General features: G+C 42.4%; 7 protein-coding genes and 2 long non-coding RNA genes across 16 annotated transcripts in view; 4 read left to right on the top strand and 5 right to left on the bottom strand.

Annotated features, from left to right (window-relative positions):
• Window positions 1-177, top strand: part of LOC142970359 (uncharacterized) — a 722-nt gene extending 545 nt beyond the window's left edge. Inside the window, exon 2 of the long non-coding RNA XR_012959269.1 lies at window positions 1-177. This exon is cut by the window's left edge and continues 159 nt beyond it. This is a non-coding gene — a long non-coding RNA (uncharacterized LOC142970359).
• The window catches only part of ankrd44 (ankyrin repeat domain 44), a 30043-nt gene extending 24768 nt beyond the window's left edge, over window positions 1-5275 (bottom strand). Inside the window, exon 1 of one of the 2 annotated variants that reach the window (XM_076110534.1) lies at window positions 4712-5275. In XM_076110534.1, the coding sequence (XP_075966649.1) occupies window positions 4712-4738 (27 nt within the window). In that variant the 5' untranslated portion in view covers window positions 4739-5275. The remainder of the gene's footprint in view (window positions 1-4711) is intronic. The other variant, XM_076110526.1, reaches the window with a different exon arrangement.
• On the bottom strand, window positions 997-4669 carry LOC142970366 (uncharacterized). Its single transcript, XR_012959270.1, has 2 exons — window positions 1807-4669; window positions 997-1247 (listed from the first exon to the last, which is right to left on the bottom strand). It is a non-coding gene; the product is annotated as an uncharacterized LOC142970366 (long non-coding RNA).
• A 3285-nt stretch (window positions 5276-8560) lies between the features above and the next one.
• sf3b1 (splicing factor 3b, subunit 1) lies at window positions 8561-20454 on the bottom strand. 4 transcript variants are annotated; one of them, XM_076110346.1, is made up of 24 exons: window positions 20393-20454; window positions 19313-19485; window positions 18982-19083; window positions 18752-18866; window positions 16361-16440; window positions 16046-16234; window positions 15370-15847; window positions 15078-15199; window positions 14792-14989; window positions 14583-14684; window positions 14085-14264; window positions 13914-14000; window positions 13277-13547; window positions 12976-13121; window positions 12632-12778; window positions 12214-12339; window positions 11412-11633; window positions 11134-11316; window positions 10934-11045; window positions 10701-10821; window positions 10477-10608; window positions 9827-10099; window positions 9492-9708; window positions 8561-9181 (listed from the first exon to the last, which is right to left on the bottom strand). In XM_076110346.1, the coding sequence occupies exons 1-24, from the start codon at window positions 20418-20420 to the stop codon at window positions 9023-9025; spliced, it is 3963 nt and encodes a 1320-aa protein (XP_075966461.1). In that variant the 5' UTR covers window positions 20421-20454; the 3' UTR covers window positions 8561-9022. The 4 variants fall into 4 exon arrangements, 3 of the variants coding, with proteins under 3 accessions (XP_075966461.1, XP_075966470.1, XP_075966480.1); XM_076110355.1 differs by lacking the exons at window positions 18982-19083; window positions 19313-19485; window positions 20393-20454 and adding an exon at window positions 16793-16846 and having other exon boundaries at window positions 18752-18837; XR_012959263.1 differs by lacking the exons at window positions 8561-9181; window positions 9492-9708; window positions 9827-10099; ... (13 more) ...; window positions 15078-15199; window positions 15370-15847 and adding an exon at window positions 16793-16846 and having other exon boundaries at window positions 16083-16234.
• A 1872-nt stretch (window positions 20455-22326) lies between these two features.
• Window positions 22327-28982, top strand: coq10b (coenzyme Q10B). The gene is made up of 5 exons (XM_076110339.1): window positions 22327-22513; window positions 24796-24948; window positions 25827-26019; window positions 26490-26591; window positions 26760-28982. Exons 1-5 carry the CDS (start codon window positions 22416-22418, stop codon window positions 26925-26927), a joined length of 714 nt encoding a protein of 237 aa, XP_075966454.1. The 5' UTR covers window positions 22327-22415; the 3' UTR covers window positions 26928-28982.
• Window positions 28983-29848: 866 nt separating this feature from the next.
• hspd1 (heat shock 60 protein 1) lies at window positions 29849-37290 on the bottom strand. Its single transcript, XM_076110338.1, has 11 exons — window positions 37168-37290; window positions 35177-35352; window positions 34753-35088; window positions 34461-34556; window positions 33996-34089; window positions 33725-33893; window positions 32926-33025; window positions 32176-32421; window positions 31907-32081; window positions 31500-31678; window positions 29849-31041 (listed from the first exon to the last, which is right to left on the bottom strand). Exons 2-11 carry the CDS (start codon window positions 35348-35350, stop codon window positions 30880-30882), a joined length of 1731 nt encoding a protein of 576 aa, XP_075966453.1. The 5' UTR covers window positions 35351-35352; window positions 37168-37290; the 3' UTR covers window positions 29849-30879.
• Window positions 37291-37737: 447 nt separating this feature from the next.
• Window positions 37738-46570, top strand: LOC142970170 (MOB-like protein phocein). 4 transcript variants are annotated; one of them, XM_076110337.1, is made up of 9 exons: window positions 37738-37896; window positions 39863-40018; window positions 42363-42425; window positions 43647-43747; window positions 44252-44294; window positions 44621-44707; window positions 44794-44873; window positions 45025-45136; window positions 45309-46570. In XM_076110337.1, the coding sequence occupies exons 1-9, from the start codon at window positions 37894-37896 to the stop codon at window positions 45441-45443; spliced, it is 780 nt and encodes a 259-aa protein (XP_075966452.1). In that variant the 5' UTR covers window positions 37738-37893; the 3' UTR covers window positions 45444-46570. The 4 variants fall into 4 exon arrangements, with proteins under 4 accessions (XP_075966452.1, XP_075966451.1, XP_075966450.1 ...); XM_076110335.1 differs by lacking the exons at window positions 37738-37896; window positions 39863-40018 and adding an exon at window positions 41730-41839 and having other exon boundaries at window positions 45309-45482; window positions 45624-46570; XM_076110334.1 differs by lacking the exons at window positions 37738-37896; window positions 39863-40018 and adding an exon at window positions 41730-41839.
• A 98-nt stretch (window positions 46571-46668) lies between these two features.
• Window positions 46669-65223, bottom strand: rftn2 (raftlin family member 2). The gene is made up of 9 exons (XM_076110332.1): window positions 64828-65223; window positions 54231-54411; window positions 51754-51862; window positions 50776-50950; window positions 50097-50315; window positions 49158-49264; window positions 48698-48801; window positions 48507-48591; window positions 46669-48225 (listed from the first exon to the last, which is right to left on the bottom strand). The coding sequence occupies exons 1-9, from the start codon at window positions 64964-64966 to the stop codon at window positions 48004-48006; spliced, it is 1341 nt and encodes a 446-aa protein (XP_075966447.1). The 5' UTR covers window positions 64967-65223; the 3' UTR covers window positions 46669-48003.
• Window positions 65224-74888: 9665 nt separating this feature from the next.
• plcl1 (phospholipase C like 1) lies at window positions 74889-138774 on the top strand. The gene is made up of 12 exons (XM_076110324.1): window positions 74889-75789; window positions 117633-117707; window positions 117795-118082; window positions 118168-118464; window positions 119433-119824; window positions 120127-121249; window positions 121360-121536; window positions 126692-127054; window positions 130760-130963; window positions 132057-132132; window positions 132807-132916; window positions 133244-138774. Exons 1-12 carry the CDS (start codon window positions 75610-75612, stop codon window positions 133436-133438), a joined length of 3480 nt encoding a protein of 1159 aa, XP_075966439.1. The 5' UTR covers window positions 74889-75609; the 3' UTR covers window positions 133439-138774.
• Window positions 138775-143456: the final 4682 nt, after the last annotated feature.

The raw sequence follows: 143456 nt of genomic DNA, 5'->3' as shown, positions 1-143456 counted from the left end.
AGATATACTTCAGTGTTCCTTTCTTCGTTTCTACCTTGAGCGCTACTTTTATTGTTTATTTTCTAATCCAATTTAAATATTTCACCATCTGTTTATACCTTTTCTGTGCGACTACTACATTTCATTGTGCAATCCTGTTTCGTATAACGACAATAAATAAAATCTGACAAGTTGAAAGCTGTGAAGTAATGACGGAGGTCCAATCAGTGTTTACTTGAGCAGAGTGATACGAGGCTGGAGGAAGGACACGTTCAGGGTAGAGAGAGCAGTGAAAGAGGCCCCAGCTGGAGAGCAGAAAAGTGGGGGCTGTGCCTTTAAATAAGCAGCCAATGCTTGGCAGCATATGGCCTCTTTAGCTATGCCTTTCTTTTTCTAAGCGCTCCACATGCACTCACAAACACACACTCACGTCCGTACGCACTAAAACTCAGCTGGCAGCGGTCCCTTGTCACAGTGCTGAGTCTGTGATCACCAAGGGGACTCGGGGAGGCTGGTGCTGGCACAGGGAGGGAAGGAGATTTAGGGACAGTGAGCATGAATGAGAGCATTTCCTCGAACACATACCAGCACCTAGACACCGACCAACAGCGGGGGGTTTCCCAAGGCCGATAAATATTTAAGAATAATAAGAATCTGATACATCAGCCAGTATTTGTTTTGGCGTTAACAGTTGGCAACGATCAACCGAAGACATAACAGAAATATGCGTGGGGCTGGTATATTTAAGAGTTGAGCACTTAGCATAATAATTAATAATACGACAGTGATTTCATAATGAAAGCTTAATTACTAGCCTTTACGACAAAATCACAGAACAAAAGTTATAAAGTACATTTGTACCAACATTACTTCCACAGCTAAAAGTTAGCATGTCATGAGCTAACTTCATTGAAGGGGTCTGGTAATAATGGACTGTTTGAAAATGACTGTTAAACACGTATGGGGCTGAATCTTATCATTCATTTTATAAAAATAACAACAAAAACAACACCCTCCCCGGCTTTATTAACATTTTATTTAGGTTAAAAAAGTGGAATATTTTCCTCTGAAATATAGTATTAAGTATAAAGTAGCACAAATACAAATACTCCTGTTAAAGCTACTACGAGGAACTTTAATGTTGTGTTGGTTTTGGCGGCCCTGTGGACGAAAGAGGTAGTGCGTCCTAGCACCAGGGTCCCTTCAGAAAACCTCATTCTCCTGCAGCAGGGTCTGGTTCTGGTACTCCCGTACCTCTCGATTCAAAACTGTATATTTGAAACATAATTGTGTCAGCGACATGGTGATAAATAAATGTAAATATATATAAATTTAATATGACCGATTTTATTCAACCCGAGCTGATTACGACAATGCAATATTTATGGTTGTTAGGCTATTGTTCTTTTGTATTTGGCTATTAAAGCTCTATATGATTGGTAGGGCATGTGAATGTCTGGGAGTAGTGGGGGTCGTGATCATTATTTTGGGAGTCTCTGGGAGACAACTGTGAGATCCTGTTCTTTAAGGAACTGAATCAGGACCTAGAAGAGCAGTCAGATTTCCTCTCCTATCTTCCATTCTCTCTTTCTTTTTTTATCCGACACAAACTTCCTCCATCAGATCACCTCTGTTTTCATTACAAACACACACAGGCTCACCTGCAACACATAAACGTCATGTCCAACACACACACAAACACATCTCCTACTCTGACCCCTGGGGTGACCGAGGCCTCTAACTGGCTCGTCTCCTTCCCCTCGGGGTCAACGACACACTTCTGATGTCCTCCTAAACAGTGAAGTGATAGAACCACTATTTCTGCACCTTATTATTGCCCTCAGCCTCCCTCTCAAACTGAATGTTTCACCTGTCGACACAGGAGACAATAAAGAAAAACCAAAGTCAAAAACCAGGATGAAGGAGGAAAAAAACACAGGAAATCTGACACATCCACGACAGAGACACACTCGCGTGCAGAAAGTCAAAAGTCAACAACTTCCTGTGCTTCCTGTGTGTTCTGTTTGGTGGGAAAATGATGTTTCTACCCCCAAAAAAGCCATTCAGTATACATTTTATATATATATATATATATATATATATAATTTCATACAAGAGAAAATCAGTGGTAGAAGAAGTACTCAGATCTTTTACTTAAGTAAAAGTAGCATCAATACTACAGTGTAGAAATACTCGGTCCTGCATTCAAACCATTACAAAAATACAAAAGTGTTAGCATCAAAATACACTTAAAGTACCAAAGTATCATCAAGCAGAATGGCTCATTATTATTAGTCATATATTCTATATGACTGTATTATAATTACTGATGCATTAATGCGTTTATCACTTTAATGCTGCAGCTGGAGCTCATTTTTATTACTTTATATGCTACTAGGCAGCTTAATCTATTATATTATATTATCTGCATTATAATTACGACTGTATTTAATATTTTATTTAACATATTTTCTACGTTGTTCATGCATTCGTTTTCTTTCTTGTATATATTGTACTTTGTGTGTCAGGCACAGAACTAGAGGGAGCAACAAAGCATTTCACTGTACAATGCACAGTTATATTGAGAGAAAACTTGATTACATCATCATTTATTAATTGTGTGCTAATAATCAAAATCTGCAAAGTAACTATAGCTGTCAGAAAAATGTGTTGGAGTAAAAAGTACAATATTTGCCCCCAAAATGTTGTGGAGTAGAAGTTTAAAGTAGTAAAGTGCTCAAGTAAAGTACGGCAGTAAATGTACTTAACAAACACACGTCAGCAGTTTCTTTATATATAAAGACTGCAGACATCAGAGCTGCACGAAACCCACTTAGAGCTTTACATCTGTGCCTCCCAGTAACAGTAACCAGCTGAGCATAAATACTCTTTAAAAAAACAGCAGATTTTCATGTGACTATCTCTTCATCAGCACATGATGAAAAAATAATCTATAAGCCACTGAGCTGTCTGCTGAGCTAAATTCATCGAGTTATCATCATCATCATCATCATCGGCATGTTGTCTGAAAACAGGAAGTCCCAAAGTTCGGAGTTGCATAATGAAAAGACTGTTCTTCCCTCCCTTGAAGTCAACGACAGATCTGATAGGACTGGAGCGACGATCTACCCGCACGTTTGATTTTCATTTCACTCCTTTCTCTTCAGATGCTCAAGTACTGCACTTCAGTGCAATTATGAGGTACTTATACTTGACTACTTCCATTCTACGTAACTTTATACTTGTACTTCACTACACCTCATTGGCAAATATAGTACATTTTACTCCACTACATTTGTCTGACAGCTTTAGTTGCTTTACAGATTCCTGTCCAGTGAAAACCACGTATCTCCAGATGAGTTGGTGTTGAATATTCGCGATGAAGTGTTTCCTTTAAGTTCCTCCGACTTCTTAATATTAATAAACTCTTTTAAAGTCTCTTGGATCAGCTGGAAAAAGCCTCGTCACAAAGCTGAAAACAGGCTGTTCTTTGTAGAGATACGAGGTTCTCACAGGACAGAGACGCTACAAACATGATGATCTTAAAGAATATGATGCATTGATGTAGATTAAACTAGACAACAGGACATAAAGGAGTTAAAATGCAACATACACATTAATGCAGCAGTAATATGATAGTAAAGTACTGACAGGGAACACTTTACTGCACTATGAATACTTTACTTTAAGTACATTCTGCTGATACATACTTTGTAAGGTTTTAAATGCAGGACATGTACTTGTAGTGGAGTATTTTCACAGTGTGATACAAGTACTTTTACTTTAAAAGTCCTCCATTACTGTACATCACCAAAACTAAGTCATGGCATGACACAGCAAATTAAAGCTGCAACAATTTGTCAATTTCTCACTATTTTCTGATATTTTGTGTACTAAGCAATTCATTGATTTGAGAGAAAAATATAAATATATATGAATTATTGCAGAATGGGAACAATCGTTAGTTGCGGCCCTGCACTAAATCTAATCTCAGATATGTGATCTTGACAGTATTGACCCTGACTCGACAATCTTGGCGATAAGATGCATTTAGTAACGGTTCTGGAGCTTTCAACCGTGTCACACCACCAGACAACAGAGATGTTTAAATCTAACAAAGGTTGTGCACACTTTGAAGACTTCCTGTTCATGTTAGTGTGACATATGTGATTCAAAATCAGCTGAGGAGCATCATGTGACCAAATCAAAAGCTCCAGAGCAGCTACTAAATAGACCTTGAGGCGAGATTGTTTCTCTAAAATGTCTCCTTGGATTGAAATCTTATCAGAAATAGTTTTCTTGTTATGCATTGTGAGGTCTGTCGCACATTTGTGCAGCACACGAATGTGCTTTTAGCTGCAGATGAATCTTCTTTATGGAGCATGTTTGCAGTTTGCAGCTCTGATGCTTTGCGGAAGGAGACAGAGCAGGAAGTGTGAGTGAAGTGGGCTGTCCTCATTTTAACGGAACACCGACAATTATACCGACAAAAGCCATAAAAAAAAAAAAAAATCAGGGTATTAAACGTTTGTGCAGCTTTATGAATGTATTCTGTGTTCAGTCTGCAGGAATTTAAAAAAAAACATATTTTCTCTCAGCTGACCCCAAAGTGGCGACACAAAGACATTACAAATGTATAAATATATAGAATTCTTATCGCAAACAGCTGTGGGGTGAAGCGTCAAACGGTGATGCCTGTTTAAGATGCTAAGCTAACAGCTAGCGGGTCTACCTGGTCGGCCAGTTTGAGGACAGCCATCTCTGGGTCAGCTCCGGCTGGTTCATCCACTCCCTCCGACCCCGCAGCACCATGCACGGTGCAGCTCGTAGCGGCTTCTTCTCGTAGCGGGTGATGTGGTCGACGAAGGCCGGCTCCCCTCACGCTATCTGCGGCGAACGCTGCCGAGCCGAAGCGGCCGCTCGGAGGAGGAGGAGGAGGAGGAGGAGGTGGAGGGGTGAAGCAGGAACGGTTTGACCCAAAACAATCCACATGTATGGCCGCTGCTGCTGCTGCTGGTGGTGGTGGTGGTGGTGCACGGGGCTCCCAGGCGTCTCTCCGAGGCCATACACCATCCACAGAAGGCTCCCCTCCTCAACCCGGTTCTGCAGAAGCCACACAAGCCTCCCGGAGAGGCAGCCAGGCTGAACTCGGCTTGTAGCGGAGGATCTCTCTCTCGCGCACACACACACACACAGGAAGTTGGAGCTCGTCTCTCCTCTCAGATGCAGAAGTGGAGGAGCAGCTTCCTCAGCATCAACAACAACCGGCACCTCCTCGCTGCTGCCTTCCAGTGGACACGGAGGGACCGACGCATTGTAAGCTGCAGCTGTCAAAAGTAATACAAACGTCAGCACACATCACTGCATGCAAACTATATCCGTTTTAAAGGGGAATATATATGTTTGCATGTTTTAGCCCCTTAAGGTGAGACACCACGGGTTTCATGCACTGATCGGTTTTGAGATTTTGTAGTATTTTGCTTCCATAACATTTCTTCTTTCAGACTAGTGGAGAGAAAACATCCAAAATACACATTTAGATGTTTATTTTACTTTTTATTTCTGCTCTTGAAATGTATGAAAACTAGCACATATTTAATAAGAGAACGCATGCATGATTATACATAGAAGACATAAGGAAACACTCGTATGCATTTAGGTGTACACATGTATACACATTTACATCTAATAACAAATTGATCAAGTATGATTCATTTCCTGAACAAATGAAGCTAAATGACACTAAATTCTTTTGAAATCTTTCATTTTCTTTCACCATCAGAAAACCCACAACCTTCCTCTTCTTATGAAACGATTGTAAGCTGGCAATGATCAGATTTTCAAGTCAGAAATTGATGGAAGCTAATGGCTGCTGAATGAAAGGGTTATTAAACATGTAAAACACAAGTCATTTAAAGTGCACTTTATTTAATGTGATCACAAGAATGGCCCTTTAAGAGTGAAGTAAATTAAAGCTTTTTAAAGTGTGTTGCTCTCCATCATCATCATCATCATCACCACCATCCTACACGCTCCGTTTATTATCCTACTACATCACTGTTCATGTCACTTCATGTACACAATGCTTCACTGCGGAAACATTTCTAATCACAGTCATCTCCCCCTCCGGGTGCGGGTTACCTCCCAGTGTTGACTCAACACTCACACACACACACACACACACACACACACACACACACACAGACACAGCAGCAGAGACACCACCATGCATTTTTTATGGTCTTCATGAAGATGCATTCCAAAGGTTATCAGGGAAGGAAACGGAAGAGGCTCCTTATTGTGTCTGGAAGATAAAAACATCAAATCTTTCCAGTTCAGGGTGTTTTTCCAGTTTGTCCAATACTTCCAACAAATACCTGCAAAACTAATGACACTCCCTTTGTGTTTAGTGCTGATTAACAACAGTTAGCATGCTGAACATGGTTTAAACATGGTTTAAACATCAGCATGTTAGCGCTGTAATTGTGAGCAACGTTAGCGTTTAGCACTGCCTGCACAGAGCCACAATCATCACACGATAAATACAAGCATTCAACAAATTAGCCCCAAAGCAAAACCACACGCAGCAGCAGGAACACATCACCGGGTCAGATGAACTGATGCTCAACCAAATGTGACTAACTGTGAGCCATAAATAAGTCCCAAATGTACACACACACACACACACACACACACACACACACACACACACACACACACTATAAACACATATTTGCCTCTTGTTTTCTAGGAATATCCCTCTGCTGCATCTCACACACACACACACACACACACACACACACACAGAGACTTCCTCCTCAGATTAGCAGACCCAGATTCTGGGGGGGAATCTGGGTCAGAGCACATGAAGCTGGCAGTGCAGCAGTGGTGAGTGAATGGAAGGGAGGGAGGGAGAGTGGGGGAGGTTTTTTCCATTGTGAGTCTATAAGCATTCATGCATGCTGTTTTTTTTTTTTAGTCCGAGTGAGTTCCCAATTTATTCCTCAGCTATGTGATGGAGGGGTCACCACTGGATGTGGTGCAATGATGGTAATTAGTTATGCATGTGCAGTGATGAATAAAATGTACGTTAATACTGAATGAGTATACTTTAATCTTAAATATTAATGCTGCCCCTGCCTGGTCCCCCGTTTGAAATGGAACTGCCAACGCAGTAGTGGAAAGTAAATAACTACACTCAAGTACTGTTTATGAGTACAAATGTAAGGTACTTTACTTTACTCGTGTTTCAATTTAATGCTACTTTACACTTCTGCTCCACTACAATTCTGAAGGAAATATTGTACTTTTTACTCCACTACATTGACCAGCTGTTAAATTACAGATCAAGATTTTGTTAACAAAACATTTAATTCATAAAATATGACAATCTCTAGATGTATCTATCCAACAGTATATAAAGTAGTCAAAATGTGCTTTTAAAATGCTGCTTATGTGTTTGAATATAATATTCATAACTGTGTTTTCATTAGTTTATAATCAACTAAAAATAAGAAGTATTACCTTAGAATTAAGAACTAAGAACGGATACTCTTCACGAAGTCCGCCATGTTTCTACGGCAGCCCAGAACGGACAAACCAAACACTAATCACCTTTCACTTGTTTATGGTACCTGAAGGCCACCGTAGTTCTCCGACGCGCTTATGAAACTGCAGTAAGCTGAGACGTAAAGGGCAACATGTTACTGCCAGCCGCCATCTGTCTAAAAATACTGTTACAAGTAAAGTATTAGCATCAAAATGTACCAAAACTTAAAAGCATGCAAAACATCTTATTTAATAAAAAACACGTTTTATTAACTAATACTGCTGGTTTGCATACAGTAATCTGTAATACATCATAATTTATTAGTTGATTATTTATTATATTATTAATCTGAATCTGCAAAGTAACTGAAGTTATATATTGCAGTAAAAAGTTCAACATTTCCCTCTGAGATGTCGTGGAGCAGAATAATAAAGTAGCAGAAAAGGGGAGTACAAGTAAAGTACAAGTTCCTCAAGATTGTACTTCGTGCGGTACTTGAGAAACAGAATGTAATTATATTCCACCAGCGTACAATTCTTGTGCATTTAAAATATTAAAAAGCTCCAGAGCAGAGTTTATAGAAGGAGACTGTGGCATGTAGTGTGTTAGTGCTGCCTCCATTATGTCAGACCTAGTTCAGTAAGATGTGAGAGATGAGGTCATCCTAAACCAGCCCCCCCCCCCTCACGCTCTTATGGCGTTATCTGCTTGTGTCTCAGCAGGAGAACACAACGTAATTGTGACGGCATTTCTCACAATGTTCAGAACTATTATAAACCAATTGATTTATAAAATAAACATCTAAATGTGTATTTTGGATGTTTTCTTTACACTAGTCTCAATGAAGACAAGTTATGGAAGCAAAATACTACAAAATCTGATGAAAAGTGTTTTGCCTGTAGAGTCTCGCCTTCAGTTTGGAGAAAAAACAACCAATTAACTATTAAAACGTACGTTAACATGTATAAATGTCGATATTCCCACGTAGTTCAAGTTCTATGAATAAAATAAAAACTCATTGAGACGCAGAAATTGGATTTTTATACACAAACATTTTATTCGGTTAAATAAAGCAACAACCTAATAAGAACAGGGGTGTGGAACGAGGAGAGGTGTGTAAAGGGAGCAGCCGGTACAGAGGCCTCTAATTACACACCAACAAAAAAAATCATCCAAATATTTAAAACGTGACGACTTGCTCTGCGTTCTTCAAATCAAGGCTAGTCTGACCTCGGCCATTCCTTACAGCGAACACTCAAAGAGTAAAAAAAGAAAAGAAAATTACATACAGACTCTTACAATGTTCCTCCTAACGTCATGCTCATTCTTTAATTCAGGGTCAATAAAGTGGCATCAAACAGAGGCTGAATGCGGCCAGTGTTGGACTGTTGCACCCTGGGAAACATCACTGTTGCTAAATAGAAACGGACTCGGTCCTAGACAGAGATCAGGGACGACAATGGAGAGTGAAGCGGAGAGCGCGTGAATTCGTATTTACAAGGCGTAATCCAGCTCGTAGCGGACGTACATGTTCTTGTCGTCGTTGTAGACTTGTGGGTAGTGAGCGATGAGGGCGTCCTGGGAGCCGATGTAGATGGAGTTGTAAATCTTCCAGTAGACGTCTCGCACCTTCCTGGCCGGATGGAACAAACCCTGGAGAGACAAGAAATACAATAATAAGAGGCGTATTCACTTTGACTATTTTGTTTTTTTATTATTTGTTACAACCATCACTAATCCAGCACTTCAGCTGGACGAGTTCACGGTCACATGTTGCTCCCCGACAGCCACAAATGTTACGCTTTTCCAACATATTGCCTTCCTCAGAGAAGCATTTTAGACAATTCATTGAGCAATTTCTCACATTTGTATTATTTCAAGGGTATAGGGTTGACGGATGGCTATGTAAGCGGAGTACGGTGGTTGTTAAATCTTCCTCCGTGAGCGTCCAGGTCGTTCTCACCTGTAAGCAGTACTGCAGCATGCGGCAGGGCCCGATGGCGACCCGCAGCCCCTCCAGGGCGCCCATGACGGCCTGGATCACATGCGGCGACGTCTCAAACACGTTGGGCCACACGTAGTTCAGCAAGTGGTTGAGGGAGTCCTCGCAGCCGAAGCCGTAGACGCCCAGAGACATGTGCTGGACTACCGCACTGGCCGTCTGTCTGTGGACCAGGTCTCTGCAGGAGGACACATGTACAGGTTCAGCGGTTATTGGTGGAAGTAAATCAAAACTTAGAAACCAGAAGCTAGACGTCTATTTAAGTGATAAACACAGAAACCCTCGTCTTCACTCACCTGTCCATGAGAGCGTCCTCCAGCAGCGGCGTGACGGCGTAGATGTAGTCCTTGCCCATCTCTCCGATGTACTCGAACAGGAAGGAGAGCGACTTGAGAACGCCGTTCTGCACGTTGAGCTCCGGCACGCGGTACTCGTTCATGAGCGCCGGCAGCACCGTGAACGGGGAACAGGTCTCGGCCACGATGGCGATAGCCACGGTGGTGCAGACTCGGTTCTGACGCTCCTGGACCTTCAGGTTGTTGAGCAGAGTGGCCAAGACATCGTGGGGGCTGAGAGGAGAGGAGGAGAGGGCAAAGTGTCCGTTAGTTTACATTTGTAGAGACACGGGGAACCGTTTGATTCATTTAAATATAAACTTAGACTGTTACAGGGTTTCTGCAGGCGTCATCAAGTTAAAGTTAAGGCTTTTAACAGCATATAAAATGCATTTTAATAACCATTTAATTATCATACTAAGCATAAAAGTGTGATGGAATACCAGTAGGGACTATAAGACCTTCATTTCTTTAATTATTTCACTTTTTTCAGTACTTTCCAGCAATCTAACCAAATGTATTGAAAAGACTTTAAGCCGACACCGTGAACAGAGACAATTTGAAGTAACATAAATGCATATTTGGTGTTGATGAAGCTCTCGAGCACTCACCCGATGGCTTTGGCGATGTAACCGAACGTGTTGACGGTAGCTCTGCGAATGGCTTTTTTGTGAGCTTTCAGCAGCTCCAGCAGCTCAAAACAAATCCTCATCCATTCCCTGGCTGACACATATTCAGCCCCCCTGAAATATACACAAGACGTTAGCACACGTATACTAATAATACACGACAATCAGATCCATATCACGTCAATCTGAGGCTTTATGCTACCGACCTGTCAGCGATCCGGCCCACCAGGTCGATGCAGTTCTCCTGCACTTTCTCGTGTCTGTTCTTCAGGATGGGAGTCAAACGAGGAAGCAGGTCTTTGATGGGCGGAGTCATCTTGTGCATACCTGCAATGACAAGAAAAAACATCCAATAGCTATTCACAGGTTTCCCTTTAAACCCTGCAATCTGAATTACATGGTTTATAAGTGTAAATGCAGTTGATGTGGTGAGACGTACCGATAACGTTGACGATGGCCTTCAGTGCTCCCAGGATGCTACCCAAAACCTCCGGGTACTCCTCTCCCAGGTACTCGTACAGCACCACACCCAAGTGACCCATCAGCTTCTCCTGCAGCCACGGACAAACGGAACATGCATTAGTTTCTAAAAGAAGTGAAATGGATTTGTCTTTGTGTGTGTGTGTGTTCATAGTTTACCTCCTGGCACGTCTTCATCACCACGGCGGTACGGGAGATGAGGTCGGCGGCCTGCTGACGGACTTTGGCGGACTTGTTGTTGAGACGCCAGAGCACCGTACCGCAGATCTGAGGCAGGTAGGGCTTCACGCGCTTCCCGAGGGCGTTCACCACTGTGCCGAAACCGTTCAGCATGACGGAGTCCTGTAGGGAAACGAGAAGGGACAGAAATGAATAAACTACTCCTGTGAAAGACGGGATTCTTCCTATACTTGAATCTGAAGTATCATCCGTCTCACCTCGGTTGTCTGCTCCTGGAAGGCATACAGGATACCGTCGATCAGCTGCTCCTCCAGCTTGTGGTCGATGTCAGCAGCACCCAGGTTGCCCATGATTTTCTCGATGGTCTCCATCACCATCTTTCTGTACTGCTCCGCCTCGTCTTTCAGGTCATCAACGATGCGAGAAATGATCTCTGCCGCTCCCACTTTGTTGGCCAACTCCACTGTGGTGTCCACCAACTGTTTGGGGAGGAAAGACGGTTTGAAAACACGCATGGGATGTGTGCAAAAAGAGACACGGTAGCACAGCAATACATCTCATTTCAACATGCATTTGGCTCAAGTAAAGTGGCAATTAAAAGTGTCACAACTCAAGTACGAGAGTCGTTATAACAGTGACAATGATTGATTTCCATGAAACACACCATGAAAAACATCAACACAGAAGCTTGTGTGTGGAACATGTGATTGTAACCAACGGGTGCAGGTTGAGAACAGACGAGACATGAACGTCGGGTCCGATAGCTCTCGTGTTGGTGTTAATCTAGCGAACGACTAGCCCTGATCTGAACCACGGACTGGTTGAACAGGCGAGAATAGTTCGCAGGAAGCAGTTTACATCACAATCATTTTATATGTGTATAACTGTAGCACAAATAAGCTGTTTTTACTTCTTAACATCTTCTATTAGCTGTTTTCTTCAAAGCAAACAAGAGACCAAGATCCCATTTCTATTAATCTTGGGACTCGACAAAAAGGGAAAACATCCACATCTCAGACTTGTTTTTAGTTGAACATGAACTCCCGTGTGCTTGCTCACCTGTCTGTAGTTGCGTCTGTCCAGAGCCATCCTGTGCTGCCAGAAGTGCTTGAAGAAGGGAGGCAGGATCTCAGTCTTGATGTAGTTGGCTTCCACACCATCAGTGCCACAGCACTGCTTCACCACCTACGAGACAAAAAACACAAGTTCAGGTCAGAGAAGGAACATCAGCGAGTTCAGACTAAAAGTAGAGAAGCCAGATGTGACCAACGGGTGCAGGGTGAGAACAGAGAGTACGAAAGTAACAGCTCTGCTAGTTCTCATGCTGGTGTTTATATAGCGACGTACTAGCCCTGGCGCAACCATGTAGTGGCTGAACAGGCGAGAATGAGTCGCAGGAAAGTTAGCTGACATTTGTAGACGCATGGTGTTTTTGGCTACAGAAGTTAAGACACAAGTCATTCTTCCCCTCCATTACCTTGAGTACAATCTTCTTCATCTCCTCATCGGGGGACTGGAACTCTCTGATGAGGATCAGCATCACCTCTCTGGTGTAGTAGTTGGCGTACTCGGCGTCCATCAGTGGGATCAGGTAACCGATGGCTTTGAGGAAAGCAGCCAGACCCTGGTGGCAGAGAGGGAGAAATGCATTGTGAATACAAACTCGGCTCGTTGCTTGTAGACCTTAATAAATGTAAATCTGCAGCCCCGCCTTTGACATTTTCTCACAAGCAAATATTCACACTGTGGCTACACGCAGGCTCAGCGCCGAGTGTGGATCTTGCAGTAAATACTTTGTTCCTTCCTCCAAAAGCATCTTACCTTTCCTCTGTGCTGTCTGATACCCTTCCAGAGCGGCTTGAGGACCGAGTCGAAGGACTCGATACCGTAGGGAGTAGCAGCTTCAGCGAGGGCGGCGATAGCCAGAGCGCTGATGGTCCTCACCTTCTGCTGCTCGTCTACCAGACCTGGAGTAACACAGACAAACCCAACCGTCAGAGAGTGAACACATTTCAGTATGACAGAGTTTAGAAAACGTCCAGTAAAGGTTGTCATTTGATAACAATCAACCGTTTAAATCTACAAGGATCTGCAAACTCCTTTATATGCGACCGTGACTGACCGTGTTCGATAATCTCCACCAAGCTGCGGAGGTGGGGCAGAATGGCGCAGCCCATGAGGATGGCGATCTGCTGCACGATCTTGATGCCCGTGTGCCGGGCCTGCCAGGACTTCTTGCTTTTACACACAGCTTTGAGAAACGGCAGGAGAGAGGGAATGCCGAGAGCGGAGGCCACCACGGCGAAGGCTCGGGCCGTGGTGTTTCTCACGTACTCGTCCATGTTGTCGATATCGGGTCGCATTGTGGAGATCATGGTCGCCAAACCGGCAGCCTGGAGCGGACGGGAAGAAGAGGAACGTCAAATATCTGAGTCGGATGTCTTTTACTGACAGAACGTGTACTTGATTTTATTCTAAGTACACTCTAGTCTGCCAAACCTGGTGCAGGTGCACCGGTATACATTTCTCAAACAGTCTGCATATATTTAGAACGACATTTTTATATATCAAAACAGTGGAAACGAGTATCTGATTGTAACCAACGGGTGCAGGTTGAGAACAGAAGAGACATGAACGTCAGGTCTGATAGCTCTCGTGTTGGTGTTAATCTAGCGAACGACTAGCCCTGATCTGAACCACGGACTGGTTGAACAGGCGAGAATAGTTCGCAGGAAGCGGAGCGTGCGTAAAAACATTACCTTCGCCAAGTTAGAGATGATTTCTCTGCCTTCTACTCTGGCATAGTAGTCCTCATCAATCAGCAGCGGCTCAATCACCACCAGGATCTGGACACAAAGAGGACAGTTAGTTCATTTCTTCACACACAATCCACGGAAAATAAGCGCAGATGGTTTTCACTCCGAGCCTACCTTGTGTACGTATGGTCGAACCAAGTCATCCAGTTTGTAGAGGATGCGGTCGATGACTTTAACCAACAGGTGGCGCTCCTGGTCCTCCAGGGTGGGCGACATGAGTAACGGCAGGATCTGATTGAACAGCGGACCCGCTCCGAATTCACGAGCTTTATCTGTGATCTGACGCAGAGCGGCCTGGAGACGAGAGAGAGGGGGGGGGGGGTGTCAGTCAGACGGGCTTCAGTCTCAACAGATGTCGTGATTTCTGTGCTGCTCCCAGCAGAGCATGAGTGACAACACCTTGACCGCCACTGAAAGCAGCAGCTCCTCAGTGAGGAGATTATCTAGCAAGCAAATATTCACACTGCAGCCACATACAGGCTCAGTGATGGGTGTGGATCTTGCAATAGGTACCGTTGTTGTGCTTTATGCTACTTCAAGGCTCTTTGTGAGATTTATGACATGAACACAAGGAGTATATAGGACACTTAAAGTAAGGGAATAATGACAAACCTTCCTCATGGGCGGTGTTCCATTTTTAATCTTCAGCAGCAGCTTCATGATCTTCCTCTCTTTCTGCTCCTCAGGGCTCAGCGTAGACTCGTCCACCTCCACCTAAAAACACACGGAGCAAGCAATCAACACACACGTTGAACTTCAGACGGGACGAACATCCCAGCGGTTGATTTTACGTATGTTGTGTGCACAAAATTGATGCTCACCAGGAGTTTGTCAAAGTACTGGATGTCATCGGGTTTGAGGAAGGGCAGGTTTCCTGAGGGCTGGTCATTCATCTGTTTGGTGGTGCGGTCCTCCACCTGCATGTGGAAGCCCGTCATGCCTCCGATGGGGGTCGGTGTGGCCGACAACTTGCGGGCCGGAGTGCGAATCGGCACGTAGCCCGCTGGTGGAGGCAAAACCTGTGGAGAAGAACAATAAACTGTCAGTGATGCGACTACGTTTTTAATTATATTTACTCATTAAACACGATAAAAAGGGGGCACGGACCTTGTATCCCTCTGGGAACATGGCGTCAAGCTCGTCGTCTGTGAGAGGCCGGTTCCTCTCATCGATCTCCCGCTCCCACCTCCACGCCTGCAGCTGCTCTGGAGTCATGCTCATCAGGTGACCTGAAGAAAACAGAAAAGCAAACTGATTTTAAAACACAGCAAAACCATTGAGGGGCTCGAGGATACTTGTGACTAATATAGTTCCTTTGTTCCATAATACAAACAAAGACTACAGAACATGAGACACTAGAAGCTTTGGCAATGTATAAGGAGAAAAAAAGCTTTCTTGCCTGGTGTTGGGGTGGCCATGTTCATAGCTGGCGTTCCTATGGGAGTTTTTCCTGGTGTCAGTAGTGGTGTAGAGGATCCCATCTGACTGGCCGGGGTTTCATCCCACCGAGACTTCCTCTTACTGGCCCCTGGGGTTGGAGTCTCGCCCACCGACTCGTCTCCTCTGTCTGTGCGCGGCGTTTCAGCCCAGCCACTCCCGTGTCCCGGGGTCTCCCGCTCCGTCTTTGGGGTTTCGTCCCAGCGGTTCTTGCGTACGCTTCCTGTGGCTCCACCGTGGCCAGGTGTGGCGTGGCCGGGCGTGTCCCCCCTGCCAGGGGTGGCAGCGCCAGCTGGTGTGTGACTGGGAGTGGGGTCCCACATGCGGGTACTGGGAGTGGCCCCTGGGGTCTCACTGCCCTTAGCACGCCCAGGGGTTTCATCCCATCGGGTGCTTGAGGGTGTGTGCGCGGGGGTGTGTCCTGGGGTGTGTCCTGGTGTCTACAAGGGGCCAGAAACAAAGACAATCTGAGATTTAAAACATGTTTGAGACAATAACACAACTTCTAAATAGTTGTCCCATATTACAAGTTACATTATACCGAGTACTTACAAGGAAGTAACCTGAATATTTGTACCCACTACAAGAAGCTTAAGTTATCCATAAAGCAGTAAGAGGCTGAAACTCTAATGGCTCACCTCAGCAGAGGAGTCAGCCTGGTCCCAGCTGGACATCTTTTTGGGTGTAGTATTAGTGGGGGTCTGGTCAGCAGTCTGGTCCCAGCGACGCTTACGTTTTGCAGCAGCAGCCTGGGAGGCAGCGGACCCGTTGACGACTTTCAGCTCCCCGGCTTTGGCCTTCTCTATCAGCTGCAGACGGATCTCCCTCTACGCGCAACAAAAGAACAAATGTCAGGAAAAAAGAAACACAGGCTTCTACAAAGGACAACAACTTCATACGATTGACATGTGGAAATAGCTTGCAGTCAAAGTAAACAGTGGGTAGTCGCTCACCTCCTCTTTGGACAGGTTTTGCTCCAACATGACGTCCACGTACGACCTGACCTGCAGCTTGGGGTCCGGCGTTTTGCCCCCTGCGCGAAAGAGCACCAACAAGAACATAGGACACTGATCAGTATTCGCTCTAGGGACCCAAGTTACTACAAACACAGCAAGCACAAACACAGCCAGCTAACCCTGACTCTCTTTACCAACAGATTAACTTACGCTCCTGTTGTTATAAACAGCTGATTCACAAAACAGTCCTACTGAATTACATACAAATATACATTTGTCTTTTCTTACATACAGTCATAGCATTCTATTGTAAAACAAGCAGATACATAGAGAGAAGAGCTGTGGTTGTGGTGTTTTCTTTAAGTGGATTAAGACGGTATAGCCATCACTGATGCAGGGGTCCTGGGCTGTGCTCTTCAGAATACGTACACTTTCAGTGCCATGGTCCCTCTGCAGTCAGACTTCAACCGGCAGAAAAGAAGCCTAGAAAATGTCTCTTTACCATTAGTAACACTTTGGAAAAGGGTTTGAACTCACACACAACAGTATACCACCTGTGTTGCATTGATTTACGGCACTCAAAAAACAAAGTATCTTCTTGGGGCATAACCACTAAACTAGAAAAAGAAAAAAATCATAAGGAGATCATGTGGTCCAGATTCCCAATTCTTTATACTAGCATATGAAAATGTTGAGGCTACATCTAGGAATGACATTAACATTAAATATATGAGCATCTATTCTGGCATTCTAATTTAAAAATGAGGCAAAAAAATAATGATCCTACTATCAGAAGTATGGCGATAGGACATGCCAGAGCCCCATTGACACGTCATAGCAGCCCTGTTATTATCCAATAATCTCACATTCAGATCCGGACTTCCCTTTGAGGACAAAGCGGACTGATTCAATAAGGATGAGATATAGAGTCAAATATTTAGGCAGTGATTTTCCATCATGAATGCGGGGGACGTTTGATCTAAATTTGAAGTAAATTGATAAGCCAAATAAAAAAAACTTTGGGGTTGAGGTTTGTAGTAGCCAGTGGACCCTGACCAAACTGATAAGTGCACAGTTCTCTGTGTTCCCCATAACCTACACAGGATGAGTTGCTGCACCCTTAACAGAGTGCAGTACAGGACTGGCAAAGCAGTACTGCTGTAGGAGAGAAATTAAGGACAGTTAGTATGGGCCTGTGGTATTGTGGTACACAATTTTTCTTGATAACATATTTCTATTTTACAGAGAGAGTTGTAAAATAAAAATATATTTACACAACAACTTTGTACAAAGAACTCTCTCTACATGCAGGCTTCAGTTGAGCCCTACCTAGACCAACCCTGAAGCACTTGGGCCATTTAAGCTCATGTTGTCAGTGGAAGTGAAGATGCAATAAAAATGGAGAGAAAGATAAATTAGCTGGCTCTTGTAAAAAGAGACAAACTAAAGCCTAATAATGAGATCTGTAAGAAAAGCTGGCTGCACTAACGTGTTATGTGCTGAGGCCCACGGATCTTTTACATTTGACAAGCCAACAGAAGTGGTTACGTTACCACAGGACGTTAAAATTACAGCCCTGACAAAGTGAAACAAGGAAGACAAATTAGGCCCGATTATGACTTATGTGTTATATAACCCAAAGGATCCTGAGCTGACCAAGCCTATTTCTCTCCACTGCCTGCCTTGTGATCTAAAGCTCTGTCTATACGTAAGCAGGATGTTGTTGGTCATCAGTTTCTGAGCTCAGCATGGCAAAGCAAAGTTCATTGTCAGGTGAATTACACCACAGCTAACCCTCAAACTTTCTCTGAATCCTCACAGGCTACGACAAGAGGGCCACTGCCCTTTACCAAGATAATTTAGGCTGTTGCTCACATGGGAATGTTAACCCTTCGACTCACACACAACCCATCTGCGACCCACGTTTGTTAGGTGAATAAGCCCTTTGAACACCTAACCACCTCTCCCATTGAAAAGCATGGTAACCCTACAGTGGGTTTCACTATATTTTATTGCACGCACAAGGATACAAATTTCATTTTGCACATAAATATCATGGAAATATTTTCCCAAACCGGAATACTGAAGATAAACTTTGAGCCCACACTGTCATTTGCTGTAAAGTTGGAAGTCGATACAAATGTAGATCATAAATATATCAGGAAGAAAACGCACAATGACACAAAATGTTCTTGGACCACAGAGGATTGACCACGGGGAAGGAATCAAGTCTGGGAGGCAAGCTATTGCATTGTAGTCGAAGGGTTAAAACAGAAAAACTATGGGTGTAAAACCATTGGCAGTCATGGGGGTCACAAAAAAGTGAACCATGAAAAGGGGGGAGGAAATGGGGAAGGTGTAATGAAGTCAAAAAACAGCTAAATTTACCGTCTGCAAAAGGGTCGAGACGCTCGGGTGAGATGATCATCTGTCTGCGCCGGGCTTTGTATTCATCTTCCCGCTCTGCGATCTTCTGCGGACGATGCTCTGCAAATGGGTCGTACTGCAAAACAAGGACGGGGTGTAAGTTTATTTAAAAACTGAAAAGTAAAAAGGCCTGTTTCAAAGAACACGGGGATGAAAATATGATCTTCGAGACACAATGAATCAACACATACTTGCTCGTCTGACTGAGGAATGGCATTGAGTATTGCCACTGGTGCATGGTACCCTGGCTTCTTTTGTCCCAACAAGCTTGTTGATGAATCCTCTTCATCATCCTGAGGAAGGAAAGAGAAACAGGAGTCTAGTCAAATCTCACCAAAACGGCAAGACTCTCCTAGCTCATATGCAAAGAAGAGCAGCCAAGCTCCCCAAAAAAACTGTGGAATTACAATATAATTGAAGTAAAAATTTAAAAAGTATCAATAACATTGTTGTACAATGTAAGTATTGTACTTTAGTGCTTACTGAGTAAAGGATCTGAATACTGGGTATGAAAATACTTACATCTTCCTGTTCATTGGCGGCGATGGAAGTGACATATCCAGCAAAGCGGCTGTCGCTGCCTCCATAGATCTCCTGGTCAAAAAAGCCGGTGGAATCGAGGCCCACTCCCTGATCTCCTTCCTCCAGCAGGGTGGCCTTCATCCCCTGGATCTCCAGGATCTGGGCCTCGATATCTACAGAGACACGAAAGACAAACAGAGGATGAGAATTAACACAACTGGCAAAATATGATTATCTGTGTTTAAGACTCATTACTTGCACGCAGTGGTGGAATGCAAGTACTCACGTAATGTACTTGAGTACACATTTGAGGTACTTGTGCTTTACTTGAGTCTTTTCATTCCACTTTCCGCTTCTACTCCACATCTCAGAGGGAAATGTTGTACTTTTTCCTCCACCACCTTTATCTGAACGCCTGAGTTAATTTCCGGATTAAGATTTTTGTATATTGGTTGCAATCTGTATACAAAATGGTTAGAATCGAGCTTCACCTCAACCAACAAACATAACAGTAAAATACTGCGTTCACATTAATGCATGAGCAATACTATAATAAATATAACATAAAATAGTGAAACAGTCACAAGGACATTTTTCTACACTAAGCGGGCTACTTAAATGTTTTACTTAACCATTGTGTAACGTGTGGTCGAGCGGTGTTGTCAAAATGAAGCTACTGCTAACTGGGTTAGCCAAATAATACCCATATTATAATATCCAAATAAATACAGTGATCAACTAGAGGTAGTAATGCACTACAACGTATGCTTGAATGTTGATAGGAGCACGTCGATAAGTCAGGTGGTGAAGTTACATATATATCCTTAATTAAAAGGGCTCATCTTTCACGGTGACGGTAGCTAACTAGCATGCTACAAAGCTAGCTAACCAGCGCCATTATCTAAGCCGTCCGCGTTGCGTCTTTATCACGGCCTACTGCGTCTCGCGCTTTCAAACAAACGAATACATCAGAACGTGCTCCAGATACTTCAACATTTACTACATAGTTTATTGACACATAATATGATGAAAAGTAATCCGAGAACAAGAGCTATTTAGTGGATTTTGTGCAAAAATTACCTTCGTGCGTTTTGGCGATCTTCGCCATTTTGGTGGTGGTTGTTCGACTCTGAGACCGGAAGTGTGTTAAAGCCGGACTTCCGTCTCTTCTTCTTCTTCTTCTCTAATTTGATTGGCGGATCGCAACCAACTTGAATAGGTACATAGTTTCCACATTTCAACTCGTTAATTGTTTTGTAAAATACGTAGAGTATTTGTTTTTTGGCACAAGAAAGTAAATAGTCTCTACAAGTAAAATTACTTAAAGTCTCAAAAGTAAACGTGTTTATTATGCTGTATGATCGTTCCAGTATTACATTCAGTTGCAGGAAGTATTCAGAACCTATACTTCAGTAAAAGTACTAATACCTCACCGTATATACTCCTTTACAAGTAAAGGTCTGCATTGAATATGTAAGTAATTATAAAAGTAATAATAATAACATTTTACTGCAATGAGTACTTTTACTATTGATATTTTTAATACATTTTACTTGAGTAAGGATTTGAATGCAGAACTTTTACTTGTAAATTAAGTATTTTCACGGTGTGGTAATAGTATTTTTACTTAAGTACAGGATCTAAATACTGCTTCCACTACTGATCTAATCTAAACATAAGATAAGAGAAGATAAGATAAAATAAGATGATAAAATAATCCTTTATTAGTCCCACAGCGGGCACATTTGCAGGATTACAGCAGCAAAGTGGACAGTGCAACAAGAGACATCAGTATAAAACAAAACAAGTACAATAATACAGTTAAGGTATAGTAGTACATCACAAAAAACTACAAAAGCTAAAAATACAATATAATCAGATTGAGTGGTTGGATACACATTATTGGACATATGAGGTAGTATAAATGAAGTGTTTATATTGCACATACATACATTGATATTGCACACGAATTAATGAATGAATAAGTAATTTGCAGGGTTTTTATATGGTATGTGTGGTCTATTGGGAGCAGTGTTGGTTGTACAGCCTGACAGAGGCAGGAAGGAAGGACCTGCGGTATCTCTCCTTCACACACCGCGGGTGAAGCAGCCGGTCACTGAAGGAGCTGCACAGAGCTGATAGAGGGTCCTGCGTGGGGTGGGAGATGTTCTCCATCAGGGATGATAGCTTGGCCATTATTCTCCTCTCTCCCACCACTTCCTCTGGATCCAGTGGGCATTCCAGGACACAGCTAGTCTGGACAGGAAGTGCAGTGTAGGTGCAGGGTGGAAGGGAGCTGAATGTTGTGGGAGTGGGGGTGGAGGTGGATCAAGTCACAGAGGGTGCAGGCGATGGGGGTTGCAGCAGCAGGAAGGACTGGGCAGGGGGGAGGGGAGGATGGCCGATGAAATCTGTTGAAGTTCAGATCATTCACCCAGTTTTGGTCCCCTACAGGCTGGGAGTTGGGTACCTTGTGGCCAGATATTTTGAGTCCCCTCCAGACCTTGCTGATGTTTTTCTGCTGCAACTGATCCTCCATTTTTTATCCTATATCTATTTTCCCTAGCTCCTCCTTGTCACCTGACCTAAATGCCCTCTTCTTTTCCTTAAGGGGGGTTCTTAATCTCAGGAGTAATCCAGGGTTTGCTGATGGAAAACATTCCTTGTGGGTACGACATTCTCCACACAGAAGTAAATAAATAAACTAAATTGTATAATTAGCCAAATTGACCCCAAAAGATAGCTGAAAAGATGGACAATGTCTGTAACATAGTAGGCTAATAACCCAACAGTGTGTGTGTGTGTGTGTGTATAACTTTAAAGTAGCCTACACTGGGCTTCAGTGTACAAGGTAAATATGAGCCAACACACTCGTGACATTCCAGCATGGGCGCGTTCGTGCACGCGCGAAGCATACACGTCAACAATGACGGTTGACGAACACACGGAACTGGCCAATGAAAACGCTCCGGGGAGTATGGGTCATCCAATGGTTGGCCGAGACTTCTGGAAGTAGCTTGACGTCATGGAGGGGGCGGGATAAATCGATGGGCGCCGCTTGCTTGTCGATTTTTGGAGAAATCCTTCAAAGAAAAGAGACACAATGGCGAGAGGTACCCGGAGCCTGAGGAGAGTAGCCGAGTGCATCAAACTGTTACCTTCGACAGCCAGCCGAGAAATACAGACTAGGAACAGCGTGAGGTGAAGTATTTTTATTATCTTTTAAATCTCGAGCTAAAGTAGAAAGTGAAAGGAGAAGACACGCATCAAACATTCTGTCTGTAAAGTACTGTTGGAATATGTCTCTCTGAAATGTTGTAAAGTAGCAGTTACTGGAAATACTATGTTACTATGTCTCAGATGTACTCTGTAACATTCCATGCTGCAGCCTCCCCTCTTATGGGTACAGCTGCATGTCGGGATTGTATTTTAAACGTTAACAGCTGCTGCATCTGTGGGTTTTGCAATATATCTGCACATGCATTATGGTCTGGGGTTTAAAATGCTACACAGGTGAGGCTTTTGCATGCGGACTGACAGGTGTTAGGTAAAGTAAGACCAAAGCAATTGCTCTTATCAATGAGGAACGCAACTGAACTCCATGGAAGCCTCTGGCACTCCTGGAAGGTGGCAAATTATAGTGGGAAATAATGCTTCTCCTGGTAGGCCGCACACTTCCAAAAAGTGTATCTTGCAATGATTTGAACATTTTCTTCGTTACCTCATCAAACTTGTGAGAGCTTTTTAAAATATTCAGTATGCAAACTACCCCTTTGTCCTGCATTTGGGGTTCACTGTCCTCCTTTGCTGTGAAGTCTCAATTTCTCAACCGCAACCCTCCATCTGTCTATCTGCACCCATAGACTTGCATGGACTTGGCAGCTTGAAGTCAGTGGCACGTGTGAGCTGTATCATGTTTTAGGTAGTAGGTCGTGAATGGGCGCTCTTTAAGTGACCAGCAGGCCGGTAATAGAACAGGAATCCAAAGCAGCACGTCATGAGATGCACAGAATAGGTTTCGTGGGTATGAGGTGATAATGACATCGATAATGTCACACCACATTAAGTGGTGGGGACACGATGGCTGATTTAAATCTAAACTCGGGCCCTAAGAGCGGTGCCAGGGACATTGAGGAACAGGGTGTAACAGGTGCCGTGGGTGACGGCCAAGAACAAATCAAACCTGGTGATTAGTCACAGTTCTTAGCTCGTGATGAGGAATGGACAGCCATGGATTAACGGAGTCCTACCATTCATGGTGTCAGAGAAGACCTGACTCAGGGCTTTAGCCATCATCTCACTGGTCCCTACTAACCAGTAAAGCAGCGCTGTGGAAAAGGGGCAACAATACCTGCAACATATTATTATTTTGCTGGTTGATTAATGGTTTAGTTCATTAACAGTGAAGAAAACATTGACAATTGCAAATCACAAGTTCCAAGGAAACTTTTCCAAATTAAATTTTTCCCGTTTTAAAATATTTGCCTAATTGATTAAAGATTAGTGATCCACTGTCAACGTTTTGGCAAATTAACCAAACACTTAATTGATTGACCAACAACATACTGTATCAAAGAACCCCGGCTGATGAGTGTTTTTGCTATTATGATGACTTCATCCCATGACTGTATCTTCCATCACAGGACAACAAACCGTAGTGCCAAAAATACTTCAAAATTACAAAACATGTCCCTTGACTTCCATTTTGGAGTCTAAACCCGAACAATTGGGCCCCCTGCACTGGTGCGCTCTATAAATGCAATCTATTATTATGTAGATCTGAAATTTAAAAGTGAGAACCTATAGCACAGAGACTGACTCGCCTAATTAATTTAAGCAAACTATAACTAATGGCCATTTAAAAACAGTGTTTTTCTTGGCAGGATATTGTCTTCAGTACTCCGTGTTTTAGAAAGTTAATAAAGGAGTTGGCTAATCTAATTCTTAACCTTATTTGTCATCTGTCCCCCCAGGACAAATATAAAGGAGGTGTAGTTGACATGTAGGCCAGCGGTCACGAAACATGGTTGGACTGGCCAGGCAGGTTTAACTCTACTGTGTTTGAGGTCTCATATCTCATACCTTGACCGTGTTTATTTTAATGTACTGGCGTCTGTGGCCCATTTCATTTGAACGCTACATGCTTGGCAGGCGTTGCAAGAAGGCTTTCCATGTAAAGTATCCTGTTCCCCAGAAACAAAGGCGTATGTGGCAGCTTGTTGCTTGATTTACAGATAATGAATGCGAGTGAGCACTCATGAGAAATCAATCCATGTTCTCAAGAGAGCTTCCTGTCACACTTCGGTCCGTTAGGACAAACGCTTTAAGATTTGTCTGAGGCCGGAAAAAAACAAAACAGAAAACAAATGAATTGTTGAACAATATTTGTAGAAACCTCGTGAGTGTGTTGGCCCTGCCCTGTTTTGTGGTTGATGAGACTCTTGATCCAGTTGTGACGTGAATACTGTTTGTTTTGTGCTCAGATACCTGTCGTCATGTGGGATCCTGATGACTCGCGCTCCTCTGCTGCGGAGTACAGTCATGCCCGGGCTCGGTATCTTATCCTCTCGGAGCTTCTTCAACCTGGCCGCCTCCTTCTCCAAGAGGAAGGAATACTCGGAGAGACGCATCATTGGGTGAGTCGCCGTTTGCCTGGTGTACAAAGTGAAAGAGATGCTCTATTATATCATTATTATTATTATTATTATTATTATTATTATTATTATATCATCTTCTCTGTTTTATTTTCCCTTGACATACTCGGTCAAAATGTCCTTGTTAATGTTTTTTGTTCATTCAAAACATTTGATAAGATAACTTTATTTTTGCAGAAAGTGCCGAACAAAGTGGGACAGAGTGCAAATATAAACGAAGTATTAACAACAACATTTATCAATAAGGTGCAAAAATCAAATGTGCACAAAACCTCATCTAAACACTGTTCGCTCTGTCAAAACTAATGCTGCTGTTTGCGCTGTTAGCGTTGTAGCAACCATTAGCTGCGAGCGGCCATGTTGATAGCCTTTAAATCTTAGTGCAGGTAAGTGCATGTTTTCAAAAATAAAGTTGCGTTCCCAGTCACAGCCCTCACAAGTTAATGTGTAAGTAATTGTTTTAATTCCGGTGCTCCACTTATGCGTTCCTGCATGACGCACTAAATGTCCTCCCGTGTTCCACAGAGAGGTCATAATCACTCAATCTGGTTGTATAAATAGACGCAGGCGGCTGCAGCTATTTCCCCTCAGCTGGAGTGATGCAGTCGTATAAAACAGTCTCCATCTGTGTCTCATATTGTTACTTTATTTAATTTGTTTTTGCGTTCTGTCTCTCTCTTCTCTGCCTCTCTCTGTTCCTCATCGACCTACTTTAGACTCTGGGTCATGAGCTTTGTACTGTGCCCGCCTTGTTTAGTGTTTAATGTTGTGTCACAGTAGCTGACCTTCTCATGCTTCCTGTCCTGCAGACGCGCTGGGAGCTTCTGGCTCTTTCATTCTCAATCCTTTTGTCTTTTCAGGTATTCCATGCAGGAGATATACGACGTGGTGGCCGGAGTGGAGAACTACCGCCTCTTTGTTCCCTGGTGTAAGAAGTCGAACGTGGTGTTCAAGCGAGCGGGATTCTGCAAGGCCAAACTAGCTGTGGGCTTTCCACCTGTGATGGAGCACTACACCTCTCTCATCACTTTAATATGCCCCCACCTCGTCAAGGTACAGCACTGCCTCGGCACGCTGTCGGAAACCACCAGAGCAGCATTCATAGTGCTACTATAATAAATATACAGGGTCGTTATTACACTTTGTTTTAGCTTTACTTTGTAGGTTAGGCTGGTAGAATAGAGCAAGTATTGTTCAGCTATACAGCCGTCCAGTTTTCATGTCCCTTAAAGGAGTACTTCACCCACACAATGACCATTTGTATGTCAATTACTCACCACAAAGTTTTGTTTTATTGCATGCCTTTATTTGCTTTAAGTTGTTGGAATCATTTCATTCACACACAGTATCATTTATACCTGGTATCACCTTTACCAGGTCTTCATTGAAGCTACGTGATGTTTACACTCTGTAAATGTCCATCAAACTTAACTATGCTACATGTCTTGTGCTTAATTGTATACATGTTTCCCCCAAATTCAGCGGTAGATATTTGGAATCTTATATATCATGTTGCTCGTCAGGCCTCCTGTTCAGATGGCAGCCTGTTCAACCACTTGGAGACGGTTTGGCGTTTCAGCCCGGGCCTCCCGGGATATCCTCGCACTTGCACTGTGGACTTCTCTGTAAGTAGACGCCAATGAGCTAACTGTAGCAGTCAAAAAACAAACCTGAAAAAGCTTGTGTGCAGTTGCAAGTGTATCTTTCATTGGCTCAGGGTCAAACTCTGAGACGTGCGTGCATACAGTATGATATTCAGCTGCTAACTTTCCCCCCCCCCCTCCTCTCCTCAGATCTCCTTCGAGTTCCGCTCCCTCCTCCATTCCCAGCTGGCTCACGTCTTCTTCGACGAGGTGGTGAAGCAGATGGTTTCGGCGTTCATGCGTCGAGCCTCCAAGATTCACGGTGTCGAGACGGCCATCCCTCAGGAGCTCATGTTCCACGAAGTTCACCACACGTAGTGCCGCACGAAACCGTTCCTCAAACACAGATAGACAAACGAACCCAAAGCCCAATGCCAGAGAGAGAAATAGGAGAGGTGGAACGCAGTGCCTTTCTCACAGCAACGACCAAGTTTAATCTCAACAGTTTCCTGTATCTTTTTTATAAATATAAATATATATATATATATAAAACTGATCCACCAGCTCGTTTTCACCTTGGTGCTAAAAACAGACGCAGACCTGTTTCCATTTCAGTTCATTTCCATGATCAGAACACACCTTTATTTAAACGAGCTGCTTTATGTAGACACTTTACAAGCACATGTCTTCCAAAAACAGATTTCAGGATGTGTAGTCGATGAATATTGTACATCACCGGGGTCGGGATATAAACACAACAGTGCTGTTTGAGGTTGTAGGAGAGATAGGAGCCTTTTTAAAGAGGCTTGGGTGAAGCTACTGGATGTTGCGGTGTGGTGATAAAGATTGAAGACTAAATCATCTGTTTCGATGATGTGAAATGTTCCTTTTCTCTTTAGAATATATATGTTTTCAAGCTCCATACAAGAGTGCATGCATGAAATGTACGATTCTGTGCAGATTTCACGATTGGAAAAGTAATTTAGATGTAAGCTGTGTGGTCGGTGGAGCCTCACGTGTCAGACAGTTAGGTTCTCGTCACAGGTGGACAGGTTCAGGTTTAACCATAATCTTACCCGATCCTTTACTCAGGTCGCCAGTCACACACGGCAACACACACACTTCCTCTGACCGCTGACTCACATCTGAGTCAGGAGCTCGGTGGAGAAGGATTAGACGGTATGTTGCAAGAGCTTGACGCAGGTTTGACTGACAAAGGGATCAACAAAAGAAAGGCCTGCAGAGGAGTTTAGGGTTGTAATTAATAATCACTGATTCATCTGCATATTCAAATTTAGTTTATGATACGTTTGAAAAAAAAAAAAAAAAAGTTGGAAATAGTTTTATAAAGTCTCAAAGGGCTCGATAACCTCTTCAATTGTATTCTTCTGTCTAAAACCTGAAGTTATGTAATTTACTCACAAATCGTCACATTTGACAAGTTGGAAGCATGACTGAAACGAGTAATCGATTACATAATATAGTTTGAGTTTTATTTTCTGTCGATGGACTAATTGATCAATCGACTGATAGTTGCAGCTCTAGAAGAGCGAGGACATCGGATCCACAAAACACTGGTTGAAGCAGCTTCTGTACGAGCTTACAGGTCACAGTTGGTTCTTTATTTTCCGTGTTACAGAAGTTAAGAGTGAGGGAAACAAGCTACAGATGATACAACAAAATAAACTCATTCTACAAAACTCCGCGAGTCAAAGCAAAATGAAGTCGATGCCATGTGGTTAATGAACAGCAACATGTTAAACTTCCACCTCCACTGTGTCACTGTGTATTATCAGAATATTTTCTTAGAATAAAGGGCAGAGGCAGTGAGGATTGTGTACAAATGGCAGCAGATAAATGTACTGAATGTGCTGTAAACTAACAGGAATATGCACCTTTCACAGGTGCGTATTTGTTTAGCTTCATTAGGGGGACGCTGTTTATTCCTCCTCTTCATGTTACTCATACTCTGCTCATTATTAAGGGAACGATGCTGGACATAAGAGCTAAAGCTACATTATATGGCAAAGTGTGCAATATCAGTAGTATATCGGTGTTATTTTTAAATGCAAAAGGCTAAGCAGACATGTATACCCACTGTCGCTACAAAGGGCCTGAACCGGCTGGGTCTCACACCTTCACCTGAAACCTTCATGATTCCAACTGTCCGACCCACACGGCTCACAGAGAGCCTCCTGGCAGCATATCTTTCTTTTGTTTTTCGAAATAGAATCATTTTATCATATTTATTACTTAGTTTAAGCGTAACTATTGGTTTGATGATAACATAAAGACGTATACACTGCTTTTAAAGAACACGTGTGTGTGTGTGTGTCTTTCATGGGATGGGGAAAGGACTTGTGTGTTTGTGTTGAAAGACTTTGGAAAGTTGAACTGACTGCATGATTTATAAACTATTTTTTCAACAAACAACCCCTGACTGGTGTTTATTTTGTTACTGGAGGAGGAGCATGGGCCCAGTAGACTGGACAGAAGGAGTCATGTGAGTGGTAACATAGACCGCTAGGAAGCAAGGCTGCATCTGAAGAGTCAGAAGGTTTGGAGATGTCACTGCTGACCTGTGACCTCTGACCTGCATTGTGGGAGCTAAGTATTCAGATCCTTCAGTGAAGTAAAAGTGCTGTAGTGTGAAAATAGTCCTGCATTCAAAACATTACCTGAGCAGCAAAAAATATATATATTTAAAGTATGAACAGTAAAATGACTCATTGTGCAGTATGAGTAGTAAAGAGGTTATCTAAAGGGACTCTGGTGCTCAGAAACACTTCTTCTGTCCACAGGGACCAGAATCTACTCCAAATGAAAGCTCCTTGTAGCTTTAAGTAGAAGTAGCAATAGAATGTGGAAGTACTCTTTTACAAGTCATGCATTAAACATCTTACAAGTACATAAGTATTGGAATAAAAAATGTACTGAAAAGTACTTATGGAGTGTCCAATTTCAGAATATGAATTACTGGATTATAATTAATGATGCATTAATGTGTACATCACTTTAATGTTGCAGCTGGTAAAGGTGGAGCTCACTTAAATAACTTTACTTACATATTTTACTTACTGATATTTGATATTAAGCTATGAAGTAACTCATTGCTGAATTTATCACAACTCAATGAAAACCGTTTCCCTGATAAAGATACGAGTGAAAGCTGCAGAACAGCTACTAAAGGGACTTTGTGGTGTGATGGTGATCTCAGCTGTTTCAAAGGTTTCATGTGGCATCAAGTGACTAACAGCAACTGAAGTATTGTTAAAAAAACAACATCAGTATCCGACACATCTGAACAATTGAATTTATTAAATAAAAAAAAGAAAATCACCATAAATCATCGTCTACATCGTACATAACAAGTCAAATGATCGCTGCTATTTGCCATTTTGTGAAGGAATAACATCCTGATTTATGTAAGTATATCTATATACTGTAGTTCTTTTATCATTGAAGCGTATGAGGGGAGAAATGAAGATGTTTAACAGCACGACGACGCCACAGATTTTCACATTTAGACTTTGTAGCCGAGACCATGAATGATCCAAACTGCTTTGTAACTTTGACCACACTTCACACATCCAATCAGCCATTATTATCGTGATATCAATAATCAGCCGACCCTATGACCCGATTATCGACAAAAAAAAACAACCTCACAATGCTGCATGCATTAGAATGACTCCCAGACACCTCCGTAAACATGATCTTAGATCCGACAGCTTTAAACACAGGCCCCTGGTGATGCTCTTCACCCAATCGCAGTCACGGACACAAAACGCAAAAGTCACAGAAAATGCTCAAAGCTCTGTAAGTAAATTGGTTTAATTAAATCAAATGACAGGATTTAATTCACAGAACTTAGCCGGGAGAAACAAAACACTACAGATATATTATATATATATATAAAAAAACAAAACAAGAATTAACAAAATAAAAAAAAAAAGGACACAGACACAATCCTGGCTATTCTTTTCTCGGGCTCTTTGCAGTAATACAGAGCATCAACAATATGTGTACTATGAAATCTGTAGAAGTACTATTCTCTCCATCGAGTGTTTCCACCTTTAGAGTACAGGTGTAGTAAACTGGGCTTGATGAGCTCTCGTCCTCGGTATCAGGCTCCTCCTGGACGAAGAGGCAGAATCGTGTGAAGTGGTGGAAAGTGGGGATGGAGGGGTCGTCAAATGTTTGCAGCTCCAACATCATGGCCGGTCAGTTTGGGGCAAAGTTTGGTGGAGGTGGGTGCAGTTTTCCCCAGTCACCTCACCAGCACCACTCTGCCTGTATTAAGTCTGTACAGCAAGTCAGGAGGATCGGCTTAGAAACCCATGCCGCCCATGCCGCCCATGCCTCCCATGCCTCCCATGCCGCCGCCTCCTGGCATCTCCTTCTCCTCCTTGGGGATCTCCGTGACCACGGCCTCGGCGGTGGCGAGCAGGGAGGCGACTCCTGCAGCGTCCATCAGGGCCGTCCTCACCACCTGTGGAGGGAGGAGGAGACGTGTTACGGCATTGCAGGGAACATTTGGCAAAAGATGCAGTCAAGTTTGGGTTAAACTAATTATTGTCTTCATAGATTAATGGATTCATTTCTTAGAATCCACGTTGACGTCTTATAAAGTCTCGCTTTGTTGCGCCAACAGCCAAAAACCCAAATGATATAAAACTGAGCAAAGCAGCAATTCCTCAAATCTGAGAAGATTTCATGTCAAAACCAAGTCAGGTAATTTAATTTAAAAGAGCCAAATATACATTTGAGGACTTTACAGTCTGTACATCACACCCTCGTTCCTCAGAGCCTCTTCACCACTAGGTGGCAGCATTGATCCGCTTTAGATCTCTGATCGAGCTTAATTCAGCTGCACGTTTAATTAAGGGGACATTAGTAACTTCTTATTGCGTCGTTCTCCTAAACTTCCACCACGAGTGAGCGCTGTACCTTGGTGGGGTCGATGATGCCCTTCTCCACCATGTTGACGTACTCTCCCAGCATGGCGTCGTAGCCGACCTCAGCCGGTCCCTGCAGGATCTTCTCCACCACGAGCGCACCCTCCACGCCGGCATTCTTAGCGATGGTCATGGCGGGAATACGGAGCGCACGCCTGATGATCTCCACACCTGTTTGGAAACAAAAGAATGTTATAAAGATGAAAATCTGTTATTTTAAACATACAATCTGAAATGTTATTGAATTAAAGGACAGTAAATGTACTTTATCTCGAGTTTTTAGCAGAAATACTGCTCCTGCCAGTAGTTTACAGTGTTGTACTTCAGATTTATAAAAGAAATACGACTACATACTTTTGTTTTATTACATCTGAGCCCGTGTTTGCGTGTTGTACTAACCGATCTTCTGGTCAGCGTTGATAGTTTTGATGGTATCAAGTGATGGGATGCAGCGCAGCAGAGCGCAGCCTCCGCCTGGTACGATTCCCTCCTCCACAGCGGCCCGCGTGGCGTTCAGGGCATCGGTCACGCGGTCCTTCTTCTCATTCACCTCCACATCACTCGTTCCTCCGATCTGAAACGGAGAGCACCGCAACTTAAGTTTTTCTAGATCTAAACTAGGGCGTGAAGCGGTTGGGACCGTCTGCGATGTTCAGTTAGAGACGCACCTTGAGCACAGCCACTCCGTCAGACAGCTTGGCCAGCCTCTCGTTGAGTTTCTCCTTCTCGTAGTCGCTGGTGGTGCTCTCCAGCTGCTCCACGATCTCCGCCACGCGCCGCTCGATGTCGGCCGGGTTGCCGCCTCCCTTCAGCAGCAAGGTGTCGTCTTTGGTGATCTGCACCTCGCCGATCTTACCGAAGTCGTGAGCCTGGATGTCTTCAAGAGCCAGACCCACAGCCTCGTCTCCAAACACCTGGAGGGAGAGCAACATGTAAGATATGTCTGCAGGTCCTCTGTGACATTTAAACATCGAAACTAATTTAACTTGAGGATCAGTCAATTGTACAGCCATTTATTACATTTAAAGTAAAGTAATACCACAATGTAGAAATACTCCGTTACTAGTAAAAGTCCTGCATTCAGAATTGTATTTAAGTAAAAGAACCAAAGTATTACCAACAGTAAAAGTACTCATTCTGCAGAATGGCCCATTTCAGAATATATATGATACTATTCGACTATAAATATTGATGCACGTGATCATCACTTTAATGTTGCAGCCTCTAAAGCTGGAGCTTAATTTAACTTATTTATAAACTTTAGTTAATCTGCTGAGGAGCTTTTGATATTCCTCCCAGGGATCAATAAAGTGCATTTCAATCTATAACATTATACTTTCTTTGTTATACTTGGTTACTTTCCACCATTGTGATTTAGATCACATTTTCTCAGTGACTTGAGTGGAAGGTGGACTCACTGTTCCCCCGGTGGCGGCGGCCATGTCCCTCAGCTGATTCTTCCTGTTGTCTCCGAAGCCGGGAGCTTTAACAGCCACCACCTGAAGCCCCACCTTCAGCCTGAAAATAAAGTTGTTGAATATTTACTACTTTAAGTTTATTTATTTTTTCAGTACAGACAAAAATATGAACAACAAACATCATGAATCCCTTAACTAAAGACAAATAAAATGTTTAAATGGAGGAATAAATTAAGAAAGAATTTGCATGAAAGAAAGGGATCACTTCCTGTTATGACAACATAGAGATACAATATACTTTCCATACATTTGTCCCAGTTATCACTACAAAACATTTACTGACTTCAGTAAACCAGTCCCTTATGAGACGAGCTCGATAATGTCTTGCACCCTCTCGTCAACACCAGCTACCCAGTGGGATGCAAGTCAGAATCCAAGCTGGCGCACTACAGAGGACAACTTACAGAGCATCACCAGTAAATACAGTTACGGCTTAAACTCCTCCAGACACTCGATGACTTAAAATCAGTGATGAGCTTTGTTTAAGCCCCGCCCACCTCCTGTTTTTTGCATTTCAAACAATGTTTTCTTTAAAACCTAGAATGTAATAGAGCACTTAAATCATCATTTTAAGAGACATGTCTCATTTTCTCCTTTGTATATTTACAATCGATTGCTCTTTAATTTCTTTCTTCACCGATGGATGAATATGTAGAATACCTTATTTATAATCACCGCTAGCTGCAGCTCTGCATACAGCCTCAGTAATGCATCCCCACTGCTTTCATCCTAGATGTACCTGTTGAGCACCAAGGTGCTGAGCGCCTCTCCGTCCACATCCTCGGCCACAATAACCAGCGGTTTGCGGTTCTGGTTGGCGATCTCCAGCGCCGGCACGATGCTCTGGACGGTGGAGATCTTCTTCTCACTCAGCAGCAGGTAGGCGTCCTGGAACTCACACTTCTGACCTGGAAACAGAGACCGTAGAGTTGAGCATTTTTATTTCTTCATAGGCAAACAGGAAGTGTTCAGACAGATGACGTTACAGCAGCCAGTAGGAGCACAGTTACCTTTGGCTGTGTTGATGAAGTACGGGGAGATGTAACCCCGGTCGAACTTCATACCCTCAATGACCTCCAGCTCATCGTGCAGAGTCTTCCCGTCCTGAGATGTGAAGCACGCATTGATTAAGTCTCTCCAGACTAATACAGCAATCATTGGAGCAGTAAACACAGGGCTGGGCATAAAGCTCTTTCAGGCACAAACGCCATATTGTAGCTGAATGGAACCTCCGAACATTCGCTGTTAGCTCCTTTATGAGCAGGACAGTGGTAGAGACACTGTGACTAACTGAGCAGCATGCATGAGAATGAATTACAACATAACTGACCTACGTGTCTGATGAAGTTGTTCTAAATGTTGCTATGCTGTTAGCTCCGTTATTTAGCCAAACGGCTGACGTTAAGCAACGTTAGATTTCGTCTTCTGTTGTTCACAGTGTAGCATTATGCTGCGTGTGACGTTATGATACCAACCTTGACAGTGATTACTCCATTGCGGCCAACTTTCTTCATGGCGTTGGAAATGATGGTGCCGATCTCCACGTCTCCGTTGGCTGAGATCGTAGCAACCTTGAAGACAAAAAGACATTATTTAAGACGAATACAAGATAAAAATAGTGAAACTACTCCACCACAAGTCAGTCCTGCATTAAAAACCTTACGTAATGTTCCCCGTCAGTGTTTTACTGTTATATATGATGGATTAACATTACTGCTGCATTAACGTGCATGTTGGATTGCACTCGAGTAGCCACCTCATGTTTACCTGTGCGATCTCCTCGGGGGTCGTGACCGGTCTGGAGAGATTTTTCAGCTCGTTGATGACGGTTTCCACGGCCATCATGACTCCGCGGCGGATCTCCACGGGGTTGGCTCCTTTGCTGATGGTGTCGAAGCCCTCCTTGGCGATGGCACGGGCCAGCACCGTGGCGGTGGTGGTGCCGTCGCCGGCCTCCTCGTTGGTGTTGTTGGCCACGTCCTGCACCAGCTTGGCGCCGATGTTCTGGTACCTGTCCTTCAGGTCGATGCTCTTGGCCACCGTCACGCCGTCCTTGGTGACTTTGGGGCTGCCCCAGCTCTGCTCGATGATGACGTTGCGACCCTGGAGTAGAGACAGGAAGTGGTGTGAGGTAACGGGGCCTCTAGCATCGGGGTCAAGGTAACTCACATCAAGCCAAATCAAATGTTACCTTGGGGCCCATGGTGACAGCCACGGCGTCGGCCAACAGGTCCACTCCCTGCAGCATGAGGGCACGAGCCTCGGCGCCGAACTTGACGTCCTTAGCGTAGCCTCGTGTGAGGTGAGGAGCCAGCGCCCTGCACACGGGCCTCACCTGCTTCATGACTGAGGGCAAACGAAACATCTCTACGGGAAGAAAAAGACAGAAGGGAAAGTTATGAAACACTTCAGAGACTTATGATCACTGCGATGAAACACAGATTACATCTGCAAAGGTATTGTGCAGTCACAAGAATGTTATAAACCATGAAAAGAGATTTAGTGTGGAGCAAAAAGTACAACTAAACAGTGGTGGAAGGTGAGAAATAGATTTACTCAAGTACTGTATTAAAAAGGTACTTAAGTGCTTCCATTTCCAGCTACTTTATACTTCTACTCCACTATATTATCTGCATGTCTTCATGTAATGCTTGTTGTGAATGTGTGGCAGTAATGGGCGTGTTGAAAACGTTCAAATATGTCTTGCTGTTTCTTTAACTTTTTTTTAATATCTGTATCCATCCATCTATATACATGATTCTGTAAAGAAAAAAATAAATAAATAAAGAAAAATAGTACTTTTACTTTTTGTACTTAAAGTATATTTTGGTGCCAATGCATCTGCACTTTTACTTAAAATCAAAATAATAATAAAAGCATGTATTTAACTTATATAATTATTTCTGCACTGTTGTATTGTAACTTGTATTTAAGAAGGAGATCCGAGTACTTCTTCCATCTACTGCCTTGAATAATTATTCTCCAAATCCCCCCCCCCCCCACACACAAGATGTCACAGGAGGAGAGATTAAGTGGTACAAAGGTTAACTGAGCCCCTAGTGGTCACTAGTGGTATCACGTCCCACCAGTGAATGAATGAATGAATGAACCTCCACTTGGGTGAGATGGTCAAACATTTTCAAATCTCTCAGAGTCACCTTCTACAAAAAGGGCCAATTATTACCAAAATAAAACGTCACTGCAAAGCTTGTGTCTGCAGAGAAAAGATAAGATTTCACACCAGCACATTAGATTCATCACAAATGTATGAGTTAGACGGTTTTAATGAATATTATGTTTTCCCCCCAATCCCACTAGGACTGTATTTAAATAAAAACGTCTATTAATCTAGAAGGATTTTTTAAATTTGAGCTTTGTCTAATATCAAAAAAAATTCGTTAAATGTAAATATTCTTTTGATTAAGAATCGCATGTGTCAATATTTAAAAAGATAAACATCTTGTGGCCGTGACCCAACCCACCCTCCGCAAAAACTATCAACATTGGCTTCAATCAGGGGTGAAAGAAGTATTCAGATACTTAAGTAAAAGTACTAGTACCACAGTATAAAAATACTGTTACAAGTATAGGTCCTGCATCAAAAACATGCTTAAAAAGGAAGTATTCAAGTAAAGCACAAGTAATGTTACTTAGTACAATAATTGAGTAACTACTGGCTTTAACGTCTAGCTATCATATCACCTGTTTTCTACTTTACATTTTTAATTTATACATCGATAAAAGAAGAATCCTGTTAGTATGTATAAAGGCCTTGATCGTGGCTGGATTACGAAAGGTATCCCCCACAAACCAGTTCCTGGTTAACCCCCCCACGTGTGCTCTTCAGGTCGTGCGTCACAAGGTCATATTGTAATAAAAAGAAGCATGTGCGGAACTGGAACCGTCGTCCCTCTGTGACTTACGCCTCACCATCGGACTGACGGAAACCGTATCTATTGCTCAACATTTGCATCAACTGTCGTAAAACACGTATATTAATAATAAGACACGTCCTGCATTTACCAGTCAAGTTGTGCACAACCATCATGGTGGAGTATGACTTTAAAAATGAAATGTTTCGTCATGCCAGACACGAGACATTCCCGATTAAATTACATTAAATAGCACGTACTAGTAGCCACGTTATCTTTGTAAAGACTTAAGAGAAATGTCAACACTTACTTGCGAGGTGAAAAGCTTTGTAGCTGCAATGAGGTGCACGTCTGTGAGACCAAGTGGTACAACGAGCGGAGGTAAAAAGGACAAGCCGTGTGGTGCAAATTAGCTCCTCAGACGGGAACTGCACATGGCCTATCACATCCGGGTCGTTTACTGGCGGGGCCCCGGACCATGAATAACGCCAAATAACGCCAAACGTTTTTCTTTCATTTAAAAAAAATTTAATAAAACCTTTGTTGAAGTTAGTTGTAAAAGTACGACCTCTAAGATGTCGTAGAGTATAAGTAAAAAAGTTACCTAAAATGGAAATCCTCAACTAAAATACACGATTTTATAATTCGGAATGTGATTTGTCAATGCTCGTTCCGGGGCTGATGCTTCTAGAATTTTCTCGCGTTGCATTGGAGGAAAAAAATTGAGGTCAAAGTTGACATTGTGCAACATTGCTCCGACTTGGAATGTATAAATTAAGAGATAAACACTGTAAATACAATACTAATAACAGTTTTATAACATAGTTTAATCTCATAAAATAACATGTGTGAATGGAAACGTGTTTGTGCGGTTTAGGAGTTCTAGAATTTTCTATAACTGGGCAGCCAAGTTTAGGGCATGTAGTGCGCATGCGCTGATTATTTCACGTGGAGACGTTCCTCCTTCAGTGTGTCAGATTAAGAACCGGGTTGCAGTAGCTTTACGTCGACTCTCTGATTTCTCACACATCCAGAAATGGTAAGAGACCCTTTTATTTAATGTCGGTATTTATAATTAGAATAAAGGTAATAAAGTAATAAATAAACAGGGTGACGCAGGCTGCGTATAGCTGCTAAGTTATCGTTAGCAGTTAACATCGATGCACAAGGTCACGCCGCTAATAAGCCGAGTGAGAAGGGACTACATGCGACACACAGCCATGTTTATCTTCATCACACGCTGCAGACACTGTCAGAGGAGAAGACAGACGAGCTTTAACGTTAAACGTGTGCAGCTGCAGCTACATGTGGATGAATGAAGCGTCTTGTTTGCGCAGACGGACACGCATTCACACTAGTGTGGCGCTGTTATCTCTTTAAAACTGTCTTATTATTACACGTAAATCACATTTATATGTCGTATTTCACTATACATGCCCTTTGGTCGGTGGAAAATCTGAATTGCATGGCCCGTTTAAACCATTTCCGGATTCTGTTGCGTAGACAATGACCTCACGACCTATCTACGCATTCAACGTAATGCAGTCTTTATTATCCAACAAGCAGTGCAAATTAATTTAGAGAATAATATACAGACTGACATATAGAGTAAATAGACTGTGGAATAAACACGCTAAGACACGGTATGAACAGCAGAACACGTGCTGCAGTTATAGTAGGCCGTGCAGGTACAAGTAAAACACGGTGTAGGTGTGCAAGGAATGCTTATAGTACATTATATACCGAATAGACAGCTGGATGTAGGTTATCTATAGGGTGTATTCACTATAGATCTGATATGCACAGTATAGATAATGAAATAAATATAAATACTTTATAAATCAGGTTAAAATCAGAGTGGAATCCTCTTAACATAACTGCAGAAATCGCCTTTTAAAGCAACTTATTTGTGCTATGACAAACTGTATTAGATTTGCAAAAAGATCCTGATTTCATTCCAGTGATTCTGTTGGGAAATTCTGACTCTTAATAGCTCTAAATACAGCTAGAAATATAAAGTATGACTAGAATAGGGGAGTATTGTATGACAAGAGAATAGCACCAAAAGTTTCTATCTAGCTAAAACTGTCCTGTAATAAATCCTACTCTTTAAAAATAAAAATAACTGATTCAACCTCATGGCTGCAGTTTTTCGACAATCATTACTATAAATGGGGCGGACACAATATCAAACAATCGGAAGATCAGCCAGAACATGTGAGGTTAATCATCACTGTCTTGTGCAATGAGCCCCCCCACCACCTCATAGACTACTGCAGAGAACCTTCTGGAAAACTGGACACACCGGCCTTGAATGTTATCTCGTGGTGTTTAAAAAAAACCCGAGGACGTTTCACCACCAGTCAAGGCTTTTATCATCACTCGGTGTGTATTTGTTTGTAACTGGATTTTCCAACCGTGAGTGATTGCCCCAGAACTTAAATATGCCTTTTTTTTTTAAGTCATCATCAAAGGGTTTAATCAGTAGTCCTGGTCCTCCCCTACCTCGGGTTACACTGTCACAATGAATAAGTAACTCTAGCTCCTTTGGCTGTTTACCGATCAGTGAACAAACCAGGACCTGTCCTCCCCCACACACACACAAACACACACACGTTCCCAAACAGCCTTCACCCCCAAGGTCACTCGTGCATCTGCTGCTATCAGACATGTTGGCAGCTGCTCTTTTACATCTTCTCCCCCCTCCTGCAGCTTTGCCTGAAATATTTGACATAATGAAGAAATGCTGACTTTCGTTACTCTTGAGTTTTGCAATAATTGACTCTACAAAGGCTGCTCTGTGTAGAGGAGCTGCTTACTTATTGTTTCGACACAGTCTTTTATTAAGCTCTCTCTATCCTCACCCCCCACCTCCTCCTTTTGTAACACATGCTCTGACTCAAGACCCCCCCCATGTGGCCTTATTGGGTTCCTACAGCAAATACAGGCTTTATTCGTTGGTTGAACAAAAGTAAAATGTTATTTCATAATTCCCTCTCTTACAGGCCTTCAGGAAATTCCTCCCCTTGTTCGACAGGGTGCTGGTGGAGCGCCTTATCGCGGAGACGGTAACGAAGGGGGGCATCATGCTGCCAGAGAAGGCTCAGGGCAAAGTGCTGCAGGCCACCGTGGTGGCAGTAGGACCTGGCTCTCTCAATCAGGTGAGATGAGCCATACTGAGCCTGACGCTAGAGCATGTTTTCTACTAGATACTGGCACATCTGCTATGAGGAGTGTGCGGTTTTATAGTATTTGTGTGATGTTTTATTCTAGAAAGGGCACGTTCTGCCAGTCAGCGTGAAGGTTGGAGAGAAAGTACTCCTACCAGAGTACGGTGGAACTAAAGTCAGTCTGGACGACAAGGTGCAGTACACGTTCTACTGGCTCTGTTCAGATCTGTTTCCCCGTGTGCCTTCCTTGTTTTAATTTCTTGTTTTCTCCTTCTATCCTCCAGGACTATTTCCTGTTCCGTGATGGGGACATTCTCGGTAAATACGTCGAATGAGTCTTCATCTTTGTTGTTGCTGTAGATCGTGTCGAGTCCCTGTCGTCATCATCATGCGAGAGAAGAAATGAAGTGGCCACTTTCATGTCTGTTTTTCTTTTTTCTATGTTATTGCAATTGTAAATAATTCTAATCGCATTTTGTTACAATAATAAAGGTGAACTGCGGATTACTGTTTTTTTTCTCATGACTTTATATTGTTAATAAAAGAAAAGTTAGCAGTGGATATTTAATTACAGGTTGTTGAATACTTTAAAGTCAAGGTTCACTGTAGCTTTTCACTATCAATGAATGAACCAATATATCTCACTTAATCTTTCTAGTGTAAAACAAACAACTACAACTCTAGCCTTGCATACATTAAAGCCTAATTTATAGTATATAATAAAATGGAAATTTGATGAAGATCTGATTTTCTGAAGAATGTAATTGCTGCATTGTGTATTATATTCTAGTACTCTATTACAAGTAAGATAAGCTAAAACAGTATTTCTGTATATAAATGTAATTTGGCCCTCAACAAAACTTAGCCAAACCTCAGGTTTTCTAGTTTCATATGACACCAGTGCCTTTTACTCTATTTCTAAAACTGAGCCAGAAAGACCAGCATTCTGTGTTGCAGCTATAAGATGGAGCTCATTTTAACTATTTACTAAACTACTGTCATGTCCAGATTAATCTGTTTTGAGCTTTTAAGGCAAAGACATTTTATCCTATTTACATAAGCGGTGGGCTCCTGCGATGTGTAATTAAAACGCCTCTGGGATCTCTGTTTATTCTGACAACAGTTAATAAAGGAGAACTGCCTTGTAAATCTCTTAATTTAGCCTACAGTATACAGGAGAAACAATTTTCACAAAAAATAGTTTAAAAAAGAGACAAGTACAAAGATGGTAAAGTGTCAGTCTGGTTTTTAATTGTAAGTTCAGTAAAGTGCAATGAATGAACTGTTGTCAGATGCAAAGATGTGCCTTGTTAAATAAAAAAAAAGCTATATTAAGTAACATTGTACAGAAATCAAATGATACCTAATACGATATAAAAATCCCACAATATAAAATGTACTGCATTGAGTAGTCCTATTTTTTAAAATTTCAATACCTAATATTTTCAATGCAGGATTTTTACTTTTAACAGAGTATTTTTACAGTGTAGTATTAGGATCTGAATACTTCCTTCACCACCGAGTACAAATACATCATATGTGTAATAAAGTAGTTACTTTACACCACTAGCAAGCAATACATTTGTATTTAGTCAAAGTGAACCACTCTTATCCTAAAATAAAAATGTTTCTCCCTCGCGCTCAGGTTCACATCCTCGTCAGCTGCTTACAACGCAGCGGCTAACGAACATCCGGGTATTCTGTCAGCTGCTACAACGCAGCGGCTGACGAACATCCGGGTATTCTGTCGAGATGGTCATGGCGGAGGGTACTGCAGTTCTCAGGAGGAATCGGCCTGGAACCAAGGCAAAGGTGCGTTTTCACCCCGCAAAAACACTTCAACACTCCTGCAAATCACCCAGCACAACCCGGCGATGCTGGCTCGTTAGAGTCGTGTTGGTTTACCTTTAATTTAGGTCTCAGACAACATACAGGAAGGGCCTGACCTCGAAATAGCCAGCTAGCTTAACGGTTAGCTTTTTTGGTCCCCGTCTAATTCCTGGAGTAACGTTAACTTAAATGGCGTTTGCTCTGTATTGCAGAGTTCCTTGTGATAATCATTGTTGCTTGAGTATAACCACACAGCCAATTTGGTGTGAATGAAGTTCACACAAGATCCTCTAAAAAATAAAATGCTCTCTAGCTGTTCGCATTGCAGGAAGCAGTCGCACCCCAGGCGACGTTATCTAACCAGCTAATGAGCGTCAGGTTAGCTTCTTTGACGCTACATGCCATGTATCATACGTGTTATTACGATGTTAAGGTTGTTAGTCAACGGCAGCGTTGTTTATGCTACAATGCCAGCTTTGTCTAAAATTACTTCTTCCATGTTTAGGATTTCTACAACTGGCAGGATGAATCATTTGAGGAGATGGACAGCACCCTGGCTGTCCAACAGGTGTGTTGACATGTTGTGTGTGTTTTCCCCAGAAATGCCTGGTGGTGCAACCTTATCATTTGATTGATCAACGATAAGTATGACTAAATGTCCTCTTACACAATCTAATCTGAGCTTTGTTTGATAGTATCTAAGTATAAACAATCAGTATTAATGTGAGTATGATTGCCAAGCTGGGAGGACATTTTTTCAGGTGTGTCTTTAACACAATATTCACAAGCCCTTATGTACACAGAGACAACGACGATATGGAATGTTAGCTGTAGTAACCATTCCTGTCTAAACTTGCCATGAATAAATCCCTTCCTAAAGCTGTTCCAATGTAAGCGATGGGGGACACGTCCACAGTCGTCTTTCAGTAAATATAATGCATTCCTAAGGTCAATAGTCTTTTTTTTAAATATTACTCTACTGCAGCTCAGTAAGGAAACAAAAAGAGGGAATTTTAACACTAACTCTGGAAGATTTCCACTGATTTGAGGAGAATCCAACTGTGGATCTAATGTCTTGTAAGGTCGATATCCTCATTATCAGTCCTAATCATAATGCCATAAGAAAACATGAATTAATAAATACATAAATTGTGTTAACTTATTAAACTTCCTTTTTTAATCAGAGTGGTTGATAACACAGATTTTCGCGATCATTTTGGAATCAATCAGTGCGATTGCTGTAAACGTATAAATACTGCGGTGACACTTAAAGAAATCCTTGTCTTCGTCTTCCCCTCGGTAGTTTCCGTGATTCACCGTAAGGACCCATTGATCAGCAGCTTACTTCTATGCATCAACATTCATACGGTGCTTTCATTGACCGTTTATGGTTGAATGTGGGCGTGTAGAGGGCGGGATGTGAGGCTGGACTAGCTGCTCACATTTACAGGTGGACTTGGGATTTATAAAAGGAAATGGCTCACTGGCAGGCGTATCTGAGGTTTTAGAAATCAGAATGTTTTTATTTCCTCCTTTGTACGTACACAAACATTTAGTGTGGATCCTATGCACCGTTTTTATAAATGAGACTCCAGGAAATCACCTTCAGTCACGTAGCCTTCATGGGATAATGTTTTACATGTAAAACTTGAGCTTTATTTCAGTTTCCCACAAACAGCCTACAGTTACCACAGACATTGTGTTCTGCTTGTATAAAGGTGAAGATCATGTTGCTGTGGGTGAGTGACGGTCTCTATTGAAACGTGTTGTTTGATGGCTCTGTTTTCAGTACATTCAGCAGAACATTAGATCCGATTGCTCCAATATCGACAAAATCCTGGAGCCTCCGGAGGGTCAGGATGAAGGCGTGTGGAAGTATGAACACCTCAGGTATGTTCACAAACACTTTCTTTCATTTGTTCTTTGAGTCAACGCAGGCTGTGGAGTTATTTATTTTTGAACACTTTCTTTATTCATTTTGCACAATTCAACAAAACCACATTAACGGTACAAAGAAAGGAAAAATATAATACAAGTAGACAATTACAGGCTCCTTTTGTAGAGGGTAACATTCAGTCCTATACTTTAAATACAAGCCTGTCATATTGCAGTGAACCCTTTACTGAATATCATCAAGCACCCAAAATAATAAAAAGATAAATGCTTGGTTCCCCACATATGACTATGAATGGGTTTGTGTGTTGTTTGGTTTAGAGATATATGAGAACACTTCTGATGTCCAGGGGTTGTGGGTGTCAAACATTGTCCACTTATGAGGACATTTTGGGGTTTATGGAAGGAATGGATAGATTATGAGCAGGAGAGTGGGGGCCAATACAGATGAAGCTGAAGTATGTATTTTTAATTTATTCTCTCGTTCCGTCCTCTTTGTAGGCAGTTCTGCCTGGAGCTCAATGGACTAGCTGTAAAACTGCAGGTAAGTGATCGAACTCACCAGATGTGAGGATACTTGGATCGAAGGATTTTTGTCAATACCAAACGCAAACGTCTGAATGAGATGTAATTTAACGTTTTTCAAGGAACACACGTTTTAAAGCTGTTGAGGGGAACACCTAAATGAGTTTAGTGGAAGAATCTGTGTACAAAGTCTTCACAGCTACTAGTGGAAATTAGTCAAATTGCTGTAGTCCAAGGAAGGTATCGTGTCCAACATCACACATTGATGAAAGCTATGAACGGACAGGTAGGTCCTTCCTTCTAACGAGTGGTTTAACGGTGTGTTCATTGTTCATTTTATTTCAGAGTGAGTGCCATCCAGACACCTGCACCCAGATGACGGCCACAGAGCAGTGGATCTTTCTATGTGCTGCCCACAAGACACCCAAAGAGGTGAGTCAGGCCTGCGCTTCACCCAAAGATCACTTGGTTGTCATCAACGGTTTTAAACAGTATTTTTTTGTGTGTTGCATCCTCAGTGCCCTGCCATTGATTACACCAGGCACACGCTGGACGGAGCTGCCTGTCTTCTCAATAGCAACAAATACTTCCCCAGCAGGTCAGTCACTCTGATTCTGTGTTTTCGACGCTCTTCAGTGATCCAACAAGCACTTAATTTGATGCGTACTAACTCCTTTATTGAGTGGGTCTTTGCTGTCGCCTCACATTCAGTAGACGTGAGTTCACACTGCCACCGTTTGTCTTCGTAGGGTGAGCATCAAGGAGTCATCAGTGGCCAAGCTGGGCTCCGTCTGTCGTCGCATCTATAGGATATTCTCTCATGCCTACTTCCATCACCGCCAGATATTTGACAAGTATGAGGTAGGTTTCTCTGGTGACATCTTATGAACCAAATGCACCTTTTTAAATGCTTTTATTTTGGTGTCTTGTCAAAAAATTGTTATGCTAGTAAATAATAGCCCCTCGCATGACTTTCTATGTATCAGGACGCAGGACTGAACGTGTTGCGCCGTGTGTCTCTTTCTGTGTACAGAATGAAACGTTCCTGTGTCACCGGTTCACGCGCTTCGTTATGAAATACAACCTGATGTCCAAGGACAACCTGATCGTGCCCATTCTGGAGGAGGAACTGCAGAACACCTCGTCAGCCGGGGAGAGCGAGGCCTGAAGACACGAGCTGCTGCTGCTGCCACAAAGGGAGACACATGTAACACACACACACACCTTGCATATACAGTACACACACAAATCTATATATACATATATATACACACACACTACAGTGTGACTCATGTCTAGTAACACTGTCCATGTCCCTCCCCCCTCGTCACCTGTGTCTATCTCAAAGGAAGTAAGGGGTAAAGAGTAGCGGGAGCGGAGCTCAGCCATGCCTGCAGGACAAGATGACGTTGTTTTTCTTTCTATCCTATTTACTCTCTCTATTCAGATGCACACTGTGTCTCTGGATGCAGCCCCTGCTCTCACACTACTCCTGTACGGGAGACCCCGTTTCCTTTTTTTTTTTTTTTTTTTTAATGTTCTTTTAGCAGCTGGATTTGCAAAATGTAATCATGGTGACCTGTATTGTTGACAAAGGCACACACTGACAGCATCCCCCCTCTCCCTCTGTATATACCCCCCCCCCTCCCTCTCTGTCTTAATTCACTTTCATGTTTTCTGACGGTGCTTCACTTTCTTTGTCTGCTTCTGTTCTCTCTATTCGCTTGTGTACCAGCCTGTTTTTTTCGGGGGGGGGGGGGGGGTTGTCCCATGAAATGGATCACTAAATTAGCCTGCTGACTTAATACTGCTATTAAAACACAAACGTAGGTGTGTGGCTTGTGTGGTGGTAGTGAACAAAGACAAAACGTAACCTCTAGCTGTGTAATGTGTGTACTCGTGGTCAGATCTTCTCTCTCTGGCCTCTGAAGCGTGTCAGTGTTTAGGAAGGCTTGTTGGCTAACTCTGATCCTGCTTTGTGGACATGCTCTCGTTTTAATACTGTGTACTATGAGCTGATGTTTCCCCTTCCTTGACTTTACGGGACTGAGCTGCTGTAAGCCAGTTTTACAAACATGAGTAAATACAAGGAAAGGAGGAAATGTCGGCTGCATTTACGTATCGGAGCACAACCGCCCTTCTTTCACCCTCCCTCCTCATTAAGTTATTTTGTGGGAGGAGTCTTGTCAATCCAAACCCACTTTTTTTTTTTTTTTTTTTTTAAATGGACTAAAAAAAATTTTGTTACTGTGGACATTTTCATGATGTCTGTTAATAAAAAAGACCTATTATTCAGTATGTGTGGACATTTTGATCTTGTGTGTGTGAAACACGTCAGGATTAATGCAACACGACTCTCAGACAATGGGAAGTAAGTGTTTAATAAAATAAAAAAGGAAGCAAAATGTACAACTGTCAAAGGCTGGAACGTTAACACTGATTTAGTAAACCTGGATGGTAAGTTTGTGGAGGAAAATACATTTGAACATGTATGAATCATTTTACATATCACTGGAATACCTACAATTATACATTTGATCACCTTTCCATCCCCCAAAAAAGCAAAATAAAATGCGTCAGCTGGTTGAAACCCAAATTTGCACAATGAATACGAACATCTAAGATATTTACAAAAAGCATTGTCCTTAGAAAACATCCCTTTATTGTAATAAAAGACTCCACTGATTAAACATCTGTGGACAGTTTTACAAAACAAAAGTATAAAAATCAATGCAGCCGAACCAGAGATGTCTTTACTCCACGAAGGCTTTCTAAACCTGGTGCCTACATTACCCACAATGCAACTTGACAGTTTGGTCAGAGATTCAGGTGTGCTTTGCTAATAGCGGCTAATGTAGCCTGGAGCAGAGACCAGTTACAGCGGTCTGGTGAACTAACTTAACATCCAGATTACTTTTAAATATTAAATCTTGTATTCTTCAGAACAAAGATTTTATACAACGACGTCTCTGAAGAACTTCAACCATTACAGAGAGAAGCAGGTGCGTTGCCAGTACCATGTAAAGAAAGTAACTGCGGAATATTTAATACTTTAAAATGTTTGCATGATAAGATGTCAGATTAAACATAAGGGGTTGCAACAGAACTCTAAAAATCCTCCAGACCCTCTTGAGAAATACTGTTATCTGTACGCAGTACTATTGTATTACTGCCTGTACCAAAGTACACGGGAAAACTCCCTGATAAATATTCACAACCTGCCTCAGTCTATGAGAGAGGAGCTTTAACTGTTGACACACGAGGAGGTGGTAAGTGTGATGTGAAGAGACGACTGGACATTGAAAATGTGTTCAACTGAAATACTTAAAATTGTAAGCTGTGTGAGCTGGTTTGACAAAGTGGAGCCCTTTCCCTCATTTCACCACCGGTTTGCAGAAATCTGTGCTTGTGCTTTATAGTGCGATTTCCCATGAGCACCTGAACTGACCTAAAAAAAACAAAAGATGGATTTAAATATGCTTCAAGTGTTTCCCTCCCCAACAAGTCGATGTAAAGTGTGGACAAAGATCTAAATAATACCTCATTCTCATTATGGCTTCGTTAAAAAGTGCTGAGTTCTTCTACATTGAAAGTCTGTTAAAAAGAAAAGGATCACGAACACAATGGTTTATGAACAGTCTGGACTTTCACCGCGTTGAGGTGATTTCTCCTTCAGTAATCTAACAACGTTTTAAAATCCTCAACTTTAGTCCGCGTCCAAAACCTGCTCACATGCAGGTGACTTCAGCTTTGCCCTCTTCCTGCTCGAAGCCACCTTCCTCCAGGTGGGACAGGGCGCTGGGATACCCCCCGCTGGGATACCCTCCTCCGAACACTGGGAATCCCCCGATGCCCCCGGCGGTCGGAGACAGCTCCTCCTCCGGAGGGATGGGGCTGCTGACCGCTCGACTCACGGAGCGACTGGACACGTCGCTGTGCAACAGTAGAACCTGGACGGACACAGAGACAGGAGTTAGTACTTTTGTGCAATAAAGTACGAGTAATAAAAGGAGGGACATGCTTTGTGAAGTGCAACCTCCACTTTGTCCACCAGGGTGCAGTGTAGCCACATAAAAAGCCTCACAGCAGGATTCTCTCAGTCAGTCTTCCTCCATTAATAGATACTGACTGAAGAAATAATTGCCTTGTTTAGTGCCAAAATACCCCAAAAAATAATTAGGTTTGGTGGCTTTACTCCTCCTCCTCTCCTCCTGCTCTCTCCTCCTCTCACCTGGTTCCTCGTTTGTCCTGACGACGCCTGACCTCTGACCGGCCGCTGGAGAAACACAACCTGCTTGGTGGCCAGATTCCCATCGCTGCGCACACACACACACACACACACACACACACACACACACAGGGGGATGGTTAGCTTATGGAGCGGTGTTGGTGGAGAGCGGGCTGAGTCGGTGGTGCATCTACCTGTCGTGACGGATGATGGGAGTGGGCAGCACGCATGTGAGCAGCCACCCGAACTCAGCCAGAGTGTGAAGGAGAGGCCCGTAGTCCGTTTTCACATTGGTGCCCTGAGTGTAGACACAACATATATATATATATATATATATATATATATATATATATATATATATATATATATATATATATATATATATATATATATATATATATATATATTTATATACACATACATACACACACACACACACACACAGTATATTAAAGATAAGTCAGCTGTTGAAGAAGGAAAACATGCCAGTGTCCAGTTATAAATACAGATATTGAACTATCTTGGCTCGGTTTCATGTCTTTTGTAGAGCCAGTATTTAAAGGGGTAGTTCCCTCAGAAAAAAAAAAGGTATTTAGCCCGGTCAGCTGTGTGTAAAAAGGCAGCTCTCTCATTCATTTGAATGCACACACACACCTCGATGACGGTCCACTGCTCTACGACGATGGTGTCGTTGGCAGGAGGAGAGGTGCTTCTCTCCTCGTACACAAACAATCCCTCCAGCGATCTGGGCACCGGCTCGCCTGAAACACACACACAGTCACTTTAAAGTGTGTACAAGTGTTTATATATCTTTTATCATCTGATATATAATAAACCACTTGTATAACACTGTTAGGAGGCAAATGAACGATACACAACAAATCTTTTCAGTGCTGAAAGACCGCAGAGGAAACACAACAGTGAGAGAATGTAATGGGTTGATAATGACCCAGTTATTTAAAAAATAGGTTAGACTGTGTGTGTGAAAGTCAGAGTGTGTGTGTGTGTGTGTGTGTGTGTGTGTGTGTTTGTGTGTTTTATAGCCTATTTATTTCAGGCCTCAGAGGTTTACGGACATGTCTGCTACTCCGCAGAGGAACAGGAAGTGAGGTCGCCGGGGTTGGGAAGACGACTCCAAATATAGACGTAGCGGGAGAGAGAAGAGGAGGGATCATAGCCAAAACAGGAAGTGACTGAGTGTGTGTGTGTGTGTGTGTGTGTGTGTGCGTGTCCGTGTGTGAATCAGTGCTTTATGAGAATAGTGGAAAAGGTAGAGATGGAAGGAAAAACACCAGTTGTTCTTAACTTTTTAAACATAAGGCCTTGTCTTCTTAATAAACATATGATGTGCTTTTCATGACGCAGTAAAATGCTACTAATGTAGCCAGCAGTATACAAAGTATTTCAAATTGGCTTCACAATAATGAACGAACACATTAAAAAGCACCAACATGCATTTGTTAGTGATTTAAAACACTTTGAAAGCATTCAGCACAGTGAGTACTTTTACTTTTGATACCAGTATAGTACATTTAGCTGATAGTATTTTTAGACTGTGGTATTTCTACTTTTACCGAAGTACTTCAGACCAACCTTTGGGTGTGTCCCAGTAGACGAAGGAGTCCACCAACGACCAGCCTTTGCAATAATAGGCGGCAGTCAGCTCCAGCCAATCAGCTTCCAGGGAGCTGACCACCTGGCCCTTCCTGGACACGCGCATGGAGAGCGCCCCCTGGTGGTACTGACAGGCCAGCGAGTCCAGAGGAGCACAGCCCGGAGCCCAGGAGTGGAAGAAGACCAGCAGCCTCAAGTCTGGAAGGAGGGAGGACGAGAGGAACTACTGAGATACTTGTACACTATATATTACAGGCAAATATTGTACTTTTTACCCATTAGTTACGATGCAGATTTAGTTTGTCAATATAAAATATAAGGCAATTAATATATTACGATCTGTTATTATTGGTTAAGCTACCCAACAGTATATAAAGTATTTTAAATTAGCTCCACCTTTACCAACATTAGAGAGATGAACACATCAATGCATCAATAATATAATTCAGCATAACAAGTACTTTTATTAATCCGTTACTTTTATTTAAATATATTTTTATGCTCATACTTTTGTACTTATATATACTTAAATAATAACTAAATTGTGGTATTGCTACTTTTAGTTAAGTGCAAGTACTGAGGGTGTCTGCCACCACTGATTAATGGTTATTAGAATATTTATTATGAACACAGAATTCATCCACAGCGAGTGTCTCACCAGGACTGTAGGTGTTCTCCTCCAGCTCTCTGTCTCCGGGCGGAGTACGAGGGGGGGTGCGTGGAGGGGAGCGACAGCTCCTCTTAGGGCTGTGCACCCGGCCGTTGGTGATCCCGCTCACCTGCTGGAGGACCGAGCCAACGAATCGAACGCCCCCCCGAGCGCTGCTGTTCACCTGCCGGAGAGAGAAACCCAGAGTCAGACGAACATCTGGCTCAGCGTTACAGTAAAACCAGGCTGAAGACTTTATGCTCAACGGCACACAGGTAGTGGTGGAAAGTCACTGAAACCAGAAAATACTGGGTAAGTAAAAATCCATAAGTGAACTGAATTTATTGCTATTTTCAATGAGAACAACATTTCATTAACTGAAATGATCACATATAGCAGCTTTAAAACTATGATGGTTAAAATCACCATGTTTACCAAAATAAGAATCAGTTTGTGTATTCTTCAGCAAGAAGAAATGAAAGTATCCATTTTATTTATTCTAAGGACGTTAGAGTGTAATATCATCATGTTTTTAGGGATTTCTTTGAGGCGTGAAAGTTTCGTGTATTTTGCTCATTTAAGGAGACGTAAAAAGTGGAAATGATTTAGTGTTCAACTTATTTTAAGCATCTCTAAATTCTCAATGTGAAAGTATTCTTTCCCATATTTAAGGGATTTTTTAAAAATATTTGAACAGGTGAACATATCCAATATTTCACCTGTTTAAAGGATTACAGAGTCCTACAAAGGTGAAAGTATTAAGTATTCCACTTCCTTAGATTCATGAAATGTGAAATTATCAAAATTGCACTTCCTAAAGGATTTCATGTGCTTAAAAAAGGGAAATCATCCAGTAGGATTTTAGAGGCCTAAAGGAATGAAAGTATACAGAATTATTTCTTTACTGCCTAAAACAATCTCCTGGTGACCTCTCTGATGATTCATGGGACCTCTTGGAGCTTTTTAGTTGCGGTAGATCTCACTGACCCTGTCGATGAGCGCTCGGACCGTGTCCCCGGTCAGTGACTCTCCAGGTAACGGCCACTCCTCCACCTTCAACATCGGCACGCTGTAACACATGGACGCCATCTGCTTACTGAAAACACAGACAGACGGAAAAAACATCTATTAGACGGAACGTGAGAGGAGTTCAGCGGTAACATAGCCTGACGTTAAAGCTGTTCAGGTCAGTGGGGAGTTTCTGGATTCGAGTCCATCTGGAGGGTTCATAGTTCACTTGTAATTGTCACTGAGCTGCTGACACCGACACATAAATCATTTATAGGCTCAGCGGGAGGCGGCTACCGCCGACTGTCTGAGCAATTAACACAGAAGGTAAACAACAACTTAGGCAACTGAAGTGATGAAAGATCGTACACCACATGCTGCATTTTTTACAAGAAAGTGAGTTTTTGTAAAATAACGGTCACACAGAGTCAGTGGTGGAAGAAGTACCCATGTAAAAGTACCTCTTTGCAAAAATACTTTGGTACAAATAAAAGTCTTATATTCAAGATTTCAGTATTAATGGAAAAATGTACTTGAGGTATTAAAGTAAAAGTACTTGTATTGTGTAAAATGGTCCCTTTCATATAATGTTTTAACACGTAAGCAGCATTTTAATGTTACAGCCGGTGAAAGAGGAGCAGATACTGACTTTAAATACTGTTGGATAGTAAAGTAAAGTAAAAATATCTCAAATTGTACTTAAGTACAGTAGTTGAGTAAATGTCCTTAGTTACTCTCCACTACTGCATACTATTTCCCTTCTCTATAATTTTGCATAGAAACACCATCATTAATATTATTAATTCACCTCTACTGCTGTCTTATGAAATAAAAATCATCATCACAGTTAGTATCCCAACCAATCAAACCGCAGAGATCAGGGATGCTTCACCCCCATTGGCTGCTGTGGGAGCCCTGTTGTTGGGTGGATTTCTAGCCAATAGAAGTCATGGTAGACGCGAGTCAAACCAAAACATAGTCTCCTCCAGGCACGCCAGTCTGACCTCCTACCAGGGCTGTGCATTAAATATGCAGCCGACTTCATCCATCATTCATCCATTTACTAGACAGTATGGAGGCAAACATGTGGCCACACAGTGGGGAGGCATGTGTGGCAGAGGGAGTGGAGTCACATACAACATGTACAGTATACTGTACCTCTCAAACTCATTTGATACAGTCAAGTTTGGGTCAAGATATTCCATGTCTTTCTTACAGGGAGAACTCTTACCATCAGAAATGGGGTTCCACAGGGCTCTATTATTGGACCATTGCCATTCAGTCTGCCTCTGATGCTAATGTAGCCAATGTTTAATATTTTCAATGGATTTTACTGCCCTTAAGAGGTGAAAAGTATCAAATATTTAACTGTAAGAATTTTAGAAGTTTGACGAGTTGAAAGGATGCAATATTTTACCAATTCTAGCAATTTTATATATCCCAAAAAGGTGAAAATATCCAATATTTTACATTTTTAGGGATTTCAGAGTCCTACAAAAGGGAACGTACCAAGTATTCCATTTATTTTTTAGTCCTGAAAAGATGAACATATTGTCGGGGCAATTTTGAAATCCCACTCTGATAACGAGGAACGGGACAAAAAATCTCCTACAGTATTGTCACACTTTTAATGCTCAAAGCATGGTGCACAGGACAGGAGTTAGGTTGAAATATACACCCCATTGTGCATGATCAGAGGAATTTATCTTACAATATCCAGCATCTCACATATTTTAGAGACTTTAAAGGCTGTAAAGTGTGAAAATATGCAATATTTTAGACCGTAGTCCTTTCGTACTTGTGTCAATCGTTATGCAGATGATACAGCTTCATGTGTCTCTATTTTTACAGCCCTAAAGAGGTATAAGTATCCAACATTTCACTGAAATAATTTTAGAAGCTCGAAGAGGTGAACAGCTATTACATTATTCTTGAGATTTTTAGAGGATTGAAAATATTCAATATTTCAGTTTTTTAAGGATTTCAATCAGTCAATCAGTTCTTGAATGAGTTCTTCAATATCCATTTTTAGAGTCCTACAAAAGTGAAATTATTCAGTATTTCACTTCTTTTAAATATATTAAAAACATTTAGATTCCTGAAAAGACAAAAACATCCAGTATTTGATGTATTTTAGAAACTTAAAGGCCGTAAAATGTGAAAATATTCAATATTTCATTTTTTAAAGGTCTTTTGTGAATCAGTTCTCTAATCAGTAATTCAATAAACATTTTTATGCAGATGATAAAAATGTATTTGCCCCAGACTCATGTTCTTCTTCAAGACTGACGATTAGAGAAAGTTATAAATTGGTAAATATGTGTGTTTAAACCTAAAATCATGAAAAGGAGCAAATCGTTCAACGTAAAGGTATTTCCAAAGGCCAAAGTATAGTGGCAAGTATTAAAATTAGAACATTAGGGTTAAAGCTTAAAAGAGGGTTAAGATTAATGTACCTGGATCTGGGACGGGCCAGGATGGCTCGGTAGAGCAGGCTGAAGGGGAGCGAGCGGGTTCGACCCACAGACAGGATGATGGGGTGTAAGGCGGTCAGGACGTAGCCTTGTGTGTAGTAGGGCTGCAGGGCCTGGGGCAGCTCGGAGAGTGAAGCCACATATTGCACCGTGGGACGACTACCTGCACGAACAGAGACACAATCAGTAGGAGACAATTCAGTAAAATGTAGCCAGCTGGTTTATACAAGTTACTACTACACCCCCCCCCCCCAGATTTGTCTGTATTCATGTAAACATAGGACACCGTCCAGCACCAAAAATCATGCACACTGTCTGGGAAAGTTTTATTTTCCTTCCTGTGTAATGACTTGAACATCATTTTTCCACTGTTGCTCCTAGAGACAGGAAAGCGCACACACACACACAGGGTCTGTCAGATGATGATGATGGGGCATAGCATTTATTTTAATTTCAGTTATTTATTGTATATTAGTTCAGCATCAGAGAGGCTGCTATTTTTAGTAAGTCGTCACATATGGAACCATTTATTAGACATCCTATGACGTGTGAAACTGACATGTCAGCACCTTTACATCAAGTGTCCTGCAATATAAATATGACGATGTTACAAATCTGGAAGCTTCTGATCTGAGAGTTTTAATATCCTGAGTCCAGCTGTGTCAGATCGCTTCAAAGACTGATGACGGCCATAAAAAACAACAACCACCAACCCCGGCATGTTGAGTGAAACACCAAACCACCCCGCTCTTACGTAAAGGAGAGAGAGAGAGATATATAGATATATATACATATATATATATATATAGATATATACATCTATATATACACAAACTGTATGCATATTTTTAGTGCTGCTCCTCAAGCGGTATGTCTGGTGTGGCTCTGAGACTGGAACAAGAAGAAATAGAGTATAATCTTCATGCTGCTGTGAGATTATTTGGCTCATTTTCTTTATCAGTTATGCTCTCAATTATTGTTTTGTCTATAAAATGTCTAGCCTGGTTCAAGACTTCTGAATCACCTACGACTTTTAGATTGAAGTGAAACAAATCAATTTAGTCCAATTATTAGTCTATAAAATGTAAGAAAATAGTGAAGAATGCCCGTCTCTTTTTGGATGTATTGCATTTGTACTTTTACTCTTTCATTCTCTACTCAGGTAGACATTACTCCAACATATCTTTACATAGCATATAGTTGTTTGCTGCTATATTGATTCTCTGAATATCGAATTTAGTACCTTTAAAAATGGACGCAACCCTCGTATTAATCAATTTATAAGCATTTTGATGAAGATCCAATTTTGTGGCTCGGAGTTCATATGCAGGCATCTCTTGAATATTTGCACATGACTGTCCATCACTGTGTGGCTACTGATGCAGATCTACATGAATATTACTACTTTGTAAAATGAATCGATACCCTTAAGAGGATTTTGCAGACTTGAGGAAAGTACAAACTCTCCCGAGGCGTCACAGGATCACAGGTTGTGTCGTGTAGTTTACGCGTTTCTCATTTCGGTTCACATGTTATCCATTTCCTCGCCCCTTTCAGAGGTATAAAGAGTGCACGGTGGGTTGTGAGGAGCTGGTACTGTGTTGCTGTTGTCTTTTCCTTAAAAAAAAAAAAAACTCTGGCTGGAAATCCCTGTGGCAATCACCATACTTCCTGTGTCCACAAAGAGTGGCTGTTCACAGAGGGGCTTGGCTGTGTGCCACACACACACACACACACACACACACACACACACACACACACTTCAAGTTGTATGTGTGTGAGAGCATTCCTCACTACAACCCCCCACATTCTCACGGACAAACACCCCAGAGATCCAGTCCACAGCTGAGAGATCACTGCAGCCTCTGAATGGTTTGTCTGGCCGGCTCCATTATGAGACTGAAGACTACCAGAAGAACCTCAATGAAACCACCAAAGCAAACGCCCGGCAAACAGTTTACTCGCATTCCTGTGGGTGTAAATCCCGCTCCAAAACACTTAAATATAGATTTAACACAGGGACGTACATGTTGCAGCTGGTGGACAACATCAATGCTTCACTACAACTTTTAGGGCAACTTTCTTTTTCCTTCAGAGGATGAAACAGAGCAACGTCTGGAGGCTCACGCTGAAAAAAAAGCAGGCGACCGCGCTGCAGATAATGGCTCCCAGGAGGACCATGATGTCATGCACACACACCTCCAAGCAAGGCTTTTGTTGCAGCCTTTTTGCTCGTCTCCTCCCCTGCTTTCAGTCTTCACCCACCACCCCCTCCCCTCCCATCCTGGTGCCACTCGCCCCGTCATCCCGCACACTGAGGCCTCTGTTTAGTGATGTGTGGGAGAAAAAATAAAGAGGAGGAGGAGGAGAGGAAGAGCTGAGGACTAGCAAAGAGGGTAAAAAAAAGGGTGTGGGGGGGGAGAAGAAGTAGAGGTGGGAGCTGGCAGGATGGGTGAGGGAGGGGGGGGGAGTTAAAGGGCTCAAGTGGAGTTGAGCAACAACTGAGGGCACAGAGAAGGGGTGACAGAGCTGAGAGAATGGGAGGCGAAGGAGGGAGGAAGGAGCCAGACAGCAGTTACGAGGTGGATTTTATGAGCCCGTTTGTGAATGGGAGACAAGGTGTGAAAAGGAGAAAGCAGCCTGGCAACAAGGAGCTACAAAAACAAGAGTAACACTAGAAGGAAACAAGCACCTCTGTGAGAATGCTTTGATGCCAACAAGCTAACGTCAGCACAATCAGAGGTGTTCCGGTTCCCGACACGGATTCAGATACCTCAACTACCGATCCGATACATGGCATTATAAACATGTCACTGTTTCACTGGAGGAATTTTCCAGTGTAAAATATTGCCAAATTACTGACATTTTGCAAGATTACACCATTACAACGTTACACCCTCCGTTAGCACCTCCCAGATCCGTACTGCACATGTGCAACTCTCAATCAGAGATGTACGAATCGGGTAGCGATGTAGGACGAATACCTGCATGGACAGAGACATGATCGTTAGGAAACAATGAAGTAAAATGCACTCCATCTGGTTTATGAAGGTTACTGCCACGTGTGTTTTAGGCTCCTAAATGTGGACAAAGCTGAAAATGCTCTCATGTTCTAAAAGCTCCGAAATGCTAAAAACTTCATCCAAAACACCAGTTGAGTGTTTCTTTATTTTAACAGACGGCTTGTGAATTCAGTTGAAAAGTGCAGATTAGTTGGTGTCGTGATGCAGTTCATTGCACTTCTGCAGCAGACTGTTAATGCTCTGCACTATTTTGAGCACCTCCCATCCTTCATCCCCACAGCCCAAAACACACAGACATCGAGTCGACTATTATACGTGACAAAAGAAAAGTAGGAAAACTATATGAAGTTCTTCCTTCCTGATACCGATTGCGATACCTGAGCGAGTGACGCGTGTAGTTGTTGTTCCTGTGTAGCATTAATGAGCTGATAAATTATATGATAATGCGATATTGGATCGGTGCATAGACTCGCGTACTCGCCGTTACCCGATCCAGCATTTTAGGCTGTATCATAGGTATTTCTGATGCTGGTATCGGATTTTATGGGTGGTTTAGTGATGCACCAAAATATTAGATATTTGACATATTAAATCTTTTTCAAGTAGATATGCTGAACTTGATTGCAAACAGTTGCTTTTTTACACATCCAGCAGTTACAACATGAATATTCATTTACAGTAATTTGTGTCCAACTGATAAAGTCCAATATTCACTCTTTTAGCTCCTGTTTTGGTCTCCACCAACTCCTGAGAGTCTCTTTAGCTGCTAAATGCTTCACAAACTTTACAAGCTAGTTTCTAACCGTGTCTGTCTGCTGTTTGCTGCTGAGCAGGAAGTGTTAAGTGGATTTATTAGAGCTTTTTCCTCTGAAAATGACGCTATGAGAACAGAGATTGAACCAGAGCAGTATAGTTTGGGGGCCTGATACATAAAACATGGGCTGAAACTCAAACCGACAAACTGAGTGCTGATTAAAGCTGATTAGAGAAGGCATTCAACCCACCAATGTGGCCATCTCAGCTCAACATTAGCCGCATTATGCCAATCAACTGGAATCAAAGATAATTGATTATCGAGTGCAAGTTTCCAGGTTTGTGCTGCCCTTCACATCTCCTCTAAATGTAATAATGAAAGTACTGGCTTTAATCTGAAATAATCCAGCATGTGCCGTTAGATTCCCAGATTAGACAGAGATTACAGAAAATCGCACTCATCCTCGAAAATAATGACGAGTACTGGCCGACAGATAGATACCCTTTTACAAACAACACAGTGAATCGATGCCTCGGTAGGTCAGACCACATCCAAACAAATCAGTCGCCATCTCTTGACGGATTAGAAGGTTTCATTTCATCCCACATTTTCCTCAACAGTCTTCAGCTGAGTTCATCCAACCAGTGATGAATACACGTCGCCTCAGTTTAAGCCATCTCTCCACCCGCAAATCCCTTTGTGTTGTCCCCTTTATTCATCTAGTCCTGACCTGCCGTCGCTGTGCAACTTTTCCAATCATCCTCTGATCCTTGATTCCCTTCAGAGTCCACTTCAAGTCTTTGCATGACACCGCTCCATGTGCAGGGAAGTAGAAGCCCGTCAGCCTCAGGCTTCAGGGTCGGAAATCATTCGTCGCAAGAGGAAACAGGATTATTATCGTCTTAGTGGGAAAAAGTTATTTTTCTTTAAATTTCACTTTAAGATAAGATAGAACTGTATTTATTCCAAGGGAAACTGTGCGTGCGTTCAAGATATACGGTACGGTCAGCATGCTAACAAGCTGATGCTAACCATGATTAGCATCTCACTTTAGTAGCACGCTAACATTTGTGCTTATTATCTCCAAACACAAAGTACAGCTAAGGCTGATGGGAACGACATTAATTGTGCAGATCTTAATAAACCAAAGTATTGAACAAGTAAAAAAGTTGACCTGATGCCGCTCGATGAAAAGTTAAAGGATTGAAGTTATAAATCATCCACATGAGTGTGTGTACCAAACAATCCACTCAATTGTTGTTGAGATATTTTATTTAAAAAAAAAACACAAATGTCAAACTTATAGCGGTGCAACAGGAAAAGTCAGACGATCACCAAAGTCAACAGGCTTCCTCTGGGGACCATGAACGTCTACAATTTATTCGCAATCCATCGAATAGTTGTGGAGATATTTAGTCAGGATCAAAGTGGTGGACCGTCTGACCATAAAACAATAGAAAGACAACAAAATCTCTTTAGCTTCATCCTTTTCTGGTCGGTAAACAACAACAAAAACCGGTAAAGACAGAGCCAGGATACTCTTTCTTGTGTTATTGCTCTCGAGAAGGATTCTTGTGACTTCTTCAACTCAACAAACGTGTTTACTGGACCGAGCTTCAACAGTAAGGAACACACAGTGAGCAGTTTGCAATGAAAAGATCAATACCTATATAAAGACCTCTTCAGGGTCCACATGAGTTCTCGCTCTCACATGTGCAATGCAGCCATCAGTAATGAGCTCAGGGAAGTATTAGCCATTAGGTGCTTTGATGTGCTGCCTCTGGCTCCAGGCCTCCACGTCCAGTCTCCTCTCGGTCGGGAGTAAAAAACCAGGCCAAGCTGCCCTGCTACCGGGCACAGCAAGGGACATACAACGGGGATGGGTGTGTGTGTGTGTGTGTGTGTGTGTGTGTGTGTGTGTGTGTGTGTGTGTGTGTGTGTGTGTGTGTGTGTGTGTGTGATGAGGCAGATTAAAGCAAGAGTTGTGACAGTAGCTCTGTGTGTGTCCCAGAAACGCTTCATCGTTTCAAGGAGAAGCGAGGCCAGAGGAGGGTGGAGTGGTGTGGGGAGTGATTCTTATAACGGCATCATGGTTTACTATAAACTGCAGTGATCAGCGTTTTTGATTTTGAGTCTGTTTCTTTAAATAAATCTGCACTTTTTTTTTCTGGGGAAAAAGGGTGGTGCAGGTGCTGGAACTTGCCTGAACAAAAAAAACATTACAGAAAAAAAGATATGCAACAAGAAGATATGCGAGGCATCCGTCGGCCAGCTGCTTGTCAGGAATGGCATGTGCTGACAGATGTGTTATTCTTTTCCAAAACATACAGGACTACTGAGTCTTTACACCTCCTCCTTTAAGAAACTCATTCAGCCCATTAAAGCTGGAAAGTTAAGTGTTAAATCACATGACTTCCATGCTCAAACTGAAAGCAAACACAGAACTTCTAATTGTTTTGTCCATTGACAATTCCAAAAAGGTTTCTTCAAACAACATGGCTGCGTCTTCAACATCTTTTTTGTGACTTTTATGTCTTTTATCACCAGGTGGCAACCCCCAGGTCTGAAAAGTGAAGCCAAAGCTTCATGTCTTAAAGCTGCATTCTCTCTAATGTCCATCAGGGGGCGACTAAACATTGTAAACATGAGTTTATGGTCTCAATCTCTAGTTTCAAGTCTTCAACACAAAAATCCAAGATGGCGACGGCCAAATAGCCGAACTCGAGGCTTCAAAACCGCAGTTCACCAACCAATGAGTGACATCACGCCAACTACGTCCACTTTGCATATACAGCCTGTGTTTATAACAGACCTTTTAACAGCAGCCACGTTGGAAATTGGACCGTAGAACTGCTCAAACTGCTAGAAAACCAGCCAACAATCCAACCAGATCATTTATAGCTTATGCGATTAATCCGGCGTCGTGACCTCAAACTCACAACCGATCCGGCTGAAATTTGTCCAGATTTAAAAATTAGACGGCTGCAACCGATTCCATGGAAAAAAATCAATGTCTGACTGAATGACTTGATACACAATTAACAGCTTTTAAAACAAATCTGATATCATATGAATATTGCGTAGTTAACAGTGTTGATCAAATCATTTTCATGAAACTTGAGCCCCTCCCTTGTTTGGTGCTCTTCAGTCACTGAGTGTTTTTACACCTCGAGTGAATCTGGGATCACATCACACGTCCTCTCTGTCATGGAGGGAAACGAAACCCTGCAGAGCCTCATTTGGAGCGAGAACACAGTCTGGTTAAACGCCAGGAAAACACACATTTTGTGCCACATTTTGTCGGCTTTTCATCTTTCATTTGGCAAGCAGCAACTTCACTGACTAAACCAAGACGTAGATAACGGCAGCCAATTTTCTTCTTTAACCAAATCATAAAACGAGGTGATTAACACCGTTCATACTCAAGTAAACGGTTTAGAGTCTCGTAAAAGACGGAAAGAAATGCCAGAGAGGATGCCAGCCATCACCAGACTGCACATGACTACTAGAGATTGGAATCACTCCGGTTTATCTTTAGCTGTGCCAATTACGGAGGCTTCACACTTTGAGCGAGAGGCATACTCACACATTTAGTCAGTGACGATCCAGCAGAGCCAGGAAGACGGGCTGAACAGTAAAACTGCATTTTTTAACATTAACTCTCGTGGTAAATATGCATTTTGTGTGTCGGATTTCTCTTTTCTTTCCTTCATAGAAAAGCAACTCGGGTGAGGAAATCACATGCAGCTGTATTCTGATAATATATAATTCTTCAATGACTCGTGTGGAAGTATTCAAGGATGTTAAGTGACCAAATCTAGGCCGGTGAGCGCTGGTTTGATTAGTAGAGCATGTCTGGCTCAGGATACAGCTGCAAACATCAGATTTAAAGTTTATATCCCAACAACACAGACTTCTACAATTGGTTGCAAGGTCGGCAACCAGGCATCAACTTTTGGTTGCCGAAACTAAAAATATGGCATGTTAGTCACCTTATATTTTGAGTAATTCAGATACTATGCAGTTATAAGTCAGCTTAATAATGTGACATAAAAGATTAAAAAGGCTTTCTTATAAGTGTTCATCCACAGACTTCACAAACTTCCTTTATTGTTTTTCACTCATGTTCATCTAGTTCTTTGTCAGTTGAATCTATTTGCAGATTATTTGAACTTTGTCAGACAACTATATTTGCGCCGCCATTGTCTCTAAAACAGAAGCCCTGTGCTCACGCGATTAAACGCATTTGCATTATAGTTACTTACGTGCAGCGTAAAAGCAATATCTAAATATCACTGACGCAACAAATATCAGAAATATATTTATTATGAGGTGCACGCTTTGCTGTCCATATTTTTTTATGTTAAAAAGGCCAAGACTTGGTTGCCAATTTCTCAAAAGGCGACCCTTACCATTGAGCCCTGCGACAGCGACCTCGCCGTCTGGCTGTACGACTGAGCGCTAACGAGCATTTCTTTAGCAACGTCTGATCACAAAGAGAAGCGTACGAGATGTGTTCCGACTACGGTTTGTTTAAGGTGGACACACACACACACACACACACACACACACACACACACACACACACACACACACACACACACACACACACACACACACACACACACACACACACACACACACACACACACACACACACACACACACACACACACACACACACACACACACACACACACACACACACACACACAACTCCCTGCTGATGACAGCCGCAAAGAATCCCAAAAAAACCCAAACACATGCAGCAGAGGAGCGTTCACAAGTCAAAAGTTAGTTAGCAGAGGATCCTGATCTTTAATCTTCTTTAATATTTTGTATCGGTCGATGCAGAGTCCTATCTGATGTTTATATTCACTTAAATGATGATTAAATATGTAAATTTAAATACCAGGTGAAGCTACTTAATCTGACAAACCTCATATATCACAAGCTAAATGATAGAAAGACCAAAGGACCTGGTTCAAAAGTTTTACCTTTATCAGATAAAGTATTGATATGATGTTAATAAACTCTAACTAGGAGGATGTATGGCTACAGAAACACAACGAGGTTGTGCAAAATGTTTCCATAATGCTGTCAGACATTTATAGTAATAATCTGAGCCCGTCAGTGGCAGAAACGAACACTTTTAGTGTACGCACATTGATGGTGAGGAGTTGCCCCGAGTGATAACATTGCAGCCCGTTTAGTAACTGCAGCGCTCTCGATCAACATTGTACCGATTTAAAACAAAGCGTTGTCCCCATTAGTCACTTAGACACAAAAGATGGTAAAATCGAGACGTTAAGACGGAGAGTCACATAACGACTATTGAGCCGATTATGAAAATGATTTGTGCACGACGACCAAGTTAGACTGGGTCTGTTCCAAATCTGTACAAATGTCACACTGCATACAAACAGTCCAAACTGCTGGTTGGCGTCCATGTTTGTTTCCTCACTGCAGACCAACGGTCCGGCGTGTCGTCTGGTGTGTTCACTCAACCGTAAGGTTCACGCTCCTTCACAACAATCTGTGCAAACTGGTGGAAACGATCTCCATGTGCGGTTTGTCCGGTCTTGGGCTCTGGACAGTCGTGATGGACATTTTTTTCGCTATTTTCGGACACTTATCAGGCAAAAGATTATCCGTTAATAAAGAAAAAACATGGTTAGTCTACATGATGGGGTCTAATGCAGACAGGACCGGATCCACGCTGAGTGGTCGGACAATCCTGAAGTCATTACGTACTTTACTTTCCTGACCCTGACCCTGACCCCACCCCCGAATTTTGGAAGGCAGCACTTTCCTCCATGATTCATTAACGTGCCGGCCTGCTGTTTACATGCTCGGCTCCCACTCAGGACTTAATCACCATTTCCTTCCAAATAGGTCACAGTCACAACAGCCAGTCTGAGGACCAGACGAAGGGATTATCCCCGGAAAAAAACTGTCTCTCAGCCATCTGAGATTATCACACATGCTCATATTAGATTCCATATCACAGCAGGTGGGGGTTCTCTCTGCATTCTGCTGCATGCCCAGCACATGGAAAGGGGTGTGTGTGTGTGTGTGTGTGTGTGTGCCAAGGAAAGAAGGCAGTGACCTATTTCTAGATACCCTGAACCAACAGCCCTGTTGCTAGAAGTTCACAGTTCGATGCTGTAACGCTGCACACATTGTAGTTTGAAAGGGCTTTAAAGTTCCATAGAGTCACATTTAAATAAAACATTAACAGGTGTTAGTAATAAAATAACACCATGTTCCAATAAAACGACCATAAACAGGGTGTCTGCTATTCAAGAGACCTTTTTTTAAGGCCAAATTGTTGCAATTGTTCTATAAAATGTCAGAAAACATTCGACAATACAATCACAATGTCCTAAAGTCCAAGCTTACATATTTAAATATCTTGTTTTGTCCAAACAAAAGCCCCAAAAGCCAAAGATGTTGAACTTATAATGACACAAAAATAGAAAAGAGCATCAAATCTTCACACTGGAGAAGCTGGAACCAGCAAATGTTTTGGGTTTTAAATATGATATATATTTTAAACTGAAAAGCAGCTTGAACGAGGAGATTCTTCAATCAATTAACGACTTAATTGATTAATCTGTTAATTTGTTTTGTCCATTGACTAATCGTTTTAATTGATTAATTGAATTGTTCCAGATAAAACACTTCTTTCTGGTGAGCAGTTAGTTCCGTCTTGGTATAAATATAAAAGGACTGTAAATATAAATATATTGATTGATTTTGGTCAAACCGCGGAGTGGCATCATTGATTATCTCGTCCTACCTTCCAGGCTGAAGTCGAGCAGCACGTACTCGTACACCGTCTCCGTTTTGGTCTCCACCTGAGGTCTCTTCAGGGTGGAGTAGATCTTCCCGGGGCTGCTGTCCTCCGGGTCTTCCAGTTTCCGCAAGCCGCAGCCCATGGCCTCCGAGGCGGGGTGGGAAGGAACAGACAGCCGCTCGCCGAGCACCGGAGGAGGAGGAGGAGGAGCAGACAGATTCTCTTCTTTGAGCGCTTCAACTTTTTTAACGGGAGCGCTCCATCACCTCCTCGGTGTTCCCCTTTAATCCCTCCGACTGTGCACAGGTAATCAGCGGAAACCCGCCGGTTAACGGAGAGGAGATTATTGTCATGAAGCGGTTGTTCCTTGAGAAAAGTGTCCCGCTGATGTGGCTGCAGGTCTGAAGCGTGGAGAGGAGGAGCCGCTCTCTCTCTCTCTGGGAAAAAAAAAAGTTTCCTCCACAATCAAAACGGCAAGGATACTACAACTTCCTGTCAAAATTTCAAAATAAGACTCTGAAATAAAGTTTTTGGAGGAAGTAATCAGATCTTTTATTTAGGTAAAAGTACAAATACCACACTGTAAAAATACTTACATTTTTTTTACAAAGGCATGCACTGATAACGTTAAAGTAAAAGTATGTTACTATAATAACCCTAAAGTCAAAGTAGGCCTGCTCAATACTGTTAATTGTCCCCTGTGACTTTTCTACTATTATATATTATATAATTTGATTATTATTATAAAACAGGATTTTTCAGTTGTAGTTAGTTGAGATGGAGCTCATTTCCCCCCAAAATGTTGTACACCAAACAGTCCATTATTAAAATAAATTGTATTCATTTAAATCTTCACATTTGAAGCTGTAAATGTTTGGCATCCTTGTATAGAAAATTAATTTTCTGTCAACCTGACTAAGTGATTAACTGACTCATCTTTTCAGCTTTACTTGTACAAACTGTCAATTTACAACAAAGCTTCATTTTTTATAAAGCCTTCACATATTTTGTGTGCAAAATGTCTGAATTAACTGGTAACTAAAGCTGTCAAAACATTTATTTTTTAATTTGTTAGTTTATTTACATAAAATAAAGGAGTTTAAATGCAACATACACATCATTGCAGCAGTAATATTAACATAGAAACATCAGATATACACTAATTCTATCTATTCTATACATTTTGCTGCTAATACATACTTTTACATAATTCAGGTTGTGAATGCACTTTTACTTGTAGTGGAGTATTTTCACGGTGAGGTATACAGAAGTACTTTTACTTAAGTACAGGATCTGAATACTAGCTGGAGCCAGTGAGGACGAAACGTTGCACTACAATCACTAAATATTTCTACTGCTCTCGGCCATTTGCCCGCTGTTCTCTTCGCTGAGCTTAATTACCTGTGAGCAATTCCATCAGTGATCATTCATCACGTGGTACCGTCAGACCGTATAAGGATTTACTTCCTTCATTTGTGGTCTTTGTAACTTAAAACTCTAACTGCTGCCATGTTTTTTTTTCAATGACTGTTCTCACGTTATCTAATGAACCTGTAACGACATCCGGACCACGTGGCAACAAACAGCGAGGTCGAGCCAGTGACCCCCGCACACACACACACACACACACACACACACACACACACACTCCTTAATACTGCTGACCTCTGACCTCTGTCGCTCACTGATTTCCACTTAAGACCATTTCAAGTACGGAGTTGAAGACTGATGCACAGCAGGCGGCCAAGCACACACACACTCCATCTGAGGTCCCTCATTAGTGATGGAGAGATGCACATCAAAGTGTTTGTGTCACAACCAGAATCTCTCTCTTTGTTTACCTGTCTCAATGTTTTCATCACGATAAACTCTTGCAATTGAGTCCTTGTTTCATGTTCAGAAAATGATAGTTTGTTTTGTTTTGTTTGTTACTTACATCCTGGATAAATCCCCTAAAGACATGTTGTACACCCGTCTTTCTGCTCCTTTTTTCCAAATGTCAGATGCTATTTATTGACGGAGTGCAGTTAGTGACAGTGTGGGCTCCATAACGTACAGCTCTGACAGCTTGACGGAGTAGCAGCGGAGGGGCGGGGCTTAGCGAAGGATCAATCCTAACCTGAATCTTAAAACCAAGTCTGAACGCTCAAACAGGCCTTTACTGGTCTGTCTCTATGCATCCTCATACGTATGATGTCTGACCAAAAGTTATTTCTCGGGTTTTTTGTGGCTTTTTGTACAAATATCCAGTAACACGTGCATACAGTCTTTTCAAAATAAACTTCCGTCTACACAGTAAACAACTTATTTAGATTTAGGCAACAAAACAACTTAGTTATTTTAACCCAAATCACAATATTTTCCTAAACCTAACTAAGTTACTAGTACTAGTAACTTAAGTATGCAGGTTAAGTGAGAACTAAATCAACAATGACTTCTCGCTTCACAAGCGGCACGAACTATGGTCTCCTGGAGGAAAGACCAGCTTTTGTTGGACCCATCCAGCTCCCCTCCTGCCGTCCCTGTGTGACTTTTTGCATCTTTATACTTCCTGGTTCATGAATATCCTCACTTCACAAAAATGTCCTGAAGGTCTAAAACTCAAGTTGGTCCTCACAAAGACAGCTGTGCAAGTACACACACACACACACACACACACACACACACACACACACACACACAACCAGAGTCAGAGTGGCAGCTGAGGCTCTGAGCCAGTAACGCCAGCTGCATACCCTCATGCAAAAACCACTGCCAGGTGCTGCCTGTCTCACACACACACACACACACACACACCAATTGTATCCTTTTCATTTTTTTTTTACCACATAATATAATTTTATAACCTACTGACAATAATTCTCTTAGTTTTTTAAAAGACCAATTTTTTGGGATTTGTCTGGAGAAGTATAGCGATGTATCCTTTTCAGCTCTCCACTAATTGCTCATCTGGTCTCATTGTTGAGGACTTTAGAAAGATAATTGTTCGTGAGCGGTTGGTTTCATTGTATCAGAGAAAACAACACAGACCTTTAAACCTCCTGATTTAATATACAAGGTATGAATTAATGTAGATAATGAAACATATCAGAAGCGTTTGGTTAACAACAACGCTCATTATTATTCTTTGATTAATGTACGATTTCCTGTCTGACGGTTCAGCCACATAAACTTTTCTTTTGTCTGAATGAATGACAGGAAGTAGAGGAGGAGAGAAGGAGAGAAGGAGAGAAGGAGAAGAGGAGAGGAGGAGAGGACGCAGCTGGTAGACGAGACGCATTATCAGAGGAAAAGAGGACAGAAGTGGAAATCCTCAAAATATTGACTGTGTATAAACACTGCATATCACTTTGTTATGTACGTCCACCTGGCCGCTGTTCAGCACAAACACCTGCAGGTCTGTTTGATCCAATTCTTGACTTTAGGTCCCGCTAGCATTTATAACAAATAGTTATATGATGTAGTTGTAAGCAGATGTTTGTAATAATATATCTGTTAATAGTTTAAACTCCTCCTGTGGGCATCCAGAAGCAGAGGATGCTGTAAACACATTTAATGAATGACAACATGATCAAATGTATTTGTAACAATATAAAACATGTCTTTATATCGCAAATACGGTAGATTTATAATGACTTAAAATGTCCTAAAAGCTGCTTACAACTATATTATAATGTGTTATAAACCATTTATTATTTCTTTGTTTACTGCTTAGAAATCCTAATTATGGGACTAACGTAAAGTGTTACCCAATTTTGACAAATAACAAATATCTTACAGTGTGCAAACTTTCTGTATGGTGGAAAGTAACGAAGCAAATCTACTTAATGTACTGTACTTTTCAAGGTACTTGTACTCTACTTGAGTATTTCCTGTTTAAACACACACACACACACATACATAATACACATAATTCACACATAATAATAATGCTTGCAAAAATAACTCCAAAAACCGGGCCTCCAGCAGGAAACCACTATCATTCAGGAGCTCCACCCGTCTGAGACGTGCCGGGAAGGAAACCCGGGGCCCTCCTTCACTAAACACAGACATCAGTGAGGGAAGGAAGTGATCAGTTTAGAGCAGTACATTAAACACTAATGATGACCTCAGTGTCCTCCTCTCAGCTTTCATTCATAACGTCAAAGAGAAGATCAGAGAAGATGCTCAGGGAGCTGTTTAACATTTCATGTGTGACACCTTTTTATTATTATCTAATATTTTTTTTAAATGTTATTACAGTTTATTAATATGCTGCATATATTGTGTGTATATATATATATACATATATGTATATGTATATACTTGTATAAAAGTCTGTATGTCTGCAGTGAAAAACAGCTACCTGCAGATTATTAAATAATTAAAGCATGATAAACGAACAGGGGATGACGGGCTGACAGCTCACCAGTCTATGTTGATTAATGTGGGGGTGGCGCCACCTAGTGGTGACCAGTGTTATAGAGGAGGAGGGAGGAGGAGGAGGGAGGAGGAGGTGTCCACTGAAGCTGAACAGTTTCAATGTTTGTGTTTTTCTTTTCTTTTCTTTTCTTTTTTTCATTTCTTCATACTTCTCTTTCTCAAAATCAACGGGAAGCGTGTGAAATATTGTCTAAAATAAGCCCCGGACAAAACAATGAAGGATTTGTGCTTCATCCTGTGCTGTTCAAAGACCGGTTTAGTGAACAGGGGAGAGCTGTGGAGGGCAGGTCAGAGCTGCTGCTGTCACTTTGACCCAGGAGGGCGAGATTTACAAAACACTATGACTATGGGATATGTATGAGATCGGTACACAACACCTGTTCTTCCCTTACATGCAAATATTCCCCACGGAGCATCCTGAACACTTTGACATGCAGATATTCCCCTTCACACCTGGCACACACACACATAGGAACACTGTGTGTGTAAAGTGTGTGTGATGATCTGCCTGCAAACTTTGAGAAAAATATCCCCATTTTGGGGAGAATTTAAGAGGAAGCTGATAGAATTTGCTCTTTAGAAAGAAAACCGTGGACGTTGTTGATAATCTCTCACCTGCTGATTTATTGACTCTAACACTGTAATGATTGCATGGCTTAACAGTCACTGAGCCGGTGTAATTGTATGGAAAACAAAGGGATAAAAGCTTGATTAGCCACCCAGGTGGCGGATTACTGCCGCCTGCTTTACAAGCTAAATGTTTTATACAGCTGTCTGCATGAGTAACGGTAGAGTAAACGCAGGGAAAGTAGAGACAACTAATGCGCTTAATGTGGTCCAAAGACAGAAAAGTAAACTGAGGCGTAGAGAGAGAGAGAGAGAGAGAGAGAGAGAGAGAGAGAGAGAGAGAGAGAGAGAGAGAGAGAGAATGTATATCTAAAGACAATGTTTATGAGACGGAGTTTGTGGAATAAGATGTCCTGTTCTTCAGCTGTTTTTCTTCAAGGTCCTGAGGAGACTAGCAAACAGACCCAGCAGAGAACAGCATGCACCTGACTACACCAAACATATTACACATTTCACTCACACACACACACACACACACACACACACACACACACACACACACACACACACACACACACACACACACACACACACACACACCGTTGTTCCTGCGAAAGACTTTCTCACACCATGGTGGCAGCGTAGCATGAAGGCCCGAATTTCAGCAGCAGAGGGACGTTTGAAGATGGAGTCACATTCCTCCTTCACCCTTTGCTGATTTTTCTCCCAAGTCTTACTTAACTGTGTCCTCACCTCGAAAACCTTTTGTCATTTCTCAGCGAGGCCAAGAGAACTGGCATTTAAATGTCACGGACTCATTCTGAAGGAAATAAACAGGAAGCTGAATGTATCTCCATTTTTAATAGAAGCAACTTCATCATCTTCCTGAGGGAGATTTGGGTTTTGCCGGCAGCAGTGGGAGAAGAAGTATTTAGATATTTTACTCAAGTAAAAGTAGCAATACCACAGTATAGAAATACTCTGTCGCAAGCAAAAGTCCTACATTCTAATGTTTGGTACTTTATTTGATGTATTAGCATCAAAATATACTTGAAGTATCAAAGGTAAAAGTACTGATTGTGCAGAAATGCTCATTTGAGGCTAATATATATTAGATTATTGGATAATAACTATTGTTGCATTAATCTGATTATCACTTTAAATTGAAGCTGTTAAACATGAGGCTCGTTTTTACTACTTTACACTCCGCTGTCCTCGACCAGAGAAAGTCTGAGTCCACTAACCGGTTCCTTGATTTATTCGACACATCTGTAAAACTGTTTCTCCACAAAGATTCACACAAAAGCACAACTTTAAATCTTGTGTTTACCAGATGTATGTTTATAAATGTCTTGCAAATAAATCATTCAGCATTAAAAAATGACTAATTGAGTAAAATAAATCTTTTGTCGACTAACAGACTAGAGGGGGCGGCTCTAAATCTAATATAACATCTTAATACTATAGTGGGGTAAAAAAAATATATGAAGTAGCATAAAACAGAAATTCTCAAATAAAGTACAATGTCCTTAGTTACTTTCCACCACTTGATTTAAATCAGAACAGTGTTTTGTGCACTTTTTGTGGAAAGAAAGTATTCATCCAAGTACCTGAAATGTGTACTCAAGTACAGTACTTGAGTAAATGTACTTGCAATACGTTAATACTTCTTCCAAGTTGATTTTCTTTTAATTAAATGCTCTAGAGATTAACATAGAAACCTCAAGTGAAGTACAAATACTGTAATTAAGTACAGTACAAAACAGTACTTAGTTACTTTCCACTGCTGATGACAATTAACAACAAATCCAGCAATATAAAGTACGTCATGTGAGCATGTTAAGGTGTTATGGTGTGAGGACTCAGGTAGATCAAACGGAATAATAAATATACTTATAAACAAATAAATGTATTTACTGTGTGTGTATTTTATGCAACAAGTGCAGCAGAATCTTCAATTCCTATTCTTGGCTTCTCCATCGTTATGAGAAAATACAAACATGGCAAATTCTCTCTTTCCGTGAAATGAACCACGAACACTAACAGAGAGGTGCGACTGGTGAGGTTCATGCACTAATAGCCCTCACCAGCTGACCACATTCCACAGCTGTGTGGCTCAAGGTCCACACACACACACACACACACACTCACACGCACACACACACACACACACACACACACACTCACACAGACACACACACTCACACACACACACACACACTCACACACTCACACCGCCCTCATATCTGCTCAGTCGGGAACACCTTCAAAAAATAATTCAGGGGATTCAGAGAGTTTAAGTCTCAACTACCTTCAAAGTGTTTCCATGCAAATGAAAAAAGGCTCAGAGTGCATTTGGGATTTAGGACGTATGTTTTTTTTAGGGCACGCGGGCGCCTTCATCTCGGCCCCGCGGGATAAAAAGTCTGTTATTTCAAATAAGAGGAACATTTTTTTCTGAGGGACTTTTAAACTTCAACATGTTTTGCAGGATGGTGTTTTCAAGCAGTGGTTGAATTAATAAAAATGTAGTTTTGGGATTTTTTGTAAGTTCTCCTCCACTACATCTCTGAAGCAAATATTGTACTTTGAATTTTTCTGATAAACTGAAGGATGATTTGCTGAAACATACGTTTTGTAAGGTTGGTGACGTTTGTGACGTGTTTTCCTCTTACGTTTCCGTACATATTTGACTTAGTTTCCTTCCTTATTTAAACCTTAACCTTAATGTTCTTTCTAAACCTAACTAAGTGGTTTAGCTACCTAAATATTAACCATGACCATGTTACGGTAAAAAAGTGGCGTAAATTGACACAAAATGCATAATAATGACACACGTAAATGTTGTAAATGTTGTGGTATTCATCCGTCTTCCCATGAGATTGAGTGAGGTATTAGTACTTTCACTCAGCCATGCACCCATTTTAATCCTTCTAAAGTCATGTATTTGGGTATATTTATACATTTTACCAATAGCTGAGCTTCTCCACCATCTTTCCAACCCTCCCCAGCGACTGTAGAAGTACGCCCACCTCCTCACTGGGAGTTGTATTAGAGATCCTCTGCGTTACCAAGACAGCTAGAACTTCAAGTGTCTGTCCGTGCAGCAGTTCGGCCTGCTGATGTGTCCCTGAGCAAGACACTAACATCCTGCCAGCCTCAGGGGGGATCTGCTGCCTCCCTGACCCCGACCTCCGACCTCACTGGAAGAGGCCCGAGATGAATAATTTATCACACTTTTATTATAGCTCTACATCGCAGACCAATCTTTACCGTTCTGCCTGTCACTCTGAACCAACACCAACTGGACAATAAGGAGAGGTCAGAGGTCAGGTGTGCACCTCAGACGTCTAAATTCACCAGACAGCCTCACGACGAAGAAGTTTGGCTTTGTGTATTGATGCTCTGCGCAGAGAAGGAGCCCTGAAAATCTCGTCTTTGGTGGACCTCCAGTGGTTTAACGTCACACGTTGCTGCAGTGATGTACAGGTGTGCTCCAGGACCCAGTGACATCACTACTGGATGTGGTTACAGGTGCAATAGGCTGAAAACTAACTAAACTAAGGCTGGAGAGTACAGTTAAAGTTACTGTTAGGAACTTTTAGCTGGTTAGGAAACATTCGCAATTTAAGTAAACGAGACCATCAGCAGGACGATTGGTTATTTTTAGTTGTTCTAAATGCTCGTCATCGGTGCCTCGGGGGTTCAGGTTGACCAGAAATTTCATCAGTTCAGACTCCAGCGGGGCCAGTCCGCCCTGGACAGACCCAGACCCCAGCATCTCCTCCTCCGGACAGGAGCAGAGCTGCTCCTTGATGCTCCTCTGGTCCTCGCTGGGAGGCAACACCGACACCACGCTGCTGGAGACCCAGGACGTATTGCTGCGCCTGCTGGAGGGAAGGGAGGCACGGGAGAGACAGAACCAGGACTGAGTGGGGTAAACTGTTGAATTAAAATTTGAGGTTTTTTAAAGGGAGTCTGGTGCTCTTAAACACTACCACTTTCGTCCACAGGGACCGCCAAAATCCACACAAAAGGAAAGTCCCTTGTGGTAGCTTTAAACACTGCTTATCAGGCTGGAGTCCTTAAAGATCTCATGACAGTGTCACGTTTTAAAGATTACACTATAAGAAAAAATGCCTTCTTCACCTCATAACATGGATATTGATGTGTGTGCTTTTGTTAGGTTTTCCAGTCTTATATAATGTATATAAAATACACCAGCAGTAGTGAGACAGTGTGACTTTTCTTGGCTTTTTTTTTTTAGAAGATTTGACTTTGGCTGTTTTTGCTTCATATTATGTCTGCAACTTACCATTATTTCCATTATTGATTCAACCGCAGATTATAATCGATAAAACATCAGAAAACATTTTCAGAGGGGACATTTTCAAGTCCAAGGTGACGACAGACAACAGTATAAAAAATTTAAGTTTGTTATGATGTAAGACAATGAAAAGCAACAAGTCTTAACATTCGAGAAGCTTTAACCACCAACATGTTTGGCCTTTTTGCTGGAAGACAAACTTCACTGATTATAAAAACAGTTGCCGGTTGATTATCTGTCTGCTACTCGGTTTGCATTATTATATTTGTTTGTTTTTTAATGGTGTGCTGTGTCATGTGCACTGTCTGCACCTTTGCTCTGTACTTTGGGAGAAGCCAAAGACAAACTTTAACTGAGGTGGACTATAAAGTATTTTCTCATCCTTTTTTAAAACAATAATTCTAAAAACAAAATCCATTTAGTGCTCATGTTCCCTGGGGTTTCTTCTGTACCTGCAGCCCTCTCCAGTGCTCCCGGTGTCTGCTCCATTGTCTTTACGAGTGATAAGGAGCCTCTCTCAGACCCTTTAGACTGGACACTCCGCCAATCAGCGCCTCCGACTGCTTCCAAACGTCCCAGCAGAGGAGCGCATTGGCCACCCCGCGCGTCTGTCAAGATTTTGGGCGGCATGTGGGAGGAGCTGGGTTCGAAGGATGAAGGGAGGGGTGGCGGGTTTAGAGGCGGTGCGACTGTCAATTGTCTTCCCTATTCTCGTCAAAAGTCGCCTGTTGTTGCTGTTTGAGTACAACCCAAGACGACCACAGGAGCCGCGTTCAGTCAGGGCAACGCGCTCCACGCTGACAGACGAACGGATCTTCTCTCCGCGTGACGCCAAACCGCAGCGCAAGTTCGCTCTTTTTTCTTGCACTTTGGCATCGATGTGTTTTGGGGGAGAAGAGGATCAGGGTTTCGGGTATAGCCTTGTAGTCAACGCTGGATTGTTTTGAAACACTTCTGTTATCCCCATCAGCAGCATTACTCGTTTCTCTTCACGCACTGAAGGTTTACGCGTTTTTTATGCACAAACTGTGGCTTCACGCCTCGAGGACAGCAAGCAAGACGGGGCACGGTGAAGACTTGTTGCGCGCATCCGGGGAGCGCACAAGTCCAGTTTCTCATCCAAGTCTACTGTAAACCTGCGCGTGATGCTCTGATTTCAGCGGCGAGTCATTGAGTGGAGCGGAGAATGGACCGTGGAGATCAGCTCACACCAACAGCCTGAAGTCAGCACGGCTCTGTGCTCCGTGACTATGAGAATCTGTTCATAATTAATGAAATTGAGGCGATTAGTTTCCTTCAGTCTGTCCGAGCTGCTGCTGAGCGGCGGATGCTTTAGAGAAAAACAAACCTTTCTGCTTTAAATGGCATCCACGCGCAGCAGAGTCAAACTTTATTCGGGTCAGATCCGACGACTTGATTAATTTCCGTCTCCCGGTGTTTCTTAATCGAGTCCTCCGCTTCTCATCGTCATGTCTGAGCGTGATGGGAATGGAGACGGGTTGTGCGGCGACGGAGCGCCGGACTTCATCCCGCCGAGAGCATCCCGCGGCCGGCGGAGCGGCGTCATCCTCCCCGGTGGCGGCCAGGACACCGATGCCATCCTCCTGGATTCGGTGAAGGCAGCACCTCGCCGGAGCAGCATCATTAAGGTAAGAACCCCCCCCCCCCCCCCCCCAGCTGTCCCTTTGGAAACACAAATGGAAACACAACTGGATCCCTTTGGTTCAAGATGGCCAAACAATGGTGTAAAATAACACCTCTCAGGAGACAAAATATTCTTGTGCAACGTTGTAAAATGATTCAACAAGTGATACATCTCTTAAATGACAGCAGTGGATCTTGTCAAGTCTGCAATAATCCCTTATGTGGCGTCCTTTTACGCGCGTCACATGTGCGCAATTTTCAAATTCCACAATATCTTTCGTCATTTGGCCGCAGGTTTGAAAGCAGCCATGCCACATTCTCAAGTGATCGCACAGCAGAGCAAGGTGAAGCACAACTTTTGACTTCAGACCCTTTGTTTTTTCTGTGTGACACTACAATGCTTCTGCTGCTCAATGGAGATTCATAAAACATGCACTTAAAAGCTCCTTAAGGATTACCCCCCCCCCCCGCCCCCTTTATTAGAATGAGCTTTAAGGATTAAATACAGTCTCAACAGGAACAAAGCTTTGGGAATATGCACAAATGCACCTCACACTGTGAATGAACTTCATCAGGGTGTGCTATTTAAAATATAAATAAGTCTAGCCTGGGAACCAGTGGTGGAAGAATTACTCAGATCCTGAGTAAAAGTCATTTAAAATAATAGTCACGGGGCAGGTGGTGATTTTTGCCAGCCCCCCCTCGTCAGTACTGTATCGTTGGCCCGGCCAGCCCCATCTGGAAGACCCAGCTGAACAGAGAGTCCCTTTGACTGCTGCTTGGGGAGGAAGTGGATGAAAGGATGGACGGATGAGTGGAGTGATGTCAGTGACAGGCGCTATCAGCTGTGACAGCCGGCGCTGAGTATCAATACCTCTCAGAATCCCCAGAAATATGTCAGATTATTAATAACTGGCAGGCACTGACAGTTAGATTCTTTGTCAGAGTTTTAGTTGCAGTAAGATTAGTCAAGTAATCCGCAACAGTTTTGAGGAATGAGTAATCGTTTCAGTCATTTTTAAGCATAAACAAACGCATTTTCTCTGGTTCCAGCACTAAGAAACGTGAGGATATTCTTTATATGACCGTAACTGAACATCTTTGGGTTTGGGGCTCAGGCAGAGACAACGGTTTGAGTTCTGTGATTTTGTATTCATTACATTTTTCACAATTATGTGTCAAAATGTCTTGATTAATTGAGAAAATAATCCTCAGATTAGTCGATAATGAGAAAACTGAAATTAGAAATGTCCTCACTATTTGGGGACATATTGGATGTATAACTATACTGATACTTTTTTTTTGTATCTTAGCTTCAGATGTTTAGTGACACGCTGTCAACTGTGATCGTGCTACCAACTGGACCGCGTCATCCTGTTTAGTCTACGAACGTTGCTACAAGACAATTTTCTCTTTTACAACAAGAACACAGACGCAGCCTGTTGTCATATAGGTGTAGCTATTTGAAAAGTATACTATAATTACACTATAGTACACTATAATTCATGGGTATCCTACAAAATCAATTTGTATGTAATCCGGGTAATTGCGTACCAGGAAATATAAAGAACACCAAAAACACAAAGTCACAGTTTGTAAGTAAGTACACAAGTAAAAGGAAAACGCCAAACGAGTACATACTGATTTCCTGGCAAAAATTCATTTTAATTTCACTTTAACATTTAATTGTGGAACCACATTGAAAAGAGACATGGTTCAGAGCTTGAGAAGAAGTAAAGAGTTAGTTTTCATACATTTTTTCCCTACACACACACACACACAAACACACACACACACACACACACACACACACAAACACACACACACACACAAACCTCTTACTTAGCATGAAACCTCCAGACTTAAAGGGACTTTTTTTGAGGTCACCAGTTGAAATTAAGGAAAAGGGCGAGGTTCACTCCTGCACGGCTCGCATTACTACAACACACACACACACACACACACACACACACACACACACACACACACACACACACACACACACTCACATGTGTCGGAGACTCCCACACATGCCAGGTTACCGTCTGCACACACACACATACACACCCCTGTTTGTTCAGCTCACCCCATCAAACACACAAACACATCATCATGATCCGCAGCAGTGGCAGAATTCCACTAGAATTAAAAGTAAAGTTTTGAACAATAGTTGGCTGCACAGCATTAGTTTATAGCATCGCTCCAGATGTGTGTTGAACTCGTACAAATATAGTTTTATTTGCGCTGTTACATAGAATGAACAGTCTCAACATTGAGCGACGATACAACTGATCAATAACGCATAATCATCCGTACCTGCACACATATACAGTACAGTAGCACACAAAGTAGTCTGATGTAAAAGTGTTTTCTTTGTTATCTATGACAGTAAACTGAATATTTTAAGGGTTTGGAGCGGTAAATAAACAAAGCGAGCAAACAGAAGACATAACAGTGGCCTTTGAAATAATGTGGATGTCATTATTTCACTATTTTCTTTGACATTTTAGAGACTTATTGACTAATTGAATAAAGAATCGGTAGATTAGTTGCAGCCCCAGCTCGTGATTTTGAATATGGGCTGAGAAAATACTCAGAAATACTTCCATTTTAAAACCAATTGGATTCGCTGAAATCATGAGCCTAAAATAGTGGTGTTTTTTGGTGGCCTCTTTGGCTTCATTGTACAGTTGATAATGTAGAAAGACACAGACAGGAAATGTGAGGAGAGGGAGATGGTGTGGCATGCAACAAAGGGCCAGATTTTGTCATGAAAAGTTAATGTTTTTGGAGATGCATTACTGTCACAGAAACACTACAATCTTTGACTTTTTAAATTTCTTTTTTTATCAAAGAACCAGATTTTTTTTTTTGTGCTGTTCATTGTTTGTACTGATTATTCATCCGGGAGAGTTGCACGTTCATCCAACCCTTGATAAAGCTCGGACGGCCGGTCACCTCTCGAACCTTGATGCCAGAAATAACTCTCCCTTCTTCTCCGGTTTAATAAAGAAGTAATTACATGTGCTTGGCTGGCTGTAGAGAACAGTCTGGTGGGACTCCTTTAGGATATTGAGCTGGAGAAGAATAAAGCAAAACAGAATAGCAGGACGAGCTTATCACAACAGCAAATTATCATTTTCTCTCTAGCTATTACAAATTAAGTTGTGAAACCTGGAATATCTTTTTAATAGAGAACTGTGCTGTTTGAGAGCATTTCTACCATTTTAATGCAATAACATTTCACCCATAAATATACCAAAACTAAATGAAAAATCTGTTTGACAGTTCCTCCTCCACCGCTCAGGTTCAGTTTCACTCATTCATGCATTGTTATTCATGGTGCAGCGGCTGCCGGAGCGCCTCTTCATCACGTGTGAAGAGTGAGTTAAAGGGACGTTCATCTCAATCAAGTTAAACACATTAGTGCTCGGGTTGTTTGTATTCATTTTTTCCACCAGCAAAACCATCAGCGATTAGCTTTCAGCATTACCGTGCAACAGGCCAGGAGGCAAACGCACGGTAGACACGCCAGTCAGTCGGGCCTGGGAGAGCAGAACGGTGCAGGATTAACAATCGAATGAAAACACACACACACACACACATGGACGGACACACAGGTTTCCCAGGATGAGGCTCAGGGGGGAGGCATGGTTGGGTGTCTCTCTGACAGGCCGGTGTGCAGCCTGGCTGCTCGCTGTTAGAGCGTTGAAGGACACCATCTCTCTCTCTCTCTCATGCTGTTGTGTTTGGAGAGTCGATGTCTCACCGTTTGACCGTGTTCAGTATTACTGCAGGGTTTCCAGTGGTCGCTGAATTTCCTGAATATTAAAGATTCTGTAGAATTCATCCTGGATTATCTAAAACCTTCTCACGAGTCACACTTGACAGGACTCTTTGTTACAGTGTGGACCTTGAGGACTGGCGTGATGCTGAGGACTGGACTACATTTTCTGTACCTTCTGGCACAGTGCAATACATCTTTTTTAACTTAGCACTTATAATTACATTCAATTTGCACACCTGTATGCATGCAAGTACTTTTTATGTTTGTTAGTCCTTAATTCTTGCACTATTCTTCGAACTATCTATCTACCTATCTGTCTTTGAGCCAAATGTTAACATCCAAAATCTTTCATTACCATTTCATATTAGTTATTGTGAGGAACTTTTTAACTGGTTAGAAACTCTCAATTTCATACTGATGCATCTATATGACATGCATAACTAAACGAGACCGTCAGAAGGAAGACTTCTTTATACCTCCAGCGGGAGGAGGAGAGCTCGGCAGCAGCAGCTCCTCTTCCGGCCAGGAGTTGAGCTTCGCCTCTCTGCTCCTCCGGTCCCCGCTGGGACCCAGCAGCGTCACCACGCTGCTGGAGGACCAGGCCGTATTGCTGGGCCAGCTGAAGGGAAGGGAGGCACGGGAGAACCAGGACTGCGTTGGGCAGACTGTCAGACCCTGCTGCAGTAAAATGAGGGGTTTTCTAAAGGGACTCTGGTGCTCGGGTTAGGGGTTAACATTTTGTGCCAATCCATGTAGCTAACGCTGAGATATTTCAATGAATGAACGATATAGTTCACACGCTAGTGGTGCATCCTCAGTGGACCATAGATATCCATGCAAAATGTCATTGCAATCCATCCAACAGCTGTTGAGATGTTTCAGTCTGAAGCAAAGTGGTGACAGCCCAACCAACAGGTTTTCAGCTGTATAGTAAAACAGGCCGGTTATCGCTCTATAAACCATTGTGAGCTGAGTATCAGCCAAACAAGCCATAAAAGTTTTAACAAATTCAAAGTGCACAGCTGTACCTCCACTCCGTTAAGGAAAGTCATGGAATTTCACATCAAGGCCGCAGTGGGAGCCATGTGTTTGTTCGATATGAGTTTATTTTTGTCCCTTCTCAGTCAGAGTGCCATGTGGGTTTCTTATCCCACTCTGCCTTCCTTCTCCTCTCCCATCTGCAACCCCTTTGCTCTGAAACCCTGCATTGTCTTTTCTATTCCGTCTCTCGTCTTTCATTCAGCAGCACTTTTGATGTTTTCGGTTGTTTCTCTTAGCCTTATTGTTCTCACTTTGTTGCGTTTGCTCTAATCATCCGTCCCGCTCCTGCAGTGCCGAGAAGCGAACAATGATTTGTTAGCAACGTACTCCTGGAAACCCGTCAAGAGGAATGACAATGCGACGTGTGTGTGTGTGTGTGTGAATGCAAAGCAATCAGAGCCCTCTGAGAGCCCTCTGTCTCCCAGTATCATTCTGCTACTGGTGCCACATCTCCCCGGGAACACACACCACCTCATCGCAGCTGCTGGTCAGGAGTTACATGTGTGTGACTGCAAAAGATCACGTAGTTCTGGCACGATTCATTGTGAAAAAACACAAAGTGCAGCCTCAAAACGACTGGCACCCTTCTCAGACAACACAGGAAGCTTTACAAAGGCAGCGCGTGTTATGTGGGTTATGGGTTGCCTCTGCATCGGCTGTAAAGTTTTCCTGCTCCCCTTCAGTGTCACTGAGCATGTAAAGCAAGTACCGTATTTTCCGCACTATAAAGCGCACCGGATTATAAGGCGCACCTTCAATGAATGGCCTATTTTAGAACTGTTTTTATATATAGGGCGCACCGGATTATAAGGCGCATAGAATAGAATAGCGTCGTAAGCGTGTCTCTTGAAAGGTGCCATTTTGGGGTCTTTATACACACAAGTGGTGTTGGACTAGGAGTAAGCACAGTACCGGTGTTTACCGCGGTGCGGCTTTGTAGTTTACCAGTAGTACTGAAACATTTTGACAGAGCGCCGTGTACAACCAGTATGGATCAACCAATTAACCAATTGATCCATATATAAGGCGCTCTGGATTACAAGGCGCACTGTCGTTTTTTGAGAAAATTAAAGGCTTTTAAGTGCGCCTTATAGTGCGGAAAATACGGTAAGTAATGTCATAATGAATATTTAGCAAATAAGAATGGAAGAAAACGATTATGTGGCGTGCATTGCTGTCCACCATATTGTCTTTCTTGGTACCATCATTGGGATGCTAGATCTAAGAACCACTGCTGGCATTAGAGCAATATAAATAGTAATCTAAGGTTTCTTTTCCTACATCAAGCGAGAGGAAATCCTCCTGCAGAAAAGTTTTCAAATGCATGTAAGTGACATTCATGCCCTGGAGTTCAGCTTCATTTAAAGGCAAAACAACCGACCGATGGAAAATGACATTACGTCACCGTCTGTGCCTCCGCTGAGCCCCACGTGTGATTAACTGATTACACATATCACCTGATGGTAATGTTAAAAAAAAGGGCCAATCGGAGCGCTGTGAGGAATCTTATCAGAATCTCGTTATTTTACTTATTGATTGTGGCTGGACCTCAGATGAGTGTGTTAAAAGAACTGTGTTGAACTTTGGAGCAGATTTGTCAGACCGACCTGCACACAGAAATTGGATTTGTGATGTTTAAAGCCAACAGTTCTCTGTTCTTTTGAGTGTGTGTGTGTAGAAAATTAGCGTGAGAGATAAAAAACAGAGAGAGCGAGATACTGACTTAATACATGTGAGAGTGTTCATGTCTGTCATTAGAGTTAATGCGAATGATGTGGGATTTAAACAGTGACCTTCACTCTGCAGGCGGCAAGGTCTCCAGTGCTGGAATTAAAACACCAGAGCATAAAGAGGATTTCAGATTTGAATAACTGAAAACACAAACTAGTTTCAAAGCAGAGTGGCTGCCAGGGTGACTGTGGCGAGGATGTTTATTATATCTACAAATCTCTTCCTGTTTGAACCGCTCTACAAGCTTTCGTGCCTTTCCGTCACTGTCAGTTTTTCTCCTCGAACATGCGAGAGACAAAGGAGAGGGCGACACTTCATTTCTGGAAGCGGAGAGGGAGCATCTCCAGAGCAGACGGATGATGAGAAACGCTCAATGTGGTTCGACAGGTTGTAGAAAAGTGACGCGCAAAGGACTCGATGAGAGGGGGAGATACTGAAAAAAGAGGAGAGGTGTGTGTGCGTGTGTGTGTGTGCTCAGCATTGCGTGGTGTTAAACCTCAGGGTGGATAGATCAGGGAAAACTCGAGAGAATGCATGTCGAGTTGTTTTGCTGTTTTGAGCTTCAGCCTAGAGGGCAACACACACACACGCACACGCACACGCACACGCACAGATACCTGTGGTACGGGGAACAAAAACAAGTACCGTCACATCTTCAGAATGTTTGTATTTTAGCCTTAAATGCAAGATCAAGAACATCATTTGAGAACCTGGAACTGTCAGATTTTCTGCGTCTTTGACTGTAGCGATTAATCGATAGTCAAAATAGTTGCAGATAAAAAGAAATTATGTTTAAATGTATTATTATCGTACCATTGATTCTTGTCTCATAGCTTTCAGCAAACCGTTGCTCTTTTGCACAGTTTCATATTCCGAGGTTATTAAATAAAACGGGATGTTGCAGCACACGATGCTATAATGCTGCGTTAGCTTCCTCCATCTTGGACTCTCTTCAAAGGTCAACTTGCTTGTGTTCGGGTGTCAAAGTTTACGGAAGTTGAGCTTGACACGAAAGAGTAACGTCACCTCCGCGAGCGAATCCACTGAACACGCCGATTCTGTTGTGGCTTCAACTAACGATTATATTCATTTTCTGCCATAAATTCTTTTTGGTCTATGAAACTGTGAAACTATGCCTGAGGTGACTTCATTAAATGTCTTGTTCTGTCTGACCAACAGTCCAAAAAAAACCCAAATATTAAATTTCCTACAATGTTAGAGCAGCAAAGTCTTGTTTGAGGACCTGGAAACAATCGCTGCAGCTCTAGATTCAGTTGAAATGAACTGCTGTCACTGTTGCCATTTTCAATGTTGTTGTGACTCGGTCTTTATATGAAAAGTGCTGATGGTAATGTGATCCCCATATGGGCCACGAAGAAGATCAAAACACCCTGAAGGAGTGTCCTCCATGATACTTGATAGAAAGATGTGTAGTATCATGTTGAGCCATTTTATCTCCTCCTCCTTTATTTTGTCGCCAGTGCAGGAATGTCACTTATGTTATCACGATGTGAAGTCTTTCAGTCTGTGAAGATTTCTTCGTATCTTCGTAGCTCAGTTGAGGTGTTTTTATTTTTTTGAAGGAAAAAGTGTTAAAATAACCAAAAAAACTATCAGTTTGAAAGCAAATCTAAATCTCTCCATGCTCCTATTGTCTGTTTCCTGCAGCAGCTGTGTTTCATTATTTCAGTTATGAGTGTGTCCAGCTGACGTGCTGCTTTAAATTCCAATAGGTGTGTCCTGATTTACCAGACAGTTGAGCCTAGTTATGTGTGTGCGTGTGTGTGTGTGTGTGTGTGTGTGTCTCATGTACATAAAGATTGTTTATTGTTGTAATCGATTTCAATAAACACATTTAAGGTAGCTTGTGTGTGTGTCTGTCAGCGTGTGTTTGTGTTTTTGAGTAGGCTACTTCTGGTCAGTGAGTCACTAACATCACATGTGCAAGTGTGTTTGTAAGTCATTGTGTGTGTGTGTGTGTGTTTGTAAGTCATTGAGTGTGTGTGAAGGGCATGTTTCAGCTCTTTTAGAGAGGAGGAATGCTGTGCGGCTGCCAGAGTCGGCTGCTGTGACTTCACCGGGACCAGCGAACATCCCTGGCACCGCACACGCCTGCTGCCATGGCTACCACACACAGGACCCATGACAAACTGCCCCTCTAATCCCAAACCAGCTTCTTGCCCTCCACGCCCCAAAACTGTGTGTGTGTGTGTTGGAACATCTTTATTTTTCAATTACTTCTCAAATTTGGGAATAGCAGCAAAAATCCTGTGGAAATGTGTGTGTGTGTGTGTGTGTGTGTGTGTGGTGTTAATCCAGGGGAGAACAGCCTTTATTCAGGACTGTAATCACGGTTTGTGTGTATGATATTAATGAGCTACATTTTTTTCATCACTCCTGGTTTCATAAACCAGCATTAACACATTTTTTGGCCACTTGGGGGCAGCAGAAACATCCATAAACACAACTTTAACAAATCATCACATTTCACGTTTTATTTTATTTGTTTATTACATTTAGTTGTCAGGGATTAAGTTTAAAACACATTTATCTCATACAAGGAGAAGAGATGTATTTTACTAGATAATTATCTGCTGTTTGAGGAAGCAGGTAGACACTTATACTAATACAACTACTGCAATAAATATAAATACAAGTTAAAAATACAACTAGAAAAGTATGCTCGGTCGAGTGCAGGTGAGTCTCCCTCTCCCCGCCCAAACACAGAAGAGCAGAAGCTCACTTGATTTTATCTTTTAACTCCCTCACAGTCAAGATGGTGGCGAAGATAAACACAAATGGGGATTTATTAATCGTATCGCGTATAACTCTAGTGGCTCATAATTTATGGAATTAATCTGCAGATGCTTGGGTTCAAAATGAGACAAAACTTTTCTATATGACAGGTCCAGTAGTATGCGCGATTAGCAATGTATATAAATAATCATTCCTACGTGTTAATTGCCAAAAAATTCCAAATGGCAAGTTGTTATCTTTTCACAAACATCCAGCAGATATTTAGAGTCGTGTTTCTTGCTACCTGATGGATTTATTTCATTCTCCACCAGCTCCTGAGGGAAATGTCTATCTCTGGAGCCGCTAAATGCTCCGCTATATAATCACCTGCTGGTTTGTAACTGTGTCTGCCTGCTGTTTGCTGCTGAGCAGGCAGCACCTTTTTAAAAAGACCTGCACCAGTACGGCGTCGTGATACCATGATGATAAGGTTGTAGAGGTTGTATATCATTAATAAAGGCACAGCGGAGCACTCGGTGCCAGGTGTATATTTCCTCACTGTTACACAGCTGTTTGACATACAATTATTTGAGTCAACATCCTTATTAGCCAGAGGCTTCATGTTTAACAATCGCTGGGTGTGTAGACCTGTTGAGCTTCTGTTGTTTGACGCTTTAAGGTATCATCAGGTTGAGTGAACTGTTCAAATACAGTATAGAACACGAGTACAACACTCTGTACATATACAGTATGCTCATGGAAAATAAACCTGTATACAATTTTTTTTGTTTTTTTTACTTTCTACCCTTAAAGTTTGACATTTGTTCTTGGTTATGGCCTCGTTTTTTACGATTGATGCATTTGAAAAGACTTTTGGAAGAAATCTCATCTGAAATTATTGCATTTGTTGCACACCAGTGCTCTCTCTCTCTCTCTCTCTCTCTCCTATTTCATCCTATTTATTCAGACTTGCAGAACGAATTGCTGCAGAACGAGAGAAAAGAGGAAATGATAATGACGTGGAGAGGTGGTGGATTCTGAGAGACACGAGAGGAGAAGGACAGTCGTGTGCTTTTGAAGGCACAAATCGATGGAGGTAGAGAAGAACAGAGACTGGAAACAGACAAACACAAGAAGCGATACAGCACTTGTGCGTCCTCCCACAGCAATATATTGACACTACTGTATATTGCTGTGTTCCAATATAAAATACCATTCTGCTGCTGTTGAAGAGATGTTTTTACTAGAAATAATAACATTTTCTCTTTTCTATCTTTCTCTTTTTTTCCCCACAGTTGATCCCTCTTGTTTTTCTCCCGCTACTAATCCATGATACAGTTTATAAACTCCTCATTCCTCTCGGTTGTTCTAGTGTCAAGCTGTAACCAAAGTCATTCCTTTTCTACCTCGTGCACTAGATTTACTTTCAAATTATCAGTGTCCTGAAAAAAACAAATGGAGAAAAGTAGAATCACATGTTCAACTTTTTGCTAAAATTCTTCACATCTGACACTGCACCTTTGGAATCTGTTTTCCCAGTTCAGAAAAGCACGAGTCACCCTCGATTATTATTCAACGGCGCAATTGGGCTCTAAATATTATGGGAACCCATTTTTCTTTGGGGTGTCTGCAGTCTACTCAATGGTTAGATTCACAGCTGTGATTTGTCAGTACCAGGCGGCAACCTCCGAAGAATGAAGCCAATACTGAAGTGTCTTAAAGCTGCATTCTCTCTAATGTCCATCAGGGGGCGACTCCTCTGGTTCTATAGAAGTCTATGAGACAATGACTCTACTTGATTTATTACCTCAGTAAACATTGTAAACATGAGTTTATGGTCTCAATCTCTAGTTTCAAGTCTTCTTCAATACAGCATGATGTTCATTTAGTAAACTATGGTCCATTTAGAGTCAAACTGTGGGGCTACTGTGATTGACTGTTTTTGCCCTTTTTAAATTCTCAGTCTAGTTGAACCATTTTGTTCTCCATGTACAAAACAAACGCTTCATACGAAATAACATCTATTTTTACTAAAAGCATGAAAGACCATTGAGGAATATGGAGTGGTCCTCTCATCCACCTGACTGGACCCAATCAAGCTTTTGTAGCAGACGATTATAAGTGTTAGTTTGCTCATTCGTAGTAATGGTGTCAGTACATGTTCCAGCGACTCTTTAACTATGAACCTTCAAAGTGAATTAGCTTTTAGCAGTGGAGCTCTAGTCACTGGTGTCTGAGAGGTCGTCCGCTCAGCTGTGATTCACAGTACATTACTTCCTCGTTAAAAGCATATCAAGCCTTAAACGCGTACCGCGGGACTATATTACACCATGACTAATACGTCCAGTTCATTCAATTCAATTAAGCAGTGAACTCCCTGGTAATCCTCAAACTAAGTGTCTTTAACAAGGTGTCAAAAAGAAAAAGATTTTGCTCTCAAACATTTGTAGGCTGTGTAAGACTTTTCTGCATGCGATGGTGGATAATGTTGCGTTTCCCTGGTTGGCCTCATGAATTTGCTGTTGTTGATCAGTGAATAAATACAGACACAATGTTGAAAAAGGTTGTTAATATTAGCTCACTGTCACAGTAACATGATGGTGCAGCACCTGGGCGTCAGGTTTAGTGAAAAGCGGCAGTTTCTTTTGAGGGTTTTGAAGACAAAGATGTCGACTGCTGATGAGGAATTTGGTTTTGTGCCAATTATGAGTTAAAAGCAAAACTTGAGAATGATGAAGCTAGCTCCGGCGACATGAGCTCTGAACGGGACGACAGTCAAGATGCCGTCCAAGGAGCTTCCCTTGAGAAGTTCCAAATTCCACACTTGGGAACCCAGAAGATCTCACAAGAGACGCACTTTCCTGGGAAACCTTGGCCTTTCAGCTGTCGTGGCCCCGGCTGGAGAAAAGGAAAGAGGTGCCATGACTTCCCAAAGCTGGTGGATTCTCTAAAAGTCTCTACAGCGTCAGTTGAGGAACTCCCACAAATAGACATTGGAGCTTTGCCAAATCAATCGATCCACAGAAAATGAATCAACTATTTTGATAATCAATTAATTGCTTAAGTCATTTTTGAGATTCAGACGATGTCCATATTTCATACAGTCTATGGTGAATGTATACTGGAGAACTTTAGCCTTTGTTTATGGACTGCTGATCAACAAGCAATTTGAAGACGTCACCTTTGGCTTTGAGAAATTAGATTTTTTATCATTTTCTGAATTTTTACAAAACAATTTTTTATATATATATATATATATATTAAATTTGTATTAATCCGCCTCTGAAAATAGTCCCCAACGAATGCATTTTCTACTCTTGTTTGTGTAAAGTGTTCTAAAATCTACTGCTTTAGGGAATGACTGAGCATTTGTTTTTTTTAATGTAGTTTGTGTTGTTAAAGATTTACGTCTTTAGGAACACAAAGACTCGGGGTTGAGTGCCACAGACTAATACTTGGAGACCGATACATGAACTTTTGGTTTTGATCTGTTCATGGGATTTATCAGAAAAACAACTCCAGTTTTATCCCTTAAGCCCAAAGTAAAGCTTGTTTGTCCTGAGATTGTAAGTGTGAGCAGCTTTTCGATTGCATAAACTCAATAAGGTCATTTGTTCTCCAGAAAACAATAAAACATTTTGGATCCGAGTGTTCTGTAGATTTGCTAGATAACGTGTCGTAAGAGTAACGAGCTGGACTTGAGCTCTGCTGTTCGCTGTCCTCTTTAATCCACCACTCATGACATCCCGTACAAGAATCCACCATGTACGCCAGCCGCTTATGTTGCATGATTTATAATTTCTATATAAAACCTCCACTAAATTCTTTATATATGTATTTTTAAAAAACAACCTGTCCACATGGTATGAAGTCGGGTGACATGTACAGTAGGTGGAAAGTTCACACACAGCCAAAGCTCCTGTATCTCAAGTCAAATGCTCATTTCACACATTATTCTTTTTACCCAGAATGCCTCTGCTTTGTGGGGTCATGTGAACAGAAGCAATGTTTGACATTGTGGCAAAGCTTATGAAATTCCTGAGTTATTTTTTTTTTTTAAAGTTTAAAGAAAATCAGCAAGAGTAGCGGAGGGTCCTCTTAATTCAGTAACGTCTAAAAGAAGCAACGTTCTGGAAAGTTTCCTGTATTCTCGTTGCCTGATACTTGATGGACTCAGGCAATAAGAAAGAAAGAGAGCGTATACATCCATCCCACTGGAGGACGAGATGAATGAACATGTTAAGTTCCCACCTGCTTCTTTTCAACAATAACAAACCCTGTTTCCTGTTGACGTGCCAAATACCAAAACAAACAACAGAATTCTGCATAAATCGTCTGTTTGCTGCAGGAGCATCGTGTTGGATAGCTGCCAGTAGAGAGAGCAGGTCAGAGGTCACAGTGGTATCCATCCAAGGCAAGGCATATCTATTTATACTGCATCACATACACGCGCACATAAATACCAGACGGTTTCAGTTTCTTTGAAACAAACTGTTAAAAGAAGTACGAGAAAACGTACAACTTCAGAGGCAATCCTGAAACCAGAATAAAGACATAAAAACAGAGGGCAGCAGAGAATAATAAGCATCTGAGCCCGTCGAGCAGATCATTTTTTATTTCTCTAATGTTTTGAGATGTCACCACCTCACCGTCTCTTTCAAGAAAGAACGCCTCTGTAGCTCAGGACGATCCACACACCTCTGAAGACTTTTAATTGGGGCTGTTTTCCTGAGCAGAAACAGTTTTTAATGAGAACGATCCACAGCGAGGTAATGATGGGATGTTGCCCTGAAGGAGGACTTTGCTGTTGGTGATGTCATTTTTGGATGCTTTGAGCACCAGAAGCCTACATTATAGCTTACTGTCGGTTATTTCCTCCATTAATCGTGTCATTTTTTGTAGCTAATGAAAACAAAATCAAGTCGCGTGCAGAGTGATTTGTGTAAATTGTCCTTTTTTCCAGTTGAGCAGATCTGGATCTAAAACGGACGCATTCGGCTGCTTTGTGTGAACAGCGTGACTAGTTCAGTTCAGTGTTGCTCACTGCTTTACAACGTTGTTGTGTGGATTCGGGCGGTGAGGTCATTGTGCTCCCAGACGTGTTGGGCGGAGTGGACACATCTCACAGAAGCCATAAAAACCTCCTCAATAAGGCCATTCAGGCTCTCCCCGTTGTCTCCGCCACGCTCTCTCGTATCACTCTAAACGGTAAAATCAAATCTCTCCGTCCATCAGCTTCTCTGTCCTCCAGCGGCCGTTTCCTGCACGTCACCCGTGACCTCTGACCTCAAATGAGGACAACTTTGGTTGGTTTCCTTGGCTACAGAGAGAGGTGGGGGGGGGGGAGAAAATGGCTCCTTTGACTTCTCCATCTGGCTCTCTTTTTCATACACACACACACGCGTTTTCTTTAAATATTTTTTTTCTCTCAGCAGATTTTTGGAGGGTTTCAGCTGCAGTTCAAACTGTAGGAGGCTGAGGCTGCAATGTGTGCTTCTGTCCACCTGTTTTTAAGCACATTTTTTGTTTCTGCATAAAATGCACAAACTATAATATCTTTAAAAAAGTTTTTACGCTTGGCCGAGGTGGGAAAGTTGGTGTATCGATAAAAAACAAAACGCAGTATAGAAACCGACTAATTCACGACGTACATGAAACGTGTGACTTAAACATCCACTGAAGACCTGAAGACATCAGTTTGAACTGAACAGGAAGACTGTAACCGTCCTCACATTAACACACGAAACAAAGAGAACCATCTTGTGTTGTACATCTTTTTCCACCGTTTAAGGTTTAAATGAAACTCTTTTGATTACAACATCTGGTTTATTTATTTATGGTTTATTTGTGTAGGGAGCAGAATATTGTCAGCGTGGACTTTAATCTTCCCATACATTGACAACTGCATTGTCAATTATGTTTCAAAGGACACAGATTTGTTTTTGACGTATCTCAAATACGTCTCAAATCGTAGTCTGCAGACGTCCGCGTAGGGAGGAGGTCGAGGTGGAGCGGCGGGTCAAACAAACAGGACTTTTCTCCCGTGTGAAACCAAAAGTCCACAGCGTATTTGAGAAACGTAGTTTAGTTGCATGGGAATGTCATTTTGTGGGAGATGGGGTTGATATTGCATGAACCAATGATGCATAAAAAAGAGCATTTATAGCCCAGGATCATTTTCCACGCCCGTCCCTAGATGGACCATTAAGATCCACAAACCTCCACAATAAATTGTGTACACAAACACAAACTAACATTTGCATAAAACTCAATTCATGATGAGGCAACTGATCTTTAAAACGCTTTCTACATGAGCTTTAAATGATTCCAGTCATGATGCATGGTTTAATGGTACCAGCCACCACCTGTTTATCTCTTAACTGTTTATGTGCTCAACTCCCAATATTCCTATTTAAATTGCACATTCATTTAGATTTTACGTTGCTTTGCAATTTGGACTCTTAGCTAGTTTGTACAAGCCGACACTGATGATCCATAACCACACAGAGCTGCTCATGGCTCCTCTTGCTCTTTGGATATCGTTCTCCTACTTTTATCAGATTTATTTTGCGGTGATGGACGGAGAAGCTCATAAGCAGGCGTGTTTGTTAGTGAGCAGGCAGGGAGACGGGGAACCCGGCTCGTACACAAACAACCAGGCATAAAAAAAAAAAAAAAAAAAAAAAAAGATGTTTTGCAAAGAAAGCTGTGATTCCTCTGGAGGATAGTGTGACACACACACACACACACACACACACACACATATAGAAGGATCCCACCTTTGTGCTGCAACTCCAGCTTTGGGCCTCTATTCAGATTTCAATAAGGGCTAATTAAAATAATTACAGCTTGTCTAGCATGAAGAGATGTTCTCTCCACTCTTTAACTCCTCTGCCGTTTTTCTGTTATTGGCTGCAGGAATGGAGGCATCATTAGGTGTCTATTTAATCCCAGGAATAGTCCCCTCTTCTCTCCGTATGAACACCTCTTCCTTCTGTCTTTCGCTCATCTGCCAGCTTTTCACGTCACCCATTGAGTCATAATAGCTTACATCGCCCATGCGATCATTTCTGTCTCTTTTGTTGTACAAATTATCCGTGATTATTTTTTTTCAAGTTGTCAAAACTGGATTTGCAGTCATTTATTTTTCTCAAGATTGTCTTTGAGCCCGAGAATAAGCTTCAATTAAATAAAACTTTTGATTATGTAACCTCACTGACATCATCAGACCGCTCTGTACATTTCTGATAGTGTAGAAATATCAGCAGTTACGGCTGCGATGCGACCTCCGGTTCTGTATATTGAAGCCAATGCTGAAGTGTCTTCAACTTGCATTCTGGGTGCAAGAAGAAGTGTGATTGTATAGAAGTCTATGAGGAAATGACTCTACTTCTCTCTTGATTTATTAGCTCAGTAAACATTGTAAACATGAGTTTATGGTCTCACTCTCTAGTTTCAAGTCTTCTTCAATACAGCATGATGTTCATTTAGTACATTATGCTCCATTTAGAGTCAAACAGACCATAAAGAGGAGTAGGATTTTGGGCGGTCCAAATTTGCTAACTTCCGTTCATCGGTTGCAAAAAGTCAACATGGCGACGGCCGTAATCCAAGATGGCGACAGCCAAAACGCTGAACTCAAGGCTTCAAAACGGCGGTCCACAATCCAATGGGTGACGTCATTACGATGACTTCGTCCACTTCTTATATACAGTCTATGAGTCCAGCCCTTTGTTCATCCCTCCTCAACATCTAGTGTAGCTTTTATACTAATTGATTAGGAAAACAATCAGTAGTTGCAGCTTTATTTGAGTTTACCTGCAAAAACACTGCTATGTAATAAAAGAAGGGCTCGAGATCACATGTGACAGTTGGACATTGTTCCATGCATTGTTTCGTATGTGACAAGAGGACCACAACACTGCACAGCCCAGGACTGGTCGGCAGCACGTCCAGCACTCTCAACAGCATATTGAATGTATTTCCCTCCAGTCGTTTCATCACTCTTTGTTTGTTGTTCAGGTCAGCAGGTTATTGATAACCATGTGAAACGACGGCGCCTTCTTCATAACTCTCATCATATTCGTACCATATATAGGCCTATGTATGTATGTATGTATGTGTATATGCCTGTGTGACAGATGGACATAAGGATTCATTCATCAGTGAAATCCATTTGACATCGAGTCAGACAGAGCTGGAAATATATTGCAGTTGGAGCATGGAAGTCTTTGTGTACACTACCTTCAGTGTCATTAGAGCTTCTGTGTCAGTGAGTGGTTCTGCTATGTTGGTCGTTCTGTGTGACCGTATGCTAAACAAGGCGGCAGTCTGTTACTCTTTAATTCCATTAGTCTACCTTCTTTCCTCTCTAATACCCTGCCAAATCATCAATGAAGTGCTTACTACTCCTCAGGTTCAAAGTGTCCGAGGTAATCCGCTGCAGTTAACTCTGACAAGATCAGGTTAAGTCGTTCATCCCTTCAATTTGTACACCTGCTTATTCCTATTCAGGGAATCATTCCTAATCAGGGGGATGCTTTAATGAGGTGAAAGGTTAGCATTCCATCAGGCAGCTAACACATGAGCATGCTTATCATTTATATAATTTGCAGACATTTACCCAAAAATGCCCATAAGGTACAGTAAGTACATTTATTTGATGTTGTCAAATGAAAAAGTAGGTGTTTTTCTGAGTTCACAGCAGGTAAGAGTCCTTTTCGCCGCAGGCGCAGCTCAGAAAATGCCCCCGGTTACAGAAAATTAAGCAGCTGTCAGACACCAGAGTACTCTTTTAAAGTAATTCATTTTTAATTTCTATTTATATTCAGAATAAAACAGGATTTTAATTAGCCCAGAAAATTAACAAAAAACAACTTACACCTTAGGCAGAGGTTTTCTAACTGTGGCACGCAGCTCATGGAGACATTTAAGATACTTTAAAACCTTTAGTTTTAGTTTGCAGCAATTTGAGTCAAATCACACTTTTCTTTGTCATAAGTTGGGCAAATCTGAACATACAGAAGGATACACATATTTATAGATTCAGTGCGACTTACACTTTCCAACGATATCATTATCCTGGATGTTTGTCAAATACAGACCCATAGATATGCTGAGAAAGCCGAGGACTGAAGGATTTATAACTCCAGAAATTGCCTGAAAATCACCAAATCTTTAAAGTCTTCATCAGTTTCTAAGTAATGTGGTCATAGAAGTGTACATTTATTGATACAATGATACAATTTTCTCTACTGTTAAGCTTTTTTTTTCACTTGCATAAATTGCATAAGCGAACTCTTCAGGGCTCAAAAAATCCTTGAAATGAAACAAACTCGTAGTAGACGGTACTTCATTTTAGGAGTCCACAAGCCAAAAAGATAAACCAGCAGACAGAACACAGATCATGCTGAAACATAACAAGACAGAAAAATAAATAATTGAGTGAATTAAATAAGTAAAGCTCATTTATAATACCAGCGTTTGTCTTACAGTGAACATGGCCTGGGACAATGAACGATGGTTTTACTTTTAACATCAAATCTTTATAAAGATGGCGGAAAGCCTTATTTATTCCAGGTTCAAGATTCAAGGATCCTTTCATACTTTGCGTCTTTGACTGATTGGGGACACAAGACACTAATTGGGATAAAATCAAACATTGACGACACGCAGAGCTAAGGTCACTAATCACAGATTAGACACAACTGCTGGAGACATAATGTCACCAATTAGTAGTAATTAGCCGGCTCCTGTGTGACTGTTCCACCTTCACGCTTAAGGGCATCACACTCATGCTGCATTTTATTGTGTCATTTGTCACACATACGTCTACTTATAGCAGTAAGCAGATTTTCCACTTGAAATTAGACAGAAGCAGACAAAAGTAATAAGGAAACGGCATTGCAGTGTAGTTAGTCCTAGTTTTATAAGTAGGCTATTATAAGGAGGTATGGAAGATTATTTTATTGTTCTGACATGTCTAGATACTTAGCCTCTACGTACTTTGTTTTCAAACAGTAATATTACACTTTCAATATTTCAAGAGAATATGATTTTAGGATGCGGACTAACTGATGTCTTTGTCAAACGTGACATTATGACAAATATCATTGGCTGAGGCTGCTGTTGAGTGTCAATGTCCAAAACTAAGCTTTATGCAGATTAATGTGCAGTGACAATACAAATGGTATAAATATATCTTTGACTTTTGGAGCTATTGCTGGCTACTTTGATTGGAACAATTTTGGTTGGGAAAGAAAACCATTGGGTTAATGTAATCCCCCAAACTAATGTAGGCTAGCTATCTTATAAAATGCTCTTTGGCCTTGGAAGCTAACACTCTGTTGCTACCAGGCGGAAACCTCTGGTTCTGCCGAGTGAAGCCGATGCAGAAGTGTCTTAAAACTTGCATTCTCTCTACTGACCAGCAGGGGGCGACTCCTCTGGTTGTATAGAAGTCTATGGGAAAATGACTCTACTTCTCTCTTGATTTATTACCTCAGTAAACATTGTAAACATGAGTTTATGGTCTCAATCTCTAGTTTCAAGTCTTCTTCAGTACAGCATGATGTTCATTCAGTAAGTTATGGTTCATTTAGAGTCAAATAGACCATAACGCAGAGTACGCTTTAGGGCGGGGCTACATGGTGATTGACAGGTTGTTGCTGCGACCAGAGCCGTATACGTTGCCTCTACATCACTCCTCCGCATTCCAAATATGCTATTTTATGTTCATCGGTTGCCAAAAAAACAACATGGCGACGGCCGTAATCCGGCGAAATTGCCAAAAATTGAGGCCTCAAAACAGCAGTCCACAAACCAATGAGTGACGTCACGACAGTCTGTGGTTACTACTGTAGGTAGTAAGCTACATGCTAACAACTGCATCTTATGTCAGACGCTATGTTGTTGTGGTGCCTAATTAGGGTTGCTATGATTGGATGAATGCTGGCTCAGCTATGCTGTCGTTGAGGACACTAAATTCTGTAGGCTCGGCTTAGTATGAGATGTCATGGGGTCTCTTCAAGAGGTTGAACCTTTTTTTTTCTTGTTCAAATCATTGTTCAGTCACAGCATCAATCTGTGAAGACTTTAACTGTAACTTTATTCAAAATACTTAATTATACTGATATTTAAGGTCATATTCAACTATATATACGTAGAAAGACGTCTAGCCTCCACCGATGTGTGTGCTTGTATAGAAGATAATAGGTGTGGGTGTTTTAAGAAGCACTTAACCCAGTCGGACTGCTCCTTTGTCTGCCTACTTATCAAAGATCCACCTACACCCTATTCTTATTTTGGTAATTTCTTTTTCTGTTTCTCGAATGAACGGCAGGCGGGCTTCTCTCTCTCTTTCTCTTTCCCTTTCTCTTCTCTATCTCTTTCTTTCTCTTTCTCTTCTCTCTCTCCATTATGCTGCTGTATCGTAAACATTTCAGTCACACTTAGTTGCAGCGCCGGCTGATTTATTTAGCGCTGCTCCGTGTCTGCCTGCGCACAAAGCTGTCCTCTCCGTCTCCGCCTGTCACACACACACACACACACACACACACACACACACACACACACACACACACACACACCCACACACACACACACACACACAGTTGACTGCATCTTCACTTCAGCTCTTTTCCATTGTCTTTTCCCACCTTCCTCTTTTAGCCTCAGTGCCTTATCTTATCAGGGGTTTAATTCCACCTCTCTCTTCTCGGCCCATCATACTTTCCTCTCGGCCGTCAGGACTCCGAGTGATGAATGGTTCAGTCTCCACCATGTATCTGATGTTCAATGTTCACACATGCTGGATTGTCTTTCTGTCAGTTTGACGTTGTGTGTCACTCTACCTGTGTCAAATTATGGGTTGCGTTTCATTATGCCTGCTTATGCTTCCTTGCATCCTCACGTGATCCTAAAATCTTTCTCCTTCTGCCATCACGGTGGAGCTTCTAATCCATTAAATGCACTTCGAGAAGGCACCGAGCAAGAAAGCACAGGTACATCCTAGGCGGAGGACTTTTATCAAGTGCCGTGAAGTATAAATGCCGCACCTCCACATGTGTGGCACACAGTTTTAAGCAACTGCCGCTTTAGCCGCTATGGAACCAAGGATTTCTCATTTGGCAGCTTTGGTTCATCCGTCCTCTCATCTCTTCCTCGCATCTCTCTCTCATGTCCTCGCTGGGAGGAGCCAAGGAGTGAGGAAGAGTTAGGGAATGAGGAGACACGTTGGCATAATGAAAAGCAAAAATGCATTAATCAGTAGTGGGAGGCTTTATTTCAAGTATCCAGGGTTCTTGAGGTGCATGGACAGTGTTAGGTGGGCAGCAGTTGGAGCATTAAATGCACATGTTACACTTCCCCCTTGAATCATCAGTAGCCGTTCAAAGCATCGAAGAGCATGAACAGTTCCTACTAACAGTAGCCAAGTTTCCAACCAAATATAGCCCACATTTCTACAGAACTTTCAGAAAATCTGCAGAAGGAAAATGCAAATGTGTGCGTGTTTTCCTCTAATACTTCCTCTAATGTTTTTGAACGAGACTTTTTTTTTTTTAAATAAGTGACAACCCTACTGCTAAATCACTTAAGTATTACAGCAGATAATGATTCTGTGGCCAGAAAAGCTTGAGTCAGAAGAATAATAAAATGAAAAAACAACCAATGGTTTCAAATTATTCGGTCATGACAAGTATTTCTGCAGTGTTTAAAATAAAGGGTGTTTTTTTGCTTTCGGTGTATTTAGGTAACTTTTCTTTTCGCTCAATAAATATGCCAAGAATCTGAACCAAGAATCACATGAGGAGGAGTCGGTGAGGAATCACAAGTCTCAACAATACCTCACCCTCTCCTCCTTATTGCTCTCTTCTCCTGCTTTATTGACTCTGTCTCTCCTGTCTCTACGTCTTCCGCTTTGCCTGTTCGTCTTATTAAAGTCAATAACGAGCAACCAGGAGAATCAAGTTCACTTTATTCATTAATTGTCTTTATTTACTGTGACACAGTGTAACAGAGCTTGAGGTGCACTTTTCTTCTATTTGCTACTTGTTGCCGTGTGCGCACGGAAGTGTGTGAATTTGTGGGTTTTCATGTATGCGTGTGTTGATTTGTGAATGTATGTTTGACTTTTTTCTTTTGAGCAATTACCTTTCCATTGAGAGAAGTCAGGTCTTCTCTCTTGGTGCTGTATCAGAGAGCCACTTTAGTCTTGAGCATGTCGGTGAAGCATGAAACCCGGGGTGAATGCAAAAACTCTTGTTGCACATCAGAGCGCCGCATGAGGCACATAGAGTGTGCGTGTTTGTGTGCTCTGCTGTGTTCTCACCAGATGTAATTGAAATTCGGAAAGACATGAACCACAACACTGTGGAAGCAAACCATTAGCTGTGCAGCAGCGCGCGTCAGCCTCATATTCTCTCCATTGACTGCAGTTTGCCTCGGCCAAATGGAAACTTTCAATAAACTGCAAAATGGATGTTGCTGTCAATTTTTTTTCCCCTCCATTTCTCCTCCTCTAAATGAGCTCAACTTTGCCCTCACACCTTCACGGCTGTTGAGCTCATTCTCACAGCCGATTTAAGGGTCACGTTTCCAGTTGACAAGCCCTTCGAACCATCGTCTGCATGTGATCATGTGGATTTGTATTTTTGTGGTATGCTCCCTGTTGAGAACCACAGCATAAAACTCTAAACATTCTTATTTCCAATGTGTTTTTCAGTGTCGCATGGATCCACAAAAAACATACATATACTAAATAATTCATCATTTCATTTAGCACCATTTTTGTACAGCAATATCGTGCTAAATGTCCCCTCAAAAGGTGTTGTATAGCACCTTTTTAAAGATGGGTGCTATATAGCACCAAAGCAGGTGTCCCTATTACAAGCCAGAGAACCACTTTTGGGTTCTGATTAGCACCATTTTAGTTGAGAGTGCATATTGTGATGTAGCACGGATTAATTTGGCTTTGGTATTTTCTAGTGAACTTTTCTGAAAAATTGTGGTGTAATTAGACTGTTTTCTGGTGAATTTAGACTTTTTTGGAGATTAGAGATGACAGGCAGCAAAGGTCTGTCTGGACTTGAATCATGGACATTGTGGTTCAGGTTCAGGCCTTTACCCTTTAGCCACCAGGGCATATTGTATAGCCTTTAGGGCTTGTCTCCCATTTGGCCTGTATGTGTGTGAGCTGTGCTGTATGAACTGTGTATACAATGCCAGCTCATATATGTTCATTCATGCTATATGTCATTTTTACACATAGGACTTCAAGTATTTGTGTAGTTTTACCATCCCGTCATGTGATGTCTACTGTATATTTTTGTTTGTCTAACTGTAAGACATGTATTGTTGGTATTATTGTCCCCTCAGGCATTAACGTGTTCTCGGGGGTCTAAGCTGCCCCTGTGGAGCGATGTGGTGACAAACTGTTCAGAGTAAAGACTTTTCAGAATGAATGGATTCGGTGTCGGATGAGTCAAGAGCGTCACATCCCTCTGTGTGTGTGTGTGTGTGTGTGTGTGTGTGTGTGTGTGTGTGTGTGTGTGTGTGTGTGTGTGTGTGTGTGTGTGTGTGTGTGTGTGTGTGTGTGTGTGTGTGTGTGTGTGTGTGTGTGTGTGTTTTTATGTGTGTTTTTATGTGTGTGTGTGTGTGTGTGTGCGCGTGTGTGTGTGTGTGTGACCACAGTGGCACTTATTTCCATGGTTACGGTGATCCAGGATGGCCTCTCAAAGCGTGCCTCCTGCAGACATCATTGTGTGCTCTCATTACTGCCCTGTGGGTGCCCTATCCAGCTGTGAAGTAAGAGGACCAGAGAGAGTGAGCCAACAATGTTGGAGCTTGTGGGAGAAGAAAAAGATGCATGTGTATGGTGGTAAAAAAAAATAAAGTGGAGCACAAGGGAATGAAAAAAGGCGGAGGAGAGGTGGAGATTGGAAGACTGCTGTAGGGCCTCCCTTGAGACACAATCAACACGACAATGGAGACGGTGATGAAACGACAGCAGAGCCAGATTGATTCTGAGAGATGAAGAAACGACAGCTGGGCTATGATGCTATATGATGATGATCATAACAATCATAATAACCATAATACATTCATACTTTATAGAAATACATAATATTTAGTAATATATTTAATTTAAAAGGCAGTTTCAGTGGTCCCCCCCCCCCCCCAGTAAAATCAATAACAAAAAAATAGAATAAAAAAATGACATACCAGAAAAAAGACAATAACATTCCACCACTATGGTATTGCCAGTATTTTATCATTTTTATTTTGAGGTCACAAGTTACGACAAAATATGTATCAAAACAAATCTACCAGTTACTTCTATCTGCTTTATTTCTCACTTTTAGTCATGCTGTGACTTTGATCAAGAAGACCTGTTACAGCCACTGAACTGTCATTTCTTTCATATTGCATTGGGCTGAAAAAAACCAACAATAATCCTTCCTCACGCTGTCGTGTAACAGCGTGAGAATAACGCCTTTGAAAGCTACATTTTGCACGAGTCACATCAAGCTCCCTGGAGCTTGTTAAATCCTGAATGCACCCAAACCCTTATTGCCTCCATTGACAATCAGTCTGGTTAAATCAATTCTTCTTCTTGAGTGGTATCGAAATTAGCAGCTACGCATGACTGCAGCGCGTGTTCTGCCTTTACATTTTGATTGTCACGACACGGAGGAGAAACCAGAATTATTATTGCACAAAGGTCTTCTGTTCTCGATGCTCCACCTGTTGAATGCTGCTCTGATTCGGGGATGGAGGCATATCTGATTAAGTCACTTGTTCACGTCAGCATGGTGAATATCTACAGATTCTGCACACATGATTTGTTGATGCTGCATTTTACGAGGTCTGAAGAAGGCGTCTTTGTTTCAGTGTACAATATTATTCCGTATGTCAGCACACACATCATCTTATGTCATCTTTCAAACTCAAATCAAACATACAATCAGAACTTTGGAACCAGATGTTAGTGATGTGCCTCCATGCTCTCTGTTTCTGTTTGTCCTCATGAGCAAAAACTGAATATGTTATTTAGGCTCTGTGCTCTCGGGCATGTTTCATAAATCATGAAAACATTTTCCTTCACATATATGCAGACTAAAAATCTCTGGATTCTACAATAGTATGAAAACTGTCAATAGAGACTCATGTGGTCTCCATGAAGATAGTTATGTGAGCACACACACACACACACACACACACGCACTGTACACTGAAGGATGCCTGCTGTTAGATAATGACACCTGACAGTGATGCTGGGCTACGATCCTGACATTAAGGCAGCTTATCAGGGAGGCTTTTTCTATAAATATGCATGTGTGTGTGTGTGTGTGTGTGTGTGTATGCCAACACATTTTTGTTAAATGACAACTATAAATTCAACACATGGAGGAGAAGAGCTGTCGAGGATCATATAGGATTCTTGTGAGACCATGCTGTGTTCAAGGAGATGGAACATTAAGATCTATATATAGCTGTGTGTGTGTGTGTGTGTGTATGTGTGTGTGTGTGTGTGTGTGTGTGTGTGTGTTTAGAGCAGAATGTCAGTACAACAAAAAAAAAAAAAGTACGTGTTGCATATGGATAGAAGCGAATGTGTACGAGACAAAATATGTGCTACGTGCTGCTAATGAGCTTGAGGCTGATAGGAGGTCATTGCAGTGACAAATAGCACTGACGTGGGAATGGCTTATATGTAGGACACCATGAGAAGCAGTCTGCTTCTTAGAATAATGTTTACAAGGGCCTGGGTGTGTGTGTGTGTGTGTGTGTGTGTGTGTGTATATTCGGTTGCACATGTCTATGTCATGTTTGTGAACCTTTAGCAGCTGTAACAGCACCCTAGATTGTGAGGATAGGAAAGTTGTTTAAATTATTTGATCAGAAGATGTGTGGAGTTGTTGTTTTTTGTGGAAGTTGATTTATAGAGTTACTTTTGTGTCTGTATTATCCAGTCAAACAAAAATGTCCACACTGGAATAAAAAAAAAAGAAATTGATTTGATTTTGATTTTAGTCAAATATCGACAGGGCGGCAACGTTCGGTTCTGACAAGTGAAGCCGATGCGGCGACAAGTGTCTTAAAACTTGCATTCTTTCTACTGGCCATCAGGGGGCGACTCCTCTGGTTGCCTCAGTCCGAAAAGCCAAGATGGCGACGGCAAAATTGCAGAACTCTTGGCAGGAGGAGAGCTAGTTAATGGGTCGTTCAGTCCGTTTCGGTTAAATAAAGACGCTAACAGATAACGGTAAGTTAAATTACGATTAAGGTAAGCTAATAAAATGACGGAGGGTAAATAAAGAGCTCTATACAGTAAATATAAAGTGTTTCAGAAATAGTTATAGCCAGGCTCCATTAGTATTTTTAATTAACATGTTTGGCTTCTGCTTCCACTTCCTTGGGCCTTTCAGTGGGATATATCCAGCGCTCTCTTCCACACAGCCGATAGGACGTCCCACAGGAGGCTCATGGAGTCAAGGGGAAGCTTGGAGAGGGGGCAGGTTTTTGGTTCTGTGTACAGTATTCTCTAAATATGACTCTTTGGATGTGTTTTCTTCAATCAACACGGAAATCGTTTGCAAATGTGTCACGTTCTTGATTTGTAAAAGAATCTTTTAAAACTGCTTGCGAGAACGCTCAAGTCAAAAGATTTGCACAAAACAATAGTTTCAGTTATGAATTAGTTGCTTGATTAGTTTGATGTTCGTCCCGAAATAGTTATTTTAAGGCATTAATTGCCTCCCATAGATTGTGTGTTTACAATGTTCCCATGTTGCTCTCCAAAGCACACAAACACACAGACATCCGGTGGGCTGACGCTGAACTAATGGGGTCACAACACTGTGTGTGTGTGTGTGTGTGTGTGTGTGTGTGTGCAGGCCTGTTGCTTACTGTGTAAATCACATAAATTAATGATAAAGGGTAAAGTTAATGTGTTAGTGTGTTTACATCTACCTTCACATGGGTGTGACCCAGTGTCCTCATGTGTGTTTGTCTTAACATTTGCATGTGTGTGTGTGTGTGTGTGTGTGTGGGCATACATATGTGCTTCTATGTGTAGTGACAGTTACATAAGGAGATTAAATTATGTAACGTTTTTGTTTTTTTCAAGGAGACCAAATAAACAGTGGTGTTTCTTCGTGTGTATGTTAGTGAATGTGTGTGTTTGTTAGCATAGCATTGACTCCCCGGCATCCAACTACAAACCCTGTCTTTTGTTGTTGTCCCATTGCTTCCGTATCCCTGATGGGAGCAGCGTGAGGCGCTCACAGCTGAACTCTACTTCTGTATTTCTAATTCTTACTTGCATCTATTTTTGATCACACAATTGCACACACGCCCCTAAATCCTGGTGTCAACATGCACATACTTCCTCTTTTCAATCATATTTGCATATTTGCATCTCTGCTTACTGAAAACATCTTTGAACCGGTTACACTACATGTACACAGACATCGTAGATCCATAAGTAAATACAAATAGCTTGTGTGTGTATTCCAAACGCATTCAAAAACTGATTACTTACAATCATTCTTTAAAGGTGCTGCATTCAGAGCATTGATATAGCATCAAACAAGTATTGTCTATGTGAAGATAAGGTGGAGTAATGTCCACCTGAGCAGAGAACGAAGTCACTCCGTCTCTGTGTTATCTGAGCTTATCTGTGCTTTGTTTAAGTAGCCGGTCCGGCCGTGTATGCATGCGAGTCCCAGTAAGATAAGTCAGAAGGTAAATATATTTATATAATAAGTATAAGAGCTGCAACTTGCAGTGACTGTCTCTCCTTAGCACAGTCCTGCTTATATCTGAGCTAACGGCTAACGTTAACCGAGGTTCCATTGAGTAACATTATGGTGCGTTCAAGCTCCACACAGTAAAAATGAGTGTTTGGCGGAGCTAAATTAGAACGTTATCATAATGTGTTGAAATGTAATCTTGGTAAATCAAGGTTTTTGGCGAGAAACTTGAATATATCCAATTGTATTGTAAATGCAGCATTTAATTGGAATGCGGTGAATGCATTTATGGTGCCGACCGTAGACAACACAACATGCCGCAGCATCTTTTCCCCACAGTCTGGCCCGAGTGTCTTTCAGTATTTCATGATACACTTCTGAACTCACCGCTCTACTAACCTCCAGCCCTCCTCCGCTCTGCTCAGCCACTCTATTTCTTCCTCCGTCTCGCCCCCCACCTGCTGTCCTAAATTCTACTCGGGCAATAATAGAATGACATTTATCATAATCACTTTTGGGCTCACGATTTCGCTCCCTCCCGCGCTCTTGTCTCGGTTTTGCCACCCATCTATTCTCAGCCGTCAGTTTGGCCACCGCCACCTCGTCCCCTTGTCTCCTCACTCCTCTCTGCCCTCTTTCTCATCCGTCCATCTGTCCATCCCCCCCATCAATCCATGTGTCAGTATGACTCTTCGCTGTGGTGGTTTTGAGGTGCCGATCCCTGCGACTTCTATCTGGGGAGATTAACTGAAAAGATGATTATCTCAAATATACTTGATTAGCAACTGTGAAATCCAGTCGAGCACAAATTGCACTCTCATGCTTCAAGTCCTGAGAAGGAAAGGAAAGGAAAGAGAAGGAGAGGAAAGGAAATGAAAGGAAAGGCCTATATGGTGTCATAACTTGTTGCCAGTTAGCTAGAACAGGAGCGTTGAATAACCGTAAAGACAAAGTAAATACACAGATTTCTCCTGATGTTCACATGTTGGAAGCTGATGAAAACTTCTCGAATAAATACAAATTTGAGCAACAGTCCAGGCTGTAATTTGTCTGTGGTTCATAGAGTTCTCTTTGGCTTTCCAAGCATGAAGAAATGTTGCCTATTAGATATCAACCTTGGACGTTTTGTACCCATAAAACCTTTTTACCGTTTCTACCGAAGGGTCATGTACTTTTGTTGGTTGGTTCCGATACCAATCTCTCTTTCGTTTCTGTATTTCTGTGCGGTTAATTGGGCCCACCTGGAATTGATCTCGCCTCTGCAACGTGGACTGAATAAAAAAAGCAACAACAAAAAACATTGATTTCTGAGTTCAAGTAAACTTCTGCAAACACGGTTCCAGTGAGTTCGTACACATCATCAACAGAAAAAGTTAAAAATCCAAACTTTTAATCCCTTGAAAATGTAATAGAAAACTGCTTACTCTAGTAAAGTTTCTCACAAAATCGAACGGTGAAGTTTTAATAGTATTGTTGTAAAATGTCCGTCCATAAAGCACCATACTCCCTGTACTGTGGAATATTTTAAATGCCTAAATTAAAACAAATCACTGTTAATATATGTATTTCATTTTTATGTATTTTCCCTGCCACATTAAAAACACAGAACAAAGTGAAGAGGTGTAAATCAATGTTCTTCATTTTTATTGTGTGCATATGTGGTTTTGTAACGTTTCTTAAGGAACTAATGATATATTCTTTCTAGTCTAGTGTTGAAGTGTAGGAGTGTGAACGTTGGTAGGGGTGTGATGCTTCAGATCCAGAGTCTCTGTATAAGCTGGTAGATTTGACCTCATGAATCTATGTGAATGTACAATAAAGTGTCGTCGACAAACAGCAGACATTCTGGCTGCTGTCGCTGCTTATATAACCACTGACACCTCAGTTAACTACAAAATATGTTTACACTTCATCTGGTCTGCCTCTCCGGATGAAGACTGTGGGTGTAAAGCCTGATTTCAAGCTCGACGCATCCATGAGGGTTGCGAGTAGTGTGTGAAATACCCGTCCATACCCGCTGCTTTAATCCAGGTTCTTATGAAAAGCACGGGATCAAATTTGTCCAAAGGGGGTCCAATTAGGTCCACAAACAGTAGTGCTGGTTGGTTCATTAACGGCAGAACATCCACTCTATCCACTAATTGTCTTATAATTATAGAGACCCCCCCACACTTTTGCTATTGAGGCTTTCAGGGGTTCTGAAGTGTCAATCAAGGGGTCTTGGACCTCCCTCTCTCCCCGAGACTTCCCGTATTTCGTAACGTCACACCATCAGGCGCTTTCTCTCTTCCGGCTTCTACTTGCAACACCTTATGCTCATCGAGGCAGATGATTGGCAGAGCCAGAGAGAAATATTGAAACTGTTTAAGTTTAAATAATGTCATGTGACGGTTCGGGTTTGGGTCAGGTTGCTGAATTTCACACATTTCACTTTTTACGACATCCTGTTTACAGCGTTTGCACCTGCAGTTGTTGGTGTAATCGAGCACACGTTTACACGTAAACTGTTACTCTCGTTTATCCGTCCAGCTGCTCTCAAGGCCGTTTTGTGTTTCTCTCACTATCTCAGTCATAGTAAGGTTCATCCCCCTCCGTCCCTCACATGCCTTTTCTCACTCTGGTTTTTCTGTTCATGGTTTCGCTTGTTTCTTCCGTTTCTTTTTCTTCACTGTCTTTTCTTAACAGCTGGTTTGATATGTGTCTGTACATCAGACAGTGTTTATACAACACCTTTCTGATGGCTCCTAATGTCTCAGATGTTATGAAATCCTGTCATTTAATGTTAGCTTCACTGACTTTAGACATCATTTCTCTTTTTTCTCTCCAGCGGTCTCACTTTGCTCTCGTTCTCTCGCTCTTCATTTTCAACCCAGAGGTGTGAAACTTATTTTAGTTCATGAGCCACATGCGGCACGGTTTGATCTCAAGTGGGCCGGAGCAGTAAAACGTTCCATAATAACCTGTGAATAAAAACCACCTCCAATTGTTTCCTTTCCCTTTCTTTTAGTCCCAAGAAGCACGAGAACATTCTGAAAACGTTCGCAATTAATGAAAAATTAATTTACAAAACAGATGATGATGATGATGAGTCGTCTCTGAAACAGGCTGCTGTTTCCTCAAAGCTGCCAACAATTCATTTGTCGTCTCTGTTCTTGTATTTTCCACCGTGATGAATCTGATGAATATACATTTTTGTCTTTTTTTTAATTTCCTCCTTCAGTGCGACTTTTATAAACTATTGTATTTCCCGTTGTGTTGTTTTATCTTATTCTAATTTGAATATATGTTAATACATTTTTAGACTTTACTGGAGGATCAAACTATTGATTGTTTTTTTTTGCACAGATTTGTGGAATTCGTGGAATTCAAATACACATGTTTGTTAGTGGAAATCCTCTCAGGCGCACACACACACACATGCACACACACAGGAAATGGGTGGGACGCTGGGTTGTACAACCGACACACACACATACACATTCCTTGTAGCACACACACACACACACACCTCCTCTCTTTGTGTTTGTTCAGGATTAAAAAAAAAGTAGATTGAGATTATTACGTTTTCATTATCCCACCTAGTGTCCTTCACCTGCGGTTGCTAGGCAGCGGCTGCAATCATACTGAAAATAGAACAGTAATAGTGATGGTGTGTGTGTGTGTGTGTGTGTGTGTGTGTGTGTGTGTGTGTGTGTGTGAGAGTGTGTGTGTGCAGCCCAGCCACTGCTCTGACATGTCTTTGTGGGTGCGTTTTTTTTGGAGGCGGGGTTGCATAACTGCTGTCTCGGCCAGGGCTGGCTCTCGTCTGACGGACCCGCCGCTTGGCTGTCTGCTCCGGAGCCTTCTGGAGACATTTGTGCTTTACAAAGATCCTCCAACACACACACACACCGACACACACACACACACACACACACACACACACACACGCACACACACACACATGCACACATACTGTACTCATCATGTGCATGTTCAAATGTATCCAGCTAAACCCCCCTGAGATGTACTGTCTCTGTTAATTGCCTTTTATTGTCAATTATTCAAAATGAGCCTCCTCCTCCTCCTCCTCCTCCTCCTCCTCCTCCTTCATTCTTCTCCTCCTGCTCTGAAAGATTCATCAAGCCATTTACTAAACATCTCCTTTTCAGAAGCGCACAGGGCTGCCATCCAACTGTCTCCCCTCCCTCCCTCCCTCCCTCTCCTCCTCATCTTTGTTTTCATGTCTCCTTCCCACAGTGAGAGGAGCAGGAATAGAGCACTCAAATGTCAGCCTGCTATTTATTTTTTCATTTTATTTGTGGAAGCCGATTGCGTCTGTTTTTTTAGAGGTACCTGCCTGACCTTTCCTTGCTCCTGCTTCTCTCTCTTCTTATTCTCCTCTCGCTCTCCCTCCATTCATTTATTTGTTTCCCTATAAGGCTCGACTCGACCTCCTCCACCAGCTGTCTTTTTCTTTTTTTTACTCTCCCCTCTCGTGTCTTCCCTTCTCCTCTGCTTCCATTTTCTCTCTCTTGTCGCCTCCTTTCTTAATCTCTGTCACTTTCTCTCCTCCCTGCCTTTCTTCTCCCCTCTGTCGCCTCACCCGCTATCTCTCCCTCTTCCTGATCCCACTTCAAGCTTAATCTTTTCTCCCTCCTCTCCCTCTCCCTTGTCTGTTTGTCTGTTTTTGTTTATCTGTGTATATGTGTAGATAACCGCAGAGTCAGAGGCCCACCAGAGAAGCCGGGAAGCTTTAAGCTGTTACATAACAAATGTCCTCTTGACTTGGAAGTGTGTCATTGCTTTGGATAAGGGTCCCTTTTGGCCACTGCCTAAAGACACCCCCTCACAGACCTCCCTTGATAGCACTAATGCTCGGATGAAGGGATGGAGGAGGAGAAAAGGATATTCGTATAAAGGGCAAAACAATTGAGAGGAAGGGAGCAATGGAAAAAGGGCAAAGAAGAAGGACAGAGAGGAGGAAGCAGTAGAGATCAACAGGGAGGAGTCGCTAAGAAGCAGAGGAGAGGAGGTGCAGCGTTTAGAGGGTCAGAGGGGACCATCAGGAGGGAGTCGGCAGGAGTAAAGAGGAATGAAAGGAGCACAGACAGAGAGGCAGAGGGAGAGGTGGAGCTGTCCCGTCTGTCTGGGTGGGTTTTGGTTTGTCCTCTGGTGTCACACTGGTTAAATTTATGTGCAGAGTGTTGCATTATCGTCTGTCGGAGAGAAATGTGTGTCGGCGGAAGCTAATGGATTGTCAATAGGTTTGCACACACAGCACTTTTCTCTTTATTTAAATGTGACGGCAATTCAACAGGCTGCTCTCGGGTCTGAAAAAAAGCCTGACTTTTATGTAAAAGTCGCTGCGGCAATCGTCCTAACTTGGGCCCAGAAACATTTCTGTATCACTTTTCGACAAGCTAGAACATGCACGGTGAGAGACTCTTCTGAGAACTCTGTGACAGGTCATCTGACTCATCTTTTATATACGCACAAAGAAAATAAAGTCAGAGTAATAAACTGGAGTGGAGTGGAGAGTTTATTGTACAATAATAATATGACCGGCACTCCCTCCACTCTATAGCTTCACTTCTGCTGGATGTTATGAAACAGGTGGAAGAGTTCGCTCTCTGATAACATTCGGCTGAAATATGAAGTTGATGTGAAAATGTATCTCCACTGCAAGAAGAAGAAGGGTGCACGTCAGTCTTTTCCTTCTCGGGCACCAAATATGGTTGAAGCTTTGTGTCTTCTCTTCGTTTTTGTTTATCGTCTACGTGGTGTTAACTCGCGTTAATCTGCTCGCACTGAAAGTAAGCACGAAATCAGAGCGTGAAACTGCAAGAATTTCAGACCAGAAATCCAACCGATCGTTTGGGAAATGCATCGTGCTGCACGTCAAAGGACAACAGATTTGGCAGAAATTTGTCCAGAATCTAAGATTAATTGGGGGTGAAAAATAAAGTTCTAAAATCGGTCTGGTTTTAGGTTCATTAATGTAAAAGACACCTTTTGTCTGAATGACAAAAAAATGTCACTTTTACCAGATGGATGAGGCCAAAAATGTTTAGTATTCCATGTCTGAAAACAACTCATGTTTTCACGCTCCATTCAAGCGCCACACATCATTTTGGAACCAGGTGCATTGTTTTTTTTGTGTGTGTGTGTGTGTGAGCTTATTTATATGTGTCAGGCAAAGTGAAGCACAAAGCCATGTTGAAATCCATCAGAGATTTTCTTCATTATGTGAGGGCAGAGTGTGTGAGTGTGAGAGTGTGAGAGTGTGTGTGTGCAAACCTGTGGTGCAAAGGGCTTAGATTGAAATGTCTCCGTCAACTCTGCCGTCAAAGCTTCAACCAGAACCCACGTTACTGCAGCAAACATCCTGTTTAGTTTGAGATAGAAACCCCAAAATCTTCCAAATTAAATAAAGAAAATAATCATTATGAAATAGATACTCATATGAATTGTTTGTGTAAAATATATAATTGAACCAAAAATTGTGAAAGAAATTATTAAAACAATAGTCAATTGTTATTTTATATGTATCTTTTGTGGCATTTGTCGCCATAACAAATCATTTGTTGTCATGTTTTATGTCACTTCCTGTGACAGTGATGTCATCACCGCCCTCTCTAATGTCTCTTTACTTGGATCTTAAACCTGAGAGTTCATTCTTCAGCATGTGTAACACAATAATCTCAACTCAAAGTCCACTGACTTGTTCTGTTGGAGCTTTCAGCTGCGAGTACGTCCACATGAAGTGGAATTGATTTGTAAACTCGTCTTTTTCATTCACTCCAACACGACAACGGTGCTTTTCTCCCCTTAAAACGTCCTCCAGAACTGAGCTTTAGCAGTACAAGCGAGTGAAGAAGACAATCTTTGGTCCCCTTTTTCTTACCTTTTGCTTCCGGTTTGTTTTTGTGTCACATGATTTGTTGCCTGAACACAAAGCGAGTGAGAGTTGGAGAGAGTTTTCAGAGTTTGTTGTGTTGGAGAACAGAAAGCTTCGTGTTACCAAAAAGGGTTTTAATGTCACGGCTGAATATTTACCGAATGGTAAAGAGGAACATTTTCTCTGTAGGATTCTTTCAATAATGTTGTCAGACACTAATAATAACAATCGGAGCCTTTCAGTGGAAGAAAAATGCAATTTTAGTCGTATCATTATGAAAATAGGATCCAGATTGAAACATTTTTTCCCATTCATGCCGTCCTTAACCTGTATTTATGTTGTCTGATGCAACAAGAGAAATTGATTTGGTCAGCCGTCTGTCTATTTACCAGATGTCAGCTGTGATGCAGATTTTTAGTTCATCAAATGCAAAGAAGGCAAAGAAACGGAGATTTAACGGCGTTCAACACCAAACTGACAACACTAATGTGGACACAAGTTGTTTTCAAACTTTAGAACGCGGTTATTAGCTCCAAAAAGCTAGTAATGAGATCATTTTGTCTCACAAGCACGATCTTATCTCAGCATCAACCATTGTTTCCATCTGTAACAGAACGATAACAAGGTCCTCGCCGCGAGGATCGGCTGAGATCTTTGACTTCTTGTGCAGAATCTAAATCCCACAGACGAACGTTGCTGAAAAAGAAACTGAAATAAGAGTTCTGGTTTTTCTTCTTTCTTCATACACGTCAAGAACTCACCATCACTTCCCATTTTACACCGACTTAAAGTCTTTCAACTGATTTAAGTCTTTTTTTTTTTTCTTCACTAACACGTGCACACACACACACACACACACTACCAGACATCGTTACAAACACATTATTCACAGACCACTCGAGGTTGAGGTCACCGCAGAGCTGATTGCACTTGGTAAAGAATCCGTAACTGTGCAGAGAGCGACAGACAAAGCCACACCTTTATAACACCTTTTATCGGATTCCTCAACCAAATACGATCAGTGGGCATGCACTGAAATATCTGCTCGCGCTACCACCCACGCGCTCGTACACATTTGACACTTCAAGTCACGGTTATCAATTAATCATTCTGGTTTCTCACGACTTCCTCGAAGTGTTGCTCAGGGTTTTCTTTTTCTTTCTTTCTCTTTCTTCACGCAGACTCTCGGCGCTCTCGGTGCTCCTCACTCGGTGCTCACTGTCTGTGTGCAGTTTGGCATAAGAGATGGTGAATCAGGCCGAAGGACACACGCATGGAATGATTGTAGAGAATTGGAGGCAAAAGTTGGCTCGTGATTTAGAATATTTTGTTTTGTCAAAACTACAAAAGTGAGTTTTCTAATTCATCCATTCTGGAGAGTCATTTTGAAAAGCACAGTGTTTGAAGGGATGCTGGTTCAGTGCCAATAAAAGGCCCAAATCAATGGTGTTTTTTATTTTTGTTGCTTGTTGCAGAAGAGAGGTCACTAGTTTTAATAACTAAAAGAAAGGGTTGGTAATCTTCTTCAAAAACATTTTCATATATTTAAAACAAATTGTCTTTACATCCTGACATCAATGAATCAAAAGCCCTTTGAAAAAGAAAGTATTTTCCGTGGCTGTTGTTGGACTCTAATAACACACTTGACTGTATTCCGCCCGTGCACTCATTGCGCGTCGCCGGAGTCTTCCACACAAGAACTTGCACCATCACTCTCTGGTGTCAAAGGGCCGTAACAAGATTGAGAAATATCAAGCTCTTAATACTCTGCAATTCATTTTTATGAATGAATCTACGCATAATGTCGTTGATCCGGTACAGTGACTACCCGCAGTTACAGGTCTCTGACTTCATTTTAAAAACATGTTGGTGTCGTTCTTATTGATGTCATTTTATCAATCTTGCACTTATTTGACTGGAAACTGTTTTATTGGGGACTTTTAAAGACTTTGTATCTTACACAATGAATACGCTCCGGTCGGACTATAGCGAGACTTTCTCTCACTGACTTTTCAGACTCTATTTACTCTAAGTAGTCATGCTCATGTGGGCTCACCGTCATGACTTACTGGGACACTGAACAGAGCCTTTGTTAACAGTATTAGTTCCACCTGTGCTGACAAAAATGCATTGGTGTTGTGAAAAAGGTCTTTTCCATTTGAGGCTCATGTCTCTAGAGCCTCCAAAAAAAGCAGCTAAAGGTTATCAGACAACACGTATAAAGAAATACGTCAATAGATGTATGTCCTAGTTGATAATCAACAGTTGTGCGCCGTGGTGCTGACTGTGATACACAGCGACCCGGCCTTTGCTGTGGATTAACGGCTGTAAGACTGTGCAGCAGCGCAGTAATCTATTGTGCTAATCTTCTGCCAATGGGCTGAGGGATTATTAGCCAGATCATGAGGATCAGATTGGGACTGGATTTATGCAACTGCCAGGTCTTAGTCTGGTGTGTGTGTGTGTGTGTGTGTGTGTGTGTGTGTGTGTGTGTGTGTGTGTGTGTGTGTGTGTGTGTTATGCACAAGGTTAACAAGTTGTATAAGCAAGTTTTTGTCAATGGATGGAAACATTGTGGCCGGGTGCAGGCACAGTAGGGATTGATGTATGGGAGTGTGTTAAAGCGTGAGTTGTGACACGGTTGTAGATTGATTTTCACGTTTGTGTTCCATCGGCTCTTTCGGTTTACAGCTGTCGAAGGTCACTGTGCAGGACGGAATAAAGGCTGCTGTGTTTTTACAGTATGTGCATCCTCACGTTAAAGTGGTGACCTGCAGGGATGAATGCATGCGAGAGTTGTTTATTACAAATCCATGAAGGATACACATGAAGAAAGTAAATATAAGGATATTTGGACAAAAAATAAGTTTTTAAGGCATCATATAAACGTCCTGCTGGTCCACAAACGGATGTGAAGACGGGTTCGCTTGGCGTAACCTCTGGCTGGCCGTGTCATTTACGGCAGAAAACCGTCCTTCGCACTCACTTTTCATATTTGTGAATACATGTTTTGCAGTTTGAATAACGAAACCTGCTGGGCATTAGCAAGCTTTTAAAAGACCTTTTAGTGATGGTTGCAAGTGTCAAATAATTGGCTTATGATTTTCGAGACCCCCTGAAATTTTGCTATTGAGCATAATCCCCTGTATTTCCCACAGTGGTTGTGCCAACCGGACTCCACCAACAGCCCCTGATACAACAAACCTTCCTCCACCATGAAGGTGTTGAGCTACGTAGCCTCTGTGTGGGTCGACATCACAGCGATATTCTGTCTCTCTCTTCATACACGTGACCCAGTCGGACTGAAGAGGTACACCGAGTGAAGAGCGAGCTGCTGTAAACACTTCATCTGCTGTCAGCGCCTGTTCAATACAATGACCTATTGTTCTCCATCTATTTATTCTACTTCTGCTCCCTGTGTCCCCACTTGTTGCATCTTGATCCTCTTGATCCTTCTTTTATTCAGTTTGCACTGTATTAAAAAAAAAAAATCTTTTTCTGCATGCCAATTGTCAAACCATTTTCTCTGCTTTCCACTCCAGAACATCCTTTTATTTAGTCTCGTCTGACCTTTTTCTTGCGTCTCCTCTCTTCTTTCCCTCCAGCCTTTGCTCTCATTTCTCTTCAGCATCTTTCCATCTGTGCTGAGATATTAATTTTTTTCCCCGAAAAACGCTGAAGAGAGCGTAGAAGTAAAACAAACTGGAGAGAGAGAGAGAGAGAGAGAGCTTAAAACAGGCTGTGGATTATAACTGATAGATGCCCTTTTAGGCCAAACAGAGCGCTGCATTAAAGGCTTTCAGAGGACGTGGCCATAGTTTCCTGGATGGCATCGTGTGTCTTGCGCCGAGATGTCAAAGTGACAGTAGAAACATGCACAACGCGCACATGCATGCACACGCCGGATTAGCGGCGACCGCCACAACAATGTCAATGTCCCCGAATGTCCACGGCGCCCCAAAGCGTCACCGCCAGAGAGACAGACACAGCTCTGTCCACCTAAATACCCGCTGACCTGCTTTCTCTAAGCTCGTCCGTCCGGCCTCCTCGCTGACCAACTTAATACAAATTTTTGGGAGGGTTATGTGAACAAAGACAAACAAGCAAACCGCCTTTGATGGTAACTCGGTGTCATATCTGTGTCTGTCAGTGTGCTGGGAGGTCTGGGAATATTGGTATTGGAAATCAATACGGGATTGTGTAGCGAACAGGACGAGGCAACGATTTTCAGCTCCCTCCCTCCCTCCCCTCTTTCTGAGGTAATCATGTATGTTGTGTGTCTTTGGCCAAAAGAAAACGTGAACATTTGAGTCAGTGTGTCTGGATTTGAACTCACCTGTGGGTGTAAAATATTCTCATCACAAGGTCCATCTTACTTGTCGCTTCCCAACGCTTTCATACACTTCCGTTGTTCCTCAGCAGATGATTTCTAACCTGAAAGAACACCTAAAGCACTAGGGTTAGGGTTACCGGACTTTTACTTGTAGTGGAGTATTTTCACAGTGTGGTATTACTACTTGTACTTGTACTGTAGAGGATCTAAATATTTATTCCACCACTGGCCATTTCACCGCCTGGTGAGTACAGTTACACACTGTATCTGTACAAAGCAAACAGCGGTAACGGGGGAAAGGACTGCACACGGGAGACGCGGTCGACTCTCTGCACTCAGCGCCACGTGTAATTACTGCCGTCATTTCAGCCGGGGCCGGCGCAGCTCATTACGACGCTCATAAAGAAGAGCCGTTATCAGTAAAACGCCCGCGCTGTGGCGCTAATGAAAATTGAACTTAACATTGACACTTTGCTCAGCGAGCAGAGATGAAGCTGCCAATCAATCTGTCACTGGAGGCAGGAAGCACGGTTACAAACTGTGCGTGTGTGTGTGTGTGTGTGTGTGTGTTAAACCCTTGTCAGAAAAACAACAGTACTTAAGCTTAAGATTCTAACTTTATCTCTGACACTAGTCACTTCACCAATAATGGTTTCTTGTTATTCCATGAGGGGGAATCTTTCCCCTGAGCTTCAACAGAAAGATGGAAAACAAGATTTGTACCTCTGCTACCTTTTTAAACAAAAGAAACACCTCCAGAACTCTTTTATTAAAGACGATGAGGGCAGGAATCGGCAGTTGTTTCTATTTCCGTTTCAAGTTGACGAGTCCAAAACCCCAAAGATATCGAGGGCCTCTCTCCACGTCACATATGTATTTAAGGGAGAAATGTACAAATAGCAGGAGGAGACACGTTAACAGAGGAGGATTGTGTGATCTCTCTCATCTGCATTTTTTGGCAAAAAAGATTGACATGAATGATTTTCAAAATGGCTGCAGATACATTTTCTGTCCATTAATCATCTCAGCTCCAAAGTTGAGTTCTAGAGGAACCAAAAGGATTTGTATGTCCAGGAAGACTGACAGCAGTTTTTTTTTCCACATTCGTTCTCTGATTAAACTTTTGAAACTTAAATGCTGAATTTGAAATGTTTCTAGTTTCACACCATTCTTAAGATGTATAGATGAAAAGTTCCTCTTCTCTTCTTCTCACACCTCTGCATGCACAGAGACCTTCTATCACGCTTTCCTGCGAGCCAGGATACTATGAAAAAAATAAAATCCATTCCGTCCAAATTTGGAGACGGAGATTACATAGTGAGAGCAGCGGCTCCTCTGTGCCAACGAAGTGAAAGGAAGAGACTGTGAAACACACCTACAAGCCCCAAAAATATCCAAATCCAAGTCGAACCCTTTTTAAAGACAAAGCCTATTAAGGATGTGGTATTGAAACATTCGTATGAGTTCAGAGAACCATTCACTGTTTCAGAACGGAAGCAGTGTCCGATAGATGTGTGTATAGCTGGAGCTTATTTCCAACACCAGTCCTTTGATGGGCATTGAGACTTTAAGTAGTTATTAAAATGTTACAGTTTATAATCTTTAAATCAGTGCGTATCATAAACAGCCATCCATGACGACACACAAACAAACATGCAAACAGACAAATGAACCAAAACAAACATCCTTCGGGGTTTCCTTCAGGCCAAATGTGTTTTTTTAAGAATATTTTTAAGTACTAAATTCTTGCCACCTGCTCATTAGAGTGAATGGGGGTCAGCCTTCGCCAGCTAAGGTGAACATTTGGGCCACCAAATTTAGGGGGCTTGATGGCCCGCTTAAAATATTATCATCTATGCCTGGAAATGCTTCAGTCAATTACTAAAAACTGTATTTGAATGATACAGTGTGAGTGTTTTTAAAATATAAAATGGAGAAAAGACTCATCACATTACATCAAAGTGAAGACGCTCTCCTGAAAAGGTGGAAATGTTATCTTCCTCAGGAAAGAAGGGAGGAAAGGAAAGAGAGAAACTCTATTTGAACAAGGACTTCTCCAATAGTTACTTTGTATTGTGTTTTAGTGCTACTTCGAAGAGAGTTCTAATAATGTAATGTCATTTTATTCAATTGTTTTCAAGCGTTCTTTTACAGCTTTTTAGTGTGTTTTTATACCATATTTCACAACCATCAGATGGAAAATCCTCCCACACCATAGTGAACTCTCCAGTCTCTCTCTCGCTCTTGAATGGGCTCCAAATATACCTCCCGCCTACGTCTAAAACAACCAACATGACCAAAGTCATTCATGGCGACAGGATTTATATGTGATTATATGTGTTACTTGTACATGAAACTGTTGTTTTTCCACGTTTGTCCCTCTGAAATGTTCATGAATGTTGTCTGATTCTGAAGAAGGACATATTCAAATATTTTGTAGTAATAAAGAAATATATTTAGTCGAACTGGAGGATACTCTTGTTGTTGCTGTTCCTTGAGTTTGACTGTGTGACTGTTCTTCTCAACATGTAGAAACTCCTCTTCTCCTTTTGACTTCATGGCCATCTGTCTTTGTCTTTTCCCAGGATCCCTCGGTGCAGAAGGTTGGCGGAGGAAGGAAGAAGACTGTGTCCTTCAGTAGCATGCCCTCTGAGAAGAAGGTAGATCAGCGTCACAGATTTACATGATGAGAAAATAATTCAAAACAAAAAATAGATCATAAAGTGTTTTGATTTTCCATTTCCCAGGTGAGCAGTGCTGCAGACTGCTTGGCGTTCATGCAGGGCGGTTGTGAACTGAAGAAGATCCGGCCCAACTCCAGGGTCTACTGTCGTTTCTACACGCTGGACACCGACCTCAGCTGCGTGCGCTGGGAGCCGTCCAAGAAGGACATCGACCGGGCTCGGCTGGACGTCCTCAGCATCCGAGAGGTTCGCACCGGGAAGAGCACCGAGACGTTCCTCCATAACGGTCCTCTCTCCGAGCAGCTGGCTGAGGAAGCGGCCTTCTCAGTCATCCATGGGGATGATTACCAGGTACGTGTCCTCCTCAAAGACCCAGAGTGAATAATCTTACCCATCCATCCCGCCCGGTAATCTCCTCATCTGTCCCTCCTTACAGTCTCTGGACTTGGTTGCGTTGTCGGCAGATGTGGCCAACATCTGGGTGACGGGCCTTCGCTACCTGTTGGCCCACCCGTCGGTCATCGGGGGTGCCGGGGGAGGCGTCGGAGGAGGAGTAGGGGGGCTGGGCGAAGGATGGGGCGTGGGGGTGGACGGCAGCCCGGGAGGGAAGATGAGGAGTGAGTGGCTGGCGGCGGAGTTCGCCCAGGTGGATGAAGACGGCTACGGCATCGTGTCAGAGGACGTGGCCGTCGCCACCATCTGTAAACTCTGTCCCGGCATCAAGGAAGCCAAGGTGAATAAGTACAGCATCATTTATTATCCTGCACCTTCATGCATATGTTTCATCAGACTGGTGGTTGATGTGGAGCAGTGCACCGCCAGTTGCACAAAGAATGTGTCGTTTTTAGTGAATGTGCAAGAAAATCTGTGTTTCTCGACCAGAAAACCCCATGTGCCTTAGACAATTAATTTCATTTCATAATTACTACATAACGTTTGACAGTCGTTTATTGGTGTGCCCACATGTTACCAAAAGTATTTCTGTATCTGCTCCTAAATTGAATTCAAATTAAATACTTTAAGCTCTCGGGCAGTGCATGGTATGTGTGTAAATCTATACGTAAAATAGGCAGAAATTGCTAAATATATTAGTTTCTGTTCGTGGCCTAAAAAGATTAGAATGTAAGATGTAAATCTGTAAGTTTAATATTAAGATGTAACAAACAGCGGTAAAGCCAGAGATAATTTCACTAAATGTAGTCGACATCTAGCGTTTAAACTAGGATATAGAAATATGCTGAAGCCATATTATGTTAGCCAGAGGCCGGTTACCTCTCCCCCTGTTCCTCCTCCATGTATCACCTGCTGCTGCTGGAACAAAGAGAATACGATTAAACCTGGAAACATAGAGAGAGGATGGACGTCTGCGTTGGCTCAGACAGGTGACATGACGGCTGACATCCTGCAAGAACATTTTACCGAGATGACGATGACGAGGATCAGAGGGGGGAAGATTATTGCCAGCATGGGCTGAGCACAGAACAAGACTAACCGATAGAGAGAAGAAAAGGAGGCAGGTGAAGGAAAGAGATGATTAATACAATGTGTTGTTTAATGGGTCGTTTTTTTTAAATATCCTCATGGAAACAAGATAACTAAAGTTTAATTAAGCTTCGGTGAACGAATGAGGCAGAACGTTGGCTAACTAAATTACCTCACCTCATCTCTCGCTCAATAAACTCTCTTCTTCTCCCTCCACAGGTGCGTCTGCGTTTTAAGGAGATCCAGCGCAGCAAGGAGAAGCTCACCTCCCACGTGATGCGCGAGGAGTTCCACGAGGCCTTCTGCGAGCTCTGCACGCGCCCGGACGTCTACTTCCTGTTGGTGCAGCTGTCGAAGGACCGGGAGTGTCTGGACCCTCAGGACCTCCGACTCTTCTTGGAGACGGAGCAGGGTCTGTCTCTGGCGACCACGGAGGGCTGCTGGGAGCTCCTGCGGCGCTGCGAGCCCTCGGCCCAGGGTAAGGAGAGGGGGCTGCTGGGTCTGGACGGATTCGCCCGCTACCTGCAGTCTCCGGAGTGCCAGCTGCTCGACCCGGAGCACCTGGGGGTTTGTCAGGACATGAACATGCCGCTGTCCCACTACTACATCAGGTCTGTTTACCAGTCAGGGCACTGTCTCTGAATTAATTCACTCACTGGTTCTGTTTACTCGCTGCGCTCTGCATGCCACCAAAACAAACAATAAAATGGATCTATTGTGCCGGTATTGCATTATTATGAAGTAGTTTTATGTCTTTTTAGAGATTGTGAACTACCACACTGCCGAGCAACATGTGGACAATGTCAACATTTTCATTTGTCTTCTTCTCTGATATTGTCAGAAGTCACTACATGTCATTAATACTATAAAACATGGTTTAGAAGCAGATTTAGAAGTTGATCTTGTTCCTCAGCACCTCGTACCGCTCCTACCTGCTGGATGACCAGGTCCACGGCAGGGCAGACCTCGGAGGGTTGATCAAGGCCCTGCAGTCCGGCTGTCGATGCGTGGAGCTCGGAGTGACCGACGGCCCGGAGGGGGAGCCTCTCCTCGGGGTGGACTATGGGCCAGATATCCCACGCCACCATCATCACCACCACCATCACCACCATCACGCGCCTGTCACTCTCCGCTCCGCTCTGGAGGTGGTCAACAAGTACGCCTTTCTGACCTCTCAGTACCCGCTCTTGTTGTACTTGTGCCAGCGTTGTTCCCCCGGCCAGCAGCGCACCATGGCACAGCACTTAAAGAAAGTGTTCGGCTCCCTTCTTTACAAGCCGGAGGCCCTCCCCGTCAGCCTGGGGGGGCGAGCCTCGACCTTGCCCTCCCCCGAGCAGCTGAAGGGACGCATCCTGATCGTAGGGAAGAAGCTCCTTCCGGAGCAGGACGGCTCCGATGGGGAGGTGTCGGAGGAGGATGAGGAGATCGGAGGAGGGGGGCCCCTCGCGGGGAGGCGAATGACCATCCCTGGTGAGGAAGAACTGGGCGTGGTCTTGGTGGTGCCTCCGCCCTCTCAACCCAGGAAGCTGCGCCTCCACAAGGAGCTGTCGGACCTGGTGGCGATCGCTCGCACGGGCAGCCGCAGCTTCTACGCCCAGAGAGCCAGTCACAAACAGGCCCAGCAGCAGTCGCCGCCCAGCAGTCCCACCTCCCCCAGCACGCCGCTGCCTTCTGAGCCGCCTTATTGGACGCTGTGCTCCCTGGGCGAGGGAGAGGGCGGGCGCCTAACCACGGAGAGCCCGGAGGACCTTGTTATGTTCACCAAGCGCACCCTAACGAGGGTACGACCCAGTTCGGTGCGTCTGGACTCCAGTAACCCCAACCCACAGGGGTACTGGAAAGGAGGGGTCCAGCTCGTGGCCTTGAACCAGCAGACCCCCGGCGCCATGCTGGACCTTCACAGGGGTCGCTTCTCACAGAACGGAGGGTGCGGTTATGTCCTCCGACCGTCCGTGATGAGGGACGAGGTGTCGTACTTCAGCGCTCATACGCAGGGCTGTGTGCCAGGAGTGCCAGCTCAAACGCTACGGATTAAGGTGAAGACATTATGTTAACATCCCTGTTTCTGTAACATTCAGTTCCTTTTCCCCACATTTCAGTTTTCCCTTAAATATTTTTTGTTTGTCGTTTGTGTTCTACTGTGCAGGTGATCAGTGCCCACAACCTGCCCAAGCCTCAGGGATCAGGGGCAAAGGGAGAGGTCATTGACCCGTATGTGGTCCTGGAGCTGCACGGCGTACCAGCTGACTGTGCCGAACAGCGGACACGCACCGCTGCTCAGAACCAGGACGACCCGCTGTTTGATGAGACCTTCGAGTTCCAGGTGAGTCCTGCTGCAGCTCTACACACACACCGCCATTAGTCTGGACTGTTTGTTTGTCTGTGAGTTTTGATTTTGATTTTCACTTAAATAATGTAATTTTTTTTATATTTTGAAACAGAGCAAATGCTCAAGCGTGTTGTTTAATTGCAGGTGAGTATTGTCAATTCATTTTTTTGGTGAAGTATGGCGTCCCACGGTACAAGCATGAGTAGAGCATGATGCAGCCTTAACTTACCGTTTCTAGGAGGAATTAATAGTTGGTGGATTTTAGTCTGCAGTCATGGAGACTCATTTCAATGCATTCATTTATTCATTCTCTTTAAAAGCAGCAAACATTTTTTTTAATGGGCCAGACAGATTTCCCTTGATGTTGTTATACACTACTTAACCATAAATATGAAAATACAGCGTTCCAAATCAACTGAAAATGGGCAGAAAATGTTTTGTGAGACACTGAAATCCTACTTTGCTCACAAGAATGATGCAGTGAGTAAGTGTTTCTTATATTTGATGTTTCAACTAGAACATGTTTACATGCCTTAATATACCTGTATATTTTAGCGTGTGACACAGGAAGTGGAGCCAAATCTGATTGGCTTGTTGAATCACATGTTTTATGATCTAGGTTTGTGGGTTGGTTGCAACTCCAAACACCCAAATGTATGAACATACATTGAAAAAGTGAGTTTTTCATATTTCCCCTTTGAGTTAGTTATATTTGGGTTGTTGACGTGCACACACAATAATGTCTATACAGCAAATACTGAGAAAAGCAATAGCCTGTTTAAAGCCATTTACATAACAGCATGACAGCCTCTCATAATAATCCTGTTTACAGGAGCAAAAATATGATTTTAATTTGCTAGAGAAAATTGTTTTATTTTGGTTTTATTAAAGACAAAATAAATGTCCCAGGATGCTCGCTGAGGTCTCAGTTCAGTGATAATGTCACTGAAGAAGAGATACTGTAGTTTCTGAAGCAGTTTGTGGTGTTGATGACGTTACAGTTATTAATCTAACCCGGCACAGACTTCTGCTGCTTTTATTGCGTAACGTTTTATTTTAATGTGCATTTAAAAGTGTACTCGATTAAAGATTTTTAGGAAAGAGGAAAATGTCAACAACATAAAAGAGGCTTATGTGATTTTTGGAGAGGTCTACGTGTGCTCTTCTGTCGGCTTTGCACCTGCACCAAAATAGAGCCCAGAGTACTTAATTGAAGGGGCGGAGGGTCCCCGACCATCGAGATTTAAATTAGGTGCTCCCATGAATACACTTATGTCTGCAGTGAATTCATTACAGGAGACGTGATTTGATGGCTGCTGTGTTGCTGATTTGGCTTTTTTTTTACCGCTCAGTGACAGAGTCCTGCATCAGTGTGACTGAGCCATAATGACAAGCTGTCACAACTGATATGGCGGTGTGTGTGTGTGTGTGTGTGTGTGTCTGTGTGTGTGTGTGTGTGTGTGTGTGTGTTCAGCGTCCTGACCTAATGCACCATCACAGAGGCTGCAAACGAGTTGCGTAACACCCGTAATTCAAAACAACGTTTGACTGTGATTACATTTGCTCTTTGGCAGGAGACGGGCGTTAAGTGGAATTTGAATGCACGTTTGAAACTCCAAACGGATCACATGTGACGTCACCCTCACACCCTAAACTGCACCGCTGTCATGCCGATGCCTGTTACCTTGTTGCGCACATGAGTATTATTAGCGATGAGGGGAAATAAAAGGGTTTTAAATGAGAAAGGGGTGAGGAGCAGGAGGACGAGGTGTTGAACGGATTAAGTCTGATTTTTCCCCCAAATAGTCGTGACCACAGACTGATTTTACAATCAGTCTGTGGTCACGACGCCTGATTAATTGCCATCGGTTGGATTTCTGGCTGATTTTTGGTCAGCTGTGTTACAATATGAGCAGTTCCACGGTCCAATTTCCCACATGGCTGCTGTCAAAAGATGTGTTATAAACTGCACTAAGCTTGTTTTTATATTACTGGAGTTGTATTTTACATGCTGTGGTTGCATATACTGAGGCTGCTTTGATATAAAAAAAAAACTGAACTTCACTGCAGAGCAGACCATATTGTCTGAATCTTCCAGCCATCTGCAGCTCCATGTTTTTATTTCATTATTTTTTTTACTGCTTAAGCAGTGCTGCCTGTCTCCGTTTCTGTCATTATTATTGAGTACGTGGTGGCTTCTGTTTGAAGAAACTTAAACGTCCCATATTGTGGTGACATAAGTGAGATTTCCATTTCTTTTTTTTTCAACGTGTCCTCATGCAGCGGTTCAGAGAAGTAGAGTCATTTTCTCATAGACTTCCATTCAATCAGACGTCTATACAACCAGAGGCGTCGCCCCCTGCTGGCCATTAGAAAGAATGCACGTTTAAGGCACTTCAGCATTGGCTTCACTTTTCAGAATTGGAGGTTTGCCATCTGAACCAAATTGTCGGCAGTTGGGTTGCATTGTGGGTAATGAAGGCGCACGATTTTGACAAGGAAAAGAAGAATATGTGGAATGAAAAGGTCGATTTTTTTATTTTATTTTTTTACACTGTCCGTGATTTTTCAGTATTTTTAAAATTAAGTTTCCAACAGATGAACAACATAATAATAATATAATCACTGAAGAGCAAGTACGAAGCTAAACAAATCAAATCTGGGCACTTTAAGTAGTTCAACTGAGTAAAATAAACTCACAAAATAAGTCTGATAATGTCACAGGAGTGCAATGCTAAATTGGCAGAGTACTCTTTTAAACGCCAGACGGTGCACTTAAATTATAATACCGTAACATTTAGAACTGTCACTGCTGCCTGTTTACGGACTCATTTTCTTTATAAAAATCAATCGTCTCCTTTTATGGTCAGCTGAGGTTTTTGGAAAATGGTACTCAAGACAAGTTCAGACATTCACTCTCATCTTAATGGTGTCAGACACATATTTTTCTTCAAAATTGTATTATGCAAACACAGGTCCACTTTATTCTGGTATTTGTATATAATTTGATTAGAAAAAATATTTTGTAAATAAGTTTGAAAAGACATTTCTTTTCCCAATTGAATGCCTTTGAAGAATTCTAATAAGAAATGACCCACAGTCCATAATTTGCTCTTGTGAGTGTATGGAGCTGCGAGCACATTGTCGTCCATGACACTGAAGGGTGACCTGACTGTCAGGTAACAACTCCAGATGTCGGGACAATGTGAGAGTGTGGATTCATTGTGCTGAGCCTCATTTCGTCTTTTCAGAGCAGCGTTTGGTTTGAAACTGATTGAATTAACTGTCACAGAGCTTTTCTGCTCAGCCAAGGGGCTTGTTGAAGAAAAATTTTGAATTGGATTGAAGTCATCATTCGGCACACACACACTCACACACACACACACACACACACACACTCTCACACACACACAGCGCGCGCACACGCACACAGTCTGCTGGAGCTGTCTGTCTTGCTTGCCCATGCATGGAACTTCAGCTTTTCTCCCCACCACTCTGCCCTCTCACAGCTTATGGGAGTGAAGACACATTAACACACACACACACACACACACACACACACACACACACACACACAGGGATATATACTTTATGATAGTGCAGTCCAAGCCTAAGGGGGCAGCGCAGTCCTCGTTCAGTCAGTGTGACATGTTCTGCGCTCCCTCATCCATCACCACCAGCTTCCCCTTCATACTACACTCACATATTTGAAAAACATTATTATGAACACAGCCCTGCATGCATCTGTGTCTGTATGATTTTATTTCCTCATCAGTATAAGAACTTAAGAAGTATTGTCAACAAAATGTACTATTGGGAGATGACTCAGTCGTCCATCTTTTTGGGACATGTCCTTCGAAGACAGTGGACCCTGAATTTGGACACAGCTATTATATTCACTTCCATGAATATAATTCTTAAATAACAGCCCTGCTGTTTTTGTTTTTGGGGCTCCGTAAGTGCTGTTTTTCCTCCAAGTGAAACAAAGGAGTGTCTTCACTGCTGTGATCCAGAACATTTGTAACGACAGGCTTTTAGCTTTTAGCAGATGTGACACACAAATTCAGACACATGGAAACTATATTCGCAATATTCGTGAGGAAATCAATGTTTCCTTCCGAGCCTGAAGACTTCATATGGTTTTAGTGTTGTGGAAGAACACACACACACACACACACACACACACACACACACACACACACACACACACACACACACACACACACACACACACACACACACACACACACACACACGCACACACAGGCTCGGGGCAAGTTTATTCTCATTCTCTGTGGGAAATGATAGAGTCGTACTGCTTTTTGCTATAGACACGACACCAATATCCATCCTGTGTGTGTGTGTGTGTGTGTGTGTTTGTGTGACTGTACCAGACTTTGAGAAAAACAGCCATTAGCTGATAATGTTTTATTATGAAATGTGTTTACTCTCAGGTCTTCTGCACAGAATGAATATGCAGAGGCACACTGCATCATTTGTCCTCCCACTTACTGTGTGTGTGTGTGTGTGTGTGTGTGTGTGTCTGTGCTCACATGTACGAGTGTTTATAGCCTTATTAGCCATTAAAGTCCTCTGGAGGTGTGATTTTTAAGTGCAATATTTCAACCAGCATTTCCCCCTCTGCAGCAGCACCAGGACGCGCCGCTCACTGTAGCGTGTAATTAACATTAATGCTTCGCCTCAACAGCTTCATGAGTGACGCTTAATAACACGAAATGGTGTGTGAACTCCTCAGCTGAATACTGTGACTAATTGATCACCTTTTTGCTGTTGTAAACATTTAATGGAGTGCATCTCTTACTCCTGATAAGAACCGACTTGATGATTCTAAATCAAGAGCATGAATAATGTACAGATGTGTTCAGACACTGTCTCTCCTCAGGTGACAAAACATTAAACTTTTAAATGCCTCAGTAATCAAACGGATGAGTTTGTTCCTTCTGGCAAATGCAATTTACTGTAACACTCTTGAGATGAAAATAACAAGTTTGATGATCCAAGGAATTAGTATTTGGGAAGACTGCCAATATTTGTGTGTTAAGTATGTCTATATATATACTGTATATACTTGGATAATGTAATCTCAGTGGTTCTTTAGTGGACTTTATTCTTCTCTTCTCGTCTGCAGGTGAACATGCCGGAGCTGGCCTTGCTGCGCTTCGTGGTGTTAGACGACGACTACATCGGAGACGACTTCATCGGCCAGTACAGTATGGCCTTCGAGTGCCTTCAGCCCGGCTACCGCAATGTGCCCCTGCTGGGCATGGCGGGAGACCCCTTACCCCACACCAGCCTGTTTGTCCACGTGGCGATAACCAACCGGCCGGGAGGCGGGAAGGCCCAGCGGCGAGGTCTGTCGGTGAGGAGGGTGGGGAGGCGAGGCCGGGAGTACGTCACGCTGAGGCACACCGGCATCAAGGTGGTGGACGAGACTTTCAAACCGGCTGGTGCCCCCCTCAAAGAGGCCACGGACCTGCGGGAGGACGCTCAGGTGAGAGGCAATTACGCAGGGCGTTGAAAATACATAGTTTGACTGCAAGTGTCAGAAAGGGAGACTTAATAGACTTTACTTTAGGTTTTTTACTATTGTACAACAACACGGAGGATCCGTAGTCCGAACTCACAGGGCGAACTTTATTACTCCTTTCAACCTTCAGGAGGCAGACCAGATCCACTCCTTCCTTTCTTACCTTTCACAATAAAAGCTCTGGACATAAACACCTTAAATAAACACCTTTTTTGCCAAAAAGGAAACTCGATAAAATGGCTCACAGTAGCTTAGGCTACACAACATTTAACCTCAGACAGACTGGCAGACGCTGCTCTGGGTCAATAGGATCATTGTAGTTGTAGTTGAATCTCTTCAAGCCTTTTATTCAAAAAGTGTTGCGACGGTTGCAAATTTGCATCGCTGCCGTTAAGAATAATTTATATATTCACAGCAGGCCCCCCAGGTGTGTAAAGGCTTTAACTCCTCATTGTATCGAGCCTACTGCATTTTCCAACGTTTTGGTTTAGTTCCTGCAGATGCAACGCTCTTGAGTTCAGACATAATGCTCATTTTAGAGGTGCTGCAACTGCATACGATGTCGATTCAGTTATTATTTATTTTGGCCATTATCACAAATCACAGGGGCTTTTACAATCCGGACACGCTCTGTTCTTAGACCATCAATCCGGATAAGGCACAACTCACCAAAAAACACAGCATTTAGTAAGAAAGAAAAGAACCTCATGAAGAGCAACAGAGAAGAGTTCCCTCTCCCAGGACAGACAGACATGCAGAAGATGCTGTGTGTACACATTGTAAACGCATAAGAATATTGATGCAGGAGGACATTGGGCAACTTCAGCTATCAACAAGCGTCAATAGAAAGATACGATAAGACGTGAATGTGTCTGGGGCAGCACATACTGACACGTCAGCCAAGTTCCAAATGTTTCAATTGAAGCAAAAAACAAACAAACAACGTATGAATCTGTTTCATAAACACACAGAAACGAGACGTAAAAGGAGAGAAACTGGAGGGAAATAACAGACGGAACAGAGTTTCTGTTCAGTCAGAGTCTGAGCTGGTTGTGTACTTAAAGTCTGTAATATCAGCTGTTTGCACAAACTGTACAGGCTAGACAGGATAATCCACAGACGACTTTCTTAACAGTTTTCTTTTGGAATATTGTTTGGAACAAATTATAGAAACTGTTCAGCGAGGATTTTGGATTATCCAGAATAACCAGAACATTGTTCCTGGAAAGAATAGTTTTTTTATGTTTCAATGTCAGTGCTTTGAGCAGCAGAAACACAATTCTATTCACCTCATTGTATTCTGTTAGAGGCAGAAATCTCAACATCTGTAGGCATGGACATGTTCTTTTTTGTTGGTTTTGTTTTGGTGAACAAATACTTTCTCTGGTACTTTATGTTAAATTGATTTAAAAGGCGAATTCCAGCCAGGTTATAAAGGTTATAAAGAAAATGGCAACTTACATGACGGTGCTGAAATCAGACTAAGACTTCTCTGTTGGGTGAGGGAGAAGGAGGAGAGCCAGTGACAAAAGAAGTAAGAAGAGTGGAGGAGGATAAAGCTTCTATAAATATCAGCAAAAATAGAAGCTGGTCGCACAGCACCCACCAGCTTATCGCTGAATACAAACGATATAAGTGTGGGCGATGTCAATACAATCCTCTTTCTCCGTATATATCTGTTTTTAGAGATATATATTATATGATGATACACTTTATAGCCCAAAGTATGTGGACACTCCTGCCCTTTCCTGTTTTAACATGTCAACTCCCCAAAACCAGCTCCATAAAGAAATGGTTTCCCAGTATGGCGACCTCAATCCCATCCAACTGCCGACCGTATCGCCCAACATCAGCACCCGAACTCACTAATGCTCTTGTGGCTGAAGGGGAGCAGCAAATCCCTGCAGCCAAGAGTGGAGGCAGTTAAAGCAGCAGATTGTTTGAAGACTCGAATATCTGTGAGTTAAGACAATAAGTGCCAGGACCTGGTTAGCTTAGCTTAGCATAAAGAATGGAAGCAAGAAAACAGGTTTTTCTTTTTAGGGATACGTGGTTCTCACAGGACAGAGACGCTACAAACATATGATGATCTTATAGAATAGGATGCTCTGCTGTAGATTAAACTAACCAACAAATGAGTTTAAAATCAACATACTAATCCAGAAACATCTGATATATTAGTAAAACACTGACAGGGAGCACTTTACTGCACTATGAATACTTTTACTTGAGTAAAGGAACTAAACACTTCTTCCACAACTGCCTAAATGCCGAGTTATTTCTTTAACAATCATGGTTTTGTAAAAAGAAACTTAACATCAACAGGTGTTATGTTTGGTCGTTTTGGCCATATAGTGTAGATTTATGGATTAGATAACGGAAAAGGTGTAGCGTTAGACATTCCTGCAGCTATCTCCGTTATTACAGTCACCAAAGTGGTTAGCTAGTAGCTCCTAGTAGCTAGCATTCACGGGAGAAAAAGGGCAGACTACCATCGTCTCTTTGGTCTGGGAACTCACTGACCGTTTACAGCACCCCAGTGCACACAGGCATACATCCTCCCACGTGACATCACTGCACAGGCCACTCAACATGGCTTTGCTACTCATATAAGGAATATGCTCAACAAAAGGAATCTCTGGTTTTGGCGAATTCAGTCATCTGAAAAATTAAGGTATTCCATGACACTGATGTAATTTCCAATATCGCCATAAAACACTCCTCCTCCTCCTCCTCCTCGCTCGTTCGTTTGCAACATTTCCCGCAACGGTTGAGTAGCCTCCTCAGTACAAACGGTAAAGCAACCTCTATTGGGAGATACATCCTTCATCGTCTCATGCATCACCCAAAGCTGAAACAATCCCGCCCAATCAATGTGTCAGACATCCTCCCTCGCAGACACACACACACACACACACACACACACACATTCACAAACTGCTTTTAATCTGCTTCTCTTTCACTTGAACTCTCTCCTCTCTGTCCCCGTCTCTCTGCCATGAGTCCAGCTGTGGGCTCATCTGCCAGAGTCAGTTATTATTCATCATGCTTCTATTGCTGTGTCACACACCTACACACACACACACACACACACACACACACACACACACACACACACACACACACACACACACACACACAGACAGTCACACTTCCACACAGGTGGGGCGTGATAATCGCTAGTCCAGTTGGGGCTCTGCCAGGTGGCAAATTGCATTCTAGTGGTCGTATATGTACAGAAATAGATCTCTCACCTTCATTATGACCCAAAATGTAATTTAAGCAGATTGACACGTGACACATTCGGGTTTTTTTGTTTGTTTTTTGCATCCTGACACACCTGCAACAGTTGAAAAACACTCTGAATGCTGAAATGATTTTTTTCTGTTCCACATATTGTCTTCTCTTTTTGCCAAATGCGCTTAAGACGAGGCTGATTTCACTGGATTAAAAGAGGCAATGACTGCCATATTGATTTAATTCACAAGAGAGACAGCAGATATGACTGTGTAGGTGTGTGTGTGTGTGTGTGTGTGTGTGTGTGTGTGTGTGTGTGTGTGTGTGTGTGTGTGTGTCACCTAGCTTATTTCAACAGCAGGAACTGTACATCAGATCTAATGCTATTTTCCCTCTCCTCCTCGTCCTCCTCGTCTCGCTTGTTTTTTCCAGAGCTCCACGGCCAGCTTCAAAGAGCAGTGTGGGCTCCCCACGGTGGCCAAACTCAAGCAGTGCATCCAGAGCCTGACCACGAGGCTGCAGAGCCCCGAGGGCACCATGGGGGCCACCATGGTGCTGAAGGAGGGCTACCCGTGTCTGGAGCCGCTGGTCAACCTCGCTGAGCCGATGCGCAAACTGCTCGCTGCCTACGATGCGGTGAGTGAGACGAAGGGCGGAGGGTAAAACCCTCTGCAGCCTCTGCTTCCTCACCCAGTAGGCTTCACCCACATGTCTAATAATTAAAGGGGGAACCAGTATTTTCTTACATGCTTCTGAAGCTCTTAGATTTGTGAGAGAGATAGCACCAACTGAGGTCAGACGTGTTCCTTCATTACCATAAACTGCTCACTTAAAAAAATAAAACTGACTTATCAACACAGTATGTCAATGAATTTGCTTAGTTTACTCACAAGTTTTGTTTTAGTTTAGTTTAGTTCTGTTTCTCAAGTTTGGTTAAAATTAATTCCATTAGAAAGTTTTGAATTGTGTTTTTGTGATAGCGAAGATGGTATAACTGAGTGTGCACACAACCTCCTGAGGCAATAAATATGCAGAAAGACACTGAGGCGACATGCATAAAACAGTCGCCCACACACACACACACACACACACACACACACACACACACGCTGCCAGCTGTGTCTCCTCCTACTCCATCTCCTCGTGCATCAGATCAGGACGAATCTCTCCCACCTGTGTCGGTGCTCGGCTATTACACCTACACGCACTTCAGCACGAACAGAGAGCGCTTCATTCCAAACTATTGCGTCGTGTTTATGCACGTCAGCGGAGCTAATGACGTTTGAGTGTGAACCCAGCAAATGTGGGCCCAGCAGGTCAGTGTCTCGAAGCCACAGTTTGTGTGATCTCCAGTCGAACATCACACCTCTTCAAGCCTTTCTGGGCGCACACACAAAAAGGCTTAGTCATCATCACACACACTCGCCCTCCGCTCTCTCATCTCTGTCTCCTCAGCTGCCCTGGAGCCAGTCTTCTGTTCTTTTCTTCCCCCCCATCCTTCCATTTCTTTGCACAAATTCTTTACATAAAATAAACTTAATGCTTTGTGTTGTTTTCCAGATCAGCATCCAAATCAGTGCCACTTGTCCTTTTGCACAGAATCAGAATCAGATCATACATATTGAAAACTTCAATGCTCCTCGTACCGTTTGAAATACAGCTCTGTGGGTTTGAACAATGCTTTTTAAAACGATTTTTATTAAGTTAGACTTTCTTCCCGTCTGTGCAGATGATTGCCGCCCAGAAGCAGCTGATTGAGAACGCCGATGTCGTTCAGGAGCGTGTCGCCCAGGTGCAGAGAGAAGGTAACAGTGAGCGACGGGTGACGATGACATCCGGCGATAATGAACGACGTGAATAAAACGACTGCAGTACACGAGATGCCCAAATCCTAAAACAAATCCCCCAAAATGAGCAAATGTGAACATCAAACAGCTGAAGTTAATGAGGACGACTCCTCGGAGAATCTGAGTCTGACTGTAAACAACGTTACACGTGGAGATACGGGACTCGACACCCTCAAAGGTTTTTGTCAGTATGGATTTCTAATTAGCAACAAACCAAAGGCGCTCTCGTTTTTGTGCATTTTCAAAACAGAAGTATGTTGTTTATAAATAAATAAACCTCGCATTGATATTCAGGTGTGATGCAGCTGTATAGCAGCATTCACAGTGAATAGATCGACACAGTCAAACCTGCGTATTATTAGACCTTCTCACTGTCTTAGATAACTCCTGACCTTTAACTGTCAGTGTAAATGTCACGAGGAATGGCACTCTGCTTTTGCGTTAATATGTAGATCAGTATTTGACAACCAATCCATCAAGACGTGTTGATAATTCTAGCACAATAGCTCCTACGCACATTACCGTTTACAGACAGTTGACAGTTATATTTCACCTGCTTTTGAATTGTTGATCCCCCCCCCCCCCCCCTGTAAACTGATGCAAAGCTCCTGTTTGTCTTTGTGTTTTTGCAGGAATGGACTTCCACGAGGATCTCTCTCGGCTCGGGGAGAAGGAGGGGCTGAAGGGACGCAAGCAGAGCAAAGCAGTGGAGAGTTTCACCTGGAACATCACTGTGCTCAAGGTGCTCATAGTGATATCAAAACCCTCTGAATCTGTAGGATTAACTCAATAATTGTCTTGTTATTGTTACACCAGACTTCTAGCAGCTAAAGAGTTGGTGGAAACCAAAAACAGAGCTGAGAGGAGAGTGAATGTTGGACACATTTGTCAGTTGGTTAGAAATGCTGCTCTTCAATAAATGCAGCCTCAAATCAAATGCTAAATATATCTCCTGTCAATCACGTCCCAGGAAACAATCCCAGCCAACAACAGTCTGCAAAAGAAATGCTTCCACATTCTGCTTTACTGGCATACGTGAGTTGAACTCGTGTCTTCCTGTGTGTTGCAGGGTCAGAGCGATCTGTTACGGGGAGCTAAGATGGAGTCCCTGGATGCACTGAGGCAGCTGGCTCTGGCCTGTGAAGCCTGTGGACTCACCTCCTCCAACTCCTCGTCCTCCACCTTCTCCACCGCCGAGCTGCACTACTCCTCCCACCCTCTGTCTGGCCGCCGAAGCAGCACACACGGCAACGGACGCATCTGAAGAGAAGGGAGTGGACAGAGTGCATGCAGGGGGATAACAGAGATGAGGAGATATGAGAGCGAGAAAGAGAGGAGGGGGGAAAAGTGTGGGTATAAAAAGCACCACGGGACACTTTCTCCCCGGCAGCGTATCCCTTTAGACAGTGAAGTATGTGTCTAGACTAGACCAGACCAGAGCAGTATATCTGTTAAAGCCTTACGGGGAGTCAATTTGTCACTGAAGGTCCGGCCTGCAGAGAGGCTATTCATGAATGTCGTAACTCCACCGTGGAAAAAGATTGAACTTTTAACGACTCCTCCTTATTTTTCTGTGAGAAAACGTGCAATTCCACGTTGTTACTCTGCAGGTTCTTCCTCATTAGAGAGGAAATAATAGACACCAGAATAATTTGTGACAACGGGGCTGTAGTGGAGCTGATGTTTATGGTCCTGTTGGTGTTCAGAGGTAGAATGCAGAATGGAGGAGATGTAAAGCTATTCTCCGCCTCAGCGTTTCAGCTGGTCCCCTGGGAAGGCAACAAGACTACCTGTGTGTGTGTGTGTGTGTGTTTACATGTTGACAGTGTTGCAATTAGTGGAAGGTGCTATAAGACATTGACAGACAGGATGTGACCCACAAAAAAACCATATGGAATATAACTGATTCTAGTAGCCTGTATTTTTAGCGTAGGTTAATACTACTTTTTAAAAAAGTTTTATGGTACTCTATGTTTGGTTTTTATATGTAACTGCAATTGAACATGTGCAGTATCTAGATGTAAAAAAACAACAACAACACAAAGCTTTTAGTCAAATTAGGATGATGTCACATAAAGTAGGTCTCAGTATCCTGTATGGATTACTGAACTGGCCTACCGGGTACAGGCACAGGGGCCCAAAGTGTCAGGGGCCACCCTGGCCTTCACCTAGAAAATGTAACTCAAAGAGACATGTGCCAACCGGGTAGAGACGCAAAATGACCGCAAAGACGCACAAAACAACGACAAAGAGACCGGAACAAGTACAAACGGATGCAAAGACGCACAAAGAGACTCACAACTACTATGAAAAGGGGCAAAACAACCACAATGAGGCACAGAAATGACCCTAAAGACAACAAAACTACTAAGACATGCAAATAGATGACCAAGAGACTCTCAGTGACTTTGAAAGTGGGCTTAACAACCATAAAGAGACACAAAACAACCACAAAGATACAAAAACCTACTACAAAAAGGCTGTGCCCATTGTCTCATCATCCGCCCGTGATTGATATCAAGATGAAACCTTTTCCTGTATTTGATCAGCTGCACTCTTCTGACTTCAAACTTTTCAAAAGAACATGGCAGCTGTTCTGGTGACGTCAAATTCCTCCAAAGCTATCGGACAAAATGAGACTCAATGAATGTCAGCCGAGAAGCCGAGCTTATCTAAAGTATCGACGGTTATTAATGAGGTTTGGGAGTTCGGAGAGGTGGAAAGTCTCACTCATCTAAACATTTGCTGATTTATCTAATTGACTGCGTCAGTTCTTTGCAGACTTGAACCTCTTAGCAAGAGATGAGCTGTGGAGCTCTTGTCCAGTCTGTTTGAAGGCCTATAATAATAATAATAATAATAATAATAATAACTTTATTTATATAGCACCTTTAAAAACAGAGTTTACAAAGTGCTTTGACGGACAAAGCAAGGCAATAAAACAACAGGAAGCTCAACAGTGAGGCCCAACAAAAGCTAGACCAACTAAGGTACAAATCTAAACCACAAGGGCCCCGAGATCATTGATACATGCAAAGCACCCATCAGAGGTGCATTGTTATTTAACAGAATCTGAGGTTTAATAAACTCTGCAGCACTCAAACATTTCCTAATCCAACCGCTATCTTCATGTATGGTGTGAAATAACCAGCAGCGGAACGCACACACGGGCTCTTGTTATCTTCGCCCGACGGCCTTTCAAACCCGTCGCGCTCAGTCAGGAGAGGGGACGGCTGAAGCACGAGGAGAGCAGGTGTGGTGGAGACGAGACGCGGTAATTGGAGAAGTTGTGGTTGCGTGTTGATACTGTAGTACTACATGTGTACGTGTGTGGATCGCATAACCTCCTCGCTATACCGACATGTGAGGTAATGGACGCTCAGAGTCTGTGTGTGTGTGTGTGTGCGTGTGTGTAGAACAGATTCCTGCAGCATTGGTGTGTGTGGTGATACACTGTATCGATGTAGCAATAATTCTAACTATAAATTACAAGAAAGTCAAGGAGGCGGTGTAACTCGATGCTTACTGACTGAAGGATTGACGACAATATAACTAACTGTATAGCTCAGTGATGCTTATAAATGTGTCCAGCAGGTGCTACTGATTATGGCTCATAGTTGTGCTTACCTGCCAGTGACGGCGTTCCTCTCGGCCTTTTGAGTGTAACTGCGTGTTTCTTAATTAATGCAGGAAAACACCTGTTCTTTTAACTCAGCTTTTGTACTCATATTCTTGTATTCTTGTGATGCTGCGTTTGAACCGAACTTGACAAAAGTGATAAGCACACACACACACACACACACACACACACACACACACGGGACCAAGTCTAACAGATTATAATCTATTCTCTTGGGAACAGAATTGATCTCCACTGTTGGTGATTTTCAGGCTTTATGAGTTGAAGGATTTTAATGCATCTTTAAAAAAGCCTTTTTTTTTTTTTTTTTCTTGGTTCCCAATAATTTTAATGTTGATTGTATTAAAAAAAATAGTAGGGCAGGTGTATTTAAAACAATTTTATTAAAAAGTACTCACAATCTAGTGGATTTGAAAAAAAATAATTTCCACCTAATCCTGCAGACAGTTTGAACAAAGCAGGCGTGAGTGAACTTTAGAACAGAAGACACGGTGAATGTTTTATTCTGCCCTTTTGAGGGAGGCAGGAAGGCGGACCGACGGGAGACGAGGATCACAGCTAAACATCGTAACAGCTCACCAGCCGATCGACCCCTGCTGGTGGCATTTAGCAGTAGACAGGATGTAATGAGAAACATGGGCGCGACACTGAGGCTCACCTACCCCTCTCTCAGTGCTTGTGCAGGACTACTGTGTGCTCTGAATGGCCTCCTGTATTTTTGTGCACTGTGTTAGCTGCCTTTCATTTATCTACACATTCCTTTCCTTTAAAAATAACCCATACTATTAACCTCTTTCATACCTCCACTCTCCTCCATCCAGGAGTGACAGAGCTGACGTACTGAGTCACAGCCACAGGAGGAGGTCGACCTAATAACATTTCCATGTGAGAGAAGCTTCTAAAAGTAGACGACATGTAGTGAAGAGAGAGCAAAGGTTGAAGGATAGAAGAAGAAGAAGAAGAGGCTGATGTTGCATTCACTTTTTGGATGCATGTGTGGTTGGCTGTGCTCACCTGCAGAGCTGCATAATTGGCTGTGAGCAATAGACGGAGTGACAGCACCTGTTGTTTTGGTCTATTTATAACGTTCTGACTCACTTGGAGGCCTCGGGATGTGTGCCTATGCTGGTGTGCGTTCGTCTGTCATGATACCACGGTGCCCTAATTCCTGGCCTGATGGTGCAAACAGGTTCTCCCACATACACACAGTCATTGCCAAACCATTTCCATGTTTCCTGTTAAATGCACCGAAGCAGACGGCGGCTTCAGGGGCCCGTTGCCCCCTGAGAGGCACGTTTTAAGTGGACGTAAACCACAATTTTCACAGGGACCTCTCTCTGAGATCTGCTTACCTGTAAGGTGGATCGCTCTGCATCAATGATGCATCAGCTCCTGTAAAACAAACCGCAGTATTAGCTTTCTGTGTTCCGGGTTTACATGCCTGCTGACATGGAGGAACACAAGTGGGTCAGAGAGCGAACAGGTGACGGGGTTTAACTTTTTGTAGGTGAACGTAAGCGGTCGGGTTTCAGTAATTCGCTCTCTTCTTAGGTTAAACCTCATTCTCAGAATAATGAATTCGGTACAAACTATGTTTACAAAGCAGATCTATGGTAGACATCGACGACTGTGCTGCTGCATAAAAAGAAACATTTAATAACTGAGGAAAACGGCAGCTTGTTATTTTAATGGAGACCTTTGCAGTGTGTCAACGCTTGAGCCACTCATTTGTCGCTCTAAAAGGAACATACCTGTGTTTCCGCATGATTTAACCGACTTATTCTAAACCATTTAATACACATACTGTTTCATTTGAAAAATATAGACATTGAATGTGTTTTTACACCGTCCAGGTGGTTACAGTTAATGTCATTAGAGTCAGCGTGCAGAGACTCGCTTAAAGCAAATCCATGTCAGCGAACATCAAGCCCGTGTTCTTATGTGCTAAAACATCATATCGTGGTGATTCACATTAATCCATCTTTTGTTGCATTAGCACACAAGGTTAATGTCGCTTTCATTGATATAAAACGGAGCGTGATGTTCACCTGTCTGGAGCAAATTTTAAAATCCCTGAAGGTTGCAAAATTCTGGAAAATAGTCAGTAAGCCAAGCATATATATGATTTGCAGAAACACCGGTATGATCCTTTAAACCTTGGTACAAAGCATTTTCATATCCTCTCCATGCCTGTTTCCCACATCCGCTTCATACGTCACTTACCTGATGACATGTTTACCTCTGCGGTCATCCACTCACTACAGTGCTTTACTATGATGTTCAGTATTGTATTTTGTTCGTGACCCTGATCCCTGAAGTGTGGGCTTCTTTACTTCCCTATATACCTTTTAAAACGGGAACAGATCTGCGTGAAGCTCTGTCTCTGAGGTACAGTGTTTAAAGTTAAAGGACGGGAGCTGTGGACGGACCCATGCTGAGGGAGCAGGGGGCGTTGTATCTCTGTTACCCCGCGTGTCTTAACCCGGCTCTCTCTGTGCTCTTCAGTGTGTGACGCTATACCTATCTTTGCAGACCAGTGGTCAAATAGTGCTTAACATTCATTTGAATAATTGAACGAGCTGTTTATACCTGCCATAGTGATGTGGACAAAGTTGTGTGAAACACTTGGAATATGTGTAAAAGGTATCTTAGGTTCTGTATTACCCCGTGGCGTCTGCAGTGTCTGTGCTGGCCCGTGTCTACGCCGCTGACCTTTCATCCAGTGTTGTTCCCTGTTCTTACAGTCACTGTATGTCTTTTGTAAGATAGAGGTAAAAAAAAAAAAAGACCAAAAGAAGAATATTTATTAACGTGTGTTTTAAGAAACATAAATAAATATAATTAATTAAATGGACCTTGCTTTTATTTTGAAAAGCTACTGTGTTTTCTATCTGACAAGTAATCTAATATAACACGAGTATGTATCCCAGACTTAATAAAGTGATCTTTTCCTGACCAAATCCTCGTGTGGCACGCTTCTTTATCTCTCTCTGTCTCTCTGATGCTGCTCTGTGGATATCTGTCCTGTTTATACTTACATGACGTTCTCCAATGGCTGCAACCTTTATCTAATGCAACCTTTGACTTCTCTAATAATTAGTTGGACAGGTTGAAACCTAAACCTTTCCAACCCTTTATTATAAATGTTGTTTACTTTGCCTTAAACAATAAGTGAGATTAATCAAATAATCGATAAAGGCTTGTGTTAGCATATGGTTAGCATCGGAGTTAGATCCGGGTACTTTGCCGAGCGGGAACCGAGGAGAGAAGATGGACTTGCAGAAGCAGCTGGGATGTCCGCCATGTTTAAAATGCAAGTCAGTAAAAAAAACATTTATTTTAATTTAATTGCTATAATGAAGTTGTGCAGTTGAACAGTTTTATTTATTGACAATGAGACAGTATAACCAACAATTCAGGTGAGCTAGCTGTCTGTTTTACCTCCAAATTGATTTTTTAAACTGTTGGTTCATTTACAATCTGACTGGTGTGTTTCTCTGCCCTGTAGACACCCCAAGTTCCCACAATCCAGTTACTTTAGGTGAGTACTATGTTTTTGTAACAAAATAGAAATGATGGCTGAAACTATAAAACAATAATCCCCCGAACTGAAGATGCAACAATTTTCCTTTTAAGTTTACCGTCAATGCTTCGCCACTCCTTCGCTCTGCCAGGCTGCACTGGTCTTTTCCTGCTGCTGTTGTTGTTGTTGTTGTTGTTGTTGTTGTTCATACAGTGTTTCAGTTTATTATTAAACTGGTTAGTTTCACCAGAGCTTGCTGCTTGCTCTGGCATGCTTATCAGATGTTCAGTCTGTGTGTGTGTGTGTGTGTGTGTGTGTGTGTGTGTGTGTGTGTGTGTGTGTGTGTCTCATGTGTCATGTGTCATGACTTGGCTGTTGCTGGTTGCTAAATTTACCTCTCTTGCTGTTGCAATCTGCCTCCAGAATGTGGTGTATTTGCATTGGTATAAATTGCAAACTGCTGTCTTTGTGGTCATTTCTCTGGGTTGCTGTCTTGCATTAGGACGCCTCAATGCTGTTGATTAGTCACTGAATAACTTTGAATATTGTGAGTGTTAGCGTTAGTGTTGGGCAATTAACTGCAGCACAGAAAGTACAGTATATACAGAAATACAATGTTCTGGTACTGGTGTATTAATCTACTTGAGTAATTCTAAAAGGTCAAACTACATTTTTTTTATATGGACATGAGTATAAATAAAGTTAATTTTTCAATGAGAAAGGCTGTCGGTTATAGCAGCAGGTGTAATTACGTCCATCATGGTTATGGTGAGTTGCAGCAGCAGTGACAAGACCTTACTGAAATACACTGTGCATGATGTTACTCTGTACCTCCAGCAGGGGGAGACAAACATCAAGCTATTTGCTTTCGGGTCAATCTCAAAATGATCTCACAGGTCGACCATAGTTCTGTGCAACTGGTTTGTTAAATGATTAGTTTAGAGGCTGAATGCTCAAAACGCGTTTTTGTCAGCATTGCATCTAATCATTGCAATTTATATTCCTCAATGTTTTTTTCTTATTTTTCAATTTATTTTAATTATTTAAGTATTTTTTTAATAAAGTTTTTGATAGTGGAATAATAGTGCAATATGTTTTTTTTTCATCATCGATTAATCTGCTCATTATTTTTTTAATCAATTGGTTAAGTTGTAAGAAAATGGTGCCCATGTAGACGTCGTCAAATTGCTTGTTTATTTGATCATCTATAATATATAACTACATTTATTGGACCAATGGGCCAAAAACCAAAGATTAAAAATTTTAAATGATATGAAGCAGATAAACTTGAAGCTGAAACCAACATATTTTCTGCATTATCACTTAATAACAATGACTGGAACTATTAATTGATTATTAAAATATTTTGTGATTTCTGCTCTATATTTTATGCGATTGGTTGTGAGCTGAATGCTTTACAGTTTTTTACGGCATGTTGTGTTAAATAAAGATGATGCACACTGGATTATAGGAGATGCACATGTTGCCTGTAGATGGAGACAGACCATGTCGTATGGTTTTTAATGTACGCGTACACGTATCCTACCCTCAAATAACAACTTAGCAAGCCTGGCCATCATGACATATTGTTGTTAATGTTGTGATGTATTGTCTTTTAAATAGGGCAGCAAAGTCTTATAGTTGCTGTATCTGCCCCCCCCCCCCCCCCCCCCCCCTGCCTCTCCCTCAGGAGGTGTTGGGCAGCAGATGGGAGGTGATGGAACTGTGTGGTAGTGTAGGCGGTGACATGACAAGCTGTCAGGCCCTAATGCAGGCTAACATCTGGAGGTTGTTGGCCACGTCACTTCTTGCCTGCCGGCGGGGTCCTCTAGCCCGGGGCCAAGAGCCACCCTGAGGGACATACACCCAGGGCCAAACCTGGGCCTCTGAGACAGGAAGCAGCAGCAATGATGGTGTGTGTAGAGCTGGAGTACGGTGGAAGTAAAAGCAAAAAGTCAAGCTCGTGTTGAGGGTAATGTTGACTGAGCGGCAGCACATACTGTCAGAGTGGAAACCAGTGTGCATGCAGGGCTAAACATCTAGCAGGGAAATAAATGTGAAAATAACTGCATGGCTCTGGAAGACATCTTTCTCAGTGTATTTATCACAGTTATCAGCTGCGACAAAAACCTCAGTCATCCTCTGTGAGTGGGTGGTGCAGACGCGACTACATGCACAGCAGGATACTGCAGGCCCGTGAAAACCGTTGAGGCACTGTGCTATTAGCGCCTCATTCTCGCCTTGAGCATCCAAGAAGCAAGTGCCTCTTCTTTTTTTTAATGACAGCCCTCACCCAGAGGTAATTTCACTGTGATTAAGGCAGGAGGGGGGAAAAATAAATCATCTCTTAAAAGTCTCTAAATGGCATCTTATTTATCCACCTTTTAACTAACTGCTGAAGGCAGACGGACAATGGCGCTGCATGTTTCTCTCCTGGTGAATAATTATACTTCAAGCATTATATGGTCCTTCATTATGTGGGTATTAAATATGGCACAGAGGACATGACACAGAAGTTTTGATGGCAACGTTTAGACAAAATAAATTGTATATATTTTTTTAAAACCACCTGCCCGATGCAAATATGCCTCTCTGCTTTTAATTTTTACACTTTCTACTGATATCAAAGGATCTAAGCTTCCTCAAGAATAAAAGTCTTGACTGAGCCTTTTTAAATACAGCATCAGTTATTTTTCCAGTTTAATTTACTGTCCAGATTGACCCCGAGATATTTATATGACTGGACAATTTCTATCTGCTGACCCGCAATTATCACTGGGGAGACCTCCTCCTTCTTCCTTCTGAAAGCAATAATCAACTCTTTTTAAAAAGTTTCATCACACCAGCTGACAAAAGATTCAACCTCCCATTTATAGGCCAGGTCATTGCCAGGGCAGTGTCATCTGAGAACTTTTGGATGTTACAGGACACATGGCTCTGCCTATAGTCCCCCTACCTATGCTGATATGCATAAATAACATGGTGAACATTATACACGCTAAACTTTATGTCCCAAGGAAGAGCACTGGGCTTTGAAGCACATAGTGGCCAAACAGTGGAATTACAACCTCCGGGTCTGGCACGTGATGCAATTTGGCCCAATAATATTTTTTCCCATAGACTTACATTGGGAAAGGGTCATCTGCAAATTGGCGGATACATTTTTTTTAAGGGTAAATCAACTTCCCGATACAAACCCTTAAATATCCCAATGAGGTCTTAAAAGTATCAACCGAACACACTGTTATTCTCCTTCTCTGTTCATGTGAATGAGCCGAAAATTAGGGTCTGGGAGGCGGGGTTAAAGGAAATGCTAGTCTGCCCACAGATGTGTAAGGATGTTGGAAAATGCAGGTAATTTTATCAGAATTTTATACTCTGAAATCAAACTTTTTTTTTTTTGCTTTTTGCGCTACTGAGCAACTTTCGTAGGAATGAAATGCCTCCGAACATTGTATCCAGTTCTCTTTATACGTCCATGCTAAGCTTCAGCATGTTAGCATACTGATGTTAGCATTTACGATGTAGAGCGTCACAGAGCTGTTAGCGTGGCTTGTTGTCTTTCTGGCTTACTTTCTCTGGAATGCTCAGCAAGAGAGAAGAGTGACAGTTAAGAAAACATATGGAAGATTATTGCAAGAAAAGGACCTCGAGTCAATCTATTCTCTGTCCCTCGGCTAAATTCACAACAGACGGCCGCTGCAAAGTGTTTCTTATTGGATGAATCGCAAAAAAATCAGGATCTTGAACCCGGGACGCGACGGAACGAGGTCCCATCAAGGCAGCTTGTCTCTTTTAAAATCACACTCTATTGTGAGAGTATACGTGGATAATTACACTCGGCAGAGTCGCTGTTGCACCTCTCTGAGCCCCCCCCCCCCCCGCTCCAAAAGACCTGAGAAGTCCCACGTTCCTACCTGAGCAATCAGACGCCTTCTTCACAGACATTGTATTTTAATCACAGCCATTCACAAACTTGCTGAAGTTTGAATTCACCTCCTCCTGAATCCTCCCTCGTATGCTATTCTTTTCATTTATTTTGCTCACTTGATTACACACTCGATGGACTCATCAATCAACAGTTTGCCAGTCAGTCACAAAGTCACTTTAGCTGCTGTG

The sequence above is a fragment of the Anarhichas minor genome, unplaced genomic scaffold (genome assembly GCF_050575085.1).
Source record: "Anarhichas minor isolate MPS153535 unplaced genomic scaffold, ASM5057508v1 ptg000004l, whole genome shotgun sequence".
Classification (NCBI taxonomy): Eukaryota; Metazoa; Chordata; class Actinopteri; order Perciformes; family Anarhichadidae; genus Anarhichas; species Anarhichas minor.
This window is presented reverse-complemented; position numbering and strand designations above follow the sequence as displayed.

Coding starts and splice junctions, on each gene's coding strand:
- sf3b1 (XM_076110346.1), bottom strand. CDS start 20,420: ATGGCGAAGATCGCCAAAACGCACGAAG. Junction 14,001..14,084: donor TTCGACCATACGTACACAAG/GTAGGCTCGGAG, acceptor CTTTGTGTCCAG/ATCCTGGTGGTGATTGAGCC. Junction 9,709..9,826: donor GAGGACGCTCTCATGGACAG/GTGAGTGAAGAC, acceptor GTCCTCCTGCAG/AGACCTGGTCCACAGACAGA.
- coq10b (XM_076110339.1), top strand. CDS start 22,416: ATGGCGAGAGGTACCCGGAGCCTGAGGAGAGTAGCCGAGTGCATCAAA. Junction 24,949..25,826: donor TCGGAGAGACGCATCATTGG/GTGAGTCGCCGT, acceptor TTGTCTTTTCAG/GTATTCCATGCAGGAGATAT. Junction 26,020..26,489: donor TATGCCCCCACCTCGTCAAG/GTACAGCACTGC, acceptor GTTGCTCGTCAG/GCCTCCTGTTCAGATGGCAG.
- hspd1 (XM_076110338.1), bottom strand. CDS start 35,350: ATGTTTCGTTTGCCCTCAGTCATGAAGCAGGTGAGGCCCGTGTGCAGG. Junction 35,089..35,176: donor CTGTCACCATGGGCCCCAAG/GTAACATTTGAT, acceptor TCTCTACTCCAG/GGTCGCAACGTCATCATCGA. Junction 32,422..32,925: donor CCGCCGCCACCGGGGGAACA/GTGAGTCCACCT, acceptor CTCTCCCTCCAG/GTGTTTGGAGACGAGGCTGT.
- LOC142970170 (XM_076110337.1), top strand. Junction 44,295..44,620: donor GACTAGCTGTAAAACTGCAG/GTAAGTGATCGA, acceptor ATTTTATTTCAG/AGTGAGTGCCATCCAGACAC. Junction 44,708..44,793: donor CCCACAAGACACCCAAAGAG/GTGAGTCAGGCC, acceptor TTGCATCCTCAG/TGCCCTGCCATTGATTACAC.
- rftn2 (XM_076110332.1), bottom strand. CDS start 64,966: ATGGGCTGCGGCTTGCGGAAACTGGAAGACCCGGAGGACAGCAGCCCC. Junction 50,951..51,753: donor TCCGAGCGCTCATCGACAGG/GTCAGTGAGATC, acceptor TCTCTCCGGCAG/GTGAACAGCAGCGCTCGGGG. Junction 48,802..49,157: donor AGCAGTGGACCGTCATCGAG/GTGTGTGTGTGC, acceptor GTCTACACTCAG/GGCACCAATGTGAAAACGGA.
- plcl1 (XM_076110324.1), top strand. CDS start 75,610: ATGTCTGAGCGTGATGGGAATGGAGACGGGTTGTGCGGCGACGGAGCG. Junction 119,825..120,126: donor CTGTCCCACTACTACATCAG/GTCTGTTTACCA, acceptor CTTGTTCCTCAG/CACCTCGTACCGCTCCTACC. Junction 121,537..126,691: donor ATGAGACCTTCGAGTTCCAG/GTGAGTCCTGCT, acceptor TCTCGTCTGCAG/GTGAACATGCCGGAGCTGGC.